The 144,179-nt window shown below is 43.7% G+C and overlaps 1 protein-coding gene across 5 annotated transcripts; it reads right to left on the bottom strand.

Moving 5' to 3' along the window:
- Positions 1 to 1,141: 1,141 nt before the first annotated feature.
- Positions 1,142 to 115,204, bottom strand: HDAC10 (histone deacetylase 10). 5 transcript variants are annotated; one of them, XM_077264911.1, is made up of 21 exons: positions 114,950 to 115,122; positions 99,771 to 99,837; positions 99,473 to 99,607; positions 96,861 to 96,957; positions 94,541 to 94,638; positions 91,418 to 91,522; positions 85,630 to 85,698; positions 37,400 to 37,526; positions 35,934 to 35,999; positions 35,713 to 35,772; positions 35,531 to 35,620; positions 33,042 to 33,148; positions 32,223 to 32,290; positions 21,355 to 21,589; positions 20,436 to 20,508; positions 17,649 to 17,734; positions 15,396 to 15,452; positions 14,064 to 14,148; positions 7,426 to 7,614; positions 6,867 to 7,026; positions 1,142 to 1,444 (listed from the first exon to the last, which is right to left on the bottom strand). In XM_077264911.1, the coding sequence occupies exons 2-21, from the start codon at positions 99,833 to 99,835 to the stop codon at positions 1,437 to 1,439; spliced, it is 1,980 nt and encodes a 659-aa protein (XP_077121026.1). In that variant the 5' UTR covers positions 99,836 to 99,837; positions 114,950 to 115,122; the 3' UTR covers positions 1,142 to 1,436. The 5 variants fall into 5 exon arrangements, with proteins under 5 accessions (XP_077121026.1, XP_077121024.1, XP_077121025.1 ...); XM_077264909.1 differs by having other exon boundaries at positions 7,426 to 7,617; XM_077264910.1 differs by having other exon boundaries at positions 7,426 to 7,617; positions 114,946 to 115,070.
- Positions 115,205 to 144,179: the final 28,975 nt, after the last annotated feature.

The following is a 144,179-nucleotide window of genomic DNA, read 5'->3' on the forward strand; positions in this document are numbered from 1 at the left end:
GAGAAGAAGAGGAAGGGGGAGAAGGGGGCGGAGAGCTGGAAAGAAGCGGCAGAACTGTGTAAAAACGCGCCCTTTCTGTCTCGATCCGCCCCCTCTATGACAATGTAGAGTGTCATATTTGTCATCCGGGGGGCGGAGAGGAGGCGGCGGCTTCAGCTAGGCCAAAGCCGGGGCCTAAATTAGATGCCTGATGCCCAGAAGGGCTCCAGGCCGGCGCGAATGTCCGGGAGGGGGTCGGATCTGAACCGGACCCCCCAGGATTTAAAGGCAGGATAGCGGTGGGGCTATAAGCGGAAGGGGGGCCCGGTGTGGGGTCCCCCTGAGGCAGTAAAGAGCTGGTGCTGCCGCAGAGACAGGGACGCAGGGAGCCCTGTGTCTGTATTGCGTCATGCCTTCCTGCACTCCCCTCGGCCCCGAAAGGAGCCCGCAGCTGGGATGGGGTCCATGGATGCAGGCGCAGTGTGCTGGCCCACTGCTGGGAGCTGCAGAATGCTGCCTGTACAGGCCCTACCTGAGGCGTCTCAACCTAATGCCCCCAGAGGGGGATTAGGGAGGGTGCTGTGTAACCATCAGGGTCTTTATCCTCGCCCTCAACCCAGAAACCAAAAGGAATTGGGGAAGGAGGGGGGTCTCGACTTCGAACCAGCACCCGAGGGACTGGGGAAGGAGCGACATTGGGAATAGCCATCTCCACTTCAACCGGGCACCCCGTGATAGGGGGCCGAGGAAGGAGCCATGCCGGGAGTCTCGCAGGAGACCCACTTTTCTTCATTCTGTAATCCCGTCGAAAAAACGGAGTAAAGAAAAAAATTTTAGGTGTGCCTCCTATGCGACACTAAGCAAAAACTGGAGAAGGCTGACGCCGTCCAGGGGTGTATACTGCAGAGGAGGAGCCACGGTTAATCTTTTTCAGATTATGCATAGTGTAGCCTCCTAGTGGACAGCAGCATAACACCCTTGGTCCTGTGTCCCCCAATGAGGCGACAGAGTAAAAGGTTACAGTCCTATGATTGTTTAGATGCGACCCAAACCTGAGGAGCCTAGCCAATTCTCAGAATGAAGAGGTCAGGGCACTGCAGTAAGAGCTACATCCCACATGCCTTTCTGTTGGCAGCACCCCAATGTTATAAGAAAAATGATGACCAGATAAGTCTTTAATATTGCATTCTTGAATACAAGACGTGAAGTCTGCAGTATTAATTCACAGCTATGATTATTATAGTGGCATGGAACAGTATATTAGTAAATTTACTATATTTTGAAACTTTTTAAAACATTTTATCTTTAAGAAAAGTAAAAAAATTAGGTATTTGCATCGCTGCCTTTTTCGATTTAAAATGATTGCATATTATTTTTGTATCCATTTCTGCATAGCTATAGTCAAAGGTCTTCATTCCCACATCTTCAGCGTGTCTTAACTCATGTCTTCTGTTCTTCTACTTTGCTATTAAATAAGAAACAACAATTAATAATGTACTCTTTACTGCCTTGAGCTACAAGCAATTAAGAAATCAGCAATAGTGTTACCTATTAGAGCTTATTTGTAGGCCGATAGAAATCTGAAGTCTAGAAAAACAATTGTATCATCTTCTGCAAAAGATCATATCTTTTAGCAAAAGTTGAAAGTAAAAATCCAGTCCAAATGATTTTTCTGATATGTCAGAGATACATGTGATTACTAGTGATGAGCGAATAGCATTGTTGCTCGGGTTTTCCTGAGCATGCTCGGGTGATCTCCGAGTATTTGTTAGTGTTCGGAGATTTAGTTTTCATCACCGCAGCTGCATGATTTACAGCTACTAGACAGCCTGAGTACATGTCGGAATTCCCTAACAAACAGGCATTCCTCACATGTATTCAGCCTGTCTAGCAGCCATAAATTATGCAGTAGCGACGAAAGCTGTAAATCTCCGAGCACTAAAGAATACTCGGAGACCACCCCGAGCAACGAGTATACTCACTTCATCACTAGTGGGGACTGCTCTTCTACTAGAAATCTTTTCCAAAGTTCTAAGGGTTTGCTCACATCATTATTATGGCCGCGATTGAAAAACGAATACATAAAAACTCTAAATTTATACATTAAGGCTCATTGAAACGATAGTTTTTCATGCACAAGTTATATCACTGTTTTCAGGCATATAACTCTTAGCCATAATAGTCCATGGGCTTGTTCATGTGTGTGTGTATTTTTGTAGACCAAGTCTGCACAAAATCACGGAGACATGTTTCCTTTTTGTGATCCGTGTCTAAGACCAATCTCACCAATGCCAGTCTATGAGTCAGAAAACCTCAGACAGCACTCGATGCCATCTTTGTGCTGCAAGTTTTTCACAGATTATATGATAAAGATTTCTCAACCACCTACTATCTATTTTTTTTGCACAAGAAAACTGGTGAAACTCTACCCAAAGTCCGACGGTAACAAATTCTGATGAAAATCTGATGAAGAAGAAAAAAATCAATAAAACTTGGAACTTTTCTTGTGTACAAGAAAAAATAACTAATGTCCAGATAAGGCCTTGGGAGGTCTTTAACTGTGTAGCATGTATCATTATTATGGTCTGCTATGGTATTGCATACTTTTTTGTGGCACACTGGCATACTTAACCTGTATGTCAGTAGCCTTTCATAGTGTACACACTAAACAAAAATCACATACAGAATCTGCAGATTCTGTTCACTCTGAAATTAAGGCTTCCATTTGTGATGGAGCCATTTCTAGATAATTGATAAATCCCATTGACCTTAATAGGATCCATCAGGCCTACACTTTTCCTACTGGGCAGAATAGCTTAGCAGATTATGTAAAGAAGGCAATGCTGACAGATGACACAACATCTCAATGATACTAAATGGTTTCTGTACATTTTGCCACGACACTGACAGAACAGAAAAGCCTTTGTAAGCTGCTTTCCAAATACAAACTCATGGTGCATTCACACTCCATCTTTTTCTGCTGTTCTGTGACCGGAAAAAAAAAAGCTAAAAAGAACGAACATATTAATTTTTGGGCAAAAAAATAACTTGCGGTCTATATGTCCAGGCTTTTATGCTTCTATTAAATGGTCAATCTTTCAAAAGACGCCAAGCTTAATTTAAACAAAGTAACATGTCCATTGTTTAGGCGTTATCCATTAGGACGTTGATATATACTTACAATACAAGTCAACAGTACGGCTAGAAAGATGATGGCAGGGTAGTTTCTTTGAGCTTTTCTTTAGTATTCTCGAAAAAAATGCTAATATTTTCTTCATTGCTTAACAAAGTTCAAAAAACATCTGGAGAACGCTGGGAAAAACAGAAAAAATGCTGGCAGCAAAAAAACACTGCATAAACGCTGAAGGAGCTAAAAAGACAACCTGCTTCAGGTTTGCAATACTCCAGAGAAAAGGAGCATTTCCGTAACCCCTTTCCAACCTTAGGCCGCTTTCATACACCAGTTTTTTGCCGTCAGGCTCGATCCGGCGAATGATGCCACCGGATCCGTTTTTTTCTCATAGACTTATTAGAGATGGATGGCCTCACGTTTCGTCCGTCGTTCGATGGATCCGGCGAAAATTGTCAGTAAGGCGGCAACGCACAGAGGAACGTTTTTTGTGTCCGTCGAAGAAACGGACAGCGACGGATCCGGCGTTTGCTAGAGTGGAAGCCTATGGCGCCGGATCCGTCAAATGATGGAATCCAGTGACAGATTCCATTTTTTTTAACTAAGCATGCGTTTTCCATTCTGGTCTCTCACTCTCTCAGTTTTTCACAATTTGCGACGGATTCGTTTTTTAAAAAATTAGCCGGATTGAGCCTGATGGCAAAAAACTGCTGTGTGAAAGCAGCCTTAGACATATAGGTACATCTAATGTTGCTTCACCCTATTTGCTGCAGGCTCCGGCGATGAGCCTGCAACTTTTCCGGCACATGTCAGCTGATTTCATTATCTGACATGTGCCCTTAACAGCCGCAGGTAATATCCCGATCCACCCGCAGCTGTTAACATGTTACGTGCCGCTGTCAATCTCTGTCAGCGACACTAAAGGCCCCGTCTCACATAGCGATTTACCAACGATCACGACCAGCGATATGACCTGGCCGTGATCGTTGGTAAGTCGTTGTGTGGTCGCTGGGGAGCTGTCACACACACAGCTCTCTCCAGCGACCAACGATCAGGGGAACGACTTCGGCATCGTTGAAACTGTCTTCAACGATGCCGAAGTCCCCCTGCAGCACCCGGGTAACCAGGGTAAACATCGGGTTACTAAGCGCAGGGCCGCGCTTAGTAACCCGATGTTTACCCTGGTTACCAGCGTAAATGTAAAAAATAACAAACAGTACATACTCGCCTTCTGATGTCCGTCAGGTCCCTTGCCGTCTGCTTCCTGCTCTGAGTGCCGTACAGTGAGAGCAGAGCGCAGCGGTGGCGTCACTGCTGTGCTGTGCTCTCACTGTACGGCACTCAGAGCAGGAAGCGGACGGCAAGGGACCTGACGGACATCAGAAGGCGAGTATGTACTGTTTGTTATTTTTTACATTTACGCTGGTAACCAGGGTAAACATCGGGTTACTAAGCGCGGCCCTGCGCTTAGTAACCCGATGTTTACCCTGGTTACCAGTGAAGACATCGCTGGATCGGTGTCACACACACCGATTCAGCGCTGTCAGCGGGACCTCAACGACCAAAAAAAGGTCCAGGCCATTCCGACACGACCAGCGATCTCACAGCAGGGGCCTGATCGCTGGTATGTGTCACACATAGCGAGATCGCTACTGAGGTCGCTGTTGCGTCACAAAACTTGTGACTCAGCAGCGATCTCGCTAGCGATCTCGCTATGTGAGACGGGGCCTTTAACTTGCTCAAGATGAAGCGCATCACTATACAAACACGTAACTGCTGTCCAAAGCTAGCATAGGGTAACAACCTTAGATAACAAATTGCCAAAGGCAAATAATCCCTACCTAAAGACTATAAAATATAACTTTTAATTAAATATACTAAAGGAAATGTTTAATTGTTAAAACTCACATTAATCAGTTTAGTATAAAGAGGACACTGTATACTATTAATTTAACTCGCATCCTATAAAGTGCTCATTGTCCTAACATGTATGTATGGATCAAGGTGCGGCCTCTATCTATATACCACAACTATTGCCGAAACATGTCTGTGATTTTGTGCAATGCAATTTGTTACCTCCCATGGAGACTATTGAAGCAAGTGTAAAGTTAAAAAAAATAAAAGTTTTTAAAAATATTAAAAAAATAAAATAAAAGTTTAAATCACCTCCCATTTGCCCCACTCGAAATAAATTTTAAAAAATACACATATTTGGCATCGCCGGGTTCAGATTCGCCCAATATATCAATAGATAAAGAATTAATCTGATCGGTAAACGGCGTAAGGAGAAAAAAAATCAAAATGCCAGAATTATGTTTTCTTGGTCGCCGAAAATTGTATTAAAATGCAATAATGGGAGATCAAAAGATCGTATCTATTCAAAAATGGTAAAAATGTCATCTTGGCGCAAAAAAAATAAGCCCTCATTCAACACCAGACCATGAAAAATGGAGACGCTACGGGTCTCGAAAAATGGCGATTTTTTTTTTTTCTTTTTTAGAAACTTTGGATTTTTTTTACCACTTAAATAGGAAAAGAACCTAGAGATGTTTGGTGTCTGAACTTATAATGACCTGGAGAATCATAATGGCAAGTCAGTTTTAGCATTTAATGAACAATGTGAAAAAAAAAACACAATTGTGGAACTGCACTTTTTTTGCCATTTCATCTCACTTGGAATTTTTTCCCTTTTTCCAGTACACTATATGGCAAAACCAATGATGCTGTTCAAAAGTACAACTCGTACCACAAAAAAACAAGCCCTCACATGGCCATTTTGATGGAAAAATAAAGTTATGGCTCTGGGAAGAAGGGGAACAAAAAGCGGAAACTCAAAAATGGAAAAACCCAATGTTCGCCAAGGGGTTTTCCCACAAACCCCTTTAAGAGTTTTATGCTTCAAATACTGACTTTTTAAACACGAGAGAAAAAAAACCCAATGTGAACATAGCCTTAAAGTGTTTTCATGTTCAGTTTTCAGTAATAGAAATTTCCAAGAAGCAGCAAAACAGTATGCAGTCTATATAGCTGGTGATCCCAAGATTGCAAATCCTATCAGTTTAATCTTCCCACATTGATCTCTAAGGGTATGTGCACACGTTGCAGATTCCATTGGGGATTTTTCCACACGGATTCTGCAGAATCCGCAGGTAAAATAACCTGTGTTTTACCTGCGGCTTTCCTGCGAGTTTTCTGCGGATTTGGTGCGGAGTTCGCCTGCGTTTTTACACCGGCGAATTCCTATAATGGAATAGGTGTAAAACGCTGCGGAATCCGCACAAAGAATTGACATGCTGCGGAAAATAAACCACTGCGTTTCTGCACTGAATTTTCCGCAGCATGTGCACAGCGGATTTGGTTTTCCATAGGTTTACATGGTACCGTACAAGGCATGGAAAACTGCTGCGGATCCGCCGGGCCAAATCCGCAACGTGTGCACATACCCTTACAGCTGAAACTCCAGTTGCCAATCTCAGCAATATTGCACACATCTGACAATTGCTCCTCATCATCTAATGACAAGCGGCCATTCCATCACTTCCTTACCATGTGTTAATAAATGTGTTCTCAGATATTCAGCTTAAAGAATAAAAAATATAAATATTGTTTGTTATCTCCTCAAAATCACACTCTACATAAATACATACTAGCCATTTGCTAAAATGCAAAACAATGATGTCCAGCGATTAATGACACCGTCCAGGGGAGTGTTTTCTTGTCACCTGCTAACGACATGGTTAGTGCTACAGAGACATACCAACACATTGCAGCATTCTCCATGTTGTCTGCATGACAGACAGCTCTTGTGCTAAGCTTTGGGCACAGTCTTTAGCAGGAGCTTTGTAGGGTCCAAAACACATTGAGGCACACTTCACCAAGACATGACACAAGGCTTCTATGATGTCTTTTTCTGTTTCCTGTTAAAAAGAGAAATTACGGCAAAAAGAGAGATAAATACAATACAAAATTAAAAGTAATTTTCAAGTAAATCACAAACTACTCTTAATACTGGAGCAGGTCATTCACAGATTGCATCCTGCCTCAATCTATAAAGTAATATGAGGGTGGTCGTACAATAGTGGTAGACAACTCTCACACCCATCATCCATAAGTGGGTGGATGCTTTGTATTCTAAACGCCCACAGAAGACTTTTAGAAAGTGATCATCAAAATGGTTACGTGTAAAGAACAATGCTGGCATATAGCCTGTTGGTCACTTACTATTTGATCAGGGAAAGATTTTAATGTAACCAGCACGACAATGAGGACCCTTGATGCAGGTTATGAGCTGCTGGAGTATTCTAGTCTAATCTTACCGATACAACAGCGAGGACAGCACCATCCGCGAGCGCCTGCAGCAGACTGCCAAGCAGGGCAATATCCTTGATACCAATACTCCTGTTGCTTCCAACAGCTAATATAACCAGGTCTGGCTGGTAGGAATAAGCCAGGGGAAGTAGAAATCGGAACAGTGCATAGAAAAAGCTGCTCTCTTCATCTGGACTCTGCTGGAAGAAAACAAGAACAATACTTTACTTCTTATGCATTTTCTCGGTTGGACATTTTTCTCAATAGGTTTTTATTGTATACTGTACTTAATATTCATTATACAAATGGAACAACCCTTTAAAAGCCGTATAAAACATTATACATATCATACACAATGAAATTCAACCTCAAAAAACATTTTCATTCCATGAATACCTATGGTCAATTATTTGTGAACGTGAAGGCTGCAGAAAAACCTTGGCAATGAAGTACAGCCTGGACCTCATGACCCAGAGAATGAAAACCTGTGAGACCCTGTAAGGAGTTGTATCATATAATCAACCCTTTTAAAAGTGTGTGTATGTTATAATAAACCCCTTTTAAAAGTGTTATGTTACACACATTTTATATACACACATACCCATTAAATATATACAGTGGTTGAAATAAGTATTGAACATGTCACCAATTAAATATTTCGTACAAAACTCTTTTTGGTGATGATAGCTTCAAGATGCCTGCTGTATGGACAAACTAGTCATATGCATTGCTTAAATGTGATTTTGGCCATTATTCCACACAAACACACTTCTAATCCTGAAGGTTCTGTGGGCTCCTTCTATGAACTTTGAGCTTTAGTTCCTGCCATAAATTTTCTATTGGATTTGGGTCAGGTGATTGGCTGGGTCGTTCTAGCAGCTTTATTTTCTTTCTCTAAAACCAATTGAGAGTTTCCTTGGCTGTGTCTTTGGAATCATTTTCTTGCTGAAATGTCCACCATCCTTTCATCTTCATCATCATGGTAGATGGCAGCAGATTTTTTATCAAGAATGTCTCTTTACATTTGTCCATTCATCCTTTCGTCAATCATATGAAGTGACCACTCTGCCTCTTGACGAGAGTGCAGCGCTTAAGGATCTCTCAGACAGGCGTATAGAGTCTGTGGCGAGGTCCACTTTTGAGGCAGCAGTTTTTGCCCTTTGTCCAGCCTTTTCTGCTACTTTCCAAGGAAGTAACGGCATGGGCTAGGCATTTGCGACAAACTTTGTTGGCTGGTTCCCAGGATCTGGGATAAGCAGAGATCGCTGATCAAAGTATCTCTGTTCAGCTGCCTTGGATGCGGCAGAGTGCTCTGCCAAGGCGGCATGTAATTGTGTCACAATTCACTGCATGCTGTGGCTCAAGGTATGTAGGGCAGACTTGGCTTCAAAGAAATCTTTGAGGGGTCTTATTTATTTGGGACCAGGTTAGGCATCATTTCAGATGCAACAGGCGGTAGAAGCACGCTGCTTCCTCGGTCCAGGGCCAGCCTTCCCTCTTGGAGGCATGGGGTCTTGCAAGAACTTCCCTTATACTAGTTTCCTGTACAGAACGAGTTGAGTCAGCAGGTTAGACTGAAGGCCTCCCAAGAGCATTACCTTTACAGCGCCACCCCCAGACACCCCTCTTCTCTTCCCTTCCCTGGTGGGTGGCCGCCTCTTCCTTTTTCAGGTGGCATAGCTGAGGGTAGTCAGCAATCTTTGAGTCAGGGAGGTCATTTCTTTGGGTTACAGAATAGAGAACACTGCTCTATCTCACGATCATCTATTTTGCTCTCACCCTACTGGGTGGGACTCCCAGATTAAGAGCCAGTTTCGACTCGTGATTGTAACTGTCCCCACTTCAGAGGGCTTTAGGGCGTTAGATTCAAACTTATTCATTATCCCCAAAAAAGCAGGGCTGATGCAGCCTATTTTAGATTTAAGGCACATGAATAGATGGGTTCGGCTTTGTCACTTCAGGATTCAATCGCTCCAGTAAGTGGTCGCATCCATGGAAACCGGGGAGTTTCTTTTTCAGTAGATATTTGAGATGCTTATTTGTATGTGCCAATTTTTCCAGCCCATCAGCGATTTTTTTGCATTGTGGCCAATCACTTCCACTATCGTTCTTCATATCCTGGAGTGATTTGGTTGTATTGTCAACAGGACAGAGTTTGTTTCAGTTTCAACACAGCTATTACATTTCTGGGACTGGCGCTCAACACCGGTTCAGTCATCGGTATTTCTTCAGGAGGAGAAGAAATCTCTTCAGTGTTCCATCAGGACTTTAAGACTACTGGACACACATTCCTTTCATTTCAAATGAAGCCCCTTGGGACAGATCAATATAGTCTCTGGATCGGCCTATCAATGTCCCCCATTGCTGTTGCGAGTCTCTCAAGTGGTGGTTGGCATCACCCATTAACTCGGGGTGGCTCTTTTCAGCCTATTCAGTGGCAGGTGCTCAGTACGGATGCCAGCCCTATCTGGCTGAGGAACAATTTCCTGTCACTTGACAGTCCATGGGGTTTTGAGCAGGCACGAGTGCAATCAATGTGCTGGAGCTTAGAGCTATCCGTCTGACTCTTTTACATTGGCAGCACCTACTCCAGGGGTTGCCGATCAGAGTTCAATCAGACAATGCTACTGCTGTGGCATATATCAATCGCCAAGGAGGCACACGAAACCCATCAGCTATGGCGGAAGTCGCAGTGATACTGGAGTGGGCAGAAGGCAAGGTTCCTCTAATCTCTGCAGTTAATATACCAATGGGAGACAACAGGCTTTTTATGTTGCCAGCAGCTACCTGCAGGAGTGTGAGCTCTTCACCCAGAAGTGTTCAGGCAGATCTGTCAGTGGTGGGGTACGTTGGATGTAGATCTATTGGCATCCAGCCTGAATCACAAGGTGACAAAATGTGACAAAAGGTCCCAGGACCCCCAGGCGATTGCAGTCGATCCCCTGGTAATCTATGGTTCCAGTTCACTTTGTCTTACCTCTTTCCACCTCTACCACTTCTTCCCAGACTTCTCAAGAAGATCAAGAGAGGTTATTCAGTCATTCTCATTGCTCCATACTGAAGTTGGTATTTGGACATGAGCAATTTACGGGTGCTCAATTTGACAACGTAGCTTTAGAAGCCACGATATTGAGGACAACAGGTCTGTCTGCATCAGTCGTCCAGACTATGACTAGAGCTCGGAAGCCATCTTCATTGCGAGTCTACCATCGTACTTGGAGGGCTTATGTTCGCTGGTAAGTCAACTAGTCAAGAAGTGAGTCCAGCTTCAATCCGTACAATCAAATCCTTTGGGTTTCATGATTAAAATAGATATGGCAACACTACAATATGCCTGGGCGTACAAGGAGGTGAAACTGGACGCGTTTTTAACAACTACTGAGTTCCTAAACTCTGTCTGATGGGGTGAGAGCCAGAAAAGTGAAGCAATCAGTTGATTGGTTCGTTATTTAGCATCTGTGAAGGTCTGACTCTGAACCCATCACCAGGCAGGCAGTGCACCTAGGCAATTGGGAAACTATCTTGTAAGTGATTATATACAGTGCAGTTTAAAAATATGATTTCATGTAATTTAATGTCGCCCGGTTTCACCTCCTTGCACCCCTTTTCCCCAACCATGCCTATGCCTAGGTATATTGTAGTTTTGCCATATCTATTTTAATAATTAAATAAAGGATTTTATTTTATGGATTGAAGCTGGACTCACTTCCATCACAAGCAATACCAACGTCTGGCAGAGACAAGACTTCGTGCTTCAGCACAACAGGCACTTAGCTGGTTTTCATCATGGGTGAGCTGAATTATTTCGCTGCCAGAGTCAAATAGTACTTCACCTACAGTTTTTTCCTTGCCAATGCAGCTCTCCTTCTTACAGTCCGGATTGTCAGCAGGGCTGGAGCTTAACGCCCCTCAAGGGTAAGATGTCCTCACTGGCTATTCTGCAGAGGGATTTAGCATGTATACCCCAGGTTAGAACTAATTTTTACAGGGTGCACACTTTTGCCTCAGCAGATGCAAGGCTTGGTAGGAAGGTACTGCAGGTGGCAGTAGCCAACACTTTCACTTAAGTTAGGGCAGAAGACCAGGCGGTAATGGTATGAGGTTTAATACTATCTCACCCTAGGGACAGCTTTAGGGTGAACCATGGTTCTGTGTCCCCCAATGAACAAGAAAATTAGATTTTTTTTTTACTCACCGTAAAATCTGATACTCGTAGTCTTCATTGGGGGACACCGCTCCCTCCCATGATTGCCTGGTTGGGCATACAGTTATGTTTCTTCTTGCTTTAATTCTTTTCTCCTCCTATTACTCTCTCACAAAACTGAGGAGGCCTTCTCCAGCAGTCGAGGTATAGTCTGCTGGGGAGGAGCCAATTTTATTTAATTGCAAAAAGTGTCAGCCTCCAGGTGGTAGCAGACTATCACATGATTCTGTGTCTCCCAATGAAGACTACGAGAAACACATTTTACGGTGAGTAAAAGATCTATTTATATGATCTCAAAATGGTAATCTAAAATGGCCACTAGATGGCATCCAAATGCAAAGGAACGCAAAATGCTCAGCAGCCCATGCGAAACCCTTCGGGGCCACGGACACACATCCATACTATGTGAATACTATTTTGAGATCATATGAATGGATTCTTTCCCCTGTGGATTATTACTAGGTATCAGCCATCTATGACACTATTGTGTATACATTTTTTTGTCTGCTGCCCAAGTACTTACAACATTTATGTGTCTACCGTGTTGTCACATTTTTTGTGCCCTCACCAATTGACCTGCTACTATTTCTTTTTTTATTCTTTAATGTATTGTTGCCTATTTACAATTACTTTTTTGACTTACACAGTAAAATCTCATTGTTCTATAAGTAGGCCTCCACATTGTTTCTGTATTCACCTTGGGGTTCATATACTCCATTTTTTGTATTCATGTTCCCCGTACTACTTTTGGGATTATGTTCCCTACTTCTTGTACTTTTTAATTCTGTGAGGAAGGCTGTAGTAAGGAGGAGGAGAACCAGTCATACCTATTTATTAGAAAGTGCCACAAAATCTGATCTAAAATAATAATTAGTAAGAGCAAACCTGTTACCATGAAAATACAGTCCGAACTGTAGGCACCATGTTACAGAGCAGGGGGCGCTGAGTAGATGGATATATAGATTAGGGATAAAACACTCAGTATAATTGTGTTTTATCCTTTTAAGCCCCTGCTCTTTCTGGGATTTAGGGCCCAGTGGGCTGTCCTATCAGTGACTGACAGCCAGGGCCGGCTCCAGGTTTTTGAGGGCCCCGGGCGAAAGAGTCTCAGTGGGCCCCCCTTTAACACATACCACGATTCATGATCGCATATAACACAGCCATGTAGTATATAGCACAGCCACATAGCATATAACACAGCCATGTAGTATATAGCACAGCCACGTAGCATATAACACAGCCACGTAGTATATAGCACAGCCCACGTAGCATATAACAGCCCATATAGTATATAGCAGAGCCACATATTATATAACACAGCCCACGTAGTATATAGAACAGCCAAGTAGTATATAGCACAGCCCACATAGCATGTAACAGCCCAGATAGTATATAACACAGCCACATATTATATAACACAGCCCACGTAGTACATAGAACATATAGAACAGCTATGTAGCACAGCCCACGTAGCATATAACAGCCCACGTAGTATATAACACGGCCCATGTAGTATATAGAACAGCCATGTAGTATATAGCACAGACATGTAGTATATAGCACAGACATGTAGTATACAGCACAGCCCCCCTCCCCCAAGAATGGCCCCATAGTCCAGTACTCACTGTCACTGTTATGGTTACAAAAAAAAAAGCACTCCTCACCTCTCAACGTTCCCGTGCCGCGCTGCTCCCTCCCAGCTCTTGTCTCGGTGGCTGCCGCTGCACTGCCTGACACACAGCGAGTGCGCGATGACGTTATCGCACACCCAAAGTGGCGGTGTCAGAGGCAGAGCGGGGAATGATGGGAGAGAGAGCGTCAGGTGACGCTCTCTTCTCCATCATTTGCTTTGAACTTTACCGGCAGACGCCGGTAAAGTTCAAAGCGGCGGCGGGGGAGTTGGCGCTTGCGACAGGCGGGCCCCCCTGCCTCACAGGGGCCCCATAGCAGCTGCGTGATGTGCCGCTAGCTGAGGGCCCCTGGGGGAGCGGGGGGTGGGGGCCCTAGGCACTGGCAGCTGCCTGCCCCTAACGCCGGCCCTGAATGGGCCCCCCTGTCTCGCCAGGGCCCCGGCACTTGCCCGGGTACGCCGGGTGCTGACACCGGCCCTGCTGACAGCTATCTCTGTACACACTTATGCAAATAAAGCTGTGAGTCACTGATATGACTGCCCACAGGACCAATAATCCCAGAAAGTGCAGAGGTTTAAATGATTAAAGCACAGGTTATACTGAATCTTTTCTAGCAAAATTATTTATCAATCTGCTCAGCTACCCTACTCTATATATAAAATGGTGCCTGCAAATTGGCCAGCATTTTTATGGTGACAGGTTCCCTTTAAAAACAAAGCTAAAGTGGCCAAGCCCTTTAAGTAACATTATGAAAATGCACAAGCACTGGTGATAAGTACCATTGCTCGTTTGCCTCTTGTACTTCACTTACTTCCTTCCACTGGAGGAAAGTCTGATATGGTGAGCGAGTCTTCGCAGGCATTTTGTCTCCAGAAATTGTTAGGCACAGAGTTTTCCTGCAAGATGTGAAGTCAATTAGCAAATTTAATTCAGCTAACCTGCATTCCTAAGCCTTACTTACTTGTTAACATTCTTCTATAACATTTTATTATTAACCCCTTCACGCCGCAGCCAATTTCCATTTTTGCGTTTTCGTTTTTTCCTCTCCCAGAGCTATAACTCTTATTTTTCCGTCAACAGACATATGAGGGCTTGTTTTTTGTGGGGCGAGTTGCACTTTTGAATGACACCATTAATTTTACCACATACTGTACTCGAAAAAGGGAAAAAAAAATTCCAAGCAGGGTGAAATTGTGAAAAAAAAACAATTCTGACATTATTTTTTGGGAACTGTTTTTACAATGCAGTAGGATTCTCTTCATCAATACAATTACGGCGATACCAAATATGTCCGTTTTTTTATTATTTTACTAGTAATAAAAAAAATCAGTAGTCTGCCAAAAAAATTGGGGGGATTCTGTCGCCATTTTCCTAGACCTGTATCATTTTTACTTTTCGGCTGATGGAGCTGTGTGATGGCTTTTTTTTTGCAGGGTGAGACAACGTTTTTATTATTACTATTTTGGGATAAATTTGCCTTTTTAATTGTTTGTTACAGCATTTTCTGTGGAATTGCAACAACCAAAAAAAACATAATTTTGGCGCTCTTTAATTTTTTCTGTTTATGTTGCTTATCGATCGGATTAATTAATCTTATATTTTGATAGATCGGACCTTTCTGAACTCGCCAATACTACATATCTGTATTTTTCTTTAATATCTTTACTTTCAAAGAAAAGGAGGGGTGGGGGGGGGGTTTGATCTGAATTGTTTATTTTTTTTTTCATGTCTTTTAAAAACTTTTCTTTTTACTTTTACCACTTGGCGACCCGTAATCATGTCACTGATGGGCGGAGTTAATGACTTACGCGCACGTCGATGCCTGTTAAAGGCCACAGCCAGGGATTGCCAGCGGCATTTAACAAGTTAATAATCCACTGGCAATTGTTAGGAGCAGGTCCTGGCTATAATACACAACGTCACCTGACTGGTATTGGGCAGAGACTCTGTGTGAGCCTGCTCCATACACCCACTTCTGACATGTGCCATATATGAGGCGGATATCATGAAAGGGTTACACAGTTTTTAGATCATGTGTATCAATTAATCAGTTTTTACATAAGTAAAAAAATACATATAACAATAACATATGTTTATTACATAACAAAAGGAAAAGCTTAATGACTCTTTCAAGACTACTTACCCATTATTTGATATTTCAGGTTTTGTCTCCACATCCCCAATAAGGACACAAAATACCCTGTACATAATAAGAAATAAACAATACAAATAAATCATTGCTCTAGTCCTACCCTCCTCCATACAGAACCTAGATTGCTTATTTGCATCCAAAGAGTAACCATCATTTTTATTTTTATTTCATAATTCAATAGTACACATGAAAATAGGAAACTTTGTAATGCATCTTATGAGAGAAATCGGCTTATTTCTCATCCTGGACTGATCAGTCATTCTAAAAATTCTCAATTCTGGGGTAAAATCAGTGTTCAGTGAAGACATAATTACGTACATTACTGAGATAGCACATAGAATCCTACCAGTAGTAACTGCTATGTAGAAAGGAAGAGGTGAGAGGGTAAGAGGAGCTAGAATCGGAGCTCCTTCCTCCTTCTCACTCCCTACTACATACAATAGATTCTCAGCAGTAATAACAGTCATCTCCTAGCTCACTAATGGGAACGTCTGTCTTCTCTGAATGATCCGTCCAGGAGAAAGAAGCAGATTTATCTGATAAGATAAATTACTGAATTGCTTATTTTCATATATACTATTGGTTTATTAAATAAAAATTAGATTGATGAATACTCTTTAACCCCTTCCGACGTTGGGTGTAATAATATGCCCACGTTGGACTCCCTCCCTTTGATGTGGGCTCTGGCGATGAGCCCACATCTTTTCCAGCACATGTCAGCTGTTTTGAACAGCTGACATGTGCCTCTAACAGCCGCTGGTGGAATTGCGATCACCTGCGGCTGTTAAATGCCGCTGTCAATCTCTGACAGCGCCATTTAACTCGTGCTTCCGGCAAGAGCGCCAGAAATCCCACCCATCGGCGACCCCGTCACATGATCACGGGTCACCAATGGGTTGGCATGACAATCAGAGGTCACCAGCAGACATCTATGGTTGTCACTGCCGGATTGCCATGAGCGTTGCCCGATGGTCGGCGCTCATAGCAAGTGAGCATTTCTGCTACATACAGGCGATCTGATCATTGCCTCTATGTAGCAGAGAAGATCGGACAAGTGCAGCTTCTAGTCTCCCATACAGACTATTGAAGCATGCCAAGAGTAAAAAAAAAAATGTTTTAAAAAATATTTAATAAAAAAAATATGAAAGCTCAAATCACCTTTTTTGCCCCATTCAAAATAAAACAATAAAAAAATCAAACATACACATATTTGGTATTGCCGCATTCAGAATCACCCGATATATCAATATAAAATAAGAATTAACTTGATCGCTTAACAGCGTAATGAGAAAAAAAGTAAAAACGCCAGAATTAATTTTTTTTGGTTGCTGCTACATTGCAATAAAATGCAATAATGGGTGATTAAAAGATCGTATCTGCACCAAAATGGAATCAATAAAAACGTCAGCTTAGTGTGCAAAGAATAAGCCCTCACCCAGCCCCAAATCACAAACAATTAAAATGCTAAAGGTCTCGGAAAATGGCGCCATTTTTTTTTTTTTTTTTACCAAAATTTGGATTTTTTTTCATAACTTAGATAAAAAAAGAACCTAGACATGTTTGGGATCTATGAACTTGCAATGATCTGGAGAATCATAATGGAAGGTCAGTTTTAGCATTTAGTGAACATGGTAAAAAAATTAAAAAAATAAAAACTATGGGATTGCACTTTTTTTTGCAATTTTACCGCACTTGGAATTTTTTCCTGTTTTCCAGTACACGATATGTTAAAACCAGTGGTGTTGTTCAAAACTACAACTCGTCCTGCAAAAAAGAAGCCTTCATATGGCCATATTGACAGAAAAATAAAAAAGTTACCGTATGTCTCTGGGAAGAAAGGGAACAAAAAACGAAAATGCAAAAACGGAAAATGACCCCGGGGGTTAAAAGGGTTGTCCACTACCCAGACAACCCTTTTCATTTGCTAAATTCCCCCCTCTGATGTCGCCACCATTCCAGCTCTCCCACGGCTCATATGAAATAACATCACGGGAGATGTCCAGCACTAAGACAAGTACATTAGAAATACTCTACTTAAGAAGCTATAGGATAGTTCATCATTATCAGATCAGTGGAGGACTCCCCATTGATCAGCTGACTGATGGAGATATGGCCCCCGGGAAATAGAAAGGAGAACAGGTACTAATTTTTAAGTAAAAGATATATATGATCATATGACAGAAGCCAACAAATATATGGCTGCCATTGAAAGTCATAATGCAGCCATCTGAAATGTACAATTACCTCTCGGAGCCCAAATGTAAAGCTTGCTGTATTGCAGCTGCAGCAGAAACAGATGCATGTGGACATACGGTAATGCAATTCTTTGTCTATCAAATTAAAGAGCACAAATATTAAATAAGCATTTATTAACATATATGGATGGTTCAAGTTATTTCACTGCGCCGTTAAATAAAACCTTTTATTGAGTAAATGAAAATATTAACCCCTTGAGAATGCTGCCTTGTTTCATTATATTGCTTTTATTTTATTTATTTTTATTTTTTTGATCACCGACCAAGAGCCATAAATTTATTTTTTCCAGCAACTTAGGGAGGTATGTTTTCAGGTTGGAGGAATTGTGGTTATGTAAGTGACCATACATTTTTACCAAAAATCGGTTTGGTGGCATTGAAAAAAAAAAAAGACAGCATTACTGCCATTTTTTTGTTTTGTTAAAAAAGCTGACATGTTAACTTTGTTCTACAGGTCAGTACTGTTTGTCAAATCAAATTTATTACAAAGTTAATTAAAAAAAAAAAAATATGAGAGAAGGCTAACACTGTCGCCATATTCTGACAGCCCTTCCTTTTTTTTTTTTTTTCGGGCAAATGAATCTCACGATGGTTTGTCCTTGTGAAGTACATGCTGTAGATTATACATTGGAGTGCCAGTGAACCACCTCAGGCTACATATTACATTCTTATCTCTTTATGGGATAAATAGTGTGATACTTTGCTCATTTGGATTGTTACAGATTTTTGTTTTTTTATTTACATTTCAGGAAAAGGGGGGTGATAAACCGCTCTGGCAAAAATGAAGAAACCACTGCAAAATGGTTAGTTTGTCTGATTTTTCTCTTTATAGGTATATTTTTGAGTAAAATGTAAATTGTTCTTTTATTCTATAAACTTCTGATTTCATGTCTCCGAATTTCCAAGCAATAAGTTTTGTTTTTTTCTTCTGAAAAAGAAAATTAAATCAAAATTAAAAAAAAAAAAAACAAAAAAAAAAACCCAGTGCTTTCAGACCTCAAACAATACAAAGAAAACAAGTTCATATTATCATTTAGAAACAACAATACATACAATATATGTTTTAACTCAGGAAGAGTTCAGAAATCAATATTTTGTGGAATAACTATGATTTTTAATCACAGCTTTCATGCGTTTTGGCATGCTTGCCACCAGTCTTTCACACTGCTTCTGCCGCAAAAATGTAAGCAGTCAAATAAATAAGGCAGCACACTGCGGAGCTAAAACATGCAAACATGAAACTTGAACTGCATTACTGCACTAGAATTCTGAAAAAATGAGAGCGTTTAGCGCATAAATTGGCCAATTCATGTGTACCTGGTAGCCACATTAAGGCATCTCTCGTATACCAGGTCCTAAACTTTCCTTTCCTCCCTGCAAATAAACGTCTTCATCTGAATGGGTACCTGTGAATCCTCTTCTTAGGCCAGGATCACACATACGCGAGATACGGCCGAGTCTCGCAGGTGAAAACCAAGCTCTGGCACCGGCACTCCGGAGTGGAGCGTGCAGCTCCATGTGTTGCTGTGCGGCTGCACGCTCCGCTCCGGAGTGCCGGCGCCAGAGTTGGGTTTTCACCTGCGGGACTCGGCCGTATCTCGTGTATGTGTGATCCCGGCCTAAGACTAAATTTCTCTCTCTCTGTGGAGGGGTAATGGACCTGCTGTGATTAAAACACCTGTGGCTAAGAGGCAGAGTGCTCAGTCAGAAGGCTAATGAATACAAATTTAAAAAAACTGACCGTCACATCCAAACATAGACTAAGTGTGAACAGGTGCTGAACCTAGAGTCACCAACTCATATACAGTCAAATAAATAAGGCAGATACGAGAGATGCCTTAATGTGGCTACCGGGTACACATGAATTGGCCAATTTATGCACTAAACGCTCTCATTTTTCATATTTCTAGTGCAGTAATGCAGTTCAATTTTCATGTTTCATGTTTGCATGTTTTAGCGCTGCAGTGTGCTGCCTTATTTATTTGACTGTATACGAGTTGGTGACTCTAGGTTCAGCACCTGTTCACACTTAGTCTAGGTTTGGATGTGACGGTCAGTTTTTTGAAATTTGCAAAAATGTAAGCAGTTCTCCTTTGTTTGATGGCTTGTGACTATCCATCCTCCTCTTGATTACATTCCAGAGGTTTTCAATGGGGTTCAGGTCTGGAGATTGGGCTGCCCATGACAGGGATTTGATGTGGTGGTCTCTTAATTTTTGCCAGAGCTGTATATCTATATACACATATACACAGTGGCATGTAAAAGTTTGGGGCCCTCTGGTATACGCACACATACTTATACACACTATACATAAAACAGTTAAGATTTGTCATTTCCCTTTATTAGTCCCCTAGGGGATTGGAACCGGAGCTGGATTACAATGCACTACAATACTCTAGCATTACAGCCTATTGTAAAACTATCAATCTCTCATGAAATTGCTGGAGTACAAGAAAGACAATAACATAACATGGGCTGTCAGTAGGCCCCGGCCCCATCAGCGAGGGAGATGAGCATTGGACAGTACAATACAATACAGTTTATACATCAAGTGCACACATCTGCCGTACATGTAGGGAAGATGCTGACGCTACCACACAAGCTATCAAGGTAACCCAAAGTCCCTGTGCACACCATACAAGATATTAGGTGGGCATTTCTGAAACGTAGAATCACTTACACCAATGCCTTTCTTCTAATATTAACATGTTATAACACTATATTAGAGCAATGTTTCTTTAACTGTTGAACCCTATGACATTTACTAGAAACTCACCTTTCTCTTCACAAGCTTTTCTACAGCGGGTAACAGTTTAGAGTTTAATACGTTTTCATTCAATTCATCTTGACTGAAAGAACGGACAATAAAAATAAACAAATTTGAAAAAACGTAAGTGAAATCAGGAAGAAAATGTAAACAGAATAAAAAAGAAGCACAGAAAACAAAATACAGTACAGGACGGTCACCATGCAGGATCCCATTCATGGGCACGGGGCTTGGGTGTCATTCAGATGCCTGTTTTGCTTGTAGGAGTTCTGTGTATTTTACGGAGAGAACACATACCTACACATCAGAGTGTATGGGGCTGATTATATGTGTCCATGATTTTTTGCAGAACTGAGAGTCCACATGCATTTGTGATCCAAGTTACAGATCACAATCACCCACACAAGTCTATGGGTCTATGACAATCATGGACAACAGACCAGATTGTAGTGGGTTGAAGAATCTTTTTTTCGCACACAAGAATACCACCGATGGTGAAATGGACACACTGATTAAACACTGATGAATATCTGCTTTAGCACACTGATGAAAATTGGTCCTTGTCTTTTACATACGGGAATAAGACGGACATCTGAATGAAGCTTTAAAGTGAACTTTAGCTTAGCATTCATTCTCTATGGGTATGAACTCTGTGCTCAGCAGACCCATAGAGAATGACTGGAGCAATGGTTGACCATGAGCACTGCAGTTTTGTCTTTTAAATGGCAGTGACACGGAGGAAAAACTAAATTATAATAATGTTAAAATACTGGCTTACATTTACATAAGCTCTGCATACAAAATGACACATGATGGATTTGGGTTTGGGGGCAGAGGTGAACCGTGCGTCTTTCTGCAGTTTTTATTTTAATAAAGAAATGTGTGGAATTGTTATTTTCAGAAATACAGGGTACAGTCAGACAATTACCTTGTTACATTAGTTGTTTGCTCTGTAGTTCCAGCACCTTCTTCCACTTGCATGCCTTCCAGAAAGTGAAATCTGTTTCCTACAGGAGCTACCACAAGGGATGTAATCGGAGGTGTCGGGTGCAGGATCTTCTTCATGTGATTTTCCAGCAGCTCATCTACAGCAGATGCATCTGTCTGCAAAGGCTCCGATGGGAACATGCCCTCAGTGCTCATCTCTTCTACTAACCTGGTTTCTTTCAGCAAGAGAAAAATAGTTTTTCACCAATTTAATAAACACAAATATTAGCATACATTTGTAGAAACAATAAACTTAAAGGGGTAATCCCCATCTCTAAGCCCCCACCCCAACATGTAGCAAGTGTAATAATATTAGCAATTACCTCCAATTAAAAATGTAGTATATTTTTTCCGATTCGCTAGGTCTCTTTCCTCATGTGCAGGCACTGCAGGACCTTAGGTATCCATGGTTACAACCACTGATATAGTGACAGCTAGTTGCTAGTGGTTGTAACCATGGATACCTAAGGTCCTTAAATGCCGTCATATGAGGAAAGAGACCTAGCAAATCAGAAAAATTATACTACATTTCTAATTGGAGGTAATTGCTAATAATATTATTATTTCACCTACTACATATTGGTATAGGAGCTTGGAGATGTGAATACCCCATTAACTGTTCAATATCAGTACACTTTGGCCTCTTTCACATTTCCGTCGGTACGGGTCCGTCGCTATGCGTCGGGGCGACGTACCGACGCACATTGTGAAATTGTGGCACGACGTGGGCAGCGGATGCAGTATTTCAATGCACCCGCTGCCCAGTCTAAAGTCTGAGGAGGAGGGGGGCGGATTTTCGGCTGCGCCTGCGCGGTAGAAAATGGTGGACGCGATGTACGAAAAAACGTTCACTTGAATGTTTATTCGCTACGACGGTCCGCCAAATACCGACGGATCCAGTGCACGACGGACGCGACATGTCGCAATCCGTCGGCAATAAAAGTCTATGGGAAAAAAACGCATCCTGCGGGAACATTTGCAGGATCCGTTTTTTTCCCAAAACGATGGATTGCAACGTACGTCACATGACGCAAGTGTTAAAGAGGCCTTAGGGGAAAAAAAGTGAACAACTAAAACTGAAGATAGCATACACACGTGGTCAAAATTGTTGGTACCCCTCGTTTAATACCAGAAAAACCCACAATAGTCACAGAAATAACTTTAATCTGACAAAAGTAATAATAAATAAAAGATCTATGAACATGAACAAATGAAAGTCAGACATTGCTTTTCAACCATGCTTCCACAGAATTAAAAAAAAAAAACTCATGAAATAGGCCTGGACAGAAATGATGGTACCCCTGAAAATAATGTGACAAAAGGGACATGTTAAATCAAGGTGTGTCCACTAACTAGCATCACAGGTGTCTACAATCTTGGAATCAGTGAGTGGGCCTGTATATAGGTCTACAGATACTCACTGTGCTGTTTGGTGACATGGTGTGTATCACACTCAATATGGACCAGAGGAATGGCAGGCACAGTACCGCATAGGGAATGTGCCTCGGACTGCGGAGCCCCTTATGGACGAAGCTACTAGAAAACACCGTGCAGTGCCTATTCCCCCCTCACACTACTCCCCCAGGTGATGCACTAATTTGGGACGCCCAGCGGACCAACGGGAAGAGAGAGGAAGGGGCATCTGGCCACACCCACAAGGGTTAAATCCAGGTGCCAGGGCAGCACCTTCCTCTTTCTCCCCGGCTGACCCTCTGGAAGCAGTTGTCCCAACCTCCCGCCCCTACATATTTACTAATGTTTTTTGTGCCGTTTAAAAAAAAATAAAAATGTTTTTAATACTTGAACCTTAAGGCTATGTGCACACATAGCGGTTTTTACCGTGGAACCACAGCGTTTCTGCAGCTGCGGGTTCGCAGCAGTTTCCATTGCCTTTACAGTTACATGTAAACCCTATGGAAACCGCAATCCGCTGTGCACATGCTGCGGGAAAAACCGCGCAGAAACGCAGCGGTTTACATTCCGCAGCATGTCACTTCTTTGTGCAGAATCGCTGCGATTCTGCACCCATAGGAATGCATTGAACCGCTTACTTCCCGCATGGGGCTATGCCCACGATGCGGAAGTAAGTGGATAATGTGCAGATGGTACCCGGGGTGGAGGAGAGGAGACTCTCCTCCAAGCCCTGGGAACCATATTTGTGTAAAAAAAAAAAAAGAATTACAATAAAAAAATAATGATATACTCACCTCTCAGCGCTGCACGCGGCCGTCCGGTCTCAGGGTTGCTGTGCGAGCAGGGCCTGCGATGACGTCGCGGTCACATGACCGTGACGTCACAAAGGTCCTTCTCGCACAGCATCTTTGGAACCGTACCGCCGCGTGCAGCGCCGAGGAGATCAGGACGTCAGAGGTTGAGTATAACCATTTTTTATTATTTTTAACATTACTATTGATGCTGCATATTGCTGCATATGCAGCATCAATAGTATAGGAGTAATCCCGCAGCGGAAACCGCAAAACAAACCGCGATAAATCTGCAGGGATAACCGCAGCGGTTTTGCCCTGCAGATTTATCAAATCCGCTGCGGGAGAACCCGCAGAGGACCCCGCAAAGTGTGCACATAGCCTAAAGCTGTCGATAATAATACTGTTATTTTTAAGTCACAGCGGAAGTGGAGGGAAGGGCGAAACTTCGTAGCCGCTCATTGGCTGGCCGCCTGTCGGTCGCAGACTGGGCCCACGGCTATGAGCCCGTTGCGAAATGTAATTTGCCCCTCCCTGCTTATCAAATTAATAAACTGTGACCAACTAGTTCAACCCATCTGAGCCTGTTCGTGTTGTCTTTTCGGGATTGGTGGTAGGGGGGAAGGCACTATTAACGACACACGGGTCTCCGCAGTTGCGAAGGAAAGAGTTGTCTCAGATTAGAAAGAAAATTATAGACAAACATGTTATAAGACCATCTCCAAGCAGCTTGATGTTCCTGTGACTACAGTTGCACATATTATTCAGAAATTTAAGATCCATGGGACTGTAGCCAACCTCCCTGGACGTGGCCGCAGGAGGAAAATTGATGACAAATCAAACAGATGGATAATAGGAATGGTAACAAGAGTCCAGAAAAACCGGTGTTTACGTACCGGTAATAGGATTTTACGGAGCCACGACAGCACCCCTACGAGAGAGGGGATCAGCCCACCTTCCGGACAGGAACCTACAGGATTTAAAGGGGCGGTCCCTCTCATCACTCCAGTTTGTGTTTCAGAGCATAAGGGACACCGCCATTGAGTTAGTACATAAACATATATACTTAAACATTACTAAATACCATCACCTTCTAAAGAGTGATTTTTTAAAAGGCACACTTTTCCCAAAGGGTGCAGAAACCAGTGATCAACTACGGGGGGGAATGTGCGGGTGCTGTCGTGGCTCCGTAAAATCCTATTACCGGTACGTAAACACCGGTTTTCCTATCGCCGCGGCAGCACCCCTACGAGAGATTTTCAAAGATCAATCACCTGGGAGGGACTACAGCACTAAGTACTGAACGGCCAAAAACTAAATTGGCCTCTGATGATAGGTCAAGACGGTAGTGTCTATAAAAGGTGGAAGGAGATGACCACGTTGCCGCCTTACATATTACGTCTATGGAGACGTCCGCTCTTTCCGCCCAGGATGAGGCCATGGCTCGAGTGGAGTGGGCCCTGATGCCATCTGGTGGTGTCTGGCCTTTAGCCGTATAAGCAAGATATATGGCATCTCTTATCCATCTGGCGATAGACGTCTTAGTTACAGTCGCCCCCTTCCTTGGATTCTGAAAGGAAACAAACAGAGCCCTACTCTGCCTCCATGGTTCTGTTTTGTGTAGGTATTCTAATAAAGCTCTTCTAACATCCAACATGTGATATTTCTGCTCATCCGCTGAATTCGGATTGTCACAGAAAGATGGTAAAACTATTTCTTGACTTCTATGAAATTTAGAAGCTACTTTTGGTAGGTATGCGGGGTCCGGTTTTAATACTACCCTATCTTGAAAGACCATTAAATAAGGAGGATCAATTGACAATGCTTGTAAATCACTCACTCTCCTAGCAGAGGTCAGGGCTACCAGGAAGGCTGTTTTTAAAGTTAAATTTTTTATGGAGACAGAATCTAATGGCTCAAAGGGGGGTTCTGTTAAGGCGTCTAAAACCAAATTTAAATCCCATGGGGGTAATCTAGGAATATACACTGGGTTACTGCGTTCAGTGGCCCTAATAAATCGGGAAACCCATCTATTTCCCGCCACATCGTTGTTATATAACGCCCCTAAAGCTGAAATTTGGACTCTAAGGGTATTTACTGCCAAGCCCAATTCTCGGCCCTTCTGTAAAAACTCCAGAATAGCCGGAATTGGAACCTTGCCTGAAAAGGGTTTTTGGTAGAAGGCAAGGAACTTTTTCCAAGTCTTAGCATAGATCTTGGTAGTAATCTCTTTCTGACTATTTAAAAGGGTAACTATCAGAGCCTCTGAAAACCCTCTTCTCCTCAATAACTCCCTCTCAAATTCCACGCCGTCAGATGCAGGGATTCCACATTGGGGTAACGGAATGGACCCTGCGAAAGAAGCTCCGGACTGACTGGCAATACCCAGGGATCGGTCACAGACATTGTCCTGAGTAACGAGAACCATGCCCTCCTGGGCCAAAAGGGGGCAATCAGGATCACTCTCGCCCTCTCCTCCCTGATCTTCCTGAGTACTATAGGGATCAGACACATTGGGGGGAACGCATAAGCCAGAGGGAAATCCCAGTGTATTTGAAGGGAGTCTATTATACAGGGCTTGTCCGCCACCCGAAGAGAAGCAAATCTGTTGGTCTGTCTGTTCTCTCTCGTTGCAAATAGGTCTATAACGGGCAATCCCCATAGGTCTACTATCCGTTTGAACACCCGTCGACTTAGAACCCATTCTCCCTGATGCAGAGAATGACGGCTGAGGTAATCTGCCTCTGTGTTGAGCTCTCCCTGAATGTGAACGGCTGACAGAGAGCGAAAGTGGGTTTCGGCTATGTTGAATATGTCTGTGGTGGAGTTCATTAGAGATCTTGACCTTGTACCTCCTTGATGGTTGAGATACGCTACTACTGTTGTGTTGTCTGATTGGACTCTTACATGTGAATCCTGCAGAGATGGTAGTAACCTGAGAAGGGCCTTTTTTACTGCCGTGAGCTCCTTCCAATTGGAGGACTCCTGGGCCTCTAAGAGAGACCATTGCCCTTGAGTCCAAACATCTCCTATATGAGCTCCCCATCCTATTGGACTGGCATCGGTTGTAACCACGTTGTCTGGAACTATACTCCAGCGTACTCCTTTCCCTAAATGTCGCTTGTTTAACCACCATCTCAGACTGTGTAGAGTGGCGGCGGACAGCCTGAGTCTTCCGCTTAATTGCCCTTGAAGACTGCTCTCTGCATTCAAGACCTGGGCCTGCAACACCCGAGTGTGGAATTGAGCCCACTGGACGGCTGGTATGCAAGACGTTAGGGACCCCAGAAGGGACATAGCGTCTCTCAAAGTCAGATCTGGTTTTTTTGTTACCGTACTGACTTTGTGCAAAATCCTCTGCTTTTTCTCTTCCGGAAGGAAACATAGTTGCTCTTCCGAATTTAGCAGAATGCCTAGGAAAATCTGAGTCATTGATGGTTCCAATCTTGATTTTTCCATATTGACTATCCAACCCAAGTCCTGTAAGGAAGATATTACATGATTTAGGCGACCACCACACTGGAAAAACGAATTTCCCACTACCAGGAAGTCATCCAAGTAGGGTACAATTAACGTATCATGTTCTCGGACATAGGCCATTACTTCCGCCATGACCTTAGTAAACACCCTCGGTGCCATAGATAGACCAAACGGCATTGCAGTAAACTGAAAGTGTCTGACCTGGTCGTTTAAGCGCACCGCCATTCTGAGGAATTGTTGAGGATCCTGGTGAATGGGCAGATGGTAATACGCATCTTTTAAATCCAGGACTGTCATATAACATCTGGGAAAAAGAAGTTTAGTTGCCGTTTTAATAGATTCCATTTTAAAGGCATGATATTGTAGATGTTTGTTCAATCTCCGTAAATTTATGATGGTTCGAAAGGATCCATCTGGTTTGGAGATTAAAAATAAAGGGGAATAGAACCCTTTCCCCTGCTGATGTTTAGGAACCTCCACTATAACTTTCTTCCGTATTAACGTCTGGACCTCTTTCTCAAGGGCCTCTTGTTGGTGTAAGGAATCGGGGGCAGTCAAGATATAAAAATCAGAAGGTTTTTCCCGGAACTCTAATTTTAACCCTGAATTAATTATACCTAAAACCCAATTGCTTGCAGTTATTTTAGCCCACTGAGCATAGAAATATTTTAACCTGCCCCCTACTGGAAGATTTTTATTAGCGATAATTTCTTCTTTTTCTTGAGGAAGATGATGAGGTATTAAAGTCCGAACCTTTCTTTTTTGGGTCCGTTGGTTCCCAGTCTCGGTTGTGGTAAGGTCTTCGGTATTGGAAGCGTCTTCTGAAGGTATTCCTAAAGGTAGGATTGAAAGTTTTAGGAAAACCTTTCTTCCTATCCTCAGCCTTAGCTAGGATGTCATCCAATACCGGGCCAAACAGGTACTCACCCCTACACGGTATTGTACACAGTTTAGCTCTCGCCTGGGCATCCCCTTTCCAGGTCTTAAGCCATAGGGCTCGGCGAGCAGCATTTGAGAGACCCGCCGATCTCGCTGCTAATTTTAAGGAATCCACTGATGCATCCACTAAATACGCCACACCATCCCGTATTTGCGAAAGGGAGTTCAGCTTCTTGTCTCTGGGCACCTTGGATTTCAGCTGTTCCTCCAGCTGGGATATCCACACCATAACGGATCTAGCCGTACATGTGCTAGAGATAGCAGGTTTGAACGCCCCCGCAGATAACTCCCATACTTTTTTCAAAAACATGTCCGCCTTCCTATCCGACGAATCTTTTAGAAGGCCCACATCCTCCAGCGGCAAAGTACCGGCTTTAGATGTAGAAGCCACCGCTGCGTCCACTTTCGGGACTTTCATCCATTCTGCCAGATCATTGTCTTCAAAGGGATACCTCCTCTTGGCTGATGACGGCAGGAAACCCTTATCCTGTTTATCCCATTCCCGTTTTATAAGGGTCTTAACTGTATTCACAACCGGGAATGCTTTACGACTCCTCTGGCACAAGCCCGCAAACATTATGTCCTGTGCGGACCTTGGTTCCTTGCTCTCTGTAACACCCATGGTAGCTCGGACTCCTTTAACTAACGTGTCCATGTTATCCACCGAGAAACAAGGCCTCCCCTCTTCATCTGAGGAGGATGGAGATGAGGAGCGGGAACATTCACCTTCTTGCAGGGACAGACTAGATCCCGGAGATATGTCCCTGCCCGACCTTCCCTGGCGGCTGCTTTTAAGGGAATAGCTTATTTCCTCCCTGATGACCGCTCTAAGGTCTGATGACCGGAGGGGAGCTTCCTCTTCTAAGGTCTGACATATGCAAGCCTGACACAGCCTCTTGGTATAACTGTCAGGCATTGGACTCGTGCATAGAGCACATTGCTTGTGCTTAGATTTAGTTGTTTTTTTCCCCTAAAACAAAGCACACAATAACAGACCATATCAGCACCAGGAGTTTTGTTTAACACTCACCATAAGGCTGACTTTGTGAATACCGATTCTGAAGGAGTGGGATTCAAATGTGACGCTGGGGCGCTCGCACGTTGCCCACGTACCACGCTGCTGCTGCTTCTTCTTGAGCGGCCGCTACCGTCTTTACTGCGCTGCTCCGTTCCCTCTCCATGAGGGTGCTCGGCGTCCCCGACTGAGGACATAGCTGCACGCATCATCCCAAAGGCGGCGCTCTTTTACAACGCTGCAGCGCTCCTCCCCCGGCTTACCCCGGAAGTGTAAGAACTACTTCCGGGTTCACCAGCGCCGGTGTGCACCGCGCTCAACTGTGGACCAGGACGGCACTGCCCGACTCCTGGGACGCGATCCACTTGGCCAGACGAGGTGGGGTCTGCCAGCAGAACACCCCCGACGCTGCTTCCGAGCCCCCGATTCTGCCGTTCCTAAAGACACCGCGCAGAGGCATGGAAGCCCGGGTAAGACTGCCTGCAGGCTCCCGCCGTCCGGACAGGAACCCAAACTGGAGTGATGAGGGGGACCGCCCCTTTAAATCCTGTAGGTTCCTGTCCGGAAGGTGGGCGGATCCCCTCTCTCGTAGGGGTGCTGTCGTGGCGATAGGAAAACTTCTAAACAGATTAAAGTGAACTTCAATCTCAAGGAATATCAGTGTCAGATCGCACCATCTGTCATTGTAAGAGCCAAAGTGGACTTCATGGGAGATGACCAAGGGGGACACCATTGTTGAAAAAAAAAAAAAAGCCAAACTGGAATTTGCCAAACTACATGCTGACAAGCCACAAAGCTTCTGGGAGAATGTCCAATGGACAGATGAGACAAAAATGGAACTTTTTTTGCAAGGCACATCAGCTGTATGTTCACAGACGGAAAAATAAAGCATATCAAGAAAAGAACACTGTCCCTACTGTGAATCATGGAGGAGGCTCTGTTATGTTCTGGGGCTGCTTTGCTGCATCTGGCACAAGGTGTCTAGAATCTGTGCAGGGTACAATGAGATCTCAAGACTATCAAGGGATTCTAGAGAGAAATGTGCTGCCCAGTGTAAGAAAGCTTGGTCTCAGTCGCAGGTCATGGGTCTTCCAACAGGATAATGAACCAAAGCACACAGCTAAAAACATCCAAGAATGGCTAAGAGGAAAATATTACTATTCTGAAGTGGCTTTCTATGAGCCCTGACCTAAATCCATCTTTGGAAAGAGCTAAAACATGCCGTCTGGAAAAGGCAACCTTCAAACACGAGACAACTGGAGCAGTTTGCTCTTGAGGAGTGGGACAAAATACCTGTCGAGCAGTGCAGAAATTTCATTGACAGTTACAGGAATCGTTTGATTGCAGTGATTGCCTCAAAAGGGTACCATCATTTCTGTCAAGGCCTATATCATGAGTTTTATTTTTTTTTTAATTATGTGGAAGCATGATTGAAAAGCAATATCTGAATTTCATTTGTTCATTTTCATAGATCTTTTATTTATTATTACTTTTGTCAGATTCAAGTTATTTATGTGACCATTGTGGGTTCTTTTTGTCATTAAACGAGGGGTACCAACAATTTTGACCACGTGTGTAAAAGTTCACATATAGTGATGAGCTAATATACTCGTTACTCGAGATTTCTCGAGCACGCTCGGGGGTCCTCCAAGTATTTTTTAGTGCTCTGAGATTTAGTTTTTCTTGCCGCAGCTGAATGATTTACATCTGTTAGCCAGCATAAGTACATGTGGGGATTCCCTAGCAACCAGGCAACCCCCACATGTACTTATGCTGGCTATCAGATGTAAATCATTCAGCTGCAGCAAGAAAAACTAAATCTCCGAGCACTAAAAAATACTCAGAGGACCCCCGAGCATGCTCGAGAAATCTCGAGTAACGAGTATATTCGCTCATCACTATTCACATACAAAGAGGTAAGAATTAATGCGTATAGAAATGTGTGTGGGCAACAAAAACGCTTTACTGTGGAATCAATCTTAAAGAGAGTAAATGAACAACTCATTGGACATAAAATTGATGAGAACCACCCTATCAAGGAACACTAAACAGAGAATCTTCATAAGAAGAATCTTAAAAATTCCTTCCTTAAAGAATTGCTCTAAAGTTTCAAGTTCTGGAGGGCACCCCTGATTGTTGGGAATGGTGCTCTCGAAGTCTAACAGCTTGGACCATTGGCATGCTTGCACCATTAGTCCGAACTGTTTTCCGATGCTACTGCAGTAATAGAGGAGAATAAAGACAATACAGCTTGCCAAATCTTACACTCCAGTGATCCTGATCAGCTTTCAGAACCGTGCTTATAAGCGCTATAAATAAAAACTTTTAAGCACTGCCCCATACTCTGCCAAGCTGCTGGACAGCAGCGGTGGCCGGTGACCTAGATAATGAGTAACCATAACATTAAAAATCCCTCCATTCTTGAGAATGTAGAGGTTTTCTAATCAGATTAAATTTGCAAAGCTGCTTGTATCTGCAAGCACCTTACAAGCAACCATTTTAACGATTAGGCTTCTTTCACACTAGCGTCGGCACGGGGCCGTCGCTATGCGTCGGCCCGACGCGCGTTGTGAAAGTGATGCCAGACGTGGGCAGCGGAAGCAGTCTTACGACGCTTCCGCTGCCCCATTGTAAGGTCCGGGAAGGAGGGGGCGGAGTTTCGGCAGCGCATGCGCGGTCAAAAATGGTGGACACGACGAGCAAAAAAACGTTACACGTAACTTTTTTTGTGCCGACGGTCCGCCAAAACACAATGCAACCGTCGCACGACGGTTGCGACGGTGTGGCCATACGTTGCAATGCATCGCTAATGTAAATCTATGGGGAAAAAACGCATCCTGCAGACAACTTTGCAGGATGCGTTTTTTCTCCTAAACGACGCATTGCAACGTACAGCCAACAACGCTAATGTGAAAGTAGCCTTACTGATGAGGACATAAGCCCTTTATTTTTTTTTGTTCTGTTTTGTCTCAAATTTGACTTACAACTCTTTTTCAGGCAAAACAACAGATCAGATCAAGTAATAGACACCATTCCTGGTAGTTAAGAAAACAAGCAGTCTAAGTAAATGTAGGATTAGGGACATTTTTATAGAATGTGTGTGAATAGAGAAAAGCCAAGTCAGACTGTATAAGGTAGCTAAGAAGTATAATAAAACCAAACCATAATTACCATCATGCAATAAACACTTCCAGTATGGGGAATGTGCATGCCTTGCATTCTGAATGGACTCTAAAGCACTAGAGAAATGAGACACATTAACGCTCCTGTGTATTTGAGTAAAATGTATAGCAAGAAATCCCAATCACTTAATGAGGTATCTAATGTATTAAATTACAATTATACACTGTAAGAAACCTACAACAAAAAAGTGAGTTCAGCTGCAAAAACAAAAGCTGTAGCAGGCCATACATTTCCCCTAAAGTGGAAGTAACGCTGCGTGTCAGCCATGTAAAGGGGTATTCTCAAGTTTGTACGTTATGTCCTATTCATAAACTGGAGGATACCCTTATAATTAGTGATGAGTGAATAACATTGTTGCTTGGGTGGTCTCCGAGTATTTGTTAGTGCTTGGAGTTTTTGTTTTCGTCACCTCAGCTGCATGATTTACGGCTGCTGGACAGCCTGAATACATGTGGGGATTCCCTAACAGGCATTCCTCACATGTATTCAGCCTGTCTAGCAGGCATAAATCATGCAGCTGTGGCGAGGAAAACTAAATCTCTGAGCACTAACAAATACTCAGAGACCACCCAAGCAATGAGTATACTCGCTCATCACTACCTATAATGCAATACATATAGATAAATGAGCGGTATAACAGGGCTTGTACAAGGGTGCTGTTGTGAGAGGACAACTCGTTTATTAAATTTGTCATTTACACACAAGGTGATTGTATCCACTGTAAGAAGAGTGCAGAAGGGGAAAAAAGCTGTATTTAAACAGAACAGCCAGAAAACACCATGCATTAGAAACAGTGACAAATCATACCTGTGGCACGGAGTCATTTCTCCAGACAACCTGGGCACTGGATCTCCGAGTAACGTTCTTACAGTCATGGAAACAGATTCTGACAGGCAGCGTAGGTGGTAGCCACCCTGTTAGGAGAATGATTGTAACTGCATGCTCTACGAACATCACATAAAGCCACATCAGTAACTATTCCTTACCTCACCCAACAAATGGCCAGTGAGATAGGAACTGGGGTCTATCAAGCAGAGCAGTGATTTCAATGCTTTATGAGGCATCTGTATGAATGTATCAGGATGTGCAGCCATTACATGGGCACATTAGGCTAGCCGTTTTAGAAAGGTAAATCAGGGCCAATCGAGAAGCGGGGGCAACTATTGCACATCTAGAGTGCCAACCTACACGACAATTCAGGGATAGCATTAGGGATGCAATAGGGCATTTGGATATTGATAGATACATCCCCTGTTGATAGCAATGCCCATTCCAGATTTTGATATAATGCGCTATCAAACCTGATGGGTCACACAAATTCTGATACCTCAGTACAAATTGGGCAGTTTTCCCTTTTCAGATTTCGGAGACAATTTTGTTCTTTTTCTTTTGTGATTACATTTATCACCAATTGTGGTTTACTACTTAATAATAAAAGTAACATTTTAAGGTATAAAGTTCTGAGAGCCCCTTGTAAAGTGTATATGTATGAATTGGATAATATATTCAGTGATTTGAGATTTGAACCCACACATCCACCGTACAATAGTACAAGCGCCTATATAACCATACCACTACTTGTGTAAAATGTGCGGACAGATTATCTTAAATCAGTGGAATAAGGTAGAATATACTTCTAAAGATAAATGATAAGAAAATACTACTAATGACTACTACTAATGACTACTGCTAATGACAGGATCGGCTTCCATTACAGCACGAGTAGCTTAAAGGGAACCTGTCACCCCCCCAGGCGTTTGTAACTAAAAGAGCCACCTTGTGCAGCACTAATGCTGCATTCTGACAAGGTGGCTCTTTTAGTTCTGGGTGCTGTAACCGCAGAAATAATATTTTTTTAAATTTGTCCCTCATACCTTGAAATAGTCCTGGGGGCAGGTCTTTCCCCCCTAATCCAGATGCACAACAGCCGTCACTCATGGCCTCTTTCCTCAGCATTATTCAATTGTCCCGGCGCCTGCGCAGTCATCTTATGCCTTGGGCATGCGCAGTTAGCGCCGCCCGTCCACTGACATCACTTGATGTCTTGATTACTGCGCCTGCTGCGTGTGGACGCGCGGCCCGAGATCCCGCCCCGCAGTCTCTTCTGATTTATTCACACTGCAGGGCTGGGATTCTTGGGCATGCGTAGTATTTATCTTCGGCTCTCTCTCCTCTGACACTGCACAGTATGAGGAAGGCGGAGGGAGATGAGGGAGAGCCGAAGATAAATACTGCGCATGCCCAAGAATCCCAGCCCCGCAGTGTGAATAAATCAGAATAGACTGCGGGGCAGAATCTCGGGCCGCGCGTCCACACAGGCGCAGTAATCAAGACATCAAGTGATGTCAGTGGACGGGCAGCGCTAACTGCGCATGCCCAAGGCATAAGATGACTGCGCAGGCGCCGGGACAATTGAATAATGCTGAGGAGGCGGCGCCAAGAGGCCATAAGTGACGGCTGTGGTGCATCTGGATTATGGGGGGGAAAGACCTGCGCCCAGGACTATTTCAAGGTATGAGGGACAAATTTCCAAAAAGATTATTTCTGCGGTTACAGCACCCAGAACTAAAAGAGCCACCTTGTCAGAATTCAGCATTAGTGCTGCACAAGGTGGCTCTTTAAGTTACAAACGCCTGGGAGGGGTGGGGGGTGACAGGTTCCCTTTAAGTAAACAAAACAAAACTAATAAAGTTGGCTCATGATGGAAACATAAGAAGTTAACCTGTCCATTTTGTTACTATGTATAAAAAAAAAAAAAAAAAAAACATGATTCAGTTTGCCCCGACTGGTTCTCTTCTCATACCACAGAACTTTATGCCACCTTAGCAAAGCTCAAGCTATAGTCTACGGCTTGTAAAAAGAGCTGCTAATAACATTCACCTAGGGATATGTTAGTACATTTGGAGTCAGACATAGCTCAAAAGCAATAATCAAGAAATTTTTTTTAAAAATAAGCTTCCTGACAACAACGTCATAATAAATGAGGCCAATCAGAGTTTTTTACTAACTAACAATACCAAAAATGTTACCAAGTGTCCCTAATGGTCCCCTAAAAGACCTGACTTTCTACAAAGTGTGTCCGAACTTTCAGGTTGTTGAGCCCAGCATGCAGAGCAGGACCTACATCTTTCAAACTTTTTGCTAGAAAGTCGGGTCCTTAACGACGGGGGCCATTAGGGACACTTTGCAGCATTTTTGGTAATAGGTGTTATTTAGTAAAATGATCAGACCGTGGCAGCAAGAATATCTTTATAGACAGTGGATATTTTACTAGAATGAACAATACAAGAATTTACCTCAAGAATCATGCATAGTTTACCACCAGCAAGATGCATTAACATGTGTGTGAGATGGGCGTAACACTCTGGGGTAGCGCTCATAAGTCCCTGCAAACATACAATAGTATTAAAATACTACTCTACAGAAACGATTCCCAATAAAAACATGCAGAAAATAATATCAGAAAACCAAGTAGTACCTCAGGGTCTCCAATGCCCGAGTCATAGCCGGCAGAGACCAAAACCAGTTCAGGATTAAACTGAAAACAGAAGAAATCGGATTACGGTACTTTTTCAGTGAAGTGCGGTATAAATACACAGACATTACATTATTGTGCCACCATCTCAAGAATCAATAATTGGTTATAATACACGTTCTATCATTGAACTTTATTTTCTTATAGCAACAATAAATGGTTACCTCAAAGGCCAATGGCAGGAGTACATGGAAGAACGCTGCCATATAATCTGCATTACCCATGCCGATCTAAAGAAAAATACAGTCAACAAAAAAAAGGGAACAGAAATGCATGTGATTAAATGCACTATGAAAGATATATTAGATATTTGTTTCTTATGTTAATTAAGAATTTACTTATTTGACATTGACTGAATCACATACTATAGAGCACGTCTAAGGCAAATTGTGCTTTTTTCTTTACAACTAATTTACATTTACAGTGGATGTCAATTTGTCACTAAGGATAATTATGAAAGACATGGCCTAAAGTGCAAAAAAACCCAAAACTTCAAACTGGTCAAGGGAATGAGGTAGTGCCCCACAGCTTGGTTGACTGGCACCGCTCACTTCTGCATCTAAAGCAATGCTGATGAGGTCACATCTGCAAGGACAATACTTACCGATTTTACACTTGTCCTGTCAGGTATGTGCAGCCGTGACATTATCAGGGCTGCTCACCTTCTGATGTGGAAGTTAGCGGCAACACACAACACTAAATCACCAATCCTACGGATATTTGATGAACGTCAATTGAGGTGAAAACCCAGTTAAAGATGATTTTTCACCAGTTTGAGCATGTTAAAATGGCCACATCATGGAATAATGGCTGCAGAACTGAGTAAAACATCTTTAGTATTGTTCAGTTTCTACTCTCGATTACAGAGGTATTAGGTTGTAAAGTTTAAGGTCTAATACAGGTTAAGTCCAATGGGGTGTGTACTTCTTCCGCTATATGAAGTTGACCAATCATAAGCAGGCAGCAACATACAAGGGAAAACAATAAACACCCCTACAATAGCTTAGATTTCACCTGTGTGAGACATGTAATGACAGACAGCCTAGTCGTCTCACTGCAGATTCATGAATGATTATTAAGTGCTGGGAGTTAAATAAATATTACTAACACATTTCATCTCACAACAGTCATTGCGGAATGAGGGGAGTACAACTGAGCTGACAGCACTATGAGAGCAGAACTGCAGTTGCAGACATGGTTGTAATGGACAACACTCACCTCAGCTGTACTGTTCCTCTCCCACGCTAGCTGCTGTGAGATGATACTACCAGCACTATGTAATCACATACCTCTCTGCAGTGAGATCAGTGAGGAAAGCAAACGGTCATTACATGTCTTATACCAAGAAACCTGATCTAATCTATTGTGTGGGTGTGCACTATTTTCCCCTTGTATCTTACTGCGCCCACTTAGGATTAGCCAAAGACTTTTAGGGAAAGAAATTCTAGTAGCGCTCAGATTAACTATAACAAATTATAACCTTTACAAGCTAATATCTCCACAATGGAGAGGAGGAATTTAAAAAAAAAAGGCGTTTTCGCAGCTCTGCAGCCACTATTCTGTCATGTGGCCAGTTTAACATGCTAACACTGGTGAAAGGTCCTCTTTAATTAGGTATGGCACCGTGTACCTGGTTCCATGGTAGATTTATATTGAAGCCAGTTCCTCTGCCCTTCCCGACAGAATCAAAGTCTGATTCACGTAGATTTGGCCAGAAAGATCCATGTTCATAGCGATGCCAAGAGAAATATAGAACACTAACATACAAAAAAACAAACAAAAAATATGATCAATTCCATCTTTATTTATGTTGTCAGAGCCATACTTGTTTAATTCAACGTATTTGTATAAAAATATGGTTAATACGGCAGGAGACAGACAAAGGACTAGCAAATCACCTATTTTGTCTTGTACTAAGGACTGGATTTATCTGTAATAGATTGATTATATTGCATATGTTCCTTGAAACAACTGTTATGTTGGCATTGCATACTTAGCAAGCAGACTGTCAGTCATGATTAAGCTGATGTGCTCAATCGGGGTCTGGCATTATGCTGACAGCATAGAACCTAAGACTCAGCCTGCAACAAGTCATGACATCCCATTCTCCATATGGCATAGCTTGCAATAAGTCATGACATCCCATTCTCCATATCGCATAGCTACAATAAGTCATGACATCCCATTCTCCATATCGCATAGCTGCAATAAGTCATGACATCCAATTCTCCATATCGCATAGCTTGCAATAAGTCATGACATCCCATTCTCCATATTGCATAGCTGCAATAAGTCATGACATCCCATTCTCCATATCGCATAGCTGCAATAAGTCATGACATCCCATTCTCCATATGGCATAGCTTGCAATAAGTCATGACATCCCATTCTCCATATTGCATAGCTACAATAAGTCATGACATCCCATTCTCCATATGGCATAGCTTGCAATAAGTCATGACATCCCATTCTCCATATCGCATAGCTACAATAAGTCATGACATCCCATTCTCCATATCGCATAGCTACAATAAGTCATGACATCCCATTCTCCATATCGCATAGCTACAATAAGTCATGACATCCCATTCTCCATATCGCATAGCTACAATAAGTCATGACATCCCATTCTCCATATCGCATAGCCTGCAATAAGTCATGACATCCCATTCTCCATATCGCATAGCTTGCAATAAGTCATGACATCCCATTCTCCATATCGCATAGCTGCAATAAGTCATGACATCCCATTCTCCATATCGCATAGCTACAATAAGTCATGACATCCCATTCTACATATGGCATAGCCTGCAATAAGTCATGACATCCCATTCTCCATATCGCATAGCTTGCAATAAGTCATGACATCCCATTCTCCATATCGCATAGCTACAATAAGTCATGACATCCCATTCTCCATATCGCATAGCTACAATAAGTCATGACATCCCATTCTCCATATCGCATAGCCTGCAATAAGTCATGACATCCCATTCTCCATATCGCATAGCTTGCAATAAGTCATGACATCCCATTCTCCATATCGCATAGCTACAATAAGTCATGACATCCCATTCTCCATATCGCATAGCTACAATAAGTCATGACATCCCATTCTCCATATTGCATAGCCTGCAATAAGTCATGACATCCCATTCTCCATATCGCATAGCTTGCAATAAGTCATGACATCCCATTCTCCATATCGCATAGCTGCAATAAGTCATGACATCCCATTCTCCATATCGCATAGCTACAATAAGTCATGACATCCCATTCTCCATATGGCATAGCTGCAATAAGTCATGACATCCCATCCTCCATATCGCATAGCTTGCAATAAGTCATGACATCCCATTCTCCATATGGCATAGCCTGCAATAAGTCATGACATCCCATTCTCCATATCGCATAGCTACAATAAGTCATGACATCCCATTCTCCATATGGCATAGCTTGCAATAAGTCATGACATCCCATTCTCCATATCGCATAGCTACAATGTCATGACATCCCATTCTCCATATCGCATAGCTACAATAAGACATGACATCCCATTCTCCATATCACATAGCATGCAATAAGTCATGACATCCCATTCTCCATATCGCATAGCCTGCAATAAGTCATGACATCCCATTCTCCATATGGCATAGCTGCAATAAGTCATGACATCCCATTCTCCATATCGCATAGCTACAATAAGTCGTGACATCCCATTCTCCATATGGCATAGCTGCAATAAGTCATGACATCCCATCCTCCATATTGCACAGCTTGCAATAAGTCATGACATCCCATTCTCCATATGACATAGCCTGCAATAAGTCATGACATCCCATTCTCCATATCGCATAGCTTGCAATAAGTCATGGCATCCCATTCTCCATATCGCATAGCTACAATAAGTCATGACATCCCATTCTCCATATCGCATAGCTTGCAATAAGTCATGACATCCCATTCTCCATATCGCATAGCTGCAATAAGTCATGACATCCCATTCTCCATATCGCATAGCTACAATAAGTCATGACATCCCATTCTCCATATGGCATAGCTGCAATAAGTCATGACATCCCATCCTCCATATCGCATAGCATGCAATAAGTCATGACATCCCATTCTCCATATTGCACAGCTTGCAATAAGTCATGACATCCCATTCTCCATATGGCATAGCCTGCAATAAGTCATGACATCCCATTCTCCATATGGCATAGCTTGCAATAAGTCATGACATCCCATTCTCCATATCGCATAGCTTGCAATAAGTCATGACATCCCATTCTCCATATCGCATAGCTGCAATAAGTCATGACATCCCATTCTCCATATCGCATAGCTACAATAAGTCATGACATCCCATTCTCCATATGGCATAGCTGCAATAAGTCATGACATCCCATCCTCCATATTGCACAGCTTGCAATAAGTCATGACATCCCATTCTCCATATGACATAGCCTGCAATAAGTCATGACATCCCATTCTCCATATCGCATAGCTTGCAATAAGTCATGGCATCCCATTCTCCATATCGCATAGCTACAATAAGTCATGACATCCCATTCTCCATATCGCATAGCCTGCAATAAGTCATGACATCCCATTCTCCATATCGCATAGCTTGCAATAAGTCATGACATCCCATTCTCCATATCGCATAGCTGCAATAAGTCATGACATCCCATTCTCCATATCAAATAGCTACAATAAGTCATGACATCCCATTCTCCATATGGCATAGCTGCAATAAGTCATGACATCCCATCCTCCATATCGCATAGCTTGCAATAAGTCATGACATCCCATTCTCCATATTGCACAGCTTGCAATAAGTCATGACATCCCATTCTCCATATGGCATAGCCTGCAATAAGTCATGACATCCCATTCTCCATATCGCATAGCTACAATAAGTCATGACATCCCATTCTCCATATCGCATAGCTACAATAAGTCATGACATCCCATTCTCCATATTGCATAGCTGCAATAAGTCATGACATCCAATTCTCCATATCGCATAGCTTGCAACAAGTCATGGCATCCCATTCTCCATATTGCACAGCTTGCAACAAGTCATGACATCCCATTCTCCATATCGTATAGCTACAATAAGTCATGGCATCCCATTCTCCATATCGCATAGCCTGCAATAAGTCATGACATCCCATTCTCCATATCGCATAGCTACAATAAGTCATGACATCCCATTCTCCATATCGCATAGCCTGCAATAAGTCATGACATCCCATTCTCCATATCGCATAGCTACAATAAGTCATGACATCCCATTCTCCTTATCGCATAGCTACAATAAGTCATGACATCCCATTCTCCATATCGCATAGCTACAATAAGTCATGACATCCCATTCTCCATATGGCATAGCCTGCAATAAGTCATGACATCCCATTCTCCATATGGCATAGCCTGCAATAAGTCATGACATCCCATTCTCCATATCGCATAGCTTGCAATAAGTCATGACATCCCATTCTCCATATCGCATAGCTACAATAAGTCATGACATCCCATTCTCCATATCGCATAGCTACAATAAGTCATGACATCCCTTCTCCATATCGCATAGCCTGCAATAAGTCATGACATCCCATTCTCCATATCGCATAGCTTGCAATAAGTCATGACATCCCATTCTCCATATCGCATAGCTACAATAAGTCATGACATCCCATTCTCCATATCGCATAGCCTGCAATAAGTCATGACATCCCATTCTCCATATCGCATAGCTACAATAAGTCATGACATCCCATTCTCCATATCGCATAGCCTGCAAAAAGTCATGACATCCCATTCTCCATATCGCATAGCTACAATAAGTCATGACATCCCATTCTCCATATGGCATAGCTGCAATAAGTCATGACATCCCATCCTCCATATCGCATAGCTTGCAATAAGTCATGACATCCCATTCTCCAGATGGCATAGCCTGCAATAAGTCATGACATCTCATTCTCCATATCGCATAGCTACAATAAATCATGACATCCCATTCTCCATATGGCATAGCTTGCAATAAGTCATGACATCTGTTATGACCCCAGTGGACAGGGTCTCAGAGGAACGTGTAAGTCTGCGAGATTCAAAAATCCAGCTCATAGGGCTGTGGTAACTGGGTTGACCAAATAGCTACTCCTAACGCCAACACTAGAAGTAGCCGGGGATCATGCCTACGGTGATCGCTAGAATCTAACTACCCCTAGGAGAAGAAAACAAAGACCTCTCTTGCCTCCAGAGAAAGGGACCCCAAAGCAAGATACAAGCCCCCCACAAATAATAACGGTGAGGTAAGAGGAAATGACAAACACAGAAATGAACCAGGTTCAGCAAAGAGAGGCCAGCTTACTAATAGCAGAATATAGCAAGATAACTTATCTGGTCAACAAAAACCCTATAAAAATCCACGCTGGAGATTCAAGAACCCCCGAACCGTCTAACGGTCCGGGGGGAGAACACCAGCCCCCTAGAGCTTCCAGCAAAGGTCAGGATACAGATTGGAACAAGCTGGACAAAAATACCAAACAAAACAAAAGCAAAAAGCAAGGAAGCAGACTTAGCTTGAAATACAGGAACCCGGATCATAGGACAAGAGCACAACAGATTAGCTCTGATTTCAACGATGCCAGGCATTGAACTGAAGGTCCAGGGAGCTTATATAGCAACGCCCCTGAACTAACGGCCCAGGTGAGGATATAGGAAAAGACAGAAGCTCCAGAGTCAAATCACTAATGACCACTAGAGGGAGCAAAAAGCAAAATCACAACAGTACCCCCCCCTTAGTGAGGGGTCACCGAACCCTCACCACGACCACCAGGGCGATCAGGACGAGCGGCGTGAAAGGCACGAACTAAATCGGCCGCATGAACATCAGAGGCGACCACCCAGGAATTATCTTCCTGACCATAGCCCTTCCACTTGACCAGGTACTGAAGCCTCCGCCTGGAGAGACGAGAATCCAAGATCTTCTCCACCACGTACTCCAACTCGCCCTCAACCAACACCGGAGCAGGAGGCTCAGCAGAAGGAACCACAGGCACAACGTACCGCCGCAACAAGGACCTATGAAACACGTTGTGGATAGCAAACGACACAGGAAGATCCAGGCGAAAGGATACAGGATTAAGGATTTCCAATATCTTGTAAGGACCAATAAAACGAGGTTTAAATTTGGGAGAGGAAACCTTCATAGGAACAAAGCGGGAAGAAAGCCACACCAAATCCCCAACACGTAGTCGGGGACCCACACTGCGGCGGCGGTTGGCAAAGCGCTGAGCCCTCTCCTGTGACAACTTCAAGTTGTCCACCACAAGATTCCAGATCCGCTGCAACCTATCCACCACAGAATCCACCCCAGGGCAGTCAGAAGGTTCCACATGACCCGAAGAAAAACGAGGGTGGAAACCAGAGTTGCAGAAAAACGGCGAAACCAAGGTGGCGGAACTAGCCCGATTATTAAGGGCAAACTCAGCCAACGGCAAGAAGGTCACCCAATCGTCCTGATCAGCAGAGACAAAACACCTCAAATAAGCCTCCAAAGTCTGATTAGTTCGCTCCGTCTGTCCATTAGTCTGAGGATGGAAAGCAGACGAAAACGACAAGTCAATGCCCATCCTACTACAAAAGGATCGCCAGAATCTGGAAACGAACTGGGATCCTCTGTCTGACACAATATTCTCAGGGATGCCGTGCAAACGAACCACGTTCTGGAAAAACACAGGAACCAGATCGGAAGAGGAAGGCAGCTTAGGCAAAGGAACCAAATGGACCATCTTGGAGAAACGATCACATATCACCCAGATAACAGACATGCCTTGAGACACCGGAAGATCAGAAATGAAATCCATGGAGATATGAGTCCAAGGTCTCTTAGGGACAGGCAAGGGCAAGAGCAACCCGCTGGCACGAGAACAGCAAGGCTTAGCTCGAGCACAAGTCCCACAGGACTGTACAAATGACCGCACATCCCTAGACAAGGAAGGCCACCAAAAGGATCTGGCCACCAGATCTCTGGTGCCAAAAATTCCTGGGTGACCTGCCAACACCAAGGAATGAACCTCGGAAATGACTCTGCTGGTCCACTTATCAGGCACAAACAGTCTGTCAGGTGGACAAGAATCAGGCCTATCAGCCTGAAATCTCTGCAACACACGTCGCAGATCTGGAGAAATAGCTGACAAGATAATACCATCCTTAAGAATACCAACAGGTTCAGCGACTCCAGGAGCATCAGGCACAAAGCTCCTGGAAAGAGCATCGGCCTTCACATTTTTTGAACCTGGTAAATACGAGACAACAAAGTCAAAACGGGAGAAAAACAATGACCAGCGGGCCTGTCTAGGATTCAGGCGTTTAGCAGACTCGAGATACATCAGATTTTTGTGATCGGTCAAGACCACCACACGATGCTTAGCACCCTCGAGCCAATGACGCCACTCCTCAAATGCCCATTTCATGGCCAACAACTCCCGATTGCCCACATCATAATTTCGCTCTGCAGGCGAAAACTTCCTAGAGAAAAAGGCGCAAGGTCTCATAACAGAGCAACCAGGGCCTCTCTGCGACAAAACGGCCCCTGCTCCAATCTCTGAAGCATCCACCTCAACCTGAAAGGGAAGCGAGACATCAGGCTGGCACAAAACAGGCGCCGAAGTAAACCGACGTTTCAACTCCTGGAAAGCCTCCACGGCAGCAGGAGCCCAATTAACCACATCGGAGCCCTTCTTGGTCATATCCGTCAAAGGTTTCACAATGCTAGAAAAGTTAGCGATAAAACGACGGTAGAAGTTAGCGAAACCCAAGAACTTCTGAAGACTCTTAACTGACGAGGGCTGAGTCCAATCAAGAATAGCTCGGACCTTGACTGGGTCCATCTCCACAGCAGAAGGGGAAAAAATGAACCCCAAAAAGGGAACCTTCTGTACACCAAAAAGACACTTTGAGCCCTTGACAAACAAAGAATTTTCACGCAAAATTTTAAAGACCATCCTGACCTGCTCCACATGCGAGTCCCAATTATCAGAAAAAACCAGAATATCATCCAGATAAACGATCAAAAATTTATCCAGATAGTTCCGGAAAATGTCATGCATAAAGGACTGAAAAACTGAAGGGGCATTAGAGAGCCCAAAAGGCATCACCAAGTACTCAAAATGACCTTCGGGCGTATTGAATGCGGTTTTCCATTCATCCCCTTGCTTAATGCGCACAAGGTTGTACGCACCACGAAGGTCTATCTTGGTAAACCACTTGGCACCTTTAATCCGGGCAAACAAGTCAGACAACAGCGGCAAAGGATACTGAAATTTGACAGTGATCTTATTTAAAACCCGATAGTCAATACAAGGCCTCAAAGATCCGTCCTTTTTAGCCACAAAAAAGAATCCCGCACCAAGAGGGGAAGAAGACGGACGGATGTGTCCTTTCTCCAGAGACTCCTTGATATATGAACGCATAGCGGTATGTTCAGGTATCGACAGATTAAACAGTCTTCCCTTAGGAAATTTACTGCCTGGAATCAAATCTATTGCACAGTCACATTCCCTATGAGGAGGCAATGCACTGGACCTGGACTCGCTAAAGACATCCTGATAATCAGACAAATACTCAGGAACTTCCGAAGGCGTAGAAGAAGCAATAGACACAGGCAGGGAATCCCCATGAATACCACGACAGCCCCAACTTGAGACTGACATAGCCTTCCAGTCCAGGACTGGATTATGGGTCTGTAACCATGGCAGCCCCAAAACAACCAAATCATGCATTTTATGTAGAACGAGAAAACGTATCACCTCGCGGTGTTCAGGAGTCATGCACATGGTAACCTGTGTCCAATACTGCGGTTTATTTTCTGCTAATGGCGTAGCATCAATACCCCTAAGAGGGATAGGATTTTCTAATGGTTCAAGAATAAAACCACAGCGCTTAGCAAATGAGAGATCCATAAGACTCAGGGCAGCACCTGAATCTACAAACGCCATGACAGGATAAGATGACAGTGAGCAAATCAAAGTTACAGACAGAATAAACTTAGGATGCAAATTACCAACGGTGACAGGACTAACAACCTTAGATATACGTTTAGAGCATGCTGAGATAACATGTGTAGAATCACCACAGTAGTAGCACAAGCCATTCCGGCGTCTATGAATTTTCCTCTCATTTCTAGTCAGGATTCTATCACATTGCATCAAATCAGGTGTCCGTTCAGACAACACCATGAGGGAATTTGCGGTTTTTCTATCACATTGCATCACATCAGGTGTCTGTTCAGACAACAACATGAGGGAATTTGCGGTTTTGCGCTCCCGCAACCGCCGGTCAATTTGAATAGCCAGGGACATGGTATCATTCAGACCTGTGGGAATGGGAAAACCCACCATAACATTCTTAATGGCCTCAGAAAGGCCATTTCTAAAATTAGCGGCCAGTGCACACTCGTTCCAATGTGTCAGCACGGACCATTTCTGAAATTTTTGGCAATACACCTCAGCCTCGTCCTGGCCCTGAGACATAGTCAGCAAGGCTTTCTCTGCCTGAATCTCAAGATTGGGTTCCTCATAAAGTAAACCGAGCGCCAGAAAAAACGCATCAATATCAGCCAATGCCGGATCTCCTGGCGCCAACGAAAAAGCCCAATCTTGAGTGTCACCCCGTAAGAATGAAATAACAATTTTTACTTGTTGAGCAGAGTCTCCAGACGAACAAGGTTTCAGGGACAAAAACAATTTACAATTATTCCTGAAATTCCTAAACTTAAATCGGTCTCCTGAAAACAGTTCAGGAATCGGAATCTTGGGTTCAGACCTAGGATTTCTGGTAACATAATCTTGTATACCCTGCACACGAGCGGCAAGCTGGTCCACACTTGTAATCAAGGTCTGGACATTCATGTCTGCAGCAAGCTTAAGCCACTCTGAGGTAAAGGGGAAAAGAAAAAAAAAAAAAAAAAAAATGAGAGAGGGAAAAAAAAAACTCAAAATTTTCTTTCTTATAATCCCACTTCTGCAATGCATTAAACATTTAATACTGGCCTGGCATACTGTTATGACCCCAGTGGACAGGGTCTCAGAGGAACGTGTAAGTCTGCGAGATTCAAAAATCCAGCTCATAGGGCTGTGGTAACTGGGTTGACCAAATAGCTACTCCTAACGCCAACACTAGAAGTAGCCGGGGATCATGCCTACGGTGATCGCTAGATGACTCGCGCCAGCCGGAGAATCTAACTACCCCTAGGAGAAGAAAACAAAGACCTCTCTTGCCTCCAGAGAAAGGGACCCCAAAGCAAGATACAAGCCCCCCACAAATAATAACGGTGAGGTAAGAGGAAATGACAAACACAGAAATGAACCAGGTTCAGCAAAGAGAGGCCAGCTTACTAATAGCAGAATATAGCAAGATAACTTATCTGGTCAACAAAAACCCTATAAAAATCCACGCTGGAGATTCAAGAACCCCCGAACCGTCTAACGGTCCGGGGGGAGAACACCAGCCCCCTAGAGCTTCCAGCAAAGGTCAGGATACAGATTGGAACAAGCTGGACAAAAATACCAAACAAAACAAAAGCAAAAAGCAAGGAAGCAGACTTAGCTTGAAATACAGGAACCCGGATCATAGGACAAGAGCACAACAGATTAGCTCTGATTTCAATGATGCCAGGCATTGAACTGAAGGTCCAGGGAGCTTATATAGCAACGCCCCTGAACTAACGGCCCAGGTGAGGATATAGGAAAAGACAGAAGCTCCAGAGTCAAATCACTAATGACCACTAGAGGGAGCAAAAAGCAAAATCACAACAGACATCCCATTCTCCATATCGCATAGCTACAATAAGTCATGACATCCCATTCTCCATATCGCATAGCTACAATAAGTCATGACATCCCATTCTCCATATCGCATAGCCTGCAATAAGTCATGACATCCCATTCTCCATATCGCATAGCTTGCAATAAGTCATGACATCCCATTCTCCATATTGCATAGCTGCAATAAGTCATGACATCCCATTCTCCATATCGCATAGCTACAATAAGTCATGACATCCCATTCTCCATATGGCATAGCTTGCAATAAGTCATGACATCCCATTCTCCATATCGCATAGCTACAATAAGTCATGACATCCCATTCTCCATATGGCATAACTGCAATAAATCATGACATCCCATCCTCCATATCGCATAGCTTGCAACAAGTCATGGCATCCCATTCTCCATATTGCACAGCTTGCAACAAGTCATGACATCCCATTCTCCATATCGCATAGCTACAATAAGTCATGGCATCCCATTCTCCATATCGCATAGCCTGCAATAAGTCATGACATCCCATTCTCCATATCGCATAGCTACAATAAGTCATGACATCCCATTCTCCATATCGCATAGCCTGCAATAAGTCATGACATCCCATTCTCCATATCGCATAGCTACAATAAGTCATGACATCCCATTCTCCATATCGCATAGCTACAATAAGTCATGACATCCCATTCTCCATATCGCATAGCTACAATAAGTCATGACATCCCATTCTCCATATGGCATAGCTGCAATAAGTCATGACATCCCATTCTCCATATGGCATAGCTTGCAATAAGTCATGACATCCCATTCTCCATATCGCATAGCTTGCAATAAGTCATGACATCCCATTCTCCATATCGCATAGCTACAATAAGTCATGACATCCCATTCTCCATATGGCATAACTGCAATAAATCATGACATCCCATCCTCCATATCGCATAGCTTGCAACAAGTCATGGCATCCCATTCTCCATATGGCATAGCTTGCAATAAGTCATGACATCCCATTCTCCATATCGCATAGCTACAATAAGTCATGACATCCCATTCTCCATATCGCATAGCTGCAATAAGTCATGACATCCAATTCTCCATATCGCATAGCTTGCAATAAGTCATGACATCCCATTCTCAATATTGCATAGCTGCAATAAGTCATGACATCCCATTCTCCATATCGCATAGCTGCAATAAGTCATGACATCCCATTCTCCATATGGCATAGCTTGCAATAAGTCATGACATCCCATTCTCCATATTGCATAGCTACAATAAGTCATGACATCCCATTCTCCATATGGCATAGCTTGCAATAAGTCATGACATCCCATTCTCCATATCGCATAGCTACAATAAGTCATGACATCCCATTCTCCATATCGCATAGCTACAATAAGTCATGACATCCCATTCTCCATATGGCATAGCTTGCAATAAGTCATGACATCCCATTCTCCATATCGCATAGCTACAATAAGTCATGACATCCCATTCTCCATATCGCATAGCTACAATAAGTCATGACATCCCATTCTCCATATCGCATAGCCTGCAATAAGTCATGACATCCCATTCTCCATATCGCATAGCTTGCAATAAGTCATGACATCCCATTCTCCATATCGCATAGCTGCAATAAGTCATGACATCCCATTCTCCATATCGCATAGCTACAATAAGTCATGACATCCCATTCTACATATGGCATAGCCTGCAATAAGTCATGACATCCCATTCTCCATATCGCATAGCTTGCAATAAGTCAAGACATCCCATTCTCCATATCGCATAGCTACAATAAGTCATGACATCGCATTCTCCATATCGCATAGCTACAATAAGTCATGACATCCCATTCTCCATATCGCATAGCCTGCAATAAGTCATGACATCCCATTCTCCATATCGCATAGCTTGCAATAAGTCATGACATCCCATTCTCCATATCGCATAGCTACAATAAGTCATGACATCCCATTCTCCATATCGCATAGCTACAATAAGTCATGACATCCCATTCTCCATATTGCATAGCCTGCAATAAGTCATGACATCCCATTCTCCATATCGCATAGCTTGCAATAAGTCATGACATCCCATTCTCCATATCGCATAGCTGCAATAAGTCATGACATCCCATTCTCCATATCGCATAGCTACAATAAGTCATGACATCCCATTCTCCATATGGCATAGCTGCAATAAGTCATGACATCCCATCCTCCATATCGCATAGCTTGCAATAAGTCATGACATCCCATTCTCCATATGGCATAGCCTGCAATAAGTCATGACATCCCATTCTCCATATCGCATAGCTACAATAAGTCATGACATCCCATTCTCCATATGGCATAGCTTGCAATAAGTCATGACATCCCATTCTCCATATCGCATAGCTACAATGTCATGACATCCCATTCTCCATATCGCATAGCTACAATAAGTCATGACATCCCATTCTCCATATCACATAGCCTGCAATAAGTCATGACATCCCATTCTCCATATCGCATAGCCTGCAATAAGTCATGACATCCCATTCTCCATATGGCATAGCTGCAATAAGTCATGACATCCCATTCTCCATATCGCATAGCTACAATAAGTCGTGACATCCCATTCTCCATATGGCATAGCTGCAATAAGTCATGACATCCCATCCTCCATATTGCACAGCTTGCAATAAGTCATGACATCCCATTCTCCATATGACATAGCCTGCAATAAGTCATGACATCCCATTCTCCATATCGCATAGCTTGCAATAAGTCATGGCATCCCATTCTCCATATCGCATAGCTACAATAAGTCATGACATCCCATTCTCCATATCGCATAGCCTGCAATAAGTCATGACATCCCATTCTCCATATCGCATAGCTTGCAATAAGTCATGACATCCCATTCTCCATATCGCATAGCTGCAATAAGTCATGACATCCCATTCTCCATATCGCATAGCTACAATAAGTCATGACATCCCATTCTCCATATGGCATAGCTGCAATAAGTCATGACATCCCATCCTCCATATCGCATAGCATGCAATAAGTCATGACATCCCATTCTCCATATTGCACAGCTTGCAATAAGTCATGACATCCCATTCTCCATATGGCATAGCCTGCAATAAGTCATGACATCCCATTCTCCATATGGCATAGCTTGCAATAAGTCATGACATCCCATTCTCCATATCGCATAGCTTGCAATAAGTCATGACATCCCATTCTCCATATCGCATAGCTGCAATAAGTCATGACATCCCATTCTCCATATCGCATAGCTACAATAAGTCATGACATCCCATCCTCCATATTGCACAGCTTGCAATAAGTCATGACATCCCATTCTCCATATGGCATAGCCTGCAATAAGTCATGACATCCCATTCTCCATATCGCATAGCTTGCAATAAGTCATGGCATCCCATTCTCCATATCGCATAGCTACAATAAGTCATGACATCCCATTCTCCATATCGCATAGCCTGCAATAAGTCATGACATCCCATTCTCCATATCGCATAGCTTGCAATAAGTCATGACATCCCATTCTCCATATCGCATAGCTGCAATAAGTCATGACATCCCATTCTCCATATCAAATAGCTACAATAAGTCATGACATCCCATTCTCCATATGGCATAGCTGCAATAAGTCATGACATCCCATCCTCCATATCGCATAGCTTGCAATAAGTCATGACATCCCATTCTCCATATTGCACAGCTTGCAATAAGTCATGACATCCCATTCTCCATATGGCATAGCCTGCAATAAGTCATGACATCCCATTCTCCATATGGCATAGCTTGCAATAAGTCATGACATCCCATTCTCCATATCGCATAGCTACAATAAGTCATGACATCCCATTCTCCATATCGCATAGCTACAATAAGTCATGACATCCCATTCTAAATATTGCATAGCTGCAATAAGTCATGACATCCAATTCTCCATATCGCATAGCTTGCAATAAGTCATGACATCCCATTCTCCATATTGCATAGCTGCAATAAGTCATGACATCCCATTCTCCATATCGCATAGCTGCAATAAGTCATGACATCCCATTCTCCATATCGCATAGCTGCAATAAGTCATGACATCCCATTCTCCATATCGCACAGCTGCAATAAGTCATGACATCCCATTCTCCATATGGCATAGCTTGCAATAAGTCATGACATCCCATTCTCCATATCGCATAGCTTGCAATAAGTCATGACATCCCATTCTCCATATCGCATAGCTACAATAAGTCATGACATCCCATTCTCCATATGGCATAGCTGCAATAAGTCATGACATCCCATTCTCCATATGGCATAGCTGCAATAAGTCATGACATCCCATCCTCCATATCGCATAGCTTTCAACAAGTCATGGCATCCCATTCTCCATATTGCACAGCTTGCAATAAGTCATGACATCCCATTCTCCATATCGCATAGCTACAATAAGTCATGGCATCCCATTCTCCATATTGCACAGCTGCAATAAGTCATGACATCCCATTCTCCATATGGCATAGCTTGCAATAAGTCATGACATCCCATTCTCCATATCGCATAGCTTGCAATAAGTCATGACATCCCATTCTCCATATCGCATAGCTACAATAAGTCATGACATCCCATTCTCCATATGGCATAACTGCAATAAATCATGACATCCCATCCTCCATATCGCATAGCTTGCAACAAGTCATGGCATCCCATTCTCCATATTGCACAGCTTGCAACAAGTCATGACATCCCATTCTCCATATCGCATAGCTACAATAAGTCGTGACATCCCATTCTCCATATGGCATAGCTGCAATAAGTCATGACATCCCATCCTCCATATTGCACAGCTTGCAATAAGTCATGACATCCCATTCTCCATATGACATAGCCTGCAATAAGTCATGACATCCCATTCTCCATATCGCATAGCTTGCAATAAGTCATGGCATCCCATTCTCCATATCGCATAGCTACAATAAGTCATGACATCCCATTCTCCATATCGCATAGCCTGCAATAAGTCATGACATCCCATTCTCCATATCGCATAGCTTGCAATAAGTCATGACATCCCATTCTCCATATCGCATAGCTGCAATAAGTCATGACATCCCATTCTCCATATCGCATAGCTACAATAAGTCATGACATCCCATTCTCCATATGGCATAGCTGCAATAAGTCATGACATCCCATCCTCCATATCGCATAGCATGCAATAAGTCATGACATCCCATTCTCCATATTGCACAGCTTGCAATAAGTCATGACATCCCATTCTCCATATGGCATAGCCTGCAATAAGTCATGACATCCCATTCTCCATATGGCATAGCTTGCAATAAGTCATGACATCCCATTCTCCATATCGCATAGCTTGCAATAAGTCATGACATCCCATTCTCCATATCGCATAGCTGCAATAAGTCATGACATCCCATTCTCCATATCGCATAGCTACAATAAGTCATGACATCCCATCCTCCATATTGCACAGCTTGCAATAAGTCATGACATCCCATTCTCCATATGGCATAGCCTGCAATAAGTCATGACATCCCATTCTCCATATCGCATAGCTTGCAATAAGTCATGGCATCCCATTCTCCATATCGCATAGCTACAATAAGTCATGACATCCCATTCTCCATATCGCATAGCCTGCAATAAGTCATGACATCCCATTCTCCATATCGCATAGCTTGCAATAAGTCATGACATCCCATTCTCCATATCGCATAGCTGCAATAAGTCATGACATCCCATTCTCCATATCAAATAGCTACAATAAGTCATGACATCCCATTCTCCATATGGCATAGCTGCAATAAGTCATGACATCCCATCCTCCATATCGCATAGCTTGCAATAAGTCATGACATCCCATTCTCCATATTGCACAGCTTGCAATAAGTCATGACATCCCATTCTCCATATGGCATAGCCTGCAATAAGTCATGACATCCCATTCTCCATATGGCATAGCTTGCAATAAGTCATGACATCCCATTCTCCATATCGCATAGCTACAATAAGTCATGACATCCCATTCTCCATATCGCATAGCTACAATAAGTCATGACATCCCATTCTAAATATTGCATAGCTGCAATAAGTCATGACATCCAATTCTCCATATCGCATAGCTTGCAATAAGTCATGACATCCCATTCTCCATATTGCATAGCTGCAATAAGTCATGACATCCCATTCTCCATATCGCATAGCTGCAATCAGTCATGACATCCCATTCTCCATATCGCATAGCTGCAATAAGTCATGACATCCCATTCTCCATATCGCACAGCTGCAATAAGTCATGACATCCCATTCTCCATATGGCATAGCTTGCAATAAGTCATGACATCCCATTCTCCATATCGCATAGCTTGCAATAAGTCATGACATCCCATTCTCCATATCGCATAGCTACAATAAGTCATGACATCCCATTCTCCATATGGCATAGCTGCAATAAGTCATGACATCCCATTCTCCATATGGCATAGCTGCAATAAGTCATGACATCCCATCCTCCATATCGCATAGCTTTCAACAAGTCATGGCATCCCATTCTCCATATTGCACAGCTTGCAATAAGTCATGACATCCCATTCTCCATATCGCATAGCTACAATAAGTCATGGCATCCCATTCTCCATATTGCACAGCTGCAATAAGTCATGACATCCCATTCTCCATATGGCATAGCTTGCAATAAGTCATGACATCCCATTCTCCATATCGCATAGCTTGCAATAAGTCATGACATCCCATTCTCCATATCGCATAGCTACAATAAGTCATGACATCCCATTCTCCATATGGCATAACTGCAATAAATCATGACATCCCATCCTCCATATCGCATAGCTTGCAACAAGTCATGGCATCCCATTCTCCATATTGCACAGCTTGCAACAAGTCATGACATCCCATTCTCCATATCGTATAGCTACAATAAGTCATGGCATCCCATTCTCCATATCGCATAGCCTGCAATAAGTCATGACATCCCATTCTCCATATCGCATAGCTACAATAAGTCATGACATCCCATTCTCCATATCGCATAGCCTGCAATAAGTCATGACATCCCATTCTCCATATCGCATAGCTACAATAAGTCATGACATCCCATTCTCCTTATCGCATAGCTACAATAAGTCATGACATCCCATTCTCCATATCGCATAGCTACAATAAGTCATGACATCCCATTCTCCATATGGCATAGCCTGCAATAAGTCATGACATCCCATTCTCCATATGGCATAGCCTGCAATAAGTCATGACATCCCATTCTCCATATCGCATAGCTTGCAATAAGTCATGACATCCCATTCTCCATATCGCATAGCTACAATAAGTCATGACATCCCTTCTCCATATCGCATAGCCTGCAATAAGTCATGACATCCCATTCTCCATATCGCATAGCTTGCAATAAGTCATGACATCCCATTCTCCATATCGCATAGCTACAATAAGTCATGACATCCCATTCTCCATATCGCATAGCCTGCAATAAGTCATGACATCCCATTCTCCATATCGCATAGCTACAATAAGTCATGACATCCCATTCTCCATATCGCATAGCCTGCAATAAGTCATGACATCCCATTCTCCATATCGCATAGCTACAATAAGTCATGACATCCCATTCTCCATATGGCATAGCTGCAATAAGTCATGACATCCCATCCTCCATATCGCATAGCTTGCAATAAGTCATGACATCCCATTCTCCAGATGGCATAGCCTGCAATAAGTCATGACATCTCATTCTCCATATCGCATAGCTACAATAAATCATGACATCCCATTCTCCATATGGCATAGCTTGCAATAAGTCATGACATCCCATTCTCCATATCGCATAGCTACAATAAGTCATGACATCCCATTCTCCATATCGCATAGCTACAATAAGTCATGACATCCCATTCTCCATATCGCATAGCCTGCAATAAGTCATGACATCCCATTCTCCATATCGCATAGCTTGCAATAAGTCATGACATCCCATTCTCCATATTGCATAGCTGCAATAAGTCATGACATCCCATTCTCCATATCGCATAGCTACAATAAGTCATGACATCCCATTCTCCATATGGCATAGCTGCAATAAGTCATGACATCCCATTCTCCATATGGCATAGCTTGCAATAAGTCATGACATCCCATTCTCCATATCGCATAGCTTGCAATAAGTCATGACATCCCATTCTCCATATCGCATAGCTACAATAAGTCATGACATCCCATTCTCCATATGGCATAACTGCAATAAATCATGACATCCCATCCTCCATATCGCATAGCTTGCAACAAGTCATGGCATCCCATTCTCCATATTGCACAGCTTGCAACAAGTCATGACATCCCATTCTCCATATCGCATAGCTACAATAAGTCATGGCATCCCATTCTCCATATCGCATAGCCTGCAATAAGTCATGACATCCCATTCTCCATATCGCATAGCTACAATAAGTCATGACATCCCATTCTCCATATCGCATAGCCTGCAATAAGTCATGACATCCCATTCTCCATATCGCATAGCTACAATAAGTCATGACATCCCATTCTCCATATCGCATAGCTACAATAAGTCATGACATCCCATTCTCCATATCGCATAGCTACAATAAGTCATGACATCCCATTCTCCATATGGCATAGCTGCAATAAGTCATGACATCCCATTCTCCATATGGCATAGCTTGCAATAAGTCATGACATCCCATTCTCCATATCGCATAGCTTGCAATAAGTCATGACATCCCATTCTCCATATCGCATAGCTACAATAAGTCATGACATCCCATTCTCCATATGGCATAACTGCAATAAATCATGACATCCCATCCTCCATATCGCATAGCTTGCAACAAGTCATGGCATCCCATTCTCCATATTGCACAGCTTGCAACAAGTCATGACATCCCATTCTCCATATGGCATAGCTACAATAAGTCATGGCATCCCATTCTCCATATCGCATAGCCTGCAATAAGTCATGACATCCCATTCTCCATATCGCATAGCTACAATAAGTCATGACATCCCATTCTCCATATCGCATAGCCTGCAATAAGTCATGACATCCCATTCTCCATATCGCATAGCTACAATAAGTCATGACATCCCATTCTCCATATCGCATATCTACAATAAGTCATGACATCCCATTCTCCATATCGCATAGCTACAATAAGTCATGACATCCCATTCTCCATATGGCATAGCCTGCAATAAGTCATGACATCCCATTCTCCATATGGCATAGCCTGCAATAAGTCATGACATCCCATTCTCCATATCGCATAGCTTGCAATAAGTCATGACATCCCATTCTCCATATCGCATAGCTACAATAAGTCATGACATCCCATTCTCCATATCGCATAGCTACAATAAGTCATGACATCCCATTCTCCATATCGCATAGCCTGCAATAAGTCATGACATCCAATTCTCCATATCGCATAGCTTGCAATAAGTCATGACATCCCATTCTCCATATCGCATAGCTACAATAAGTCATGACATCCCATTCTCCATATCGCATAGCTACAATAAGTCATGACATCCCATTCTCCATATCGCATAGCCTGCAATAAGTCATGACATCCCATTCTCCATATCGCATAGCTACAATAAGTCATGACATCCCATTCTCCATATGGCATAGCTGCAATAAGTCATGACATCCCATCCTCCATATCGCATAGCTTGCAATAAGTCATGACATCCCATTCTCCAGATGGCATAGCCTGCAATAAGTCATGACATCTCATTCTCCATATCGCATAGCTACAATAAATCATGACATCCCATTCTCCATATGGCATAGCTTGCAATAAGTCATGACATCCCATTCTCCATATCGCATAGCTACAATAAGTCATGACATCCCATTCTCCATATCGCATAGCTACAATAAGTCATGACATCCCATTCTCCATATCGCATAGCCTGCAATAAGTCATGACATCCCATTCTCCATATCGCATAGCTTGCAATAAGTCATGACATCCCATTCTCCATATCGCATAGCTGCAATAAGTCATGACATCCCATTCTCCATATCGCATAGCTACAATAAGTCATGACATCTCATTCTCCATATCGCATAGCTACAATAAGTCATGACATCCCATTCTCCATATGGCATAGCTGCAGTAAGTCATGACATCCCATCCTCCATATTGCACAGCTTGCAATAAGTCATGACATCCCATTCTCCATATGGCATAGCCTGCAATAAGTCATGACATCCCATTCTCCATATCGCATAGCTACAATAAGTCATGACATCCCATTCTCCATATGGCATAGTGTTGTGAATTTGGATTCTGGGCTCCCCCGGTGGCCGCTTGTGGAATTGGACTTGTCATCCTCTTTCCTGTTTCACCTGATTCCATCAGTAGTGGGTGTCGCTATTTAAGCTCATTTCTCTGGTGGTTTCTTGCCGGTCAACAATGTTATCTGATGCCTCTCAGTGCTTGTTCCTGCTTCTAGACAACTACTGATAAGTTGGACTTTTGTCCATGTTTTGTTTGCCTATTTGTTCCAGTTCGCAGCTGAAGTTTTGTTACTGTGTCTGGAAAGCTCTCGTCGATCAGGGATTGCTACTCTGGCGTTATGAGTTAATGCCAGAGTTTAAGGTAATCTCTGGATGGTGTTTTGTTAGTATTTTTCTGCTGACCATGAAAGTATACTATCTGTCTTCTGCTATCTAGTAAGCGGACCTCAAATTTGCTAAGACTATTTTCCTGCTGCGTTTGTTGTTTCATCTGAACTCACCGTCATTATATGTGGGGGGCTACTGTCTTCTTTGGAATATTTCTCTAGAGGTGAGCCAGGTCTTATATTTCCCTCTGCTAGCTATTTAGGTCTTAGGCCAGAGCTGGGCATCTAGCGATAAATAGGAAATGCTACCTGGCTATTTCTAGTTGCGCGGCAGGCTTAGTTCATGGTCAGTATAGTTCCATCTTCCGAGAGCTTGTCCCTCTATAGGCTTGCTATGATCTCTGCCTGCAGAGATCATGACAGTTTGACCGGCCCATAAAGTGTTAAAGACCCAGGTTGAGAAAGGAGAGTTATAAGAAGTCTGCTGGAATTTTTTTTTTTTTTTTTTTTTTTTCCTCCAGTCTGCCTTGCTGCAGTCTTTTTTCTCTCTCTCCTCCTAAATCTCTGTATGCTCTGTGTGCACCTGACAATAATGGATCTCCAGAGTGTAACTGCGGGTTTGAATAATCTCATCACGAAAGTACAAAATTTACAAGATTTTGTGGTACATGCTCCGGTATCTGAGCCGAGAATTCCTCTGCCGGAGTTCTTCACAGGGAATAGAGATAGCTTCCAGAATTTCCGAAATAATTGTAAGCTTTATTTGTCCCTGAAGTCTCGTTCAGCTGGAGACCCTGCTCAGCAGGTTAGGATTGTGATTTCCTTGCTCAGGGGTGACCCTCAAGATTGGGCCTTCTCATTGCCAGCAGGGGATCCTGCGTTACGCGATGTGGATGCGTTTTTTCTGGCCTTGGGCTTGCTTTATGAGGAACCTCATTTGGAACTTCAGGCAGAAAAAACTTTGATGGCACTATCTCAGGGGCAAGACGAAGCTGAAGTTTTCTGCCAAAAATTCCGTAAATGGTCTGTGCTTACTCAGTGGAATGAGTGCGCCTTGGCGGCAACTTTCAGAGAAGGTCTCTCTGATGCCGTTAAGGATGTTATGGTGGGGTTCCCTTTGCCTGCAGGTCTGAATGAGTCCATGACAATGGCTATTCAGATTGATAGGCGTCTGCGGGAGCGCAAACCGATGCACCATCTGGCGGTGTCTATGGAAAAGACGCCAGAAAGTATGCAGTGTGATAGAATTCTGTCCAGGAGCGAGCGACAGAATTTTAGACGGAAGAATGGATTGTGTTTCTATTGTGGGGATTCTACTCATGTTATATCGGCATGCTCTAGGCGTACAAAGAAGCTTGATAAGTCTGTTTCCATTGGCACTATTCAGTCTAAGTTTATTTTGTCTGTAACCCTGATTTGCTCTCTGTCATCCATTGCCACGGACGCCTATGTTGACTCTGGCGCCGCTCTGAGTCTTATGGATTGGTCCTTTGCCAATCGTTGTGGTTTTGATTTAGAGCCTTTGGAGACTCTTATTCCTCTGAAGGGGATTGACTCCACCCCATTGGCTAATAATAAACCACAATACTGGACACAAGTAACCATGCGTATCAATCCGGATCACCAGGAGATTATTCGTTTCCTGGTGCTGTATAATTTACATGACGATTTGGTACTGGGATTGCCATGGTTGCAGTCTCACAACCCAGTCTTGGACTGGAGAGCTATGTCTGTGTTGAGCTGGGGATGTAAGGGTATTCATGGGGACGTACCTTTGGTTTCTATTTCGTCGTCCATTCCCTCTGAAGTCCCTGAGTTCCTCTCTGATTATCAAGACGTCTTTGACGAACCCAAGCTTGGGTCGTTACCTCCGCACCGTGAGTGCGATTGTGCCATAGATTTGATACCGGGTTGTAAATATCCAAAGGGTCGTTTGTTTAATTTGTCTGTGCCGGAACATGCTGCTATGCGGGAATATATAAAGGAGTCTTTGGAAAAGGGACTTATTCGTCCATCTTCTTCTCCCTTGGGAGCTGGGTTTTTCTTTGTCTCAAAAAAAGACGGCTCTTTGAGACCATGTATTGATTATCGGCTTCTGAATAAGATCACTGTTAAGTATCAATACCCATTGCCATTGCTTACTGATTTGTTTGCTCGTATAGAGGGTGCTAAGTGGTTCTCTAAAATTGATCTTCGTGGGGCGTATAATTTGGTGCGGATCAGGCAGGGGGATGAGTGGAAGACCGCATTTAATACGCCCGAGGGCCACTTTGAGTATTTGGTCATGCCTTTTGGTCTTTCTAATGCCCCTTCAGTTTTCCAGTCTTTTATGCATGATATTTTCCGCGATTTTCTGGATAAATTTATGATAATATATCTGGATGATATTCTGATTTTTTCTGATGACTGGGACTCTCATGTCCAGCAGGTCAGGAGAGTTTTTCAGGTTCTGCGGTCTAATTCTTTATGTGTGAAGGGGTCTAAGTGCGTTTTTGGGGTCCAGAAAATTTCCTTTTTGGGGTATATTTTTTCTCCCTCTTCCATTGAGATGGATCCCGTCAAGGTGCAAGCTATTTGTGACTGGACTCAGCCCTCCTCTCTTAAGGGTCTTCAGAGATTTTTGGGCTTTGCCAACTTTTACCGCCGATTTATTGCTGGTTTTTCGGATGTCGTTAAACCACTGACTGATTTGACCAGACAAGGCGCTGATGTTGCTAATTGGTCCCCTCATGCTGTAGAGGCCTTTCAGGAGCTTAAGCGCCGTTTTGCCTCTGCCCCTGTGTTGCGTCAGCCTGATGTGAATCTGCCTTTTCAGGTTGAGGTTGACGCTTCGGAGATCGGAGCTGGGGCAGTGTTGTCGCAGAAAGGTTCCGACTGCTCCGTCATTAGGCCTTGTGCCTTCTTTTCTCGCAAATTTTCGCCCGCAGAGCGGAATTATGATGTTGGGAATCGGGAGCTTTTGGCCATGAAGTGGGCGTTTGAGGAGTGGCGCCATTGGCTCGAGGGGGCTAGGCATCAGGTGGTGGTATTGACTGACCACAAAAATTTGATTTATCTTGAGACTGCCAGACGCCTGAATCCTAGACAGGCGCGCTGGTCTTTATTTTTTTCTCGCTTTAATTTTGTGGTGTCATACCTACCGGGTTCTAAGAATGTTAAGGCAGATGCCCTTTCTAGGAGTTTTGACCCGGACTCTCCTGGTAATTCTGAACCCACAGGTATCCTTAGGGAGGGAGTAATTTTGTCGGCCGTTTCTCCTGATCTGCGGCGGTCCTTGCAAGAGTTTCAGGCGGATAGACCGGATCGTTGTCCGCCTGATAGACTGTTTGTTCCGGATGATTGGACCAGCAGAGTCATCTCTGAGGTACATTCTTCTGCATTGGCAGGTCATCCCGGAATTTTTGGTACCAGGGATTTGGTGGCAAGATCCTTCTGGTGGCCTTCTCTGTCACGAGATGTGCGAGTCTTTGTGCAGTCATGTGACGTTTGTGCTCGGGCCAAGTCTTGTAGTTCTCGGGCTAGCGGACTGCTGTTGCCCTTGCCTATTCCTAAGAGGCCTTGGACACACATCTCGATGGATTTTATTTCAGATCTGCCTGTTTCCCAGAAGATGTCTGTCATCTGGGTGGTCTGTGACCGTTTCTCTAAAATGGTCCATTTGGTTCCTCTGCCCAAGTTGCCTTCTTCTTCTGAGTTGGTTCCTCTGTTTTTTCAGAATGTTGTCCGATTGCACGGTATTCCTGAGAATATTGTTTCTGACAGAGGTACCCAATTTGTGTCTAGATTTTGGCGGGCATTCTGTGCTAGGATGGGCATAGATTTGTCTTTTTCATCTGCTTTTCACCCTCAGACTAATGGCCAGACCGAGCGGACTAATCAGACCCTTGAGACATATCTGAGGTGTTTTGTCTCTGCTGACCAGGATGATTGGGTTGCTTTTTTGCCATTGGCAGAGTTCGCCCTCAATAATCGGGCCAGTTCTTCCACCTTGGTGTCCCCGTTTTTCTGTAATTCGGGGTTTCACCCTCGATTTTCCTCCGGTCAGGTGGAATCCTCGGATTGTCCTGGAGTGGATGCGGTGGTGGAGAGATTGCATCACATCTGGGGGCAGGTTATGGACAATTTGAAGTTGTCCCAGGAGAAGACTCAGCGTTTTGCCAACCGTCATCGTCGTGTTGGTTCTCGGCTTTGTGTTGGAGATTTAGTGTGGTTGTCTTCTCGTTTTGTCCCTATGAGGGTCTCTTCTCCTAAGTTTAAACCTCGGTTCATCGGCCCTTATAGAATATTGGAGATTCTTAATCCTGTTTCTTTCCGTTTGGACCTCCCTGCGTCCTTTTCCATTCATAACGTTTTTCATCGGTCGTTATTGCGCAGGTATGAGGTACCTGTTGTACCTTCTGTTGAGCCTCCTGCTCCGGTGTTGGTTGAGGGTGAGTTGGAGTACGTTGTGGAGAAAATTTTGGACTCTCGTGTTTCCAGACGGAAACTCCAGTATCTGGTCAACTGGAAGGGTTACGGCCAGGAGGATAATTCTTGGGTCAATGCATCTGATGTTCATGCTTCTGATCTTGTTCGTGCCTTCCATAGGGCTCATCCTGGTCGCCCTGGTGGATCTGGTGAGGGTTCGGTGCCCCCTCCTTGAGGGGGGGGTACTGTTGTGAATTTGGATTCTGGGCTCCCCCGGTGGCCGCTTGTGGAATTGGACTTGTCATCCTCTTTCCTGTTTCACCTGATTCCATCAGTAGTGGGTGTCGCTATTTAAGCTCATTTCTCTGGTGGTTTCTTGCCGGTCAACAATGTTATCTGATGCCTCTCAGTGCTTGTTCCTGCTTCTAGACAACTACTGATAAGTTGGACTTTTGTCCATGTTTTGTTTGCCTATTTGTTCCAGTTCGCAGCTGAAGTTTTGTTACTGTGTCTGGAAAGCTCTCGTCGATCAGGGATTGCTACTCTGGCGTTATGAGTTAATGCCAGAGTTTAAGGTAATCTCTGGATGGTGTTTTGTTAGTATTTTTCTGCTGACCATGAAAGTATACTATCTGTCTTCTGCTATCTAGTAAGCGGACCTCAAATTTGCTAAGACTATTTTCCTGCTGCGTTTGTTGTTTCATCTGAACTCACCGTCATTATATGTGGGGGGCTACTGTCTTCTTTGGAATATTTCTCTAGAGGTGAGCCAGGTCTTATATTTCCCTCTGCTAGCTATTTAGGTCTTAGGCCAGAGCTGGGCATCTAGCGATAAATAGGAAATGCTACCTGGCTATTTCTAGTTGCGCGGCAGGCTTAGTTCATGGTCAGTATAGTTCCATCTTCCGAGAGCTTGTCCCTCTATAGGCTTGCTATGATCTCTGCCTGCAGAGATCATGACAGCATAGCCTGCAATAAGTCATGACATCCCATTCTCCATATCGCATAGCTTGCAATAAGTCATGGCATCCCATTCTCCATATCGCATAGCTACAATAAGTCATGACATCCCATTCTCCATATCGCATAGCCTGCAATAAGTCATGACATCCCATTCTCCATATCGCATAGCTTGCAATAAGTCATGACATCCCATTCTCCATATCGCATAGCTGCAATAAGTCATGACATCCCATTCTCCATATCGCATAGCTACAATAAGTCATGACATCCCATTCTCCATATGGCATAGCTGCAATAAGTCATGACATCCCATCCTCCATATCGCATAGCTTGCAATAAGTCATGACATCCCATCCTCCATATTGCACAGCTTGCAATAAGTCATGACATCCCATTCTCCATATGGCATAGCCTGCAATAAGTCATGACATCCCATTCTCCTTATCGCATAGCTTGCAATATGTCATGACATCCCATTCTCTATATCGCACAGCTTGCAATAAGTCATGACTTTCCATACTCTATATCGCATAGCTAGCAATATGTCATGACATCCCATTCTCCATATGGTATAGCTTGCAATATGTCATGACATCCCATTCTCCATATCGCATAGCTTGCAATAAGTCATGATATCCCATTCTCCATATCGCATATCTACAATAAGTCATGACATCCCATTCTCCATATCGCATAGCCTGCAATAAGTCATGACATCCCATTCTCCCTATCGCATAGCTACAATAAGTCATGACATCCCATTCTCCATATCGCATAGCCTGCAATAAGTCATGACATCCCATTCTCCATATGGCATAGGTGCAATAAGTCATGACATCCCATCCTCCATATCGCATAGCTTGCAAAAAGTCATGGCATCCCATTCTCCATATTGCACAGCTTGCAACAAGTCATGACATCCCATTCTCCATATCGCATAGCTACAATAAGTCATGGCATCCCATTCTCCATATCGCATAGCCTGCAATAAGTCATGACATCCCATTCTCCATATCGCATAGCTACAATAAGTCATGACATCCCATTCTCCATATCGCATAGCCTGCAATAAGTCATGACATCCCATTCTCCATATCGCATAGCTACAATAAGTCATGACATCCCATTCTCCATATCGCATAGCTACAATAAGTCATGACATCCCATTCTCCATATCGCATAGCTACAATAAGTCATGACATCCCATTCTCCATATGGCATAGCCTGCAATAAGTCATGACATCCCATTCTCCATATGGCATAGCTCCAATAAGTCATGACATCCCATCCTCCATATCGCATAGCTTGCAATAAGTCATGACATCCCATTCTCCATATGGCATAGCCTGCAAGAAGTCATGACATCCCATTCTCCATATCGCATAGCTACAATAAGTCATGACATCCCATTCTCCATATGGCATAGCTTGCAATAAGTCATGACATCCCATTCTACATATCGCATAGCTACAATAAGTCATGACATCCCATTCTCCATATGGCATAACTGCAATAAATCATGACATCCCATCCTCCATATCGCATAGCTTGCAACAAGTCATGGCATCCCATTCTCCATATGGCATAGCTTGCAATAAGTCATGACATCCCATTCTCCATATCGCATAGCTACAATAAGTCATGACATCCCATTCTCCATATCGCATAGCTGCAATAAGTCATGACATCCAATTCTCCATATCGCATAGCTTGCAATAAGTCATGACATCCCATTCTCCATATTGCATAGCTGCAATAAGTCATGACATCCCATTCTCCATATCGCATAGATGCAATAAGTCATGACATCCCATTCTCCATATGGCATAGCTTGCAATAAGTCATGACATCCCATTCTCCATATGGCATAGCTTGCAATAAGTCATGACATCCCATTCTCCATATCGCATAGCTACAATAAGTCATGACATCCCATTCTCCATATCGCATAGCTGCAATAAGTCATGACATCCAATTCTCCATATCGCATAGCTTGCAATAAGTCATGACATCCCATTCTCCATATCGCATAGCTACAATAAGTCATGACATCCCATTCTCCATATCGCATAGCTACAATAAGTCATGACATCCCATTCTCCATATGGCATAGCTGCAATAAGTCATGACATCCCATCCTCCATATTGCACAGCTTGCAATAAGTCATGACATCCCATTCTCCATATGGCATAGCCTGCAATAAGTCATGACATCCCATTCTCCATATCGCATAGCTACAATAAGTCATGACATCCCATTCTCCATATGGCATAGCCTGCAATAAGTCATGACATCCCATTCTCCATATCGCATAGCTTGCAATAAGTCATGGCATCCCATTCTCCATATCGCATAGCTACAATAAGTCATGACATCCCATTCTCCATATCGCATAGCCTGCAATAAGTCATGACATCCCATTCTCCATATCGCATAGCTTGCAATAAGTCATGACATCCCATTCTCCATATCGCATAGCTGCAATAAGTCATGACATCCCATTCTCCATATCGCATAGCTACAATAAGTCATGACATCCCATTCTCCATATGGCATAGCTGCAATAAGTCATGACATCCCATCCTCCATATCGCATAGCTTGCAATAAGTCATGACATCCCATCCTCCATATTGCACAGCTTGCAATAAGTCATGACATCCCATTCTCCATATGGCATAGCCTGCAATAAGTCATGACATCCCATTCTCCTTATCGCATAGCTTGCAATATGTCATGACATCCCATTCTCTATATCGCACAGCTTGCAATAAGTCATGACTTTCCATACTCTATATCGCATAGCTAGCAATATGTCATGACATCCCATTCTCCATATGGTATAGCTTGCAATATGTCATGACATCCCATTCTCCATATCGCATAGCTTGCAATAAGTCATGATATCCCATTCTCCATATCGCATATCTACAATAAGTCATGACATCCCATTCTCCATATCGCATAGCCTGCAATAAGTCATGACATCCCATTCTCCCTATCGCATAGCTACAATAAGTCATGACATCCCATTCTCCATATCGCATAGCCTGCAATAAGTCATGACATCCCATTCTCCATATGGCATAGGTGCAATAAGTCATGACATCCCATCCTCCATATCGCATAGCTACAATAAGTCATGACATCCCATTCTCCATATGGCATAGCTGCAATAAGTCATGACATCCCATCCTCCATATCGCATAGCTTGCAAAAAGTCATGGCATCCCATTCTCCATATTGCACAGCTTGCAACAAGTCATGACATCCCATTCTCCATATCGCATAGCTACAATAAGTCATGGCATCCCATTCTCCATATCGCATAGCCTGCAATAAGTCATGACATCCCATTCTCCATATCGCATAGCTACAATAAGTCATGACATCCCATTCTCCATATCGCATAGCCTGCAATAAGTCATGACATCCCATTCTCCATATCGCATAGCTACAATAAGTCATGACATCCCATTCTCCATATCGCATAGCTACAATAAGTCATGACATCCCATTCTCCATATCGCATAGCTACAATAAGTCATGACATCCCATTCTCCATATGGCATAGCCTGCAATAAGTCATGACATCCCATTCTCCATATGGCATAGCTCCAATAAGTCATGACATCCCATCCTCCATATCGCATAGCTTGCAATAAGTCATGACATCCCATTCTCCATATGGCATAGCCTGCAAGAAGTCATGACATCCCATTCTCCATATCGCATAGCTACAATAAGTCATGACATCCCATTCTCCATATGGCATAGCTTGCAATAAGTCATGACATCCCATTCTACATATCGCATAGCTACAATAAGTCATGACATCCCATTCTCCATATGGCATAACTGCAATAAATCATGACATCCCATCCTCCATATCGCATAGCTTGCAACAAGTCATGGCATCCCATTCTCCATATGGCATAGCTTGCAATAAGTCATGACATCCCATTCTCCATATCGCATAGCTACAATAAGTCATGACATCCCATTCTCCATATCGCATAGCTGCAATAAGTCATGACATCCAATTCTCCATATCGCATAGCTTGCAATAAGTCATGACATCCCATTCTCCATATTGCATAGCTGCAATAAGTCATGACATCCCATTCTCCATATCGCATAGCTGCAATAAGTCATGACATCCCATTCTCCATATGGCATAGCTTGCAATAAGTCATGACATCCCATTCTCCATATTGCATAGCTACAATAAGTCATGACATCCCATTCTCCATATGGCATAGCTTGCAATAAGTCATGACATCCCATTCTCCATATCGCATAGCTACAATAAGTCATGACATCCCATTCTCCATATCGCATAGCTACAATAAGTCATGACATCCCATTCTCCATATCGCATAGCTTGCAATAAGTCATGACATCCCATTCTCCATATCGCATAGCTACAATAAGTCATGACATCCCATTCTCCATATCGCATAGCTACAATAAGTCATGACATCCCATTCTCCATATCGCATAGCCTGCAATAAGTCATGACATCCCATTCTCCATATCGCATAGCTTGCAATAAGTCATGACATCCCATTCTCCATATCGCATAGCTGCAATAAGTCATGACATCCCATTCTCCATATCGCATAGCTACAATAAGTCATGACATCCCATTCTACATATGGCATAGCCTGCAATAAGTCATGACATCCCATTCTCCATATCGCATAGCTTGCAATAAGTCAAGACATCCCATTCTCCATATTGCATAGCTACAATAAGTCATGACATCCCATTCTCCATATCGCATAGCTACAATAAGTCATGACATCCCATTCTCCATATCGCATAGCCTGCAATAAGTCATGACATCCCATTCTCCATATCGCATAGCTTGCAATAAGTCATGACATCCCATTCTCCATATCGCATAGCTACAATAAGTCATGACATCCCATTCTCCATATCGCATAGCTACAATAAGTCATGACATCCCATTCTCCATATTGCATAGCCTGCAATAAGTCATGACATCCCATTCTCCATATCGCATAGCTTGCAATAAGTCATGACATCCCATTCTCCATATCGCATACCTGCAATAAGTCATGACATCCCATTCTCCATATCGCATAGCTACAATAAGTCATGACATCCCATTCTCCATATGGCATAGCTGCAATAAGTCATGACATCCCATCCTCCATATCGCATAGCTTGCAATAAGTCATGACATCCCATTCTCCATATGGCATAGCCTGCAATAAGTCATGACATCCCATTCTCCATATCGCATAGCTACAATAAGTCATGACATCCCATTCTCCATATGGCATAGCTTGCAATAAGTCATGACATCCCATTCTCCATATCGCATAGCTACAATGTCATGACATCCCATTCTCCATATCGCATAGCTACAATAAGTCAGGACATCCCATTCTCCATATGGCATAGCTGCAATAAGTCATGACATCCCATTCTCCATATCGCATAGCTACAATAAGACGTGACATCCCATTCTCCATATGGCATAGCTGCAATAAGTCATGACATCCCATCCTCCATATCGCATAGCATGCAATAAGTCATGACATCCCATTCTCCATATTGCACAGCTTGCAATAAGTCATGACATCCCATTCTCCATATGGCATAGCCTGCAATAAGTCATGACATCCCATTCTCCATATGGCATAGCTTGCAATAAGTCATGACATCCCATTCTCCATATCGCATAGCTTGCAATAAGTCATGACATCCCATTCTCCATATCGCATAGCTGCAATAAGTCATGACATCCCATTCTCCATATCGCATAGCTACAATAAGTCATGACATCCCATTCTCCATATGGCATAGCTGCAATAAGTCATGACATCCCATCCTCCATATTGCACAGCTTGCAATAAGTCATGACATCCCATTCTCCATATGGCATAGCCTGCAATAAGTCATGACATCCCATTCTCCATATCGCATAGCTTGCAATAAGTCATGGCATCCCATTCTCCATATCGCATAGCTACAATAAGTCATGACATCCCATTCTCCATATCGCATAGCCTGCAATAAGTCATGACATCCCATTCTCCATATCGCATAGCTTGCAATAAGTCATGACATCCCATTCTCCATATCGCATAGCTGCAATAAGTCATGACATCCCATTCTCCATATCAAATAGCTACAATAAGTCATGACATCCCATTCTCCATATGGCATAGCTGCAATAAGTCATGACATCCCATCCTCCATATCGCATAGCTTGCAATAAGTCATGACATCCCATTCTCCATATTGCACAGCTTGCAATAAGTCATGACATCCCATTCTCCATATGGCATAGCCTGCAATAAGTCATGACATCCCATTCTCCATATGGCATAGCTTGCAATAAGTCATGACATCCCATTCTCCATATCGCATAGCTACAATAAGTCATGACATCCCATTCTCCATATCGCATAGCTACAATAAGTCATGACATCCCATTCTCCATATTGCATAGCCTGCAATAAGTCATGACATCCCATTCTCCATATGGCATAGCCTGCAATAAGTCATGACATCCCATTCTCCTTATCGCATAGCTTGCAATATGTCATGACATCCCATTCTCTATATCGCACAGCTTGCAATAAGTCATGACTTTCCATACTCTATATCGCATAGCTAGCAATATGTCATGACATCCCATTCTCCATATGGTATAGCTTGCAATATGTCATGACATCCCATTCTCCATATCGCATAGCTTGCAATAAGTCATGATATCCCATTCTCCATATCGCATATCTACAATAAGTCATGACATCCCATTCTCCATATCGCATAGCCTGCAATAAGTCATGACATCCCATTCTCCCTATCGCATAGCTACAATAAGTCATGACATCCCATTCTCCATATCGCATAGCCTGCAATAAGTCATGACATCCCATTCTCCATATGGCATAGGTGCAATAAGTCATGACATCCCATCCTCCATATCGCATAGCTACAATAAGTCATGACATCCCATTCTCCATATGGCATAGCTGCAATAAGTCATGACATCCCATCCTCCATATCGCATAGCTTGCAAAAAGTCATGGCATCCCATTCTCCATATTGCACAGCTTGCAACAAGTCATGACATCCCATTCTACATATCGCATAGCTACAATAAGTCAGGACATCCCATTCTCCATATGGCATAGCTGCAATAAGTCATGACATCCCATTCTCCATATCGCATAGCTTGCAATAAGTCATGACATCCCATTCTCCATATGGCATAGCCTGCAAGAAGTCATGACATCCCATTCTCCATATCGCATAGCTACAATAAGTCATGACATCCCATTCTCCATATGGCATAGCTTGCAATAAGTCATGACATCCCATTCTACATATCGCATAGCTACAATAAGTCATGACATCCCATTCTCCATATGGCATAACTGCAATAAATCATGACATCCCATCCTCCATATCGCATAGCTTGCAACAAGTCATGGCATCCCATTCTCCATATGGCATAGCTTGCAATAAGTCATGACATCCCATTCTCCATATCGCATAGCTACAATAAGTCATGACATCCCATTCTCCATATCGCATAGCTGCAATAAGTCATGACATCCAATTCTCCATATCGCATAGCTTGCAATAAGTCATGACATCCCATTCTCCATATTGCATAGCTGCAATAAGTCATGACATCCCATTCTCCATATCGCATAGATGCAATAAGTCATGACATCCCATTCTCCATATGGCATAGCTTGCAATAAGTCATGACATCCCATTCTCCATATGGCATAGCTTGCAATAAGTCATGACATCCCATTCTCCATATCGCATAGCTACAATAAGTCATGACATCCCATTCTCCATATCGCATAGCTGCAATAAGTCATGACATCCAATTCTCCATATCGCATAGCTTGCAATAAGTCATGACATCCCATTCTCCATATCGCATAGCTACAATAAGTCATGACATCCCATTCTCCATATCGCATAGCTACAATAAGTCATGACATCCCATTCTCCATATGGCATAGCTGCAATAAGTCATGACATCCCATCCTCCATATTGCACAGCTTGCAATAAGTCATGACATCCCATTCTCCATATGGCATAGCCTGCAATAAGTCATGACATCCCATTCTCCATATCGCATAGCTACAATAAGTCATGACATCCCATTCTCCATATGGCATAGCCTGCAATAAGTCATGACATCCCATTCTCCATATCGCATAGCTTGCAATAAGTCATGGCATCCCATTCTCCATATCGCATAGCTACAATAAGTCATGACATCCCATTCTCCATATCGCATAGCCTGCAATAAGTCATGACATCCCATTCTCCATATCGCATAGCTTGCAATAAGTCATGACATCCCATTCTCCATATCGCATAGCTGCAATAAGTCATGACATCCCATTCTCCATATCGCATAGCTACAATAAGTCATGACATCCCATTCTCCATATGGCATAGCTGCAATAAGTCATGACATCCCATCCTCCATATCGCATAGCTTGCAATAAGTCATGACATCCCATCCTCCATATTGCACAGCTTGCAATAAGTCATGACATCCCATTCTCCATATGGCATAGCCTGCAATAAGTCATGACATCCCATTCTCCTTATCGCATAGCTTGCAATATGTCATGACATCCCATTCTCTATATCGCACAGCTTGCAATAAGTCATGACTTTCCATACTCTATATCGCATAGCTAGCAATATGTCATGACATCCCATTCTCCATATGGTATAGCTTGCAATATGTCATGACATCCCATTCTCCATATCGCATAGCTTGCAATAAGTCATGATATCCCATTCTCCATATCGCATATCTACAATAAGTCATGACATCCCATTCTCCATATCGCATAGCCTGCAATAAGTCATGACATCCCATTCTCCCTATCGCATAGCTACAATAAGTCATGACATCCCATTCTCCATATCGCATAGCCTGCAATAAGTCATGACATCCCATTCTCCATATGGCATAGGTGCAATAAGTCATGACATCCCATCCTCCATATCGCATAGCTACAATAAGTCATGACATCCCATTCTCCATATGGCATAGCTGCAATAAGTCATGACATCCCATCCTCCATATCGCATAGCTTGCAAAAAGTCATGGCATCCCATTCTCCATATTGCACAGCTTGCAACAAGTCATGACATCCCATTCTCCATATCGCATAGCTACAATAAGTCATGGCATCCCATTCTCCATATCGCATAGCCTGCAATAAGTCATGACATCCCATTCTCCATATCGCATAGCTACAATAAGTCATGACATCCCATTCTCCATATCGCATAGCCTGCAATAAGTCATGACATCCCATTCTCCATATCGCATAGCTACAATAAGTCATGACATCCCATTCTCCATATCGCATAGCTACAATAAGTCATGACATCCCATTCTCCATATCGCATAGCTACAATAAGTCATGACATCCCATTCTCCATATGGCATAGCCTGCAATAAGTCATGACATCCCATTCTCCATATGGCATAGCTCCAATAAGTCATGACATCCCATCCTCCATATCGCATAGCTTGCAATAAGTCATGACATCCCATTCTCCATATGGCATAGCCTGCAAGAAGTCATGACATCCCATTCTCCATATCGCATAGCTACAATAAGTCATGACATCCCATTCTCCATATGGCATAGCTTGCAATAAGTCATGACATCCCATTCTACATATCGCATAGCTACAATAAGTCATGACATCCCATTCTCCATATGGCATAACTGCAATAAATCATGACATCCCATCCTCCATATCGCATAGCTTGCAACAAGTCATGGCATCCCATTCTCCATATGGCATAGCTTGCAATAAGTCATGACATCCCATTCTCCATATCGCATAGCTACAATAAGTCATGACATCCCATTCTCCATATCGCATAGCTGCAATAAGTCATGACATCCAATTCTCCATATCGCATAGCTTGCAATAAGTCATGACATCCCATTCTCCATATTGCATAGCTGCAATAAGTCATGACATCCCATTCTCCATATCGCATAGCTGCAATAAGTCATGACATCCCATTCTCCATATGGCATAGCTTGCAATAAGTCATGACATCCCATTCTCCATATTGCATAGCTACAATAAGTCATGACATCCCATTCTCCATATGGCATAGCTTGCAATAAGTCATGACATCCCATTCTCCATATCGCATAGCTACAATAAGTCATGACATCCCATTCTCCATATCGCATAGCTACAATAAGTCATGACATCCCATTCTCCATATCGCATAGCTTGCAATAAGTCATGACATCCCATTCTCCATATCGCATAGCTACAATAAGTCATGACATCCCATTCTCCATATCGCATAGCTACAATAAGTCATGACATCCCATTCTCCATATCGCATAGCCTGCAATAAGTCATGACATCCCATTCTCCATATCGCATAGCTTGCAATAAGTCATGACATCCCATTCTCCATATCGCATAGCTGCAATAAGTCATGACATCCCATTCTCCATATCGCATAGCTACAATAAGTCATGACATCCCATTCTACATATGGCATAGCCTGCAATAAGTCATGACATCCCATTCTCCATATCGCATAGCTTGCAATAAGTCAAGACATCCCATTCTCCATATTGCATAGCTACAATAAGTCATGACATCCCATTCTCCATATCGCATAGCTACAATAAGTCATGACATCCCATTCTCCATATCGCATAGCCTGCAATAAGTCATGACATCCCATTCTCCATATCGCATAGCTTGCAATAAGTCATGACATCCCATTCTCCATATCGCATAGCTACAATAAGTCATGACATCCCATTCTCCATATCGCATAGCTACAATAAGTCATGACATCCCATTCTCCATATTGCATAGCCTGCAATAAGTCATGACATCCCATTCTCCATATCGCATAGCTTGCAATAAGTCATGACATCCCATTCTCCATATCGCATAGCTGCAATAAGTCATGACATCCCATTCTCCATATCGCATAGCTACAATAAGTCATGACATCCCATTCTCCATATGGCATAGCTGCAATAAGTCATGACATCCCATCCTCCATATCGCATAGCTTGCAATAAGTCATGACATCCCATTCTCCATATGGCATAGCCTGCAATAAGTCATGACATCCCATTCTCCATATCGCATAGCTACAATAAGTCATGACATCCCATTCTCCATATGGCATAGCTTGCAATAAGTCATGACATCCCATTCTCCATATCGCATAGCTACAATGTCATGACATCCCATTCTCCATATCGCATAGCTACAATAAGTCAGGACATCCCATTCTCCATATGGCATAGCTGCAATAAGTCATGACATCCCATTCTCCATATCGCATAGCTACAATAAGTCGTGACATCCCATTCTCCATATGGCATAGCTGCAATAAGTCATGACATCCCATCCTCCATATCGCATAGCATGCAATAAGTCATGACATCCCATTCTCCATATTGCACAGCTTGCAATAAGTCATGACATCCCATTCTCCATATGGCATAGCCTGCAATAAGTCATGACATCCCATTCTCCATATGGCATAGCTTGCAATAAGTCATGACATCCCATTCTCCATATCGCATAGCTTGCAATAAGTCATGACATCCCATTCTCCATATCGCATAGCTGCAATAAGTCATGACATCCCATTCTCCATATCGCATAGCTACAATAAGTCATGACATCCCATTCTCCATATGGCATAGCTGCAATAAGTCATGACATCCCATCCTCCATATTGCACAGCTTGCAATAAGTCATGACATCCCATTCTCCATATGGCATAGCCTGCAATAAGTCATGACATCCCATTCTCCATATCGCATAGCTTGCAATAAGTCATGGCATCCCATTCTCCATATCGCATAGCTACAATAAGTCATGACATCCCATTCTCCATATCGCATAGCCTGCAATAAGTCATGACATCCCATTCTCCATATCGCATAGCTTGCAATAAGTCATGACATCCCATTCTCCATATCGCATAGCTGCAATAAGTCATGACATCCCATTCTCCATATCAAATAGCTACAATAAGTCATGACATCCCATTCTCCATATGGCATAGCTGCAATAAGTCATGACATCCCATCCTCCATATCGCATAGCTTGCAATAAGTCATGACATCCCATTCTCCATATTGCACAGCTTGCAATAAGTCATGACATCCCATTCTCCATATGGCATAGCCTGCAATAAGTCATGACATCCCATTCTCCATATGGCATAGCTTGCAATAAGTCATGACATCCCATTCTCCATATCGCATAGCTACAATAAGTCATGACATCCCATTCTCCATATCGCATAGCTACAATAAGTCATGACATCCCATTCTCCATATTGCATAGCCTGCAATAAGTCATGACATCCCATTCTCCATATCGCATAGCTTGCAATAAGTCATGACATCCCATTCTCCATATCGCATAGCTGCAATAAGTCATGACATCCCATTCTCCATATCGCATAGCTACAATAAGTCATGACATCCCATTCTCCATATGGCATAGCTGCAATAAGTCATGACATCCCATCCTCCATATCGCATAGCTTGCAATAAGTCATGACATCCCATTCTCCATATGGCATAGCCTGCAATAAGTCATGACATCCCATTCTCCATATCGCATAGCTACAATAAGTCATGACATCCCATTCTCCATATGGCATAGCTTGCAATAAGTCATGACATCCCATTCTCCATATCGCATAGCTACAATGTCATGACATCCCATTCTCCATATCGCATAGCTACAATAAGTCAGGACATCCCATTCTCCATATGGCATAGCTGCAATAAGTCATGACATCCCATTCTCCATATCGCATAGCTACAATAAGTCGTGACATCCCATTCTCCATATGGCATAGCTGCAATAAGTCATGACATCCCATCCTCCATATCGCATAGCATGCAATAAGTCATGACATCCCATTCTCCATATTGCACAGCTTGCAATAAGTCATGACATCCCATTCTCCATATGGCATAGCCTGCAATAAGTCATGACATCCCATTCTCCATATGGCATAGCTTGCAATAAGTCATGACATCCCATTCTCCATATCGCATAGCTTGCAATAAGTCATGACATCCCATTCTCCATATCGCATAGCTGCAATAAGTCATGACATCCCATTCTCCATATCGCATAGCTACAATAAGTCATGACATCCCATTCTCCATATGGCATAGCTGCAATAAGTCATGACATCCCATCCTCCATATTGCACAGCTTGCAATAAGTCATGACATCCCATTCTCCATATGGCATAGCCTGCAATAAGTCATGACATCCCATTCTCCATATCGCATAGCTTGCAATAAGTCATGGCATCCCATTCTCCATATCGCATAGCTACAATAAGTCATGACATCCCATTCTCCATATCGCATAGCCTGCAATAAGTCATGACATCCCATTCTCCATATCGCATAGCTTGCAATAAGTCATGACATCCCATTCTCCATATCGCATAGCTGCAATAAGTCATGACATCCCATTCTCCATATCAAATAGCTACAATAAGTCATGACATCCCATTCTCCATATGGCATAGCTGCAATAAGTCATGACATCCTATCCTCCATATCGCATAGCTTGCAATAAGTCATGACATCCCATTCTCCATATTGCACAGCTTGCAATAAGTCATGACATCCCATTCTCCATATGGCATAGCCTGCAATAAGTCATGACATCCCATTCTCCATATGGCATAGCTTGCAATAAGTCATGACATCCCATTCTCCATATCGCATAGCTACAATAAGTCATGACATCCCATTCTCCATATCGCATAGCTACAATAAGTCATGACATCCCATTCTCCATATTGCATAGCTGCAATAAGTCATGACATCCCATTCTCCATATCGCACAGCTGCAATAAGTCATGACATCCCATTCTCCATATGGCATAGCTTGCAATAAGTCATGACATCCCATTCTCCATATCGCATAGCTTGCAATAAGTCATGACATCCCATTCTCCATATCGCATAGCTACAATAAGTCATGACATCCCATTCTCCATATGGCATAGCTGCAATAAGTCATGACATCCCATTCTCCATATGGCATAGCTGGAATAAGTCATGACATCCCATCCTCCATATCGCATAGCTTTCAACAAGTCATGGCATCCCATTCTCCATATTGCACAGCTTGCAATAAGTCATGACATCCCATTCTCCATATCGCATAGCTACAATAAGTCATGGCATCCCATTCTCCATATTGCACAGCTGCAATAAGTCATGACATCCCATTCTCCATATGGCATAGCTTGCAATAAGTCATGACATCCCATTCTCCATATCGCATAGCTTGCAATAAGTCATGACATCCCATTCTCCATATCGCATAGCTACAATAAGTCATGACATCCCATTCTCCATATGGCATAACTGCAATAAATCATGACATCCCATCCTCCATATCGCATAGCTTGCAACAAGTCATGGCATCCCATTCTCCATATTGCACAGCTTGCAACAAGTCATGACATCCCATTCTCCATATCGTATAGCTACAATAAGTCATGGCATCCCATTCTCCATATCGCATAGCCTGCAATAAGTCATGACATCCCATTCTCCATATCGCATAGCTACAATAAGTCATGACATCCCATTCTCCATATCGCATAGCCTGCAATAAGTCATGACATCCCATTCTCCATATCGCATAGCTACAATAAGTCATGACATCCCATTCTCCTTATCGCATAGCTACAATAAGTCATGACATCCCATTCTCCATATCGCATAGCTACAATAAGTCATGACATCCCATTCTCCATATGGCATAGCCTGCAATAAGTCATGACATCCCATTCTCCATATGGCATAGCCTGCAATAAGTCATGACATCCCATTCTCCATATCGCATAGCTTGCAATAAGTCATGACATCCCATTCTCCATATCGCATAGCTACAATAAGTCATGACATCCCATTCTCCATATCGCATAGCTACAATAAGTCATGACATCCCTTCTCCATATCGCATAGCCTGCAATAAGTCATGACATCCCATTCTCCATATCGCATAGCTTGCAATAAGTCATGACATCCCATTCTCCATATCGCATAGCTACAATAAGTCATGACATCCCATTCTCCATATCGCATAGCCTGCAATAAGTCATGACATCCCATTCTCCATATCGCATAGCTACAATAAGTCATGACATCCCATTCTCCATATCGCATAGCCTGCAATAAGTCATGACATCCCATTCTCCATATCGCATAGCTACAATAAGTCATGACATCCCATTCTCCATATGGCATAGCTGCAATAAGTCATGACATCCCATCCTCCATATCGCATAGCTTGCAATAAGTCATGACATCCCATTCTCCAGATGGCATAGCCTGCAATAAGTCATGACATCTCATTCTCCATATCGCATAGCTACAATAAATCATGACATCCCATTCTCCATATGGCATAGCTTGCAATAAGTCATGACATCCCATTCTCCATATCGCATAGCTACAATAAGTCATGACATCCCATTCTCCATATCGCATAGCTACAATAAGTCATGACATCCCATTCTCCATATCGCATAGCCTGCAATAAGTCATGACATCCCATTCTCCATATCGCATAGCTTGCAATAAGTCATGACATCCCATTCTCCATATTGCATAGCTGCAATAAGTCATGACATCCCATTCTCCATATGGCATAGCTGCAATAAGTCATGACATCCCATTCTCCATATGGCATAGCTTGCAATAAGTCATGACATCCCATTCTCCATATCGCATAGCTTGCAATAAGTCATGACATCCCATTCTCCATATCGCATAGCTACAATAAGTCATGACATCCCATTCTCCATATGGCATAACTGCAATAAATCATGACATCCCATCCTCCATATCGCATAGCTTGCAACAAGTCATGGCATCCCATTCTCCATATTGCACAGCTTGCAACAAGTCATGACATCCCATTCTCCATATCGCATAGCTACAATAAGTCATGGCATCCCATTCTCCATATCGCATAGCCTGCAATAAGTCATGACATCCCATTCTCCATATCGCATAGCTACAATAAGTCATGACATCCCATTCTCCATATCGCATAGCCTGCAATAAGTCATGACATCCCATTCTCCATATCGCATAGCTACAATAAGTCATGACATCCCATTCTCCATATCGCATAGCTACAATAAGTCATGACATCCCATTCTCCATATCGCATAGCTACAATAAGTCATGACATCCCATTCTCCATATGGCATAGCTGCAATAAGTCATGACATCCCATTCTCAATATGGCATAGCTTGCAATAAGTCATGACATCCCATTCTCCATATCGCATAGCTTGCAATAAGTCATGACATCCCATTCTCCATATCGCATAGCTACAATAAGTCATGACATCCCATTCTCCATATGGCATAACTGCAATAAATCATGACATCCCATCCTCCATATCGCATAGCTTGCAACAAGTCATGGCATCCCATTCTCCATATTGCACAGCTTGCAACAAGTCATGACATCCCATTCTCCATATCGCATAGCTACAATAAGTCATGGCATCCCATTCTCCATATCGCATAGCCTGCAATAAGTCATGACATCCCATTCTCCATATCGCATAGCTACAATAAGTCATGACATCCCATTCTCCATATCGCATAGCCTGCAATAAGTCATGACATCCCATTCTCCATATCGCATAGCTACAATAAGTCATGACATCCCATTCTCCATATCGCATAGCTACAATAAGTCATGACATCCCATTCTCCATATCGCATAGCTACAATAAGTCATGACATCCCATTCTCCATATGGCATAGCCTGCAATAAGTCATGACATCCCATTCTCCATATGGCATAGCCTGCAATAAGTCATGACATCCCATTCTCCATATCGCATAGCTTGCAATAAGTCATGACATCCCATTCTCCATATCGCATAGCTACAATAAGTCATGACATCCCATTCTCCATATCGCGTAGCTACAATAAGTCATGACATCCCATTCTCCATATCGCATAGCCTGCAATAAGTCATGACATCCCATTCTCCATATCGCATAGCTTGCAATAAGTCATGACATCCCATTCTCCATATCGCATAGCTACAATAAGTCATGACATCCCATTCTCCATATCGCATAGCTACAATAAGTCATGACATCCCATTCTCCATATCGCATAGCCTGCAATAAGTCATGACATCCCATTCTCCATATCGCATAGCTACAATAAGTCATGACATCCCATTCTCCATATGGCATAGCTGCAATAAGTCATGACATCCCATCCTCCATATCGCATAGCTTGCAATAAGTCATGACATCCCATTCTCCAGATGGCATAGCCTGCAATAAGTCATGACATCTCATTCTCCATATCGCATAGCTACAATAAATCATGACATCCCATTCTCCATATGGCATAGCTTGCAATAAGTCATGACATCCCATTCTCCATATCGCATAGCTACAATAAGTCATGACATCCCATTCTCCATATCGCATAGCTACAATAAGTCATGACATCCCATTCTCCATATCGCATAGCCTGCAATAAGTCATGACATCCCATTCTCCATATCGCATAGCTTGCACTAAGTCATGACATCCCATTCTCCATATCGCATAGCTGCAATAAGTCATGACATCCCATTCTCCATATCGCATAGCTACAATAAGTCATGACATCCCATTCTCCATATCTCATAGCTACAATAAGTCATGACATCCCATTCTCCATATGGCATAGCTGCAATAAGTCATGACATCCCATCCTCCATATTGCACAGCTTGCAATAAGTCATGACATCCCATTCTCCATATGGCATAGCCTGCAATAAGTCATGACATCCCATTCTCCATATCGCATAGCTACAATAAGTCATGACATCCCATTCTCCATATGGCATAGCCTGCAATAAGTCATGACATCCCATTCTCCATATCGCATAGCTTGCAATAAGTCATGGCATCCCATTCTCCATATCGCATAGCTACAATAAGTCATGACATCCCATTCTCCATATCGCATAGCCTGCAATAAGTCATGACATCCCATTCTCCATATCGCATAGCTTGCAATAAGTCATGACATCCCATTCTCCATATCGCATAGCTGCAATAAGTCATGACATCCCATTCTCCATATCGCATAGCTACAATAAGTCATGACATCCCATTCTCCATATGGCATAGCTGCAATAAGTCATGACATCCCATCCTCCATATCGCATAGCTTGCAATAAGTCATGACATCCCATCCTCCATATTGCACAGCTTGCAATAAGTCATGACATCCCATTCTCCATATGGCATAGCCTGCAATAAGTCATGACATCCCATTCTCCTTATCGCATAGCTTGCAATATATCATGACATCCCATTCTCTATATCGCACAGCTTGCAATAAGTCATGACTTTCCATACTCTATATCGCATAGCTAGCAATATGTCATGACATCCCATTCTCCATATGGTATAGCTTGCAATATGTCATGACATCCCATTCTCCATATCGCATAGCTTGCAATAAGTCATGATATCCCATTCTCCATATCGCATATCTACAATAAGTCATGACATCCCATTCTCCATATCGCATAGCCTGCAATAAGTCATGACATCCCATTCTCCCTATCGCATAGCTACAATAAGTCATGACATCCCATTCTCCATATCGCATAGCCTGCAATAAGTCATGACATCCCATTCTCCATATGGCATAGCTGCAATAAGTCATGACATCCCATCCTCCATATCGCATAGCTACAATAAGTCATGACATCCCATTCTCCATATGGCATAGCTGCAATAAGTCATGACATCCCATCCTCCATATCGCATAGCTTGCAAAAAGTCATGGCATCCCATTCTCCATATTGCACAGCTTGCAACAAGTCATGACATCCCATTCTCCATATCGCATAGCTACAATAAGTCATGGCATCCCATTCTCCATATCGCATAGCCTGCAATAAGTCATGACATCCAATTCTCCATATCGCATAGCTACAATAAGTCATGACATCCCATTCTCCATATCGCATAGCCTGCAATAAGTCATGACATCCCATTCTCCATATCGCATAGCTACAATAAGTCATGACATCCCATTCTCCATATCGCATAGCCTGCAATAAGTCATGACATCCCATTCTCCATATCGCATAGCTACAATAAGTCATGACATCCCATTCTCCATATCGCATAGCTACAATAAGTCATGACATCCCATTCTCCATATGGCATAGCCTGCAATAAGTCATGACATCCCATTCTCCATATGGCATAGCTGCAATAAGTCATGACATCCCATCCTCCATATCGCATAGCTTGCAATAAGTCATGACATCCCATTCTCCATATGGCATAGCCTGCAAGAAGTCATGACATCCCATTCTCCATATCGCATAGCTACAATAAGTCATGACATCCCATTCTCCATATGGCATAGCTTGCAATAAGTCATGACATCCCATTCTACATATCGCATAGCTACAATAAGTCATGACATCCCATTCTCCATATCGCATAGCCTGCAATAAGTCATGACATCCCATTCTCCATATCGCATAGCTTGCAATAAGTCATGACATCCCATTCTCCATATCGCATAGCTGCAATAAGTCATGACATCCCATTCTCCATATCGCATAGCTACAATAAGTCATGACATCCCATTCTCCATATGGCATAGCTGCAATAAGTCATGACATCCCATCCTCCATATTGCACAGCTTGCAATAAGTCATGACATCCCATTCTCCATATGGCATAGCCTGCAATAAGTCATGACATCCCATTCTCCATATCGCATAGCTACAATAAGTCATGACATCCCATTCTCCATATGGCATAGCCTGCAATAAGTCATGACATCCCATTCTCCATATCGCATAGCTTGCAATAAGTCATGGCATCCCATTCTCCATATCGCATAGCTACAATAAGTCATGACATCCCATTCTCCATATCGCATAGCTGCAATAAGTCATGACATCCCATTCTCCATATCGCATAGCTACAATAAGTCATGACATCCCATTCTCCATATGGCATAGCTGCAATAAGTCATGACATCCCATCCTCCATATCGCATAGATTGCAATAAGTCATGACATCCCATTCTCCATATTGCACAGCTTGCAATAAGTCATGACATCCCATTCTCCATATGGCATAGCCTGCAATAAGTCATGACATCCCATTCTCCTTATCGCATAGCTTGCAATATGTCATGACATCCCATTCTCTATATCGCACAGCTTGCAATAAGTCATGACTTTCCATACTCCATATCGCATAGCTAGCAATATGTCATGACATCCCATTCTCCATATGGTATAGCTTGCAATATGTCATGACATCCCATTCTCCATATCGCATAGCTTGCAATAAGTCATGATATCCCATTCTCTATATCGCATAGCTTGCAATAAGTCATGACATCCCATTCTCCATATTGCACAGCTTGCAATAAGTCATGACATCCCATTCTCCATATCGCATAGCCTGCAATAAGTCATGACATCCCATTCTCCATATTGCACAGCTTGCAATAAGTCATGACATCCCATTCTCCATATCGCATAGCTACAATAAGTCATGACATCCCATTCTCCATATCCCATAGCTTGAAATAAGTCATGACATCCTATTCTCCATATTGCACAGCTTGCAACAAGTCATGACATCCCATTCTCCATATCGCATATCCTGCAACAAGTCATGATATCCCATTCTTTATATCGCATAGCTTGCAATAAGTCATGACACCCCATTCTCCATATTGCACAGCTTGCAATAAGTCATGACATCCCATTCTCCATATTGCATGACATCTCATTCTCCATTGCAAAGTGCAGAATTCATCAGATGATTCATCAATGCAGATGTGTGCAAAAATAAAAAGACAGGTCTGCATCCCATCAAAGGAAACACAATCCGGGCTAGAGACCAATGAAAAGATTGGCAATTTGTTATATTATCCTGTATCACTAATATCTAACATAATAACCTTTGCATAACAACAAAATTGAGGTTCGGAAAACAACCATGTGAAACAAACGCCTGCCTTCACTATGTGTGAATCATGGCGCTCACACCTAGAGGTGGTGTCTCATGTGCCATGGGGATATAACACCACAACTCACCTTAAAATTGCAAACTCTTATATTTTCCCTATTCATGTAAAAGAGATGCCTGGATATATTTTGGTTCACAAAAAAAGAAGACTATTCAATTTAAATTGACTAATGAAAGGAGAGAACAAGGGTTTAGTTCTTGGTGTAGGATGACCATGTGATATTATATCATATTAGTATTTACAGTATCTCTACAACCAAGACACTGGACCAAAATATACACTGTGCAATCAAGGGGAAGGTGAGAAAAGAACATACCATAAAGTCCTAATTCATCAGGATAGGCGACACAATTATTTTATTAAATCGGGTGACAACAAACATGATCACTAAACAATGGCAGACGTAATTAAAACATATTAAAAACAGGGGCGCACACCCAGAAATAAAGAAGACTAATGCCAAGAGGAAGCGAGGAATTGTGTATAGTAAATAATGGTAGGTTTATATGCATCAAACAGTAGACATGACACATTACATGTCTCATATGAATGGTATGTACATAATAGTATCATAAGAGACAATATAAATGTATGTAAGGTGCTCCCCTTCCCGTCAATGTAAATTGACTGCCCGTCCTTCTTCAGTTCAGGAAACAGGCGCCTGAGATCTGTAATGTATTATCAGGCTAGGAGCCAGCGCAGGCTTCAGAAACAGGGTCTGTGAATGTGAGCAATGTTTGGGGTATCTAACAGGCTTTACCCTTTCATTTGATTGTACATGATTTATACTAAATATACACAGTACATATATTATGCTTGCAAACCTTGGGTCATCTTCAAAGATGTACTGGATTCCTTGTCCATGGTGAACATCCCAGTCAACAATTAGAATTCTGTACAAAAAAACCCATTTATAAATTATGCAGAAATATTAGCAGAAAGCCCGTCCTGGATGGGGACTGTAATAGAAAATGCATCTACTTAAAGGGGTTGTCCATTACTCAGACAACCCCTTTCTCAAGTGTTTGCCCCTGTTAGAATAAAAACCCTTATACTTACCTCCTGTGCTGGCACTCGCGTTCCTGGGGCTCACGTGAGAGATGGGCATTTGCGTCACGCGAGCCCCGCGCCCAATCAGCGCTGGTCACTGTCCCCGACCTTCGGCTGTATCGATCATCAACAGGAAGTCAGACAGCAGCTGGCATGGGAGGTGAACACAAGAGTTTTCATCTTATCAGGGGCAAACACCCAGATGGAGAAGGCGAGGTCAGGAGTGCACAATTCCTCGTCCCAGGACAATGACAGCACTCTATAGAAATAAATATCCAGACTCATGGAAACTACATAGTGGAATTACGTATAGTTGTAATGCAAAAGTATTAGGTATTTGGAATACACAAAATAAACAGGTCAAACCCAAATGGAGGTACATTTGCTTGTTGTCCCAGTGGCCTATTTACAGGAGCGGCTCTGTGCTACATTGCTGCGGGCAGGGCACAGTGCAGTGATAGGGTGGTGCAACCTTCTTCTCTAGCCTTTCCCCCAGCACTTCCCAGTATGAGCTTCATGCAGCAGGACCTGCTGGGCACAGGAGCCAGTGATCCAAGAGGCATGCACCCCCACCACCATGCCCGTGTTTGGCCAGTAGAAGCCACATAGCCCCGGAGCTAGGCATGAACCCCCTTGTGCTTGCTAGCACCCACACCATGTTGTATAGCGCTTTGATATGGGTGCCGAATGCTTCAGCAACATGTCTGAACAGAAAACAGTGAGCACCGGTTTCCCAGCTTGGTACCATCCACATCACACTACACATCCCTGCTCTGCGCTTCAATGTGGACGGTGAATGCAGCAAGGGTGGCTGTCCCCAGGTCAGCTGAGCCAAAAGGTTAATGTAGCAAGAGCTGTTTTCCGTTACACTGGAGCAGGGCACAGGAGTGAGCATGGATGAGACGGCTTCCTCCTGTGCCCTCTCCTCCGCTGTACACTCTGGTGTAGCGCACAGGACATACTATGTTATGTATGTATGTTCTCATAAACGAAGGGGCCGATTCATCAAGACTGGAATCGTGAACACTCGAAATATGCCAGACTTGCTGGAGTAGAAGGTGCCTGCTGCTGTGACATGTCAATGTACAAAAGGCCATTGCAAAGGTTGCTATCCTGCATGATGTGAAAGCCATAAGTTTTCCTCCAGTATGACATGTGCTGAGAACAATCCAGTCGCTATATGGGCCCGGCTTTCATGGTGGGTAGGTCAGAGACGGGCGGGACGCCTACCCACCATATCTCCACCTCCAGGGTGTGACTGGAGGGAGTTAAATATCCAGCCATTTTTTTTCCTCTGTCTGTGTTGCTTGGAGGAAGGAAGCCTCCAGACTGAAGCTCCTGCGAGAGTTGCCGCATGTGTTGTCCCAGAAGGCTGGAGCCATACTGGGAAGGACTTTATATGTACTTGTTGTTTTTAATTTGAACCAGAAAGGCTGCTTTCTGTTAGTAGTTTGCGCTTTAGAGACTTAAACCAAACGTCTACCTTACGGACAGCGTCGGACTGGAGCACCTTGGACCCACCAGAGAAAATCATTCTTGGGGCCCACTATGTAGCTACATAGAAATAAATACAAGACCACCGACTGTGTGATATAACACGCTAATATCAGGGCATAACATAAGGTAGTACACGTCTTAATGATAGAGCAGGGGTTGGTGCCCACATTTTGGTTCAAACTCAATGATAAATGTCCCCTGGTGTTTATTAACCACTAGGCCAATGTGTTAGGCCATGTTCACACTTTGCGGGTTTTACCACGGATCCGCGGCGATTTTGATGCTGCGGGTCCGCAGCAGTTTCCATAGCATTTACATTAACATGTAAACCCTATGGAAACCACAAACCGCAGTGCACATGCTGCGGGAAAAAACAAGCAGAAACGCAGCAATTTACAACCCGCAGCATGTCACTTCTTTGTGCAGAATCGCAGCGATTCTGCACCCATATAAATGCATTGATCCGCTTACTTCCCGCATGGGGCTGTGCCCACGTTGCGGGAAGTAAGCGGATAATGTGCGGGTGGTACCCGGGGTGGAGGAGAGGAGACTCTCCTCCAGGTCCTGTGAAGCATAAATAGTGTAAAAAAAAAGAATTAAAATAAAAAATGATGCTATACTCACCTCTCAGCGCTGCACGCGGCCGTCCGGTCTCAGTTACTGTGCGAGCAGGACCTGCGGTGACGTCGCGGTCACATGACCGTGATGACGCCGCAGTCACATGACCGTGACGTCACGAAGGTCCTTCTCGGCACAGCATCTTTGGAACCGGACCGCCGCGTGCAGCGCTGAGGAGATCCGGACATCAGAGGGTGAGTATAAACCATTTTTTATTATTTTTAACATTACTATTGATGCTGCATATTGCTGCATATGCAGCATCAATAGTATAGGAGTAATCCCGCAGCGGAAATCGCAAAACAAACCGCGATAAATCTGCAGGGATAACCGCAGCAGTTTTGCCCTGCAGATTTATCAATTCCGCTGCGGGAGAACCCGCAGAGGGACGCCGCAAAGTGTGAACATGGCCTTATAGCACCAGTGTAGTGGAGGGGATTTTATGACATCTCATTTATACTCTGAAAAAATCCACGGTGTGAATTGACCGATGCAGATTTAACATATTCACCACCGATTTCATCCTTTGCAATACAAAGAAACAGGTCAGTGGTAAAAGTGCGACATTACATACCAGGCTGGGTTCACATTATGTTTACAGCAGCCTGTTCAACACATACGGTAACGGGCTGCTGTAAACGTAAGTGCCGGTATGGCTGCACGCTAGCGCAGATAGAGCATCTGCTATCTCTATCTGCGCTAGCAGTGACGGACCCGGAAACGCTGCAGCCCGCGTCTCAGGTCCGTCACTCAATGACGGCACATCCCACAATGGGCGTGCGCTAGTAATGCGTCCGACATTGGAATCAATGGCGGCGTTAAACAGACTACGTTACACCGCGTTATGCCGCTGTGTAACGTAGTCCGTCTAACAGACGCCACTAACGTAATGTGAACCCAGCCTTAGTAAATGCAGCAATATCTGCACAATGTCTGTGTGGATATTTCCGCTGTTAATTAGATTTTTGATTTCTGCAGCAAATACATTATGTAAATGCCCCCTCTTCTAGTGGTAGGGGTCCTAGATCATTTATATATGACATTGGAGTAATATTGAAAGAGTTTTCCCTCACATCCCCCCATACACTTTTTACAGAAATCTCTCTGCCACCTATAAGGCCATAACTTTTTATGAAGGGCCTCATTTTGTTAGTAGTAGGGAAAGAAAAGTTTTAGTCAGCGGTAATAAAGGGGGAGAGAGGGGCTCAATCAGGGTGATACAGGGGGAGGTGGTGCAGTCAGGGGTGATACAGAGGAAGGGGGCTCAGTCAGTCAGGGGTGATACAAGGGGAGGTGGCCAAGTCAGGGGTGATACAGGGGCAGGTGGCACAGTCAGGGGTGATACAAGGGGAGGTGGCCAAGTCAGGGGTGATACAGGGGCAGGTGGCACAGTCAGGGGTGATACAAGGGGAGGTGGCGCAGTCAGGGGTGATACAGGGGAAGGGGGCTCAGTCAGTCAGGGGTGATACAGAGGGAGGTGGTGCAGTCAGGGGTGATACAGGTATAGAGGGGCTCAGTCAGGGTGATTCCGGGGCGAGGGGGTTCAGCAGGGGTGATACGGGGGAAGGGGTGCAGTCAGGGGTGATACAGGAGGAGGGGGTGCAGTCAGGGGTAATACAGGGGTAGAGGGGCTCATTCAGGGTGATTCCGGGGCGAGGGGATTCAGCAGGGGTGATACAGGGGAGGGGGTGCAGTCAGGGGTGATACAAGGGCTCAGTTAGGGGTCATATAGAGGGATGTGGCACAGTCAGGGGTAATACAGGGGCTCAATCAGGGTGATTCCAGCGGCGAGGGGATTCAGTAGTGGTGATAAGGGGGGAAGGGGTGCAGTCAGGGTGATTCAGGGGGGTGGGGGAATAGTCAGGGGTGATATAGAGGGAGGGGGTGCATTCAGTCAGGAGTGAAGGGAGAGATTAGGTAATGGGGCCCTCATTTATCCCTTAGTGACTTAGCCCCTCCCCCTCTATCACCCCAGACTAAAGGCCCCCCCATTTACAGTTACTTTTTGGCTGGCAGGGGGGCCGTTGTTCAACCTTTGCAGCTGTAGCAGGGAGTCCTCTATCTCCCTCTGCTGCTTACACTGTGGGGGAGGGGAGCGCACATTATGGATGACAGCACTCATTACCTGAGCTGTGCTGTACAGCCGAGGAGATGAGGACACAAACAAAGCTAACACTGATTGGCTGTGCTGTGGCTAATCAGTGTTAGCTGCTCCACTCTCCCTGCTTGCACTCTGTTCCTTACAAATAGTGCGCCGCAGTCTGCAGCAGCCGAACATGTCAGCCGCGTTATCAGTGACGCCCGCACTGCTCTCTGAGTAGCTCTGAGCGCTGGGAGTAGTGGTGACATCATGCTGGGAGGGCGTCCTGCCCACAGTTAGTCAGAGATCAGTGCGGGCGTCACTGATAACACGGCTGACATGTTCGACTGCTGCAGACTGCGGCGCACTATTTGTAAGGAACAGAGCGCGCTTGCATTCTGATGACTTTTTTTGTCACTGCTTAGCCTAGTAAGCCAAAGTGAAATTAATAGTCACCCCTCTCCACGTCCATGAGGGCATGGGGAGCAGTGAATATTCATTTCTCTTTAGCAGTGGGGACAGGCTTTAGCCGCAGCAGTCGTCTTCTGCTTCCTGCCACCCGCTGCTACTCCGCTGGCACCAGGGGCCCCCATAGCAACTACCCACTGGCTTGGGTCCCCTGGAGCAGTGGGGGCTCTAGGCAGCTGCTGGCCAGTATGCCAGCAGGTGTCAGTGCCTGGGCCCACCGGAGAATCCTCCGGTGGGCCAGTCTGACCCTGCTTTGGGAGCAGCTAAATGAGCAGACCTTTCACACCCCCATACACATCAGATGGTTGGCGGGCTCAACCATCGTTTATATAATGTGTGTTGGTGCCTTAAATGTAACCCCGACAGTTGATTCATGCTGCTCAAACCACAAGCACTGGCTGTTACTGCAGACAGGTATGTCTTACTATGAAGGGCTGCAATAACAAAGCCAATGTCTGATTCATGCTGCCCGTGGTTCAGGGAATATTAATCAGCTGTCAGGTTCCCTTTAACACCTACTTGAGATTTTTATTTCTTACTGTGTAAAACCATGAGGCATAGCCGTGGGCCTGTTGATGGGTCTAATCAACATAGCTCTGAATGTGAACGTTATTATTAAAGTAATGTGCCATTTTATTATTCATGTGCAAAAGTCTTTTAAAAGTACAAAAAATACCCTTGTCATTATAGGGGCTGTAGCGTGTATAAGTATTCACAAGATAATAGGACCAGCTTTATATTAGTACTTGCCACCTATATGCAGAAAGCAAAGAAGCACACAGTTTGCATTACAGTACAATAAAAGGGTCCCACTTATATTAGTCACATGATGCGTAATAGTCCTGGAATAATTTAGGCTTATCGTAATTTGCCATCTTATGTAACACAATGTGACTCACCTCTGAACGTTGTACTTGCTTTTCGCATATTCTGCAGCGACAGCAACATTATTAAAGACACAAAATCCATTGCTTTCACTTCTCTGACTGTGATGCCCCGGAGGTCTGAAATATTATTTAAAAAAGAAAAAAAATACAATAGATTTAGCCAACTACAATACGGAACAAACATTTAATACTGTCTTGGCAAAATATCTATTAAAATAGTCTTTCAATTGGGAATGCGAAAATATCTCTCTAAAAACTATGAAGACCAGAATTCAAGTGAGGGTTATAGGGGAAGTAAAAATATTAAAACTGGCATTATACAGCTATTTTGCAATAGGTATGAATAAAACTTCAACTTTACACGTTTGCCAACATGGATACCACGCGGCATAGAAGATGGGCGAGTTTCCCAGACATCTCTCATTTGTATGTAGCTGTGTGTGGTATAGGGACGAGAAGATACAGTTAGCAGAGACATTACCACAATGAATTTTAAACAAAACAATTCAGATGCAGTTGAAGATCAGACTTTCATCTTTCATTTGAGGGTATCCACATTAAAATTGGATGAAGAGTTTAGGAGTTTCAGCTCCTTAACCTGTGCCACCCTGTTTTTAAAGGGACCAAAAGTAATTGGACAATAGACTCCAAGGCTATTTCATGGATAGGTGTTGGCAATCCCTTTGTTATGTAATTCTCAATTAAGCAGATAAAAGGCCTGGAGTTGATTTGAGGTGTGTTGCTTGCATTTGGAAGGTTTTACTGTGAAGTAAACATGTAGTCAAAGGAGCTCTCTATGCAGGTGAAACAAGCCTTATTTAAGCTGCGAAAACAGAAAAAACCCATCCGAGAAATTGCTACAATATTAGGATTGGCAAAATCTACAGTTTGGTAGATCCTGAGAAAGAAAGAAAGCACTGGTGAACTCATCAATGCAAAAAGACCTGGGCGCCTACGGAAGACAACAGTGGTGGATGATCGCAGAATAATCTCCATGGTGAAGAGAAACCCCTTCACAACAGCCAACCAAGTGATCAACACTCTCCAGGAGGTCGGCGTATCAATATCCAAATCTACCATAAAGAGAAGACTGCATGAAAGTAATTACAGAGGGGTCACTGCACGGTGCAAGCCACTCATAAGCATCAATAATAAAAAGGCGAGACTGGAATTTGCTAAAAAACATCTAAAAAAGCCAGCACAGTTCTGGAAGAACATTCTTTGGACAGATGAAACCAAGATCAACCTCTACCAGAATGATGGAAAGAGAAAAGTATGGTGAAGGCTTGGTACAGCTCATGATCCAAAGCATACCACATCATCTGTAAAACACGGCGGAGGCAGTGTGATGGCTTGGGCATGCATGGCTGCCAGTGGCACTGGGTCACTAGTGTTTATTGATGATGTGACACAGGACAGAAGCAGCTGAATGAATTCTGAGGTATTCAGACCCATACTGTGTGCTCAGATCCAGCCAAATGCAGCCAAACTGATTGGTCATTGTTTCATACTACAGATGGACAATGACCCAAAACATGAAGCCAAAGCAACCCAGGAGTTTATTACAGCAAAGAAGTGGAATATTCTTGAATGGCCAAGTCAGTCACCTGATCTCAACCCAATTAAGCATGTATTTCACTTGTTAAAGACTAATCTTCAGTCTTCTGCCTCACCCCTCAGCCTGTCTCCTGTCTTTCTCAGGCATCTGGGTTTATGGTATACCATTGTTCAGCGTTGGCATTGTCCTTGCTGAACACTCCTTTCTTTCCTCTCATCTTACTTATAACCATGTATCCATTAGGCTACATTTGCATTATTTTGTACTCTAGATAACAAGGGGTTGCCAGTATACGCCAGACTGAGGTTTCTGGGCATACAACTGAAGTCCAGACTAACATGTCAACATTGATATTTTCATTGTCCTGGGTATACAGCATGCTTATTTAACACTTCATATTTCCATATCGAATACACTGAACCGTGGTTATCTTATCACTTGACTATTTGCTAGTATATGACTATTAGTCAATGTATATCTTTGTTCAGTTTTCTATACATTTTTGTACACCATATGGAGCTATTACATGTATAGACAGGGGACATTGTATATTTTTCCAGCACTTTGTTCATGTATTTGTGTTATTTCATGGTATATGTGCTTAGGGGTGATGGTTTATGGCTCTGTATCCAGGCCTTTTTAAATGGTTTTATTGTATTTTGTCTTTTTTTGAGGTGTAATTAAACATTTTTTGTTATTTTCCTATACTTTATGGGTGTGCATACCGTTATTGGCTTAGTCTTTTTGTCTTGTGTTTCTAGTATTCATATTATTGACCAGGTTTTGCACCCCATTCCCATGAGATTTGCGGGAGTGCACCACTTGTACATATTACTATAAAGACTAAACTTCAGACAGAAAGGCCCACAAGCAAACAGCAACTGAAAACCACCGCAGTGAAGGCCTGGCAGAGCATCAAAAAGGAGGAATCACTGCGTCTGGTGATGTCCATGAGTTCAAGACTTCAGGCAGTCATTGCCAACAAAGGGTTTTCAACCAAGTACTAGAAATTAAGATTTTATTTAAAATTATTGAATCTGTCCAATTACTTTTGGTCCCTTTAAAAACAGGGTGGCACATGTTAAGGAGCTGAAACTCCTAAACCCTTCATCCAATTTTAATGTGGATACCCTCAAATGAAAGCTGAAAGTCTGAACTTCAACTGCATCTGAATTGTTTTGTTTAAAATTCATTGTGGTAATGGCCATAACCAAAATTAGAAAAATGTTGTCTTAATACAATTAGGATCTGAATAATCATATGTTACAGCATCTTTTGGATTTGTGCTGGATAAGTCTCTCCCTGTATTTGGAGGTTTTCTGTTCCCCCCTTTTTGCCTGTATTCACTATATCAATATTTTAATTATTATAAATAAATATACAGTTTTTAACTATATTTTCCTTTCACTTCGTTTCTTCTATGGCACCCACCATACTAGAATATATTTTTGATATACAGTTGAAGTGACTTTAGCCGGTGCTAAACATAGGACTATGGGAATAATGTATGGTGTAAACACTCCAAGGAGGAGTAACACTTCCATTCATTCTACAGAATTACTGGTAGCCATCATTACCTTATAAGAGCCATTCCATTCAGAGCCTCTCCGGACATCACCGCATCAACAAGCTGCAGCGTGCCACCAAGTGACAGCTTAGCACAGCGGTAAGAATTCTGCAGAAAATTACAGGCTTACAATGTAGTAATCACAAGCAGAATGTGCAAGCTTAAAGAAGCCCTCCCATGAAGCTTTTTCTTCATTACATGTGTGTATGTGTGCATATAATGTAGTGTGAGTGTACGGATATACTCACCTACAGCCTCTTTCCCTAGTGTCCAGCATTCTTCTGGTCCTCTTCTCAGTAACATCATGGCTCTGCAGACTCTCCGGGTCACACGGAGCTCTGCGTAACCCAGAAGTGACTTGTACAATGTAAGTCTATGGTGCGTTAGAACAAGACTCCATAGGCTTTCACTGTAAAATAAACTTCTGGCTCACACAGAGTGAGCTGGACAGTCTGATGTACGGTGACGTCACTGAGAAGAGGAGCAGAACAGAGCTGCATCCCGGGAAAGACCGCAGTAGGTGACTATATTAACATATATTGTGCATACTACATTACATACACAGATTTATTAACTAAAAAAAACAATCTTCATGGGAGGGATTGTTTAAATAATACTTTACATGAAGAGCCTTAAAAATCCTATTATATGGTACTGAGCTCTCCACTTTAAGATGGCCATATGCAACAACACATTTTCATAACATCTCAAATTATCAACATGGCTTCTTTTTAACCAGCGGTTAGCTTGTCGTATTCACAGGTCACATTAAATCTTTGGTAATTGACCAACATCAATGTAAGAGAGAGTTAAGTAAAGCATATCCACTTAAGTGTGTGTGTGTATATATATATATATATATATATATACTGTATATATAATATACACACACATACATATATGTAGATATGTATTGTTGGATCTATAGTTAAAAAACAAACAAAATATTTAAAAGAAAGATTTACTATTTTTCTGTTTCCTATAACCACTGACAAAAAAAGATTGAACAGTACTGAGCAAATAATGGCGTAATGTTTTGTAGATATAGTTTTATGATATGGTTCACTATCAGAAGCATAATGTGACGTTAGAACAGCCATTCCAGTAATAAATGGTTATGCTAAGTTTTCCTAGTAAGCATAGCTCTAGCACACCAGTTCACACCATCCACTCAGTAAGCCCTAATGGTATGTTCACACAGGTTTTTTTTCACACGAATTTTGGTTGCTGATAAAACCCCACCTAAATCCTACTTCTAAAAGACACAAGATGTTTTGTGCGATGTTGTAAAAATGTGGGTTTTGATGCATTTATATAGGACTTAACAACAGAGTTTTTTGACACGTTTCTGCTGCAAAACTTACCGTAGCCAAAAATACACATTAAAAACTGAAATTAAATCGGCAGCAAAAATTACAAATTTTGTGTTTTGACTGAATATCTGACAAACGATTGACACGTGTTAAAAAAAAAAGCATTGAAAAAAGTGACGTACACTAGTGGCACAATTTCTCATTCAAATGAATGAGATGTTTGTTGTAAGCAGAAACTTCAAAAGGAGCATACCCTAAGGGTATGTGCACATGGCGTGTTATAACGTTGGTGTACCCACTGCGCTTTACCTATAGGAACACGCTTTAGGAAATCAGCAGTGTTTTTCCTGAATCATTTTCTTTGGTGTTTTAGCGGTGGCCTCGCTGGCAGGGGCAGTCTTTTTTTGGTAACTATGCATAAAGCAATATAAAGTAGTAAGCAGATTCCAAATGAAAAACTCCAGAAAAAAGGACCGATCAATTATATTGGCCGCTTCACAGCTTTCAAAGCCCAAAGTAGTTAAAAGAAGCTGAAAAAGACGGCACATAAAGCACGACTCGTTTTAACATTGATCATTCTTTTTAATATTCATTGAGCGCTTTTTCAGGGAGGTTCTAACCAGAATCAGCCAAAAAAACATCATACCCTAACTCGCTTGCTTAAAATTTACACTGCAGAAAATTTCTCCCACAAAAAAAAAAAAAAGCTGCAACTCCTACATGAAACATTTCTCCACATTGTTTGAGGACATCATCTCTATGGTGTACTGTATGGCTGGACTCTTTTTGCAGAATTTCTTCACGCACCTCAATGGTATTTCAAATTCTGCCCTGAAATCCACAGAACAAATGTGTTAAAAAAAAAAGCCACAAAACTTACAAAACTTTGAAAGGTCACTTTGTAGCTAAAAACTGAGAAAAATCTGAACATCATCCAAGGCAAACACTGATTGATTAGAATACGAAATCTACCCCAAAAGTCAGACAACCTCATAATAGCAGCCTTATAGAGCCCACCTGATGAAAGTATGCAGCAATATACTTCTTTGACGTTTCCTTCAATTCATCGACATCCATAGTCTGAGTACTTTTAACTACATCAAGGTATTCGGGACTGAAAGCAAGCAGTGAAGACATCAGTATGGTCAGTACATACAAATGAAGATTCCAATGCAGACTTTAAAGATGACTTGTCTCCGGGTGATCAAGTTTTGCTCCAATTGTAACCGCTATTCGATTCCGGAGGCGTGGGTCTTTTTATTTAGCGCATCCATTATGCTTATTTTTAAGATCTTTACCAATGGGGCAGTTCTCACAGGCTTCTCTTAGGGTGCATCTTTATGCTACTCTGCATTATTACCTTGTGAGTAACACCCACTTCATAAAGACATTAAAAGTTAGCATATTAGGCACTAAATAAATAGATCCATATATCTGGAACCTATATGGTGGAACAAACTAAATACGCATCCTCTTTAAAGCATACTTGTCATTTCAGGTAACTTTCCAGAAACAGCTATCATGTGCATGTAAGTTTTTTTATACATTCTAAATGCTGCAAAGTGGAGCCAATCGATGCAGATCTGGATCCTGACATCCCCGCTGATCACTCAAAATGCTGTTAAAAAGCGCAGATTTACAAAATATAAGAGGGAAGAGCGGTGTATAGGCTCAATAGTAAGTCTATGGGTGCCTACACCACTATGACAGTGTGCACTCCTGCAGGAGCTGTACCCTTTAGAACAGCGTTCTTAATGATCGGTGGGGGTCTCTGGACCCGGACCACTTTTGCAGTATCCAGAAGACATAAAAAGCGGAAAAAAAAATTATATATATATATATTGCATATATTCACACTTTAAAATGTGTGTGTGCTGTCAAAGTAATAAGAGCAGATGCCAAGAAAGTCAGGCTACTGTATTCTGTATTTTTTTTTTTTTTACTTTTACAACCATGCACTGATCTAATTGGCTACTCAATGCCTCAGGACTGGCTTTCAAGTTGCTCTACATTGAAAATGAATGAAAGAACCTAAGTTTTCTATCACAAAAATCAGTCAGCAGTTCCTTTTTTAACACATACACGATAAGGAAGGAATTGCTCCTGCAGTGTTATATGTGTGCATGCATGTTAACATATTTACACAAGACTAAGGCTACTTTCACACTAGCGTTTTTTGAAATCCGTCGCAATGTGTTGTTTTGCCGAAAAAACGCATCCTGCAAAAGTGTTTGCAGGATGCGTTTTTTCCCCATAGCCTAATATTAGACGACGCATTGCGACGGATTTACACACGTCGCACCCGTCGTGCGACGGGTGCGTCGTGCTGTGGCGGACCGTCGGGGGCAAAAAACGTTGCTTGCAACGTTTTTTGCTCCGTCGTAAACGTCTTTTCCGACCGCGCATGCGCGGCCGGAACTCCGCCCCCACCTCCCCGCACCTCACAATGGGGCAGCGGATGCGCTGGAAAAATGCATCCGCTGCCCCCGTTGTGCGGCGGAGACCACGCTAGCGTCGGGAACGTCGGCCCGACGCACAGCGACGGGCCGAGCCCGACGCTAGTGTGAAAGAAGCCTAATGTCTATGAGTGCAATATGACATGCATACTAGATAGCTGTCACATCAATGATCGTCTATCCAAAAGCCCTCTCTTTCCTGACTCCTCCATACACAGGAGCTCCTGTGCGCTCCAAGAAGAAGCCACTGCCAGACCCTTCTAGCGGCAGATTAACTCACTGAGCACAAAAGGATTGGGAGTCTGAAATCAGGACATGCTGGATCCTTATCAACCCCCACATGATCTGCTGAAGGAGTGTTGTGAGGTCCCCATTCCCACTGGCGGCTTCAGCTAATATCATTCTAAAGTATATGGGTGCCTTCAGGTCAGACAACTAATCATGTCCACAAGACTGATGTGATTGGTGGACGTGACTGGCTCGGTGCGCTCATCCGCATAATACTATTTACAAGTCTGGTCCATGCTAGTGCAGGCTGCAGTTTTCTGTACACGTAGACCTCAGATCCGTGTGGAAAACCACCCAAATGCACTAGCACGTGCGCTAATGTTGGTACATGTGAGGTCTGTTGTACACATATAGACGGAAAATTCATTTAAGAGAAATAAAACCTAAGGGCACAATTAGATGGCTGTACAAAACAGAGATCAGACCACAATGCACAGACAGGCCGCGGGTCTCCTGATCCTGACAGCTTCATTTATTTTGAAGAAGTTGTCACACTCGGGCCGGGAGACCCGCAGCCAGTCCTTGCATAATACAGTCTGAATGCACCCTTAGAGGGATTAAACCTTATCGAACAGAGAACAGGTGATCATTTTTTTGTTTAATGGAACACCCCATTCATTTTGTAATCTGCTTTGGAGAAAGAAAGCTGAATTCTAATTGCTCCCTATGGCTAAGACCAGTTTATCTGTAAGCCAGTCTTGATATTTTTTGCATCTATATTACAAGTGAATTGTGCCTTACTAGACAAGTGCCAGGGGCTATAAACAACATTGAATGGCCAATCATTTGAATAGGCACCACATAATACAACCTAACTCTTAATGATGGATAAACCCTTTATTACCTAAAGCCCCAATCAGGTAGAAGTGCCCTGACTGTACAGACCTGTGAACCAGAGTGATCTCTTCCTCCGTAGCCTCTCTGACTGGTAACTGGACACATCTGCGTACAAGATCATAATCCTGAAGTCTTTTGTAGGAAGAAGACAGTCTCTCCGGCACCTCAATAGCACACTCTGGACTAAAAGATGAGCCAAACAGCACCATCAGCTAGGTTTACATATGCAAAAAGAAATCAATTTAGGCCAAATTCACTGCACAATAAAATGCCAGGTGGCTACTACATTATGTCCTGTTGCTTATATAGCACAAACATATTCCATAGCACTATAAAGAATACTTACTCATCCCAAAGCAGGCGATAGTTCATCATTTCTTGATCATAAACTAGTGCTGTGTCGGACACCATCTCTGAAAAACATAGTTTACATATAATATCAATAGACAATTCATGAGATATACAGTGCCTTGCGAAAGTATTCGCCCGCCTGGAACTTTTCAACCTTTTCCCACATATCATGCTTCAAACATTAAGATACCAAATGTAAATTTTTGGTGAAGAATCAACAACAAGTGGAACACAATTGTGAAGTTGAACGAAACTTATTGGTTATTTTACATTTTTTGGGAAATTCAAAAACTGAAAAGTGGGGCGTGCAATATTATTCGGCCCCTTTACTTTCAGTGCAGCAAACTCACTCCAGAAGTTCATTGTGGATCTCTGGATGATCCAATGTTGTCCTAATAATGATAAATATAATCCACCTGTGTGTAATCAAGTCTCCGTATAAATGCACCTGCTTTGCGATAGTCTCAGGGTTCTGTTTGAAGCACAGAGAGCATCATGAAGACCAAGGAACACAACAGGCAGGTCCGTGATACTGTTGTGGAGAAGTTTAAAGCTGGATTTGGATACAAAATGATTTCCAAAGCTTTATACATCCCAAGGAGCACTGTGCAAGCGATCATATTGAAATGGAAGGAGTATCATAGCACTGCAAATCTACCAAGACCCGACCCGAGAAGACTGATCAGAGATGCAGCCAAGAGGCCCATGATCACTCTGGATGAACTGCAGAGATCTACAGCTAAGGCCTCTTTCACACTTCCGTCTTTTTTAAACCGTTGCAAAGCGCCGTTTTGGGAAAAAAACGCATCCTGCAAATGTGCCCGCAGGATGCGTTTTTTCCCATAGACTTGTATTAGCGACGGATCACGACGGATGGCCACATGTCGCGTCCGTCGTGCACTGGATCCGTCGGAATTTGGCGGCCCGTCGTCTGGAAAAAACGTTCAATGTAACGTTTCTTGTCTGCGTCGGGAAAACGTGTCGCGACAGATCCTGCGGCATACGTCGTTGACTAGAATGAAAGCCTATGGACGCAGGATCCGTCGTGACAAGTTGTATGACGGAATCCAGCGCTGGAATCCGTCTTTTTACACTGAGCATGCTCAGAATTAGGATTTTTTAGCCAATTTCACCAGACAGCCCCAAATCTATATAAACCTGGCCTGGGGCTTCACCCCCAAATGTGCCAGCAAGAAGACAGCATCCAGCCAGCCAGCATCCAGCCAGCGTCAAGCTTGCCAGCATCCAGCCAGCCAGCATTCAGCCAGCCAGCGTCCAGAGGCCTGCTATAAAAACCTATGCAGCCAGAGGCCTGACTGTGCTGCCAGAAGCCAGCGTCAAGCTAGAGGCCTGCCAGCCAGTGTGAGTACTGCCATTTCTGTATGCGTCTGTGTGCATGTGTGTGCGTGTCTGTGTGTGCGTGTTTGTGTCTGCCTGTGTGCTTTTGTGCATGTGCATCTGTGTATGTTGGCGTGCGCCTGTGTGCTTTCGTGCGTGTGCATGCATTGTGTGTGTGCCTGTTTGCTTTTGTGTGTGTGCATGCGTTGTGCATGCGTTTGTGTGGTTCGGTGATTGTGCATGTGTTGTGCGTGCTCCTGTGTGCTTTCGGGAGCGTGCGTCTGGGTGAGTGCGCGTGCATGTTTTTTTTACTGTGATGTAGTTAATTAAAAGTAGTGTGGTGTGTGCAGCATGTGGTTTCAGTGTGTCTGTGTAATGGTGGTGCGAGTGTCTGTCTTGCGTGTGTGTGTTTGTTTTTTGTTATTTATTTTTTTTAATTGTATTGTTGAAAACATTTACACGTTATGTGCTTGTATTTAAAATAAAGAGCATTCTAGCTCCTAATTGTGATGGTAAAAAAACAATAAAAAAATAAATAAATATTAAAAAAATTTTATTCAAAATGTTCGTAGTATCATTTCACAAAGGTAAACTTTAAAATGGTGTATGTACAAATGTCCACACATGCAATACACAGTTGGTTGAGTTTATTTTTTAATATAAAAGGTTATAGCAAATTTTTAATGATGTATTTTTTTTAAGTTAGTTTTAGTTATCTTTTCAAATCACATATGTGGTCAATACATTTTCAACTGGTGTGTAGGCATTTCAATTTTACATGAGGGTATTTTTTTTTTTTTTGGGTGGGGGAAATGGTTTTACAGCTTGCACATTATTAGGGTACCTTCACACTCGGCAACTTTACAACAAGAACGACAACGATCCGTGACGTTGCAGCGTCCTGGATAGCGATCTCGTTGTGTTTGACACGCAGCAGCGATCTGGATCCCGCTGTGATATCGCTGGTCGGAGCTAGAAGTCCAGAACTTTATTTCGTCGCTGATGACCCGCTGTCATCGCTGGATCGGCGTGTGTGACGCCGATCCAGCGATGTGTTCACTTGTAACCAGGGTAAATATCGGGTTACTAAGCGCAGGGCCGCGCTTAGTAACCCGATATTTACCCTGGTTACCATTGTAAAAGTTTAAAAAAAAACACTACATACTCACATTCTGATGTCTGTCACGTCCCCCGGCGTCCACAGGGTTGACTGCGTTAGCGCCGGCCGTAAAGCAGAGTACAGCGGTGACGTCACCGCTGTGCTCTGCTTTATGGCCGGCGCTGACACATTCAGTGCAGGGAAGCTCTCGGCAGCAGCGCGTGCATTACCAGCGCTCCTGCCGAAAGTAGTTTTAACCCTGTGGACGCCGGGGGACGTGACAGACATCAGAATGTGAGTATGTAGTGGGTTTTTTTTACTTTTACAATGGTAACCAGGGTAAATATCGGGTTACTAAGCGCGGCCCTGCACTTAGTAACCCGATGTTTACCCTGGTTACCCGGGTGCTGCAGGGGGACTTCGGCATCGTTGAAGACAGTTTCAACGATGCCGAAGTCGTTCCCCTGATCGTTGGTCGCTGGAGAGAGCTGTCTGTGTGACAGCTCCCCAGCGACCACACAACGACTTGCCAACGATCACGGCCAGGTCGTATCGCTGGTCATGATCGTTGGTAAGTCGTTTAGTGTAACGGTACGTTTAAACTAGGTAATCTAGCTCAGACAGGTCTTCCTTGGGTATGTTTTTTGGGGGTTGTTTCTCAAAACGTTTGTTGGCCTGCTTGAACATTGCTCAGATCATTTGAGCTAGGTGGTTTTTAAATCTTTAACTTTAGCTACTTTGAGGGGTTTGTGGGTCTAAGTATAAATTACAGATCCATCAGGGAACACTCAGGCAGCAGGGACCACCAGGACACCAGGGACCACTGAGCCATCAAGCCAGTTTCCTGATGTATAGTAGCTTACAAGTGTCTTTATTTTTGCAGATACACCAGGGACCACCGAGACACCAGGGACCACCGAGACACCAGGGACCACTGAGCTATAAAGCCAGTTTCCTGATGTAAGTATCAGGGCTGTGGAGTCGGAGTTAGTTTTGGTTGGAGTCGGAGTCGGTAGAAATGTACCGACTCCAGCTTTAAAAAAAAAATGTATTAATATTTCATAATTGAACTTTCATATGAATTTTATAAATGTTACTCAAATATATATGTTCTATCAAACTTTGAACAACAGTGATAAGCAATTCTGCTGGAGATAGAGACATTTCTTACTTCTTGTGTGTCACTGTTCTCCACTGCCCTTATCTAATCTTATACTTGGTTAAACTCATGGTGCCACAACCCCCCTACTTACAATGTATGAAACTGAAAGTGAAAATGTGTTGCAAATTCTTAGTAGTAAAGCTCCTGCTCTAGACTAGATGTTTACTAGGTGTGCATCTTCCAAGCATCTCACAGCTGCTACTCAGAAGAGGAAGACTGTAAGAAGTATTATCCTTTCAACAAACTTTGCATCAGTTAACTGTGAGTACATGAGGAATAACAGTATTACTGACCACTATATCAGTTGTACGACCTGGCAATAATTTTGTACAATTCACACTTGGATTGTGAATGCAGAATTAAAAACCTGAGAATGTCAAAGAAGCGTCACATTAAATCAGCTGTATTTGAACATTTCACCATCACTCAAGATAGAAAACATTATGTCTGTCAGTGTATGACAAATGATCCAGAAGAAAACAAATGCTGTGAAGCCAAGATCAGTGCATATTCAGGCAAAGATAAAAATGCTCCTACCAGAGCTTCTAATCTAAAGAGACATTTACAGAGCTTTCATCCAGAAGTACTGAAAGCAGTGGATGAGAAAGACTGCATCCAAACCAATGAACCAGTGCCCAGCTCTTCCAGCCAAACAAAGGAGCAGAGAACTTTGCAGCCATCAGTTGCAAGATATTTTGTCAGTGACAAAGTTACTGTGACAATGACAGTAGATACATTTAAAAAAACAGATCATAGAGCTTGTTGTAAAGGACAGTGTGACTATTTCATTATTTTCACAACCAGCTTTTATGTGTCTGAATGGGGAAATGGCCCGCAAGCTTGGTGTTTCTCTGGAGAGAGAGTATTAGAAAATTAGTAATCGAAGAAGCTTTTAAACAAAAGGAAGAACTTAAAAAAACTCTCAAGGGACGCTTTCTGTTTCTTAAAATGGATGCCTGCACATGTCACAGAGTGAACTATTTTGCCATCAATGTCCGATTTGTTTGTGACAAAAATGAAATAGTTACCAAGACATTGGCAGTAAAAGACACCAAAGCTCATCACACCAGTGAGTTTTCTCCAGGTCTTGGTGGAAAAGGTTCTGCAAGACTATGAACTTAAAAAAGAGCAAGTTCTTTCTGTCGTAACTGACAATGCTTCAAATATAAGTACTATTAAGCTAATGAATGAGAGTAATGATGGTGACCAGCAGCTAAAAGAACATTCTGGGTCCACAGACCCAGAAATGTTTGAAATAGAGGAACACAGTATTGTAACTGAGGAGCAAACTGAAGTTGCTTCAGAAGAACAGCAACATGATAGTTTAGATGATCTTGTTGAAACTGTGTCAATACGTTCTCTCATTCATCACATGCGCTGAGTTGTGCATACGCTACAGCTGGCTGTAAGAGTCAGTCTGCAAGAAGGACATGCTGCTGCACTGATTGGCAAGGTGAGAAAATTGGCTACTGTTGCCAGAACCCCTAAAGTTGACTCAATTTTGAAGAGACGTGCTGGAAAAGGGGCAATTATTGATCAAGCCACACGATGGGGCAGTTCTTACTTAATGATTCAGCGCTTGGTTGAACTGAAAACCTTTCTTGTAGAAATGGCTAACCCTCAACTGACGCTAAATGAAAGTCAGTAGAATCAGGTGACTGAGCTGGAAAAATTGCTAGAGCACCCATTTACAGTGACTAAAAAATTACAAGCAGAGGACTTAACTCCAGGTATTTTCTTAAAGGAGTGGAAGAACCTGATGTTTCGCCTGTCCCAAAGAGGAGGGTTAATTGAAAGTGGCATTGCTACATCAAAGAAACGGAGAGAGGAGCTACTGTTACAAAATAACATTCTTTTGGCAGCTGTTTATGTAGACCCAATGCATCGGATTCTTCTAGATGATCAACAGCTAACTAAAGGAAAAGAAGCTCTGTTTGAAATAGCAGTAAGGATGAAAGGGTTGCAGAACAGTCAGGAGGAACAAGAAGAATTTGGTCGTCCTGCCACATCTTCACCCTCATCAACTGATGATGAATTTAATTTCGAAAAATATTTGGATCACAAGGACCGTGCAAAGCGTTCCCGCATAGAAGAGTCATCCCCATCAAAGAACACAGCCAGTACATTTCAGCAGAATTTTTCATGTGCACTAAAAGAAATTGAGAAATTTGACCGTTCATCAAAAATAACAGTGCAACAAGCGATTCCTCTGTATCCTGACATTGTCAGAGATGTTGCCCGAGTGGTTACTGCTTTGCCACCAACCCAAGTTAGTGTAGAGAGGTTGTTCTCTGCTCTCAAAATAATTAGATCAGATTTGAGGGCATCCATGAAGGAGGATCTGACAGAGGCAATACTTTTTCTGAGGACAAATTTATAGATTTCTTCTTATTAACTGCATAACAGCGTTTATTGCATATTAACTTACAAGAGTTTAGAAAAGTTATTTGCTATATTCTAATTGTATTCTAATAAATATAGTTTTTGCTCTAAGTGGTCTGATTACTTATATGATGGTGAGAAACTGAATAAGCACGATGTTAATATTTTACAACAGTAAATTTATTGTTACGAATTGGCCATTTATGAAGGAGTGGGAACATGATAAAATCCAGGAGTCGGAGTCGCAACTGTGGCTTACCGACTCCACAGCCCTGGTAAGTATTAAAGACCACAAACCTTGGAATATCGTTTGTATAGTAGCTTACAAGTGTCTCTATACTTGCAGATACACCAGAGACCACCGAGCCGGCAGAAAATGTCTTCTTCTGGGAGCCCTCCTCCACAGCGTCAGCGTAGTGAGGTAAATAACATTTTTTTTTGTTTTTGGTGTTCTAGTTAAAATTTCTGTTAAACACTATATGCATTATGTTTTCACAGGAAGCTGAAGCAGCCGAGGGCCTTGCAGAAGGAGATGGGATGGGTGGAGAAATACAAGGAGCGGGCGCACAGAGTGTAAGTTGTGCCGAAACAGTCGCTTCACACATCACAGTGCACCCAACACATACAAAACAGTTCATCATACATCACAGTACACATACAACATATGCCTACATCCAACATTCTTTTTCCTTTTTCTTTTTAGTCTGCTGCACATGAAGGTCTTCCCAGCAGCTCCCAGAGTCGGCGTCGTAATCGCCGCAGCGGTCAGCCAGCAGTGAGTTGTTTTTTTTCTCTTGGTATGCTTCAGTGTACTAATATATATATATATTTTTTTTGCTCTTTTCACAGGATTCACAGTGTGCTCCCGACTCAGATGATGAAGCCGGACTTGATGTGGAACGCCTCATCGAGGAGGTCCACGAGCGGGAGCCGCTGTGGAATATGGCTGACCGCAGGCATGCAGATCTGTTAGTCACACGTCGGCTCTGGTTGGAAGCATGTCACAACGTTGTAGGCAACTGGGAGGACCTTGATCCAAGGCAGACTCTAGAACGTAAGTAGTCACATTTCAGTAATTTCTGGAACAGGTCGGAATGTGTTGTACTTAACCCATTTTTTTATGTCATTCTTCTCTTTACAGGTGAAAGGGTTATGAAGTGGTGGCGGTCACTCAGGGATCGCTTCAAGAGGGAGTTTAACAAGGAGATGCTGGCCCCGAGTGGCTCAAGAGGACGCAGGCCACAGTACAAATACAGCCGTGCCCTGTCATTCCTCCGGGCAACGATGCTGAGAAGAAGGTAAATATTCAACAGCCCATTGAATAATTCACCATGTTTACCTGTCTAACTTTTTTGGTTTCAGGCAGGGCTTTTTCCTATCAATATATTAATTGGTTTTTTTTCTATTTCACAGCACCTTCTGTAGCACTCAGGAGCCAGCTTCTACCTTGGACCCCTCTGGAGCGATCTCTCAGGAGTCCGCCACCGTGGGCCACGTCGGTAGACCCCACCCCTCTGACCCCTCGTCTGGCCCTTTCGGTACCTCTGCCCCATACACTTTCTCTGCCCCATCCACTTCAACCCCCGCCAGAACTGAAGCATCATTGCAGCCTTCGTTACTTGAAGCTGCTGGTGAAGAGTTAGCGTTCCCTTTACCCCACCCCTCTGATCCTGCCACCTCTAGACCACCATTAGGTTCGTGGCGGCAGCGACTGAGGGGTCAGGAAAGGAGTTATGCTCCTGAGTTCCTGCATCTGAATGCATCCTTCCAGAGCAAGTGGCTGCTGGGTTCAACATGGTGCAAACACGCATCAGTGAACACAGCAGTTGCTTGGATAGGATGCATTCAGATGCAAGGGATTCTCCAAACAACCTGTTTTTCCAATCAATGCTCAGGAGCATGGAAAAGCTTACTCTTGACCAGTAGATGCAGGTAATGCAAGGCTGCCATGCTGCTCTAGTGCAGGTCATCACCCAAGCCCCTCCAACTCCCACACCTCCCCACACAGCCACTGTCTCTCCTACCATCCCTTTCTAAGCCACTTGCCGTTTCCCAACCCAGGCCCAAATCCAAACCCAGGTCCAAATCCAAACCCAGGCCCAATATCAAACGTCCTCCCCAGCGTTTTCTTCCCTGTCAAACTTTCCTTCCCCGTTTACTTTGCCACCTACACCAACACCACCCCCTGTCCAACCAGACCTCCCTGCTCAGCCTCATGTTTTTGCCCCCCCTTCTACTTCACATCAACCCCAACCCAGTAGGCTTTCCCCCACTATCGACGTGGTCCAACCTTCCAGCCTCTCCAGTAGTATCTCCACCCCACATTTTACAGAGTTATAAAAATTGTAAATGTTTTTGTATGAAAATAAACATGTTTAAGCTTTTTTTTTTTTTTTTTAAAGAAGTTTTTATAAAAGTGTTTACCCCAAAAAGGGTTCCAAAATATTTGGTGTGACACAAAAAGTTTTAAAAAAATTATAATAAAAATATGTTAAATAAAAAAATTTTGGGTTTCAAAACTATTTTATTGTTAAGTGTCTTCATTTAAGTATGATAAGAAATAAAAGGTACAAAAACATAACATATGTTTAAAAGGTATAACATATTAGGTTTATTAGAAAACATACCAAACTTTAGGGAACCAAGTAATAAAACTTGGTGTCAATAAAATCATAACACTTTGTACAGAAATATTATTCACAGAGACATCAAAGAAAGATCTCAAACTATGTTGTCTTGCCATGGAACTCTGCCTTCTGGTGACATGAAATACTCAGCAAAGTGGTCCTTCATTCTGGAAATCGAACCCGCAGCCCGAACAGAATTGCTTCGGTAATCCCACAAGGTTGTCTCAGAGTCCTCATCATCCATGGAAACTGGCTCCTGGGAAATAACATAATTATGCAGCACCACACAAGCCTTGACAACCTCATCCACAGTCTCTGTGTGTAGTTTTATGGCGGTTAGCAGCACTCGCCACTTTGCAGTGAGAATGCCAAACGCGCACTCCACCACTCGTCTGGCTCTCGTTAAGCGGTAATTAAATACTCTTTTGGTTCGGGTCAAATCTCTACTTGCATACGGTTTTAGTAGGTGTGGTGACAGCTGGAATGCCTCATCACCACCAGTGTGCAGCAGGTCACTTTCACAATTCCGGAAATTGTTGATATTCCAAGGCGGAACTGGTAATGCAGTGAAGATAGGGATTCTCCGGTAGCAAGGAATCTGTGAAAAACATATAAAAATGTTATTAAAAATTGCAAACACCAACATTACATTTTGAAGCAATTTTAAACAATATTATTTTTTTTATTTTTTTTTACAGTTTTGATATACGGCACTGTGGAAGTTTTTGTTCTGTTTTAGTTCCCATTTAAACCAGCATTTTTACATCTGTGCATTCCTACTATGGAGCAAGTGTTAAACACTGTGGAATGGGCACAAACAATAAAATAATTGACATGCTGCAGAAAATGCAACGCAGTGTTTCAGCGCAGTATTTTCTGCAGCATGTTCACTACTGATGTGGTTTTCCATTGGTTAAAACATGTTTACATGGCATAAAATATGAACAATGGTAAAAAAACTAAAATAACAAGTAGGCTTACCGCAGTGTCGCCATCAGCCGCTCCGCCAGTAAGATGGAAAACCTCATATATGTGTCCTGCCTTCGGATGACATCCCCAACAAGTTCCATTAAAACATCAAAGTGTTCCTGCCTCATCGAACATAATTAAAAAATTTATCCGGGTTCTGCCGCAACTCAATGTAGAGAGTTGAATACACGCCCCGGGTCATCCGCTGTGCGTTCATGGGATGTATCCATAGGCGTCGCTGTTAAAGAATCCTACGTCTTGCTGCTGCCTCCTTCTCCCAAACTATTATTTCCAGCCTATTGGTCTCAAAAATAACATCAGTAACTACGTTCGCAATCTTCACAAGCACTTCCTCCATCTCTGCCACTTTCTCTAAACCCTGTCAAAGATGGGGGTGTAAAAACAGTCAATATATAGTTTTCCCTATTTTCCAGTAGCCAATCACATTTGGGAGTCTCCCATTTTTTTGGGCATGGAAAACAGATCCGTCAAAAAAACGGATGAAACGGATGGTGAAAACGTGCACAACGGATGCAACGGATCCAGTTTTTTTACGGAACCGTCTAGCGGATCCGTCGAAATACTGGATGCGTTGCATACGTTTTTCACTATTTTTGACGCATCCGTCGATACGTCGCCCCGACGCATTACGACGCATCTGAAAAGATGGAAGGGTGAAAGAGGCCTAAGGCAAACCGTCAGCCCGACGTACCGACAGACAGTGTGTTAATGTAGCACAACGTGGGCAGCAGATGCAGTTTTTCAACGCATCCGCTGCCCCATTGTAATGTCCGGGGAGGAGGGGGCGGAGTCACGGCCGCGCATGCGCGGTCGGAAATGGCGGACACGACACACAAAAAACGTTACATGTAACTTTTTTGTGCCGACGGTCCGCCAAAACATGACGCATCCGTCGTGCGACGGATGCGACGTGTGGCAATACGTCGCTAATGCAAGCCTATGGAGAAAAAACGCATCCTGCGGGCAACTTTGCAGGATGCGTTTTTTCTCCAAAACGACGCATTGCGACGTACAGCAAGCAACGCTAGTGTGAAAGTAGCCTAAGGTGGGCCAGTCTGTCCATAGGACAACAATCAGTCGTACACTGCACAAATCTGGCCTTTATGGAAGAGTGGCAAGAAGAAAGCCATTTCTCAAAGATATCCATAAAAAGTGTCGTTTAAAGTTTGCAACAACCCACCTGGGAGACACACCAAACATGTTTAAGAAGGTGCTCTGGTCAGATGAAACCAAAATCAAACTTTTTGGCAACAATGCCAAACCATATGTTTGGCGTAAAGGCAACACAGCTCATTACCCTGAACACACCATCCCCACTGTCAAACATGGTGGTGGCAGCATCATGGCTTGGGCCTGCTTTTCTTCAGCAGGGACAGGAAAGATGGTTAAAATTGATGGGAAGATGGATGGAGCCAAATACAGGACAATTCTTGAAGAAAACCTGTTGAAGTCTGCAAAAGACCTGAGACTGGGACGGAGATTTGTCTTCCAACAAGACAATGATCCCAAACATAAAGCAAAATCTTCAATGGAATGGTTCACAAATAAATGTATCCAGGTGTTAGAATGGCCAAGTCAAAGTCCAGACCTCAATCCAATCGGGAATCTGTGGAAAGAGCTGAAAACTGCTGTTCACAAATGATCTCCATCAAACCTCACTGAGCTCGAGCTGTTTGCCAAGGAAGAATGGGCAAGAATTTCAGTCTCTCGATGTACAAAACTGATAGAGACATACCCCAAGTGACTTGCAGCTGTAATCGCAGCAAAAGGTGGCGCAACAAAGTATTAAGTTAAAGGGGCCGAATAATATTGCACGCCCCACTTTTCAGTTTTTGAATTTCCACAAAAATTTAAAATAACCAATACATTTCGTTCAACTTTACAATTGTTTTCCACTTGTTGATTCTTCACCAAAAATTTACATTAGGTATCTTTATGTTTGAAGCATGATATGTGGGAAAAGGTTGAAAAGTTCCAGGGAGCCGAATACTTTCGCAAGGCACTGTAGCAGCCACATGTTTGGCATCACACTGTAGCGAGGAGAGCCCACTTAATTTTCAGGGGTGCGTATCTCTAAAAGCAAAAGCTGGGCACAACGTATGAGCACCACAATATATTGGGCACGACAATGGCATATTTGCATTTTCACTCTGCAACATCCATTGCTGCTTGTTTCTGGAAAACACCCAGGGAGTCAAAATCATCACTACGCTTGCAGATAAATTCCCAGAGCGGTATAACAGGGTCAACTGAGGCAAGTTTTTGCTCTTCTGGCTCTTAGGGGCTATGTATATGGAGTCCACAAACTATTCTTCAAAAATATATTTCCAAGGGTCAAATAGCACTCCTTCTCTCCCGAGTCTCACCATGGCCAAACAGTACTGTACAATTGCATATGGAGCAGTGCCACATTCAAGAAAAATTGTGTAACAAATTATGCAGCCACTTTAACCAATTTCCCCTTGTGAAAATGTAAAATCTGGGGCTAAAAACATTATAGCAGTAAAAATGTATTTGTTTTTCTTCACCGCTCAATGGTATAAAATTTTGTGAAACATGTGGTGTCATTATGATCACTGCACCCTTAGATGATTTCATTAAGAGACTTACTTTGTAAAATGGAGTCACTCATTGGGGGTCTTGCTCTCCTGACACCTCAGAAGCTCTGCCAATGTAGCACATTTTGTGTTCCTCCAATTAGCCCTTTTGAAAATTAAAAACTTGGGGCAAAAACAACATTTTAGGGGGGAAAAAATCTTAGTTACTTAGCAGTAATCGGACTTTACAGAACCCATGACAGCACCACCTGAGAGATGATCTGCCTATCCAGCACAGGAAACCCACTGAAATATAAGGGTGGCACCTCTCCTTCGCATCAGTTGGTTTATAGATCATGAAAGGACCTCCAAACAATCACTAGTACATACCTACACCAAATGATCACCACTTTTTAAATGTAATCATTCCACCTGAATCTTTCACCCACAACCACTGATAAGGTGGCCTTCTTGGGTTCTGTGAAATCCCATTACCGGTAAGTAACTAAGATTTTTCCCTTCACCCATAACAGCACCACCTGAGAGATTTGTATAAAATAACCATCTACCTAAGGCCTGTTTCACACGTCAGTGGCTCCGGTACGTGTGGTGACAGTTTCCTCACGTACCGGAGACACTGACACACGTAGACACATTAAAATCAATGTGTCTCTGCAGATGTCAGTGATTTTTTGCGGACCGTGTGTCCGTGTGCAAAACACGGAGACATGTCCACGTTTCTCCGGCAGCACAGTCCGCAAAGCGTCCCACACACGTGCACACGGAGAACAGTGTGCACGCTCCTCCGTGTGCACGTACCGCCGCAGGAGAAACAGCGCTAGAGTTACGCGCTGTCCCCTGCTTTTGGTGCTGAAGCCGGCATTCATTCCTTCTCCCCAGCAGCGTTCGCTGGAGAGAAGGAATAAAAAAATCAAGGTTTTTTTATTTTTTTTTGTGAAAAATAGAGTTCGGGGTCACCTCCCGCCTCCCACCCCGTGCGCCCGCCCGCTTGCATTAAAATACTCACCCAGCTCCCGCGATGCCTCCTCTCAGCGCCGGCAGCTTGTCCTGTGTGAGCGGTCACGTGGTACCGTTCATTACAGGGATGAATATGCGGCTCCACCTCCCATAGGGGTGGAGCCGCATATTCATCACTGTAATGATCCTTGCAGAAAGGACAAGAAGCGAAGTATATTGTGGAGAAGTGAGAAACGAGATCACAGCAACAAAGGAGATAATACCGGGAGGAGTCGTGCCCTAAGATCGTGGCAACATCCTTCTGAGGCGAGTAGCCGGTGGCCGGAACACCGAGGGAGTACTGGCTCTACGCTTTACTTCAATCACGGCAGGACTATAGGTTGGCTGTCTCACCTTTTCACCTAAGCAGACAACAGAGGCAAATTGTGGGAGAGGGGCATCTCTAGGGTCCCCATAAAATAGCTCCAGGCCTACCCCCGTCATACGGGTGCGTCCTATCCAAACTGGGGGACGGAGAGAGAGAACATCAGAAACAGATACAAGAGTTGTGAGGACTATCCCATGGTGCTCAGCAGGGAGGTACTACAACACACAGGCGCAAGTAGGAAGGCTACCGATTTCCACCTGCAAAGGGAACTCTGGATGTGCCTTCGGACCGGCCGGTCTCAGCCAGCCCTGTTAGCAGTGCTCTGGATTGTGGATGCCGAAGTCTACAGTAAAATGTAAAGAGACTGCAACCTTGTGTCCTCGTTATTTACCGCGACCTAAACCACCACCACCACCTACACCTTTAATTGGACGCCCCTTAGCAGGGCCACGGACCAGGTCGGGCCACCGTGACATCCCCAGAACCGAGAGAGGGACCCGGTACCGAGTACCCCATTGCCCTGCGTCTAGGGGCGCTCCAGAACCCTTCTACAAAAGGTTAGTTCAGTTGTGGAAGATAAATCCAGCCTGTAGTGCCTATAAGGGTATGTTTCCACAGTTCGGATATGCAGTGCTTTGGACTCAGCAGATCCCCGCTCCGTCAAAGTGCTGTCAGCTTTTGCACACACGGTGATTCTGCATGTGTTCATTGAACCATGCGGAATCATGGCATCCTATACATAGACTGTGATATTTATTTTGCGGAGACTGAGCGTCTCCGCAAGATAAAGATATGCTGCGGTCTAGAAAGACGAGCCGCATGTGTGTATACACAGGTCTGCCCCCTGCATCTTTGAACGCATAGTGGAGAGGGGATTTCATAAAATACCCTTCACTATGCTGCAACATCTGGCCTCTGCGGATTGGACGCTGCGGCTGTACGCAGCGCCCAATACGCAGTGTTTCCTAACCATGGAAACATACCCTAAAAGGTTAAAGTAGTGAACAAATTTGCTGCCTTACATATTTGATTAATTGATACCTTCACCTTCTCTGCCCAAGAAGTCGCAATTGCTCAAGTGGAATGAGATTTAAAGCCTTCTGGCACTGACACAATACTGGGGTGTATGAGTGCACCATTATGTGGCCCCCTCACATGGAAGGGGGTGTATTAGTGCACCATTATGTGACCCCCCTCACATGGAAGGGGGTGTATTAGTGCACCATTATGTGACCCCCTCATATGGAAGGGGGTGTATTAGTGCACCATTATGTGACCCCCCTCACATGGAAGGGGGTGTATGAGTGCACCATTATGTGACCCCCTCACATGGAAGGGGGTGTATAAGTGCACCATTATGTGACCCCCTCACATGGAAGGGGGTGTATTAGGGCACCATTATGTGACCCCCTCATATCTGCTATTAGATGCCTGGGAAAGCAGGGTGACAGCCCACACTTTACTGACCGTAGTTGTCACTTTTCTTGCAAAAAAAGGGAACTCCATAGAAAGTAATGGGGTACGTCACGTGCTAATTGTGATGCGCTAATCCCATGATCTAGTTGTCCTCATATGTAACTATACAGCGAGGTCCTGTAGCAGCAGTGAAGCGGGCACACAGGACCCTATAGCGCTCCCGCAGACCCCACGTGCCCGGACACAGCGCAGCCAGCAGCTGCAGGCAGCACACCTACTTGGGCGGCAGCGGCGCCTGCTCCCTCACGGTATGGCGGCAGATGCAGTGTGTGCTGCTCACTGTGGAGGTGCCGACTTTCCCACTTGTCAGTCAGGTCAGAATCGGCCCCAGTGATACATCCTCCGGCGCAAGAGCTATGACTGCAGTGCAGGAAACTGTGCCGTCGCCATTTTGTCGAAGACCATAACACAGGTTTGTCACAAGTCGTCAACAGGCCAGAGAGCAACATTGGAGTCTGTTCTAGTGAAGATGTGGCAGAAACGGACCTGCCTAGGTGCATTACTAATGTTACAAGTCGAATTCCTTGGATACAAGGATTTGATAAAAAGGCTTTTGTGTCTTGCCAAGATAACAATGGGGGTACTGTATAGTAATCCAATGCAATAAATAGTCTAGAGCCTATGCCAATTTCAGATCCCTAATAATATGGTTTCCATAGCTTGTAAATCTGGCTTCCTCACATGTTATACACAGACACACATTTTCTCCCAGGTTAGCACAGAGTAGGTGAGGAAAAACAATATGGCGACTCGTCCCATCACATGGTGACATGGAGTGATGAGTCTGTGGGGCTGAAGTGCAGAGGAACGCCGGAACTCATGGCTGTGTCTGCCAGTATTCGCCACCGCATAGAGAACTGTGCTAAGGAGCCTCGGGGTGTTCACGCTGAAGACGTGATTCGTCAAGACCATCATGAACCACGGGGTGTTGGACTCCCCTGATTTATTAACAGGCGCACACCTCTTAATGAATTAGACACATTGGCAAAGTGACGTGCGACTCGCCACAAATCTTACTCCAGTCCGTGAATTCAACATGTTGCTGTCACATTTTGGCAGAGTTGGGGAAACCTGATGTGAAAATGGCAAAAGTAACAAAATTGTTCCGCATCCTCAAGTTCCACAAAGATTTCAGGACTTATCAAAGTGTTTTATGCGAGAACAGAGGCATAGCTAGGGTTTTGGTTCTGGGGTGGGGGGTGAAACCCCTGACAAGGTAACCCTGATTACAACTATGGTGGGTCACCCTAATAGTGGAGGAGAACCTCAGCAGATGACAGCGCTGTTACTAACAAAAAATCTCTATAAGACCAGTAGTGATATTACCGCCCTATGGTGACCATATAGTGGTAGATACCAGTGCTGCGGATCATATAAGAGATCACAGTACAGCTACAGATAGTGACTTACAGCGGACATTCTTTCTGATGGAATCATTTACTTTTCGAGGCTTCTCCATCTGGTCCAGAAATTTTCTTTTAGCCTCAATTTTTTTCATTTTCGCATGGGCAACAGGATAAAATGGATCTTAAAATTTGTTCGGCAATTTCTCCTGAGTACACCGATACATCATGTGGTAATAAACCACTGTTTGGGCGCACGGCAGGGCTCTGAAGGGAAGGCGCGCCATTTGATTTTTTGAATGGAGAATTAGCGCCAATCGTTAGCTGACACCATGTCACGTTTGGAGAGCCCCTGTGTGCCTAAACATTGGAGCTGCCCCATAAGTGAACCCATTTTGGAAATGAGACCCCCCCAAGGAACGTATCTAGATGAGTGGTGAGCACTTTTTACCCCCAAGTGCTTCACAGAAGTTTGAAACGTTGAGTAGTGAAAAAAAACACAGCCGTGAAAAATAAAAATTCATTTTTTTTCCTCAAACATGATTTTTTAGCCTGCAATTTTTTTATTTTCACAAGGGTAACAAAAGTTGTTGTCCAGTTTGTTCTGAGTACGCTGGTACCCCATATGTGGGGGGAACCACTGTTTGGGCACATGTCGGGGCTCGGAAGGGAAGTAGTGACGTTTTGGAATGCAGACTTTGATGGAATGGTCCGTGAGCGTCATGTCGCGTTTGGAGAGCCCTTGATGTGCCTAAACAGTGGAAAACCCCCAATTCTAACTCCAACCCTAACCCTAACACACCCCTAATCCCAACCCTAACCCTAATTTTAGCCCCAACCCTAAACCTAACTTTAGCCCAACTCACTTTAGCCCAACTTTAACCCTAATGGGAAAACTGGGGCGGGAGGGGGTGATCACTGGGTCAGGGGGGTGATCACCAGGGCAGGGGGCAGATCAGTGGGGTGGGGCAGATCAGCGAGGCAGATCATCAGGACAGGGGTGAGATCAGCATGGCAGGGGGGTGACCGGGGTGATTACTGGGGCTGGGGGTGATCACCGGGGGCAGGAGGGGGCTGTCAGGCTCGGAGGGCTGAGGAGATGCAGCAGCGAATGGAGCCAGCAGCAGCTGGGGGGTGATCACTGGAGCAGTGAGCGGAGGTCGGGGGGTGTGGAATCAGACATAAAGGGGAGCAGAGGGCAGCATAGGACGCTAGCTCCAATCAGATCTGGGGTGTGTGACAAAAATGTCACCAGAAGCCATCGTAGCCATGGGAGGGCAAAGCCACCCCCCGGGCTCAAGTACAAGTCCCCCTGTACCTGCAGGTCTGATGACATTTCAGTTAACCCGTTCACCCGATCTGCAGGAATGCGATCGTGCCATGACGCCACATAGGTGTCACAGGTTGGATTGGCACTGACTTTCATGACGCCTATGTGGCGTCACAGGTCGGGTAGGGGTTAATGCACTCGCCATAGGCCTCGATACAATATCATGCACTCCCATAGGCCTCCGTACAGTATAATGCACTTCCCATAGTCCTCCATACAGTAATGCTCTCCGCATAGGCCTCCATACAATATAATGCACTTCCCCTTAGGCTTCCATATAATATAAAGCATTCTCCATAGGCCTTCATACAGTATAATGCACTCTCCATTAAAAAAAAATACAATATTCACCTTTTCTTCTTCTCCCCCCTCTGCTCCAGTCTCTGCAACAAGTGCTCTGAGTGCCCGCACATCTCAGCACAACGGGCGTCATGTAGTGACGTCATTGTACCTGCTTTGCTCAGATGTCAGACGCTGAGGGGGAACGCTGGGAGAGGGAGCTTTAGCTGATGCTCCCTCTCTCATAATTGCTTTCAACCGTATCGGCACTGGCCCCCCAGCTAACAGGCCACGTAATGCAAGGACAGTAGGTGCTCATAAAAAGCACTTTGTGGCACATTATGTTTCACAATTAAATAATCACTGCAGTGGGTTTATTTTTCTTCACCATTGGAGTGGTGTTACTAATGTAAGTTCCCTGCTTGTAGTAAAGTGTAGTCAACTGGCTCCTTGGCCACTGTGCTCTTAGGAACCTTGAGTACTGCAGAAATTCTGTTGTAACCTTGGCCAGATCTGTGCCTTGCCACAATTCTGTCTCTGAGCTCCTTTGCCAATTTCTTTGACCTCGTGATTCTCATTTGGTCTGACATGCACTGTGAGCTGTGAGGTCTTATATAGACAGGTGTGTGCCTTTCCAAATCAAGTCCTATCAGTTTAATTAAACACAGCTGGACTCCAAAGAAGGAGTAAAACCATCTCAAGGAGGATCACAAGGAAACGAGCAGCATGTGACTTAATTATGAGTGTCTGAAATTATACATTTCTGTTTTTTTTCCAGTCAAGATGGGGTGCAGAGTGTACATTAATGTGAAAAAATGAACCTTTTTGAATTTACCAAATGGCTGCAATGAAACAAAGAGTGAAAAATTTAAACGGGTATGAATACTTTCCGTACCCACTGTATGTCATACAGACAGAACCACCGGCTGAAGATTCCTTATAATGAGGCAGATGGGAGACACTGTGGAAGCCGTCTGACCTGTGATCCAGCGGTGTCCGTCTTTTTAGGATTGCATAAAAGTGCAGTCGGCTACAGATTTGTGCACTTCTGAAAAGAAGAACACTGCTGAACAGAGGCCAGATGGAGTCCAGAGTAACTCTGCTGCCTCATTATAGTGAATGGATCCCTCGGGGGTTTCATCTGAATCGCGTCACTGGTATATAATGGCTCTGGAAAAGCGAAATGGTTCCTCGCCCCTCAAAAGAATTTCAGCAAATTCTACACTCCCAAATCCAAATGCCCCCCTCCCCTCTGAGCCCCACAGTGTACCTAATCCACATGGCAGTTCTGATTTCTGAGAGACCGCCTAACTTACGGGTGCATGTCTGCAGAAGCATGAGTTGGGCATAACTTACTGTTGACTGCAACGTACTGGTCACTACAACGTATTGTTCACTACAGTGGCAGTTAGCAATTTTCACTCGGCAACATCCACTGCTGATTGTTTGTAAAAAATATCCACTGAGTCAATTGCCTCTGCAATTGTAGATAAATTCCCAAAGGGGTTTAATTTCCAAAATGGGGTCACTTGAGGGGGACTCTGGTCTTCTAGCAATTAGGGGCTCTGTATATGGAGTCCACAAAATATTCTACGAAAATCTGCGCTCCAGGAGGCAAATAGCACTCCGTCCCTGCCGATTATCTCTATATGGCTAAGTAGTACTGTACAGCCACATATGGGGTATTGCCACGTTCAGTAGAAATTATGGGATAAATGATGGTGCCATTTTTACCCACTTGTTTGAAAATGTGAAATCTGGGGCTAAAACAAAATTTGGTAGTAAAAATGTAGTTATTTTTTCTTCACTTCCCAATGGTATAAGATTCTCTGACACACCCGTGGTATCAATATGATCACTTCACTCCTAGATGAATTCGTTGAGAAATTGTAAAATGGGGTCACTTATGAGGGTTCTGCTATCCTGGCAACTCAGGGGCTCTCCCAGTGGGTCATGGCACCCACAAACCATAACAGTAAAATCTGCTCAATAATATGTTGCTGCTTCCCTTCTGACTGAGCTTTGCTCTGTGGCTGAAAAATATTTCCCATTACATGTAGGGTGTTGGTGCGCTCAGGAAAAAATGGACCTCGGTTTGTTGTAAAAAAAATTTCCTATTAGCCCTTAGAAAAATTAAAAACTTGGGGCTAAAGCAACATTTTAGTGGTAAAAATGTAACTTATAACTTCTTCACCGCTCAATGGCATAAAATTCTGTGAGGCACATGGTGTCAATATGGTCTCTCCACTGTTGTGAATTCTGCTCTTGGGCTCCCTCCGGTGGTTGTTAGTGGTAGTGCAGTGGTCTCTGGATTGTAAGCTGGGCAGGTGTTTCTGCTTATTGCTGCTCTGTTAGGTAATTAGGTGTGTAGGATCCATCAATCCCTGCCAGTTGTCCATTGTATCTTGGAGGGATTTCATCTCTGTCTGGCTCCTCTTGCCCTGCAGTTATTTCAGCTAAGATAAGTGTCTAGTTTTTGTTCTCTGTAGCACGCATGCAATGTGCTTTTATGTGCAGTGCAATCTATTGTGTTTTTGTCCAGCTTAAGGCCCCGTCTCACATAGCGATTTACCAACGATCACGACCAGCGATACGACCTGGCCGTGATCGTTGGTAAGTCGCTGTGTGGTCGCTGGGGAGCTGTCACACAGACAGCTCTCTCCAGCGACCAACGATCAGGGGAACGACTTCGGCATTGTTGAAACTGTCTTCAACGATGCCGAAGTCCCCCTGCAGCACCCGGGTAACCAGGGTAAACATCGGGTTACTAAGCGCAGGGCCGCGCTTAGTAACCCGATGTTTACCCTGGTTCCCGCTCTGACTGAGCCGCCGTACAGTGAGAGCAGAGCGCAGCGGTGACGTCACTGCTGTGCTCTCACTGTACGGCGGCTCAGTCAGAGCAGGAAGCAGACGGCAAGGGACCTGACGGACATCAGAAGGCGAGTATGTACTGTTTGTTTTTTTTTACTTTTACGCTGGTAACCACGGTAAACATTGGGTTACTAAGCGCGGCCCTGCGGCTGTGTCGAGGTGTCTAGGCCATGTTAGGTACATCCCACGGCTACTTCTAGTTGCGGTGTCAGTATTAGGATTGCGGTCAGTACAGGTACCACTTACTCCAGAGATAGTCACATGCGGCTCCAGGGTCACCGGATCATAACACTCCACCCCTAGATGAATTCATTGGGGAATGTAGTTTGGAAAATGAGTTCACATATAGGTGGTTTCGATTGTTCTGGCACCTTAAGTGCTCTGCTAATGTGACATGGCACCCTCAAACCATTCCAGCAAAATTTGAACTCCAATATGATGCCTCTTCCCTTCCCTTTTCAGCTTTGCACTGTGCCTCAAAAGTAGTATTTCTTCACATATGGGGTATCGGCGTACTCAGGACAAAGTGCACAACAAGATGTATGGTGCAATTTCTCCTGTTACCTATTCCTTGAGGGGTCTAGTATCCAAAATGGTGTCACTTGTGGGGGGCACTTCAGGGGATCTCCAAACAGGACATGACATCCGTTAATAATTCCATGACATTTTACACTCAAAAAGTCATATGACGCTCCTTCCCTTCCGAGCCCTGTCATTTGCCCAAACAGTAGTTTACTCCCTCATATGGGGTATCGACGTACATACAGTACAATTTCTCCTCTTGCCCTTATGAAAATGCCATATGACGCTCCTTGCCTTACGAGCCCTGCCATGCGCCCAAACAGTAGTTTTCTCCCTCTTATGGGGTATCAGCATACTCAGGAGAAATTACACTGCAAATTGTATGGCTAAAAAATATTTGTGGGGAAAATGTGTTTGTTTTTTTTCACTACTCAACGTTATAAACTTCTGTGAAGCACCTGAGAGTTCAATGTGCTCACCACACATCTAGATCAGTTCCCTGAGGGATCTAGTTTCCAAAATGGTGTCACTTGTGGGGGATTTTCACTGTTTAGGCACAAGAGGGGCTCTCCAAACATGACATGGTGTCCACTAATTGTTCCAGCAAACTTTTCATTCAAAAAGTCAAATGGCGCTTCTTCCCTTTCGAACTCTGCCGTACGCCCAAACAGTGGTTTTCCCCCACATATGGGGTATCGGCATGCTCAGTAGAAATTGCACCATGAGTTATGCAGTTTTTAGAATGGTGTCACTTTTTGGTATTTTCTGTCATATAGACCCCTCAAAGTCACTTCAAATGTTGTGTGGCCTCTAAGAAAATGGTTTTGTAAATTTTGTTGGAAAAGTAAATCAACTTTTAAACCTTATAACTTCCTAACAAAAAAAAATGTTTAAATATTGTGCTGATGTAAAGTAGAGATGTGGAAATGTTTGTTTATTAACTATTTTGTGTGACACATCTGTCTTATTTAAGGGCATAACAATTCAAAGTTTGAAAATTGCAGTATTTTCCAAACTTTTGCTAAATTTCGTTTTTTTCACAAATGAACGCAAGTTATATCAAAGAAATTTACCACTATCATGAAGTACAATGTGTCACGAAAAAACAGTCTCAGAGTCAGTGGGATCCATTGAAACCTTTCAGAGTTATTACCTCATAAAGTGACACAGGTCAGAATTGTAAAAATTGGCCTAGTCATTAAAAGGAATCTGTCAGCAGGATTGTGCACAGTAACCTACAGACAGTGTTAGGTCGGTGCCGTAATACTGATTAAAATGATACCTTCTTTGATGAAATCCGTCCTGTGGCTGTTGTTTAATCTTTATTTTCAGTTTTGAGTTAGTGATATGCTTGTGCTCCGGGGCAGCCTGTGGGGGGTCTTCATGTGGTGCTCTGATTAGGTATTCATAATGCAGACTGCTGACAGGTCACTGATCCCTGAAAAAAAAAAAAATCTTCTGCAGGCAGGTGCCAGTTGTGACATCTGCTCTGCAGCAGAATCGCATGTTTAGTAGCAGCTCTCGGAGATGTCTGAGATCTGCTACTGAGCAGGCGCAGGCGGCGCCATCTTTGAGTAGGAATTTTTTTTCATCTCCAGCAAGATCACGCCGCCTGCGCAATAGTAGCTATCAGATTTCTATACCTACCGATAGGCCCAGCAGGCACCATATTCAAATAGTTTTGTTTTTGTTTTTTTTAGTTATTACTAGGACACTAAGGCTATGTGCACACATTCCAGATTTTTCACGTTTTTTTCGCTATAAAAATGCAATAAAACTGCGAAAAAAACGCATCCATTAAGCATCCTATTAATAGAATGCAATCCACAATTTTTGTGTACATGTTGCGTTTTTTATCTGCAAAAAAACGCATTGCGGTAAAAAAGGCAGCATGTTCATTAATTTTGCGGATTTTTTTGTGGATTTCTCGCTATTTAATGCATTGGGACGCTCCAGAAGAAAAACGTGAAAAATCCGCACAAAAAAACGCGAGAAAAACGCATGCCGATTTTCTGCAGAAAAAGTGCGGTTTTGTTCAGGAGATTTCTGCAAAGAATCCTGACGTGTGAACATAGCCTAAACATGCAATTATGCTCCTAAGGGAAGGAGCACCATTTGACTTTTTGAATGCAAAATTTGCTGAAACAATTGACGGATGCCATGTTGCGTTTGGAGAGCCTCTGATGTGGCTAAACAGTGAAAATCCCCAACAAGTGACACCATTGTGGAAACCAGACCCCTCACGGAATTAATCTAGATGTGTGGTGAGCGCATTGAACCCCCAGGTGCTTCACAGAAGTTTATAATGTTGAGCCGTAAAAATAAAAAAAATAAAAATCAAATTTTCCCAGCAAATATGTTTTTAGTCCAAAGGTCCATGAAAATAATAATCACATTTTCCTCACAAAAATGTTATTTTAGCCACAAATTTTCCATTTTCAAAATGGTAACAGGAGAAGTTGCATCATACTGTTTATAGAACAATTACTCCTGAGTACGCAAATATTGAATATGAGGGAGAAAACTATTGTTTGGAAGCACGGCATGGCTCGGAAGGGAAGGAGCATCATATGACTTTTTGAATGTAAAATTTTGTGGAATCATTAGCGGACTTCCTGTCCCATTTGGAGAGCCCCTGATGTGCCTAAACAGTGGAAACCCCCCATAGGTGACCCCATTTTGGGAACTAGACCTCTCAAGGAATGTATTTAGATGCATGTATCCAAAGAATAACCCGGCACTCAAAGGTTTGTGAAAAACATAAAATAAAGTTTATTTTTATCCAGACATAGAACCAGTTTGTTTGTTGAACGTTTTCGGTCCCAGGTGGACCTTCTTCAGAACAGTTCAATTTATCTGGAATGTTAGGATAATACGTATAATGCGTAAGGCTTTGGAGGTCCCCCCGTGTGTACTGTTTTTACTGATGAAGATGTCCGAATAAAGAAAATTATTTTTTAAGAAAAGGACTCCTGTGCCGGAAAAATCCTTTGTATCTTCATGTGCTTATACGTGGTAGTCAGCCACTGAATTCCAGGCACGGACGGTCTCTAGCATATTCTGGTGAGCAACTATCCTCCTTCCCCTTCCTTTAATTTGGTATTGCACTATACTGTGTTGTGTATGTGCCGGCTACACTGTACTGTTTGTGGGAGGACTGCATTAGACTGTGTGTGGGGGCTGCACTATACTGTGTATGTGTGGTGTAGTGCAGCGGTAGCACACTTAAGCAGTGACCCACAAAATTCAAACACAAAGTCTCTTTAATGTGTTACTTCACAGCATTAAATCCAATTCCCACAAGTGCATATCAACTCAGTGTCCGCTTCACACAAGTGCATATAATATTGGTGTCCATTTCATAGCACTACATACTAAACGGCTTTAGATTACAGTCCCTAAACACACTGGACCTCCCTTTGTCTAATTACAGTGGGTGACAGCAGCTCCGTGTAAATATGCCTACTCACAGCTTTACTCATTTAGTTTGCACTGTACACGATATACCGTATATACTCGAGTATAAGCCGACCCGAGTATAAGCCGACCCCCCTAATTTTGCCACAAAAAACTTGGAAAACTTAATGACTCGAGAATAAGCCTAGGCTGGGAAATGCAGCAGCTACTGGTAAATGTCAAAAGTAAAAATAGATATCAATAAAAGTAAAATTAATTGAGACATCAGTAGGTTAAGTGTTTTTGAATATCCATATTGAATCAGGAGCCCCATATAATGCTCCATAAAGTTTATGATGGCCTCATAAGATGCTCCATATTAAAATATGCCCCATATAATCCTGCATAAAGGTTAATAATGGCCCCATAAGATGCTCCATAGACACATTTGCCCAATATAATGCTTCACAAATGCTGATTATGGCCCCATAAGATGCTCCATAAAGATATTTGCCCCATATAGTGCTGCACAAACCTTGATTATGGCCCCATAAGATGCTCCATACAGACACTTGCCCCATATACCGTAATGCTCCACAAACGTTAATTATGGCCCCATACAGACACTTGCCTCACATAGTGCTGCACAAACGTTAATTATGGCCCCATACAGACACTTGCCCCATATAGTGCTGCACAAACGTTATGGCCCCATACAGACATTTGCCCCATATAGTGCTGCAAAAACGTTGATTATGGCCCCATATAGACACTTGCCCCATATAGTGCTGCACAAACGTTATGGCCCCATACAGACACTTGCCCCATATAGTGCTGCACAAACGTTATGGCCCCATACAGACACTTGCCCATATAGTGCTGCACAAACGTTATGGCCCCATACAGACACTTGCCCCATATAGTGCTCCACAAACGTTAATTATGGCCCCATACAGACACTTGCCCCATATAGTGCTGCACAAACGTTATGGCCCCATACAGACACTTGCCCATATAGTGCTGCACAAACGTTATGGCCCCATACAGACACTTGCCCCATATAGTGCTCCACAAACGTTAATTATGGCCCCATACAGACATTTGCCCCATATAGTGCTGCACAAACGTTATGGCCCTATAGATGTTCCATACAGACACTTGCCCCATTTGATGTTGCTGCGATAAAAAAAATCACATACTCACTCCCATAGAGGTGGAGCCACATATTCATTACTGTAATCAGCGGTACCATGTGACCGCTCAGTACAGGAAGAAGCTGGGGCGCCAGGGAGCCTGGGACCTGCAGGGACCGCGCCAGGAGTAGGTGAGTATAATTAGACAGCTCCCGCTCCCCCTCCCCTGCCGACCCCTGGGTATGACTCGAGTATAAGCCGAGAGGGGGACTTTCAGCCCAAAAAAATGGGCTGAAAATCTCGGCTTATACTCGAGTATATACGGTACTTTATATTCTAGTCCCTAAACCCACCAGTCTTCCTCAGACCAGTTTCCGTGGGTGACTACACCACCATGTTAATGTCTCTTTACTCACACAGCCATACACAGTCCTTGATATATTCTGGATCGCAGCCGGGAACCATATCCTCCTGTTTGCAGGCTTTTAACATAGAAACCTGTGGCCTTCAGCCACATGGAAAACCTGGGCCAGAAATTAAATGGACTGCACCACTGACATACTGCAGTCATTTTCAAAACACAATATCCTAGAGCAGGTTTTCCCTACATCTGTCTAAGGCTACTTTCACACTTTTTTTGGTTTCCGTCGTCGTGCAGTCAAATGACGTATTGACGGCCGTCATGAAAATAGTGAAAATGTCCGGGGACGAGAGAGAGAGAGAGAGAGTGATCCTGCATTCACAAAAAATGACAGATTGTGACGGATTAAAAAAAACACAAGTGTGAAAGTAGCCTTAGACACTAACATGTCCAAGACTAACATGTTTTTAATCTACATTGCAGTCACAGCTACGCTCGTGACGGCTATGCACTCCTATATCCTTCATACGCCTCCGTGCATAACATGGGGAGAATACAGAGAGACCCCTACTTGTGACATTGGTCACTGCTTTATCATTGCAATCACAGCTACACCTGCTCTGGCAATGCCTCTCCATGGCCTCAATACGCCTCCGTGCGCATCCTGGTGAGAACAAATAGCGACCCCTACCTGTGACACGGGTCACTGCCTCACATATTCCCCCCGTTCATACCTGTGCGGTTGAACACTTGTCACCCCATATGAGCATGAGACAGGGCACCCGCATGACCCTGTGACATCCCCGCCCGACACTGCACTAAAACCAAAGTAGTGACTGGAACCATCTATCAGCACATGCATCCCTCCCCTTTGCATTTCTCCTTCATACTTCATTACGGGACCACCTACCTCTGATTAACTGTAGAATTGGGCCAGTTTTGGGTGGTCTCGACCTTGTTTATTTCGGGTTCACTAACCCCACAGCTCATCCTGTCACCTAAGTACCTGCCTTCGGGCCTCCGGTACTGTTTACTCCGTACCCTTACCCGTGCCCGTACGTCACGCTGAAACGTCTCGGTCTGCTCTGTTAACTCAAAGCATACATCTCTATTACATTGCACCCGAACCTGATTCTCCTGACACTGCTGTCTAGCGAGCGCTCTATTTTACCCTGACCCCCTGCCTCATCCTTGGCCGGTGCCAGAGGGTTCTTCGTGCATTCGTCCCCAAACGCCTCTGCCAGCACACACTCCCGGTTCTTCCCAGCGTTCTTTTTAAACCTGACGTTTTTACACCTCTGCGTGGGACCCTGGAACTGAGCTGTTCCGAACTTACCATGGGACACCTCCAGCTCGAGGTTCAGTGGGGTCTCCTCGACCTCTACCGCCACAACCTCTAGGGGAAGCCTATCGGGGTTACACTCTGTCCCTAAGTTGGCGACCCCTGTGGCAGATATCCCTGATTCTGGATCTTCAGGTTCTGCACCCGAAACATTTTCAGCCTCTCCTGCCAATACTTCTAGGGGCAGCCTATCGGGATTACACTCTGTCCCTAGGTTGGCGACCCCTACGGCAGGTATCTCTGACTCGACACCTTCGGGTTCTATACCCGGCTTAACCTTTCCCGTGAGAGGGTTGACCCTGGTCTCCCACATGGACCAGAGCAGGGGCAAGTCTCTTCCCAACACAGCCCCATATGGAAGGGTCTTCACTACTTCCACCACATGTTTAATATCCCTATATGCTGTAAAAAAAAATTCACCTCCACGGTCGGGTACTCCCAGATTTCCCCATGGATATCCATCACCTCCACTTTCCGTCCTTTGAGATTGTCCCCAGCAACAAGGGATGATATAACAAAGTCACTACGCTCCCCAAGTCCAGGGAGCCTTTGTTTGGCACCCGTTCATGAGTACCTGGCACAGCTGGGGTTCGCTGTTGGCGTAACAGACTGGCTGGGCACACATAGCCACATGGCGGGTATACCCACAGTCCATGGGTTTCGACCTCAGAGGGCAGTTGATAGCCCCATGTCCAGACCCTTTACACCGTCAACACTTACTGAACACGTGCTGATCGCCCCTCTTAGGCTGGTTGTAGACTTGCGTTTCTGTGCGCTGCGGATGGCAGCTTACTTCCTTCTTGCTTCCTCTGTGAAGCTCCGCCTACTGCCGGCTGCGTCCAGCGTTTCCCTGCGTAACTATCTTTAACATTGGGTACGCAGGGACATGCGTTGTATGCGGATGTGTCCGCATGCAGCGATTTGAGGTGTGCGGCGCCCGCACGGAAATGCAAAATTTTAATTTATGTTAAAGATAGGTACGCAGCGAAATGCTGGATGCAGCCGACAGTAGGCGGAGCTTCACATAGGAAGCAAGGAGGAAGTACGCTGCCATCCGCAGCGCACAGGAACGCAAGTCTGAAACCAGCCTTAGGGGTCCAGTTTCGCAGGGCCACAAACTGCTGCAAAATCAGCTCACACGCTCTCTGCTGCTGCTGCTTCCGCTGCCACTGCAGCACCTCTTGCCGATGCCACTTAAACTGCAGCTTATACTGATGCTGAATGAGGATCACTTGTTTCAAAAGCTCCTCCATTACTCCAGCAGACTTGCTCGGCGATCTGCAGCATGCTTTGGGGTATGCCTCAGTTCACACTGCCCGCATTCTCCAGCCATATATAGTGCAAGTGGTAGCACACTTAAGCAATGAAGAGGCAGTGACCCACAAAATTCAAACACAAAGTCTCTTTAACCCCTTAGTGACAGAGCCAAATTGGTACTTAATGACCGAGCCAATTTTTACAATTCTGACCACTGTCACTTTATGAGGTTATAACTCTGGAACGCTTTAACGGATCCTGCTGATTCTGAGACTGTTTTTTCGGGACATATGATACTTCATGTTAGTGGTAACATTTCTTCGATATTACTTGCGATTATTTATGAAAAAAATGGAAATATGGCGAAAATTTTTAAAATTTTGCAATTTTCAAACTTTGTATTTGTATGCCCTTAAATCAGAGAGATATGTCACACAAAATAGTTAATAAATAACATTTCCCACATGTCTACTTTACATCAGCACAATTTTGGAAACACAATTTTTTTTTGTTAGGGAGTTATAAGGGTTAAAAGTTGACCAGCAATTTCTCATTTTTACAACACCATTTTTTTTTAGGGACCACATCACATTTGAAGTCATTTTGAGGGGTCTATATGATAGAAAATAACCAAGTGTGACACCATTCTAAAAACTGCACCCCTCAAGGTGCTCAAAACCACATTCAAGAAGTTTATTAACCCTTTACGTGCTTCACAGGAACTGAAACTATGTGGAAGGAAAAAATGACATTTACGGTAACTTTTTTTTGCAAACATTTTAATTCAGAACCATTTTTTTTATTTTCACAAGTGTAAAAACAGAAATTTATCCTGAATACGCAGATACCCCATATGTGAGGGTAAACCACTGTTTGGGTGCACGGCAGGGCTGACTTTTTCAATGTAGAATTGGCTGGAATTGAGATCGGACACCATGTCGCGTTTGGAGAACCCCTGATGTGCCTAAACAGTGGAAACGTGCCACAAGTGACACCATTTTGGAAACTAGACCCCTTAAGGAACTTAACTAGATGTGTGGTGAGCACTTTGAGCCCCCAAGTGCTTCACAGAAGTTTATAAAGTAGAGCCGTGAAATTAAAAAATCGCATTTGTTTACACAAAAATGATCTTTTCGCTCACAAATTCTTATTTTAACAAGGGTAACAGGAGAAATTAGACCACAAAAGTTGTTGTGCAATTTCTCCTGAGTACGTCGATACCCCATATGTGGGGGTAAACCACTGTTTGGGCGCACCGCAGAGCTTGGAAGAGAAGGAGTGCCGTTTTACTTTATCAATGTAGAATTGGCTGGAATTGAGATCGGACGCCATGTCGCGTTTGGAGAACCCCTGATGTGTCTAAACAGTGGAAACCCCCCACAAGTGACACCATTTTGGAAACTAGACCCCTTAAGGAACTTATCTAGATGTGTGGTGAGCACTTTAAACCCCCAAGTGCTTCACAGAAATTTATAACGTAGAGCCGTGAAAATAAAAAAATCCTTTTTTTTTCTTCAAAAATGATTTTTTTTACCCTGCAATTTTTTATTTTCTCAAGGGTGACAGGAGACATTGGACCCCAAAATCTGTTGACCAGTTTGTCCTGAGTACGCTGATACCCCATATGTGGGGGGGGCACTGTTTGGGCACCCATCAGGGCTCGGAAGGGAAGGAGCGCCGCTTGGAATGCAGACTTTGATGGGATGGTCTGCGGGCGTCATGTTGCATTTGCAGAGCTCCTGATGTACCTAAACAGTAGAAACCCCCCACAATTGACCCCATTTTGGAAACTAAACCCCCCAAAGAGCTTATCTAGATGTGTAGTGAGCACTATGAACCCCCAACTGCTTCACAGAAGTTTATAATGTAGAGCCATGAAAATAAAAAAAATCATAATTTTTCCACAAAAATGATCTTTTTACCCCCAAATTTTTACTTTCACAAGGGTAACAGGAGAAATTGGACCCCAAAATTTATTGTCCAATTTATGCTGAGTAGGCTGATACCCCATATGTGGGGGTAAACCACTGTTTGGGTGCATGGCAGAGCACGGAAGGGAAGGAGCGCCGTTTTGGAATGCAGACTTTGATAGAATGGTCTGTGGGCGTTATGTTGCGTTTGCAGAGTCCCCGATGTACCTAAACAGTAGAAACCCCCCACAAGTGACCCCATTTTGGAAACAAGACCCCCCGAGGAACTTATCTAGATGTGTTGTGAGAACTTTGAATGCCCAAGTGCTTCACAGAAGTTTATAATGCAGAGTCGTGAAAATAAAAAATGCTTTTTTTCCCCAAAAAAGATTTTTTAGCCCCCAAGTTTTTATTTTCACAAGGGTAACAGGAGAAATTGGACCCCAAATTTTGTTGTCCAATTTATCCCGAGTACGCTGATGCCCCATATGTGGGGGTAAACCACTGTTTGGGTGCACGGCAGAGCTCAGAAGGGAGGGAGCACCATTTGACTTTTTGAGCGCAAAATTGGCTGTGTAATTTAGAGACCCCCTGATGTACCTAAACAGTGGAAACCCCCCAATTCTAACTCCAACCCTAACCCCAACACACCCCTAACCCTAATCCCAACCCGATCCATAATCCTAATCACAACCCTAACCCCCAAAACACCCCTAACCCTAATCCCAAAGCTAACCATAACTTTAATCAAAACACTAAACCCAACACACCCCTAATCCTAATCTCAACCCTAACCTCAAAACCTAACCGTAATCCCAATACACCCCTAACCCTAATCCCAACCTTAACCCTAATCCCAAACCTAACCCTAATCCCAAATGTAACCCTAATGCCAACCCTAATCCAAAACCTAATCCCAACTCTAACCCTAACTTTAGCCCAAACCCTAACTTTAGCCCTAAACCTAGCCCCAACCCTAACCCTAGCCCTAACCCTAGCTCTAACCCTAATCCTAGCTCTAACCCTAACCCAAGCCCTAACCCTAAGGCTATGTGCACACATTGCGGATTTTACTGCGGATCCGCAGCTGCGAGTTCGCAGCAGTTTCCCATGAGTTTACAGTACAATGTAAACCTATGGGAAACATACACGCTGTGCGGTTTACATTCTGCAGCATGTCAATTCTTTCTGCGGATTCCGCAACGGTTTTACACCTGCTCCATAATAGAAAACCGCAGGTGTAAAACTGCAGGGAGGGGAATCCGCACAAAAACCGCGGTACATCCGCAATAAATCCGCAGGAAAAACGCAGCGTTTTGGCCCTGCGGATTTATCAAATCCGCTGCGGAAAAATCAGCAGAGAACCATTCTACGTGTGCACATATCCTAACCCTAACCCTACCCCTAACCCTAATTGGAAAATAGAAATACATACTTTTTTTTATTTTATTATTTTTTCCTTACTAAGGGGGTGATAAAGGGGGGGGGGTATTTACTATTTTTTTTATTTTGATCACTGTGATAGGATCTCACAGTGACCAAAATAAAACAAGAGGAAGAATCTTCCTCTGCCGGCCGGCAGATCATGGCGGGCGCACTGCGCATACGCCCGCCATTTTCTTACCGGTGCAAGAAGCCAGCAGCCAGCAGAAGAAGCAGGAGGACCCAGGGACACCGGTAAGTATAACAGGGTCCCCCCCCCCCTATTTCTCTGTCCTCTGATGTGCGATCACATCAGAGGACAGAGAATGACATCACTTTTTTTTTTTTGCGGTCGCCGGTAAACCGTTAATTACCGGCGAGCGCAAAACAGGGGTCGGTAAAAACCGACCCCGATCATGTTCTTTGGGGTCTCGGCTACCCCCAGCAGCCGAGACCCCAAAGATCTTCCGGGCGGCGGGCTCACTGCGCATGCTCCCGCCATTTTTTTCCCGGAAAAAGAGGGCTGCGCCCATCGGGAGCCACGAGGAGCACCGGGGGAGATAGGTAAGTATCGGGGGGCGATCGGGGACCCCATTTCTCTGTCCTCCGATGTGCGATCACATCGGAGGACAGAGAAATTAAATGGCAAATCGCGTCGGTTTGTTTGTTGCGACCGCCGGTAAACTGTTAATTACCGGCGATCACAACTCGGGGGTCGGTAAAACCCCCCCGAATCATGTTCTCTGGGGTCTCGGCTACCCCCGGCAACCGAGACCCCAGAGAAAATCTGACTCTGGGGGGCGCTATTCACTTTTTCCACAGCGCCATTAATTAACGGCGCTGTGGTTTAAGTACCCTTAACTGCCGCCGTTAAAAGGCCTATCGGCGGTCGTTAAGGGGTTAATGTGTTACTTCATAGTATCAAGTCCAATTCATACAAATGCATATCAACTCAGTGTCCACTTCACACAAGTGCAAATAATATTAGTGTCCATTTCATAGCACTACATACTACACTGCATTAACTTGCAGTCCCTAAACACGCTGGACCGCCCTTTGTCCAGTTACCATTGGCGACTGCAGCTCCATGTCAATGTCTCTACCCACAGCTTTACTCGTTTAGTTTGCACAATACACAATATCTTTTATATTGTAGTCACTAAACATGCCAGTCTTTCTCTGACCAGTTTCCATCGGCGACTACACCATCGTGTTAATGTCTCTTTACTCACACAGCCGAACACAGTCCTTGATATCCTCCGGATCGCAGCCTGGAGCCATATCCTCTTGTTTTCAGGCGTTAAACACACTAAAAGATTTTAAGTCCGCAAGGACAGGGTCCTCTCCCCTCTGTACCAGTCTGTCATTGTAAATTTGTTTACTGTAAACGATATCTATAACTCTGTGCGTAACCCCTTTCTCATGTACAGCACCATGGAATTAATGGTGCTATATAAATAAATAATAATAATAAAAGGATACGATGGCTAGCACTCAACTTAAAGATTAGAATGTAAATAGCTAGAGAGTCGCTAGGACAATAGAGAAGATGGCAGCAGGGAGCCCCTGGATGAAGGGAGGGAGATGTAGGGAGTGGAAAGATGGGAGTGTGGGAGAGCCCCACGAGTATCACTGCAGTTCTGCTTCGTCAGGAGAAGTGCCAGGCAGTGACTATTGCAGTCTTTAAGTAGAGGCAAAAGGAGTCAAGATAATTAGAAAACTGATTACCGCTGTGTCAGGAATGTGTTTCTCAGCCACACCTAAATCTGGAACATGGCGCCGAAGCAGGAAGTAAAGCTGTACATGGGAAGAAGAGTACAGCATAACTGCGGATGCGCCCGGTGCCATAACAAGCCTGGGAAATACCAGGATTAGTATTGCGTGTGCTGTGAAGAGCAGCATCAGGATGTAAAGAGAGGTGTGCGCAGTCATCATAGCCAGATGCTGGAAGAACGAGTCCCAGCGTCTACAGCATAGGTGCCTATAGTCAAAGTACCTGAACATAAAGGCAAAGGGGTCACCTAATAAGATGGAACATGATATGCTGTAGGATGCCAAGGGTATAAAATGCAAATATTGATAGACAACCACAAATGAGCAAGAAATAAATTAAAATGGAAAAAGGAAAAAAAAATGTGTGAATGAATATATATGCGAAGAATGAATGCAAAAATAAATGGGTAAATAAAGACAACAATGGATGAAAAAATAAATTAATAATAAAATAATGAATATATGGACAAATTTATTAGAGAGTGAGTATCAAAGCATGTACAGAGGAAGATTAGAAAAGAGAGTGTGGATGACAAAATAAACAATGACATGACGAATATGCCATATAAAATATTGAGAAATAAGGAAGGGGAAATTGCGTACATGTTAGAAAAAGTCATGAAAACCTGAAAAACCAGACATCAATCATATAAGTTGCAAAAAAGACCAAAATCCATTTATTAAGTGAAGACATGCCGCGAATGGCAAACACAGTATAAGGTTATTAGTTAGTTCCTGGTCTCTAGGAATAAGGGATCAAGTATCATGTCAGATATTAAAGTGTTTTTTTTTTCCGCTTCCTCTTTCCTCTCCTTCTCTTCCTTCCTTCTTCCCTTTTCTTTCCTTTCCTTTCCCATCCCTCTCTTTCTCTTTTCTCTTCTCGCTCCCTCTCCATTCCTGCATGCCACGAATATACACTGAGAAAGCCACAGACTAATGTTCCTGGTGATCCCACAAATAATCATTTAGTCCCCCAAAATAGTCAGAGGGCGAGGATCCGGATGGAGTGAAGTGCAATACGAGTCAGGGACGGACACAGACGATTTGGGGCCCCTGTGCAAGAAATGTGTTTGGGCCCCACTCCTTTTATGGCTACCAATGTACAGATATATACATACCATATTTTTCGGATTATAGGACGCTCCGGATTATAAGACGCACCCCAAATTTTGAGGAAAAAAAATAGGAAAAAAATGTTTCTTAATAAAATGGTGGTGCTTCTTATAATCCAGGCGTCTTATTGCTTACTGGGGGTAGTAGCTGCGGTGAAACGGGGTCCCAGGGTCGCTGCTGGAGGAGGCAGGAGTGGGGTGATGCTGCAGGCCGCAGGCTGGGATGAGGGGGTGTTCCGATGTGGGCGCGCCACAGCAGGTGTCCAGTGCTGCTGCTGCGGGTGTCTCCGGTGCTGCAGGTGTCTGGCGCTGCGGGAGTGTCCGGCGGTGCTGCTGCGGGTGATCTCCATCTGTGCATGCGCCGCCCCAGCGCCATTTTCCTGGAGTCCACCGCACAGGAAACCATGGAACTGCGGGAGGCACTGGCCTTTCACAAAATGTCGGCAGAGCCTGTTATGATCCTAGTGGCAAGGATCGCAGGTAGGACTAGCTAAGTAACTGAACAGACTACTAGCTCTGGGGAAGTGGTAACTAGATTGACCGCAACCTGATCCTATCCGCAAACAACTATAGGCAGCCGTGGAACGTTACCTAAAAATCCTAGACGTCTCGTCACGGCCTGAGAAACTGACTATTCCTGGAGGGAAAGTAAGTCCTCACTTGCCTCAGTGGAAGACCCCAAAGATATAGAAAGATCCAGCAGACCAAAAAACCAAAGTCACACAATACCATCTGTGACCACAAGAGGGAGCCTGAAAACGGAGTTCACAACAGTACCCCCCCCTTGAGGGGTCACCGAACCCTCATCAAAACCCCCAGGGCGATCAGGGTGAGCCACATGAAAGGCACGAACCAAATCGGCCGCATGAACATCAGAGGCGACAACCCAGGAATTATCCTCCTGACCATAGCCTTTCCACTTAACCAAATACTGAAGCCTCCGTCTAGAAATACGAGAATCCAAGATCTTCACCACGTATTCCAATTCTCCCTCAACCAGCACAGGGGCAGGAGGCTCAACCGAAGGAACCACAGGCACCACATACCTCCGCAACAACGACCGATGGAACACATTATGAATAGCAAACGATGCCAGGAGGTCCAAACAAAATGACACAGGGTTAAGGACTTCCAAAATCTTATAAGGACCGATAAACCGAGGCTTAAACTTAGGAGAGGAGACCTTCATAGGAACAAAGCGAGAAGACAACCACACCAAATCCCCAACGCGAAGTCGGGGACCCACACAGCGACGGCGGTTGGCAAAGCGCTGAGCCTTCTCTTGTGACAGCTTCAAATTGTCCACCACATGATTCCAAATCTGATGCAACCTATCCACCACAACATCCACTCCAGGACAGTCAGAAGGCGCTCCACCTGACCCGAGGAAAAACGAGGATGAAACCCTGAATTACAAAAAAAAGGCGAAACCAAAGTAGCAGAACTAGCCCGATTATTAAGGGCAAACTCGGCGAATGGCAAAAAAGTCACCCAGTCGTCCTGATCAGCAGAAACAAAACATCTTAAATAGGTTTCCAAAGTCTGATTAGTGCGCTCGGTTTGGCCATTCGTCTGAGGATGGAAGGCCGACGAAAAAGACAAATTAATGCCCATCTTAGCACAAAAGGTCCGCCAAAACCTAGACACAAACTGGGATCCTCTGTCGGAAACAATATTTTCAGGGATCCCGTGCAAACGAACCACATTTTGAAAAAACAGAGGAACCAACTCGGAGGAGGAAGGCAACTTAGGCAAGGGCACCAAATGGACCATTTTAGAAAAACGATCACACACCACCCAAATGACCGACATTCTCTGAGAGACAGGGAGATCTGAAATAAAATCCATGGAAATGTGCGTCCAAGGCCTCTTCGGGACAGGCAAAGGCAACAACAAGCCACTGGCACGAGAACAGCAAGGCTTAGCCCGAGCACAAATTCCACAAGACTGCACAAAGGAACGCACATCCCGCGACAAGGAAGGCCACCAGAAGGACCTAGCCACCAAATCTCTGGTACCAAAAATCCCAGGATGGCCTGCCAACACCGAAGAATGAACCTCGGAAATAACTCTGCTGGTCCATCTATCCGGGACAAACAGTCTCTCCGGTGGACAACGGTCAGGTCTATCCGCCTGAAACTCCTGCAGCACTCGTCGCAAATCTGGGGAGATGGCAGACAAAATCACCCCTTCTCTGAGGATACCATCTGGCTCTGAATCACCAGGAGAGTCAGGCACAAAACTCCTAGAAAGAGCATCAGCCTTCACATTCTTCGAACCAGGCAGGTATGAGACCACGAAATCAAAACGAGAGAAAAACAACGACCAACGAGCCTGTCTAGGATTCAGCCGCTTGGCCGACTCGAGATAAATCAAATTCTTGTGATCAGTCAAGACCACCACACGATGCTTAGCTCCCTCGAGCCAATGTCGCCACTCCTCAAATGCCCACTTCATAGCCAACAACTCCCGATTACCAACATCATAATTCCGCTCGGCAGGCGAAAACTTTCTTGAAAAGAAAGCACATGGCTTCATCACAGAGCCATCAGAGCTTCTCTGCGACAAAACAGCCCCCGCTCCAATCTCAGAAGCATAACCTCGACCTGGAAAGGAAGGGAGACGTCTGGCTGACATAAGACCGGAGCCGAAGAAAACCGGCGCTTCAGCTCCCGAAAGGCCTCCACAGCCGCAGGAGACCAATTAGTAACATCAGAACCCTTCTTGGTCAAATCCGTCAATGGCTTAACAACACCAGAAAAATTAGCGATGAAGCGACGGTAAAAATTAGCAAAACCCAAGAACTTCTGAAGACTCTTAACAGATGTAGGCTGAGTCCAGTCATGAATAGCCTGAACCTTGACTGGGTCCATCTCAATAGCAGAAGGAGAAAAAATGAAACCCAAAAAAGAGACCTTCTGGACTCCAAAAAAGACATTTTGAGCCCTTCACAAATAAAGCATTGGCACGCAGGACCTGAAACCCCATCCTGACCTGCTTAACATGGGACTCCCAATCATCCGAAAAAAAACAGAATATCATCCAGATACACAATCATAAATTTATCCAGATATTCACGGAAGATGTCGTGCATAAAGGACTGAAAGACAGAAGGAGCGTTAGAAAGTCTAAAAGGCATCACCAAGTACTCAAAATGGCCTTCGGGCGTGTTAAATGCAGTTTTCCATTCATCACCCTGCTTAATACGCACAAGGTTATACGCACCACGAAGATCTATCTTGGTGAACCAACTAGACCCCCTAATGCGAGCAAACAGATCAGATAACAATGGCAAAGGATACTGAAATTTGACCGTGATTTTGTTTAGAAGGCGATAACCAATACAAGGTCTCAAGGAACCATCCTTCTTAGCCACAAAAAAGAACCCCGCATCAAGAGGGGAGGAGGAGGGGCGAATAAGTCCTTTCTCCAAAGACTCCTTTATATAACTCCGCATAGCAGCATGCTCCGGCACTGACAAATTGAAAAGTCGTCCCTTAGGAAACTTACTACCAGGAATCAAATTTATAGCACAATCACAATCCCTATGAGGAGGTAGAGAACTGAGTTTGGGCTCATCAAATACATCCTGGTAATCTGACAAAAACGCAGGGACCTCAGAAGGAGTGGATGAAGCAATTGACACCACAGGAGCGTTGCCATGAATTCCCTGACAACCCCAACTTGACACAGACATTGCTTTCCAATCCAGGACTGGATTATGAGTCTGCAACCATGGCAGGCCCAACACGACAACATCATGCAAATTATGCAATACAAGAAACCGAATCACCTCCTGATGAACAGGAGTCATGCACATGGTCACTTGTGTCCAGTACTGAGGTTTATTCGTAGCCAATGGTGTAGCATCAATTCCCCTTAGTGGAATAGGGAATTTTAAAAGCTCCAAAACAAAACCACAGCGCCTGGCAAATGACAAATCCATCAGACTCAGGGCAGCACCTGAATCCACAAAAGCCATAACCGGGTAAGATGACAGGGAACAAATCAGGGTAACAGACAAAATAAACTTAGGCTGTAAAGTACCGATGGTGACAGATTTATCAATCTTTTTTGTGCGCTTAGAGCATGCTGAGATAACATGAGCTGAGTCACCACAGTAAAAGCACAACCCATTTTGCCATCTATAATTTTGCCGTTCACTTCTGGTCAGAATTCTATCACATTGCATAGACTCAGGTGTCTGTTCAGAAGACACCGCCAAATGGTGCGCAGGTTTGCGCTCCCGCAAACGCCGATCAATCTGAATGGCCAGAGTCATTGACTCATTCAGACCTGCAGGAGTAGGGAACCCCACCATGACATTCTTAATGGCTTCAGAAAGACCTTTTCTGAAATTTGCAGCCAGGGCACACTCATTCCATTGAGTAAGCACCGACCATTTCCGAAATTTCTGGCAGTACACCTCTGCATCATCTTGCCCCTGAGAGAGGGCCAACAACGCTTTTTCAGCCTGGTTCTCACGATTAGGTTCCTCATAGAGCAATCCAAGGGCCAGAAAAAAACGCATCCACACTGAGCAATGCAGGATCCCCTGGAGCCAATGCGAAAGCCCAATCTTGAGGATCCCCACGCAAGAAAGAAATAATAATCTTAACTTGCTGAACAGAATCCCCAGAGGAACGAGGTTTCAAAGAAAGAAACAACTTGCAATTGTTCTTAAAATTCAGGAACCTAGATCTATCTCCAGAAAACAACTCCGGAATAGGTATTCTAGGCTCTGACATAGGACTGTGCACAACAAAATCCTGAATGCTTTGTACCCTTGCAGCAAGATGATCTACACTGGAGGCTAAACTCTGGATATCCATATCAGCAGCTGAACTCAGAGCCATAACAAGATTAAGAGGAGGAGAGAAGCCAGACACACAGCAGCTAGACACACGGCAGCAAAAAAAAATATATATATCTCCAAGCTTCTTTTCTCCTGCTTCTGCCATGCAATTAACACTTTATAGGCCGGCTGTACTGTTATGATCCTAGTGGCAAGGATCGCAGGTAGGACTAGCTAAGTAACTGAACAGACTACTAGCTCTGGGGAAGTGGTAACTAGATTGACCGCAACCTGATCCTATCCGCAAACAACTATAGGCAGCCTTGGAACGTTACCTAAAAATCCTAGACGTCTCATCACGGCCTGAGAAACTGACTATTCCTGGAGGGAAAGTAAGTCCTCACTTGCCTCAGTGGAAGACCCCAAAGATATAGAATAGCCCCCCACAAATATTAACGGTGAGTTAAGGGGAAAGCACAAACGCAGAGATGAAATCAGATTTAGCAAATGAGGCCCGCTAATACTAGATAGCAGAAAATAGGAAGGAAACTGTGCGGTCAATAAAAACCCTATTCAAAATATCCACGCAGAGATTGCTCGAGCCCCCGCACCAACTAACAGTGCGGGGGAAGCAACTCCGTACCCCATAGCTTACCAGCAAAAAGAAATCACATGTTAGCAAGCTGGACTAGACTCATCATACACAGAAATCATATTGCAGGCAGATGAGCAAAAAATATTCAAACAGAACTTAGCTTATCCTGAAGAGGCAGAAAACGAGATAATCAGGAGTAATCAGAATAGCACTGAATACATTGACAGCCGGCAACAAGTGGAAGTGAAGCAGAGCTAAATAGGAGCCTCCCTGGTTAATAACGAGGCAGCTGATCCAGCAGACCCGCAGGATAATAAACCAAACCACCAGGGGGAGCCAAAAAAACAAAGTCACACAATACCATCTGTGACCACAAGAGGGAGCCTGAAAACGGAGTTCACAACAAGAGCCCCCTGCAGCATCGGAGACACCCACCGCAGCATCGGGCAGCATTGCCAGACACCCTTGCAGCACTGGACACCCCTGTAGCACTGCCTGACACCCCCTCATCCCAGCCAGCGGCAAAGGTACTGGTAAGGTATATACACATTATAAGACGCACACCCATTTCCCCCAAAAATTTGAGGGAAAAAAGTGCGTCTTATAATCCGAAAAATACGGCATATTGCATAGTCTCCTCTCATTATGTATATTGCCACCTGTTATTACACAGTGCCCTCTCGTTATGTACAGCATTGTTATTTACAGTGCCCTGGTCTTTATTACATACTGCCCTGTTTTGTTACTTATACACTGAAATGATAACTGATGGAGCATGATAGAATTCTATATACGGTATATATTATGTGAAGCAATACAAATGCTGCATCGGAGGAAGGATGGGGACAGGAGCCACTCTGAGCCTGGAGTTATTGCTGCAGTGATGGCAGGAGGTGTCTGGGGTCAGTGATTACAAGCAGTGAATTAGTGCCTGTGAGGCAGCTCCCTGCTATCTGATCGGTGCAGGATCAGGTTTCTCAGCCATTCACTGCACCGACCAGGAAGCACAGAGCAGCACACTGTCACTAAGTCACTGCTGTCATCATGGACACGGTGCCTCCTGACACTGTTGCTGGGGGGGGGGGTGATATTAACCAGCAGCGGTAAGAACTCCCGGCCATCCCTCACCTTGTGCCCTGGAAGAAGAGGCTGCAGGAGACCTGTGGTAAGCAGAGGACCCAGAGGAGGAGCTGCGCAGACCAGGGCAGCGGGGTGCACTCAGCCACTCACCGAGAGGCTGAAGTTTGCAATCGAAACAAACTTTATTTAAAATGTATACGCTGCCTAGCCACGCCCCTGCATGTGGAACTGGGAAGCGATGTTGTGATTCTCCGGCCTCATAGAGCCAGCAGCAGCATCAAGAGGAGAGGAAGGGGGCCCCTTACAGCGTCTTCTTCAGCGTGCAGGGCCCTCTCTGACAGCAAATGACTCAGGCACCGGCCCCCTTCCTCTCCACTTAGTGGAGATGCTGCCGCTGGCTCTATGAAAGAATAAAACATTTCTACAGCTGATTGGGCCCCCTCTCCTTCGGGGCCCCTGTGCAGCCGCACCGGCTGAACCGGCGGTATGTCCGCCCATGATACGAGTAGTGTGCTGCGCACAATCCATGAGATAGTGACAGGTTAAATACTGCTGGTAATGTAAAAGAGTATGTAAACTGGGGAAGGGAGGGGGGCATTTGGATTTGGGAGTGCAGAATTTGCTGAATTTCTTTTGGAGTGTTATAGAGCCTTTTCGCTTTTCCAGAGCCTTTGTGCTACCAGTAACGTGGAAGCCCCCTATATTTCTGTTAACAGATGACAGACCTGAGTGGGGACTTGCTTTTTTGTGAATTGAGTTGAAGCTTTTGTTGGAAACATTTTATTTAGCATTTGGGATTACATTTATCTGGCGCACTTACTTTGGGGTTTCCATCTAAATCTCTGAGTGATGCGATTCAGCTGAAACCTCTGAGGGATCCATTCACTATAATGAGGCAGCAGAGTTACTCTGGACTCCATCTAGCCTCTGTTCAACGTTGTCCTTCTTTTTAGTAGTGCACATAAATGTGGCCAACGACATTTTTATAGAATTCTAAAAAGACGGTCACAGCCAGATCACAGATCAGACGGCGTCCACAATGCCTCCATCTGCCTCATTATAGGGAATTTTCCTCCAGAGGTTCTATCTGAATCACACATGTCTGATTTACACGGAAACCCTGGTGTAAGCGCTGAGCGCATAGTGCAGGATAAATGTGCGCCAAGCCTTACTGCGATCGTTGGGAAGCAGAATGAAAAATCAACATCATGTGAAGAATTGGTTTTATTTATTTTTTACGCCGATGATGTTTTCAGCGGTACTATATTTATATCCGTCTTTTTGATCGCATTTTATTCCACTGCTCATGATCAGCAACTTTCCTAGCTCCGGTAACCTGGATTTCATCATGACAACATACGGTCACCATGGCAACGGGACCCCGCGTCATGCTGTGGGGTCTCCGATCCAAAGGCAGAGGGGCTGTCAGCTCTATGCCGGCTCCCAGAATGCTGCGATTGCATTTGATTGCAGCATTTAGGGGGTTAAAGTGCTGGGTGTGCTCTGTGACCGCTCCTGGCACTTAGTGCCGGGTATCAGCTGTCAGAATCAACTGACACCCAGCGGTGATCGCCCGTGCACAGCCCGTGTAACCGTGCGGACGTAATAATCCGTCCCTGGTCAGATAGGTCCAAGACCCATGGACGGATTATTATGTTTGATGCCAGAAAGGGGTTAAGCAATAAAAGTTTGAATCTTTGTATCTGGTGATCTGCCTGATACTACTTTTAGGCTCATTGTCGGGCGCTTATGCTCAGGAAGTAGTCGCGTGACAGGGTGCACATTCGGGCTGTATACCATTCATAGGGCAGCACGGTGGCTCAGTGGTTAGCACTGTTGCTTTGCAGCGCTGGGGTAATGGTTCACATTCAAAGACAACATCGACAAGGAGTTTGTATGTTCTCCCCATGTGTGCGTGGGTTTCCTTCCACACTCTACAGAAATACTGATAGGTGATCTAGATTGTGAACGCCAATGGGGACAGCAATAATATGTGTAATGCGCTGAGGAATATGATAGCGCTATGAAAGCAAAGCATTAATAATGAATAGGGACAACGATGCTTAACTGTATAAGAAAGAGCTTCAGACTGCTCTCTGCTACACACAGCGCCATTGCAAATGCTATAAAGTCACATACTGGCCAGACCGAAGACGAAAGAACAGACTTTTGGCTCCGTCTAATGAATGGTTGACTGATGACGTTACCCCATGTCAGAAAAAGATGTCGACATATACTCGACATAAACATAGTGCACAGACACAGTCCTCAGCGAAGATATATGAGGTCAGTTTAACATGCGATGTTATTGTGGCTTTTTTTTATTTTATTTATTTTCGTACCAAAAAGCTCTTGTCAGACAATTGATTGGAATCTCGAAGAAATAATGATCAGGCCCACACTCCCAATGCTTCGGAGTCAGTGACATTTTTGGGGTGACAGTGTGGCATTCTTTGGAGGCATATTTTCTTAAGGTTATCAATACAACTTAAAAAAAGCAATAACTGTGTGCACATCCATGAATGCAACTATTTTTCCTTTTGTAGAATGTCTTCCTTATTTCAGCTTCACAAAAGGGGAAATAGTAAATTAAATTAAGTTTTTTATTTTTTGCAGTATCAAATAATAGAAATCATATTTCTCTAGACAATTGATTGACCTGTGATTATCTCAGCATTCTTCATAAGTTTGCAAGGAGCCTTAGCATGTCATTAAGCAGCCACAAGGGGGAGCTGTTTCTTTTCCTTTATATACAGCACATGACATAATTTTTATTATAATATAATGTTGAGGTCAGAATTAGGCCGTTTATGTTACCCTTCATGGATCAGAAAGCAGAATAGTAAAATAGAAGCACAAGAACATGTTTACTTTTGAAGACTTGCATTGTCAAGGTTTTTGTTATACAGTAAAAAGCCTCTCCCACC

This window comes from Ranitomeya variabilis, chromosome 5, assembly GCF_051348905.1.
Source record: "Ranitomeya variabilis isolate aRanVar5 chromosome 5, aRanVar5.hap1, whole genome shotgun sequence".
Classification (NCBI taxonomy): Eukaryota; Metazoa; Chordata; class Amphibia; order Anura; family Dendrobatidae; genus Ranitomeya; species Ranitomeya variabilis.

Coding starts and splice junctions, on each gene's coding strand:
- HDAC10 (XM_077264909.1), bottom strand. CDS start 99,835: ATGGTGTCCGACACAGCACTAGTTTATGATCAAGAAATGATGAACTAT. Junction 94,639..96,860: donor TTGCTGCATACTTTCATCAG/GTGGGCTCTATA, acceptor AATTTTCTGCAG/AATTCTTACCGCTGTGCTAA. Junction 35,621..35,712: donor CGGGCATTGGAGACCCTGAG/GTACTACTTGGT, acceptor GTATGTTTGCAG/GGACTTATGAGCGCTACCCC.